Source organism: Xyrauchen texanus, chromosome 2 (genome assembly GCF_025860055.1).
Source record: "Xyrauchen texanus isolate HMW12.3.18 chromosome 2, RBS_HiC_50CHRs, whole genome shotgun sequence".
Taxonomy (NCBI): domain Eukaryota; kingdom Metazoa; phylum Chordata; class Actinopteri; order Cypriniformes; family Catostomidae; genus Xyrauchen; species Xyrauchen texanus.
The window spans coordinates 52,891,182-53,021,609 of NC_068277.1; the positions used below are offsets into that span (position 1 = coordinate 52,891,182).

At 39.3% G+C, this 130,428-nt stretch overlaps 1 protein-coding gene across 1 annotated transcript; it reads right to left on the bottom strand.

Moving 5' to 3' along the window:
• Positions 1 to 7,382: 7,382 nt before the first annotated feature.
• On the bottom strand, positions 7,383 to 96,989 carry LOC127653321 (NACHT and WD repeat domain-containing protein 2). Its single transcript, XM_052139975.1, has 8 exons — positions 96,839 to 96,989; positions 75,908 to 75,996; positions 52,522 to 52,638; positions 29,192 to 29,399; positions 25,979 to 25,998; positions 25,682 to 25,802; positions 21,694 to 22,283; positions 7,383 to 14,319 (listed from the first exon to the last, which is right to left on the bottom strand). The coding sequence occupies exons 1-8, from the start codon at positions 96,987 to 96,989 to the stop codon at positions 10,414 to 10,416; spliced, it is 5,202 nt and encodes a 1,733-aa protein (XP_051995935.1). The 3' UTR covers positions 7,383 to 10,413.
• Positions 96,990 to 130,428: the final 33,439 nt, after the last annotated feature.

The following is a 130,428-nucleotide window of genomic DNA, read 5'->3' on the forward strand; positions in this document are numbered from 1 at the left end:
ACCTTGATGTTGTTCCAAATCCTCATGACTCTCTATCTTCTTGCAAACACAAAGGGGAATGTTAGCCTCAGTTGCCATTGTCTTTCATTGCAACTTTTTGTTTCATACAATATCAATCAGTGGTGACTAGTGTGACATTCTGCCCAAAGTATACTTCAGTTTTGATGCAAACGTTTAGAGTCTGTGTGCAGTCGAGCGCTTAGCATGTCAAAGTATACAGGCAGTTGGAGCATGTGCACTACAACTGCTAATGGACTAGATACGGGACTATTTCTTTTCAGGAGTTTGGACACCTAAATATGTTTTTTTATATTTCTTCAGACTCGAGTTATAAATACAAATGCAGGCATCTCCTGACTTCCACACACGTGGGCTCTTGTTGTGAACATCCACTGTTGTTGTTTCTACCTTCGTCTCCTGTTGTTTAGCGGTGATTAAATCATCTTCTTGTGCTTCGTCATGCAAAAGCTTAACTGTGAGCGTTGCCACCTTGTGGAGCCACAAATTTGTGCAAAAAATTCCAGGCGCATGAGTATACTGCACATTCATAGTATCCGTAGTTAGAAAAATCGTTCCGTGTGTGTTCAGTAATCGAGCACTCTGCTGATGGCGAAATTTTCATTGCATCCTGTACACAGATGCCTAGTGTTCACGTATACTTTGGGCTTAACACCCCCTTTTGTATTCCACAGAAGAAAGCATGTCATGTGATTGGAAAAACAAAAGGGTTAGTGAATGAAGACAGAATAAATATTTGGGGTGAACTAACACTTTTAAGGAGCTATTTCTGCCCATTCTGACCCTTTAAAGGTTGATTCTGTGATATTTGATTTGAAAAGCTAATAGTTTAGATGTCAGCACAAGTACATTTTTAGGTTATTTGACAACGTTTACAGTGTGGAGTGCACACTGATGAGTCAAAACATTATAACCATTCACATGGAAGCAGATAATGTTGATCATCTCCTAACAAGACCACATGTAATGGTCTGGGAGCTTAGATGGTAAGCGAACAAATAGTCCTCGTAGTCAACGTGTTGAATGCAAGAGAAATGAGCAGGTGTAAAGACCTGAGCGACTTTGACAAGGGCTAAATTTTATGACCAGATGTCTGGGTCAGAGCATCTCTGAAACGGCAATGCTTGTGGGGAGCTCCCGGTCAGTAGTGTTGAGTAGCTACCGACAGTGGTCTGAGGATGGACAAACCACAAACCGGTGACAGGGTGGTAAGTGCCCAAATCTCATCAATGTGCGAGGGCAACGAAGACTATTCCGTCTGGTCTAACCGACAGAAGGTCTACTGTGGCACAAGTCCCAGAAAATGTTAATGATGGTTATTGGAGAAAAGTGTCACAACACACAGTGCATCGTACCCTGCTGCGTATGGGGCTGCGTAGCCTCAGAGTGCCCATGATGACCCCTGTCCACTGGTGAAAGCGCCTAGAATGGGCACACAAGCATCGGAACTGGACCTTGGAGCAGTGGAAGATGGTCGCCTGGTCCAATTAGTCCTGTTTTCTTTTAGATCATGTGTACGGCTGTGTACATACGCAGTGTTTACCAGGGGAAGTGATGGCACCAGGATGCACTGTGGGAAGACGACAAGAGGGTGGAGGGAGTGAGATGCTATTGGCAATGTTCTGCTGGAAATCCCTGGGTTCTGGCAATTCATGTGGATGTCAGTTTGACACGTGTTACCTACCAAAACATTGTTGCAGACCAGGTACACCCCTTCATGGCAATGGTATTCCCTGCTGGTAGTGGCCTCTTTCAGCAGAATAATGTGCCCTGCCACACTACACACATTGTTCAGGAATGGTTTGAGGAACATGATGAAGAGTTCAAGGTTTTGCCCTGGCCTCCAAATTCCCCAGATCTCAATCCGATTGAGTTGGACCAACAAGATCGATCCACGGCAGCTCCACCTTGCAACTTACATGACTTGAAGGACCTGCTGCTAATGTCTTGGTGCCAGATATGACATGACACCCTCAGGGATCTTGTAGAGTCCATGCCTTGGCAGGTCGGCACTGTTTGGGCGGCACGCGGAGGACCATCAGCACATTAGGCATTAGTGGTCAAATTGTTTTGGCTCATCGGTGTATGTTTGAAGTGTTAGAGAGAGGTGTGTGATAACAAAGAGGTAAGCAATCATTAAAATGACAGTTCTGTCCTTTAAATACCAGCTAAAGGGACAGTAGATTACTTATGTGCAATTACAAATGCAAGCTTTCGTGTATATACTGTAATAGACCACCAGAAGTTAATTTCTCAGCATGTTTATCAAGTCAAAACAATAATGCTATTCAGGCTAACACAAAGGCAATCACAGCTGCATATTAGATACCCTTTGAACCAAATATACTTCATCTGAATGATGCTGGGTGAACTTTGTCTCTGATGAGCTTTGAATTAAAATAACTTCTGGAGACAACATGATAGTGCTTGGTGTACGCAGTAAGTAAACGCTCCACTCCTTTTGCAAGCTCAGTGTTCAAATAATTAAAACACTCAAAGTTATTGATTGAAAAAGTATGTAAACATCTAAGATAGTGACCTCTTGAATTGGAATCAAGCTATAGAGGCTATTTTTTTAATTTTGTATTTTACAAATAGCTGTATCATGAGGTAACCAGAAGAAAATCACTGAACAATTCTGTGCACGTGAAATATTGCTAAACACGTTAAGAGTGCCAAGTTAGAATCATGTCCTGACCTCAATTATTGTTGAGGTCAGATGTTATCTGAATCAGACTGCTGAATCGTAAAAATATTCATTAAATGAAACAAAAGTGTGCAGAATAATGGGTCAAAATTTATAATTTATGGTTGGGCCCCCTCTCTCAACCTTTTTGACTCCAAGGCCCCCTGTTGTCCAAGACAAGACATGGCTAAATAATTGAGTGATTCCAGGAGTTTTAAGAACTGTGTTCTTTAATAAACAGTTCATTCTTTTAATAAACAGTTGTAGGCAGTTGTTGAATTTAAATAAGAAATATTTTAGTATGTCTTGATTTTTTTTTTTTTTTGCTTAGACTTATTATAGCAAGCAAGGACAATTTAATAACTGGCCCCCCATGCCCAATGAATAAAAATAATAATAATAATCTAAACTTTTTACTTAATCCAATTGGAATACAATTCTTTGACTTTGTTCACATATGCTTTCTGATAAAACAAAGAAAATGTTTGACCATTTTCTTTACATTTTCTTGGTTTTAATTCACTTTGTTATACCTGTTGTGTTCCCAGAAAAAAACACACTAACGCACACACACACACACACACACACACACACACACACACACACACACACACAACACAACACACATGTTGGTCTACCTATCATTATGAGGACTTTCCATAGTCATAATGATTTTAATACTGTACAAACTATAGATTCTATCCCCTAAACCTAACACAACCCCTAAACCTAACCCTCACAGAAAACTTACATTTCCAATAAAACATAATTTCATGTTTTTTAAGCTATTTAAATTATGGGGACACTAGAAATGTCCTCATAAACCACATTTATAGCATAATACTCTTGTAATTACCAGTTTGTAACCTAAAAATGTTCCTAGTAAACCAAATAAACATGCCCACACACACATACACATACGTGATTTGAATTATGAGGACACTACTAATGTCCTCATAAACCACATTTATAGTATAATACCCTTGTAATTACCAGTTTGTAACCTAATGAAATTGCCTCGTAAATCACCCAAACCTGCACCTCCCAACACGCACGCACGCACGCACGCACGCACACACACACACACACACAAACACACACTTGCTGTGTTTCCATGTTTTATGGGGACATTCCATAGACATAATGGTTTTTATACTGCACAAACTATATATTCTATCCCCTAACCCTATCCCTAAACTTAACCCTCACAGAAAACTTTCTGCATTTTTACATTTTATAAAAACATAATTTTGTATGATTTATAAGCTGTTTCCCTCATGGGGTCTGACAAAATGTCCCCACAAGGTCAAAAATGTAGGGTTTTACTATCCTTACAAAGTGATAAATACACGCACACACACACACACACACACACACACACACACACACACACACGTGTGCTCCCTTTTGTGCATCGTCTTTCCATGTGTACACTCTTTGAGGAATATTTCTATCAGGAAGACTCGCAGACTTGTTTGAAATTGACGATGACATTTATTTGATGAATATAAAACAGAAGTGTAATGTCTCTCTTTGGCATAGGCCCCATTCCAAAGTTGTAGTACTCTGAGCCATCATATCCTACCGGATATAGGAGGCAGGGGTGAGGAGCCTACCCCCGTGCAGGATGGTACTCAACAGGTGGTGGTGGGGTGGTGGAGGTTGCCACGTTAGCACACTGAAACAGCAATGTGATAGATTGTGAGCAGACTTATAAAGCGATAACTTACATGTGATTGGCAGGGAATTACCCAGCTAATGGTGCGATGATGTACAGCTGCTAGTATTCCCGCTAGAACTATGATGCTCTTACATTTCAAGATCTACTTATCATATTACGTTGTGTTTGGGGTTACGTTATGTCATTGTCTTTGTTATATGTGTGTTCCAGGAAGTAATAAAGAAAAATGTGATATAGACACTCCTGTTTATTATAGTTATGTGTGTCAGTGGGAATTTCATACACTAAAACTCACTGAGTTTGGCCTCTGAGTGAAACTAATTTGCTCATTGCATTTTACTTATAAAAACAATTCCAACATTATATAACACATGGCTGTATTTTTTATTTTGGAATATAATTATTGAGATAACAAAATAGCAAATTATGAGTACAAAACATTTGTAATTTGTCAGCAATTTAAAAGGCATTATTTAAGAATTGGCAGGATGAGCTATATGCATTGTAAAGTCCAGATTCTAAGATGTAAAACCACACCTTTTTGTTTAGAGTGCCCCCCACTAGCCTGTATAATCTCAGTTCAATTAATCCCTAAAATATGTCCAAAAAAGAAGTACAAACCTTGTCATAATTACTAAATAAAGAAGTTGAAAACTATGTCTAATTCAATATCTTGAGATTTATTAACAATCCGTGAACACTAAACTTGTTAGCACAAATTAGATTCATAGATTATAACTTATTTACATGTAAAGCCATCTGGAGCAAACCCCCCTCCTTAGAATATTTCTGAGGCCCCCTAATCGGCCCTGGCCCCATGGTTGAGAACCACTGGTATACCGAATACCATAGAGACCCTTATTGGACCACCTCATCACAGGGCCTCAGACAATGATCCTAATTGGAAGTAAAAACAAGATACCACTAATTACTAAGGGTTCAGAATTCTTAATTTAATTTAAATACTCACAAAACCACTGGAATATATTGCACGAGCCATTAATAAAGAATCCCTGATACTTTACCTCTAAAGGATTCACAATTTTTTTTGACAACTGTATTCTTATATCTTTTGGCTACAGTTAGCCAGTTTTACTTCCTCAGTTTAATCCAACAGTTTTGCATCCTAACTTCCTGAAGCTGTTGCTGTGAAAATTATGCAGGCTAACAAAGCTGTGTATGCCAGATATGATCAAAGCAGTTTGTTTACTCTGGAAGATTGGAAAGAAAGCTCCTCTGCCACCTGAACACGGATGCAAATGTCTCCCAGTTAAGTGCTAACAATCGTTATGTTATGTACTAACGCAGCATTACAAATGATGGAAACGATGATACAAATGATGGAGGTGATATTATTCTTCCACCCCTATCTGTTAATGAACATGGATTTCAGGATGATGGCCAAATATCACACATAGAAGCATTTTAGTTATTTTGTTTTTAGAGTCTATATCCATCGATGGAAGAATCTGAGCATACTAACCTGAAAAGCTAGCCTATTAGCGCCTTCACAGCTATATAGTTGGACATGTTTTGAGAACTGTAGATAATTATGTTTATTTTAAAGCCTAGACTAGTCAGAACCTGAAGAGTTTATTGTACCGAGATTATGTACTTACTGCGGTTACAGGGGAGGTCCAGACAGCAGGATGCTCGTGCATTACAGGACTCAGGCGATAAGACTGTCATGCTGCTGTTTTTCGGATAAAATAAAAAAATTGAAGAAGCAGCATCTGGAGCGCTGTGCTTTGCGAGTGGTTTCTGAACATAACATTGCTGTTTTAGATAAAACTCGAGTTTCACTTGATTATTGGGATAACCATTAACTGCACACATTGTCCGGGGAATTTTAAAGACATCTCAGAACATTTAAGAAGAATCTAACCGCATGAAAAGCAAGCAAGCAATGACTGGCTACACACAAAACGCCAACCAATCGCACTTCCACTAGCCAACCGGAAATCCGCACACCTAGCAAAATACAGTAGACTTGCTGAGAATATCGTGGATACTCGTACCTCAACCTCAGTAGCAGCAAATTTGAAGCTTGTGAGAATTTTACAAAACAACATGTAGTTACACAATAAATAAATTGTATTCTATGTATTTTAATGTTTGTACATAGTAGTTAAAGACACCTCATATAAAGTGGTACCAGTGCTTTTTATTAACAATTTATTTAACAGTAAGATTAAATGGGTGGATCATAAAATGTTCCTGATTATTTTTTTGGAAAGTGATGACTTAATTGCTTGTACTAGGAAAGTGCTCATACCAGGAAATGAAAGAAGAAATAAACAGAATGATGATCAGAGTAAACATGGTATATGTAGTTGTGCAAATATTGACTATTTGATGATGATAATAGTTCAGTTACATCTCAGAGACTTCCTAGGGAAAGATGACTAAGAGTGACTAAGCTGTGATGACTTTATGGAAAAAAGGGAATGCATTTTTTCCCCTAATGCATAATGCTGATATGCCAGTCCCTCAGTCACCACAACAGGGGGCTGATGCCACTGAGGGTTCTACAGTTTCCATAGAGACTACACACAACCAATCCTGCCCTGAGCTTCTGTTTGTTTACTGTGGTGTATGTGTGTTGGTGCTGGCACTGCTGCACACTTGTGTGAGAGAATCCAGGTGTGTGCAAGTAGGAATTGTCATATTGATATCATACAGCAACTGCACACTTGTCTGCACATCGCACAGGGGAGCAACCTATTATACATTTAACAAAGCATTGCTCATATCAGTATCAGTATTTTCTGGATTACAAAAGGCATAATTATGGGATAAAATATTTGGAGCACTTTAATATGTCTTTCAAAATGAAGATAATATACCCATAAGAAAGTTGTTTAGGAGGCAAATTTAAGAGGCAGAAAGAAAACCATTTTATTAGATTAAAATGTTCCATACAAACAATGCATACACACTGTCAAATATCTTTCAGACACATTTTCTGTTTTTTATTTTATTTATTATTTTCTCAGAATACTTAACTTTGTAACAAAATGTAAGTACAACATTTATGAAAATATATCAATCTCTAAACAGGGATTTAAATCTTGACAATACAAATAATACAATAAAGACATTCAATACCAGTTTGTGAACTATGTTTTTCAAACATGTATGTTTTTAAAAGTCATTCAAGTTACATAACATATAATACTGTTCAGTTGCTCTCATATCGACACATTCAAATATACTCTACTGGCATTCCAATATAATAGAGATGGACTTCCTCAATATCTTAGCAAAGATAATGAATTTACTTTTTCATAGTTATGCTAGAAAAACACAATAAAGCCAGAAAATTCCAGAAAAAGTAACAAGGAACACCATGTAACGTTCTAAAAATAAAACAGGGATAAAACAAACCTAACAAGCAAAATAAATAAATAAATAAAACTTTGGCAAATATATGAAATCTATGGGTTTAAAACACTTTGGGGAGAAGAATATCACCCCTAAATACTGCTACAGGTTGTAAATGGGCCTTTGTTTCAGTATTTCCAGAGGTAAACATACAATTTGATGGAATAGCCCTTTAGTTATGGAGAAAATAGTCTGAATGGGGCATGCCTGATCATTTTGTTGAAACTACTTTCTTTTGCAATATGCCAAAAAATACCCATAACTGAAGGCAAAATTCGTTTAGTTAACATTTGTGACACACCTATTCAAAGTCAACCTTGGTGAACAACTCATTTAAAATAAAGTGCAACCACCCAACACTACCTTGACAACCATTTTTGAGCATATACTGTATAAGCCATTCATAAATCAACCTTGTTTATGATAACAAATAGTCTATTCATAAATATATCTAAGTCATCTATAACATGACAATACAAAGTATAATATTTTTCTAGCACACATTCAGTCTTTACCTCACAAAGAACATGATCTAACAATTTCAAATACATGTTTGTATAAGATAAGATGACTCAACTTTTTAAGGCGTAGATACTCCAGGCGAGATGCTACACGTAAATCGTCAGTAGTGGTTTAGACCTCGAATCTTTCCTCAACATTTGTTGCTTGGTACATCTGTACCATCATTATTTTGATACAATAAATTACACGTTCTTTAAAGTAATGAATACATAGTCTTAATCTCTTGGATTTAGTGGAGTCAGAAGATGACATTCTCAGTATCTTTCTTTCACTCAGGTAATAAAATATCAGTTTCATTTAACGACTTACAGCTATGGCCAAATATACTGTATTATATAGTACTGTACTGTGCAAAAGTCTAAGGCACATTCGATGTTTCTCAAAAACATTTGTTTTAGGATTATTATTATACATCATCTGCTTTAATGTGTCAATAGGAAATATCAATTTTAGATTTCTGAACGTTCCTTTTGCAAATAGAATAGAAGTAGAACACGGAGTCCTGCAACAGATGGTATGACCCAAATAGAGCATGGATCTCAACATCATTGTGTCAGTTTGGGATTAAGTGAAGAGACTGAAGCAATTGCGACTGCCTAAATACATAGAACTGTGGCAAGTTCTCCAAGATGCTTGGAACAACCTATATGCAAACAACCTTTAAAAATGTCATGGAAGTGTACCTAGGAAAACTGGTGCTGTTTTAAATGCATAGCGTCATCACACCAAATATTGATTTTGTTTTTTTTTTGTTTACTGCACTTTGTATGAAGTTAATTGCTGAATAAAGATGATTCATTGTGTAATTTTAGATAACATCTTCACTATACACCATTTTTCCTAAAACTTTTGCACAGTACTGTATTTGTGTAAATTATATAAATGATTAATCAGAGAGTTAGAGTGACAATAATTAGTGGCATTAGATATGAGGATGGATTTAAAACTGGCTCTCATATGTTTGGCATTTAGAGCAAATGTCACAGATAGAATTTACTGAAAAGCTATTTATGACTCCAGACTACACTCTGCATACCCGAATATACATATATATATATATATATGTATATAAAAACACTTTTCAATAATCCTCTTTCTGATGTAATTGTGAACAATTATTTCCAAATAAACCAAATTATTCATTGTATGCTGATCATGTTTATCATAATGATGAATATTTGTATCAAGGTATTTTTGTTTAGAAATTCCCTGCAAATTTGTCTTCATTAGTTTCTGTAAGAAAGGAAATGTTAAAATCCAGGCACTCACTTTGATTGCATTTAGCACAACATAACATTTTAAGTAGTTGCACAAACTGCAGCAGCCAAAGTACATATGTACACATATGTACATAGGTTTTCTTTTAAGTACACTACCAGAGGACATTAAGAAATAGACACAAATGGGCATTTAGAAACAGAAGATATGGCAGCAACTCTTATATGGCTACAAATATATTACATGTCTCTATGCTTCTGTATAAAGTGACATTATGGCTTGATTTGACAAAAACACACAGAAATTCTTAACTTTATGGCCACATTGGCATACATACACATATTAAGGAAGAACATATTGTAAAGCCCACTGGATTGGCTTTTGAAATGAATGACATTTATATTTGAATGAATTTGTTCCTTGAAACAATACTGAATTCAGCTTACACATTTAATTGGACAGTTTACCCATAAATTAATTTTCTCACCTTTCACTAACCCACATGTGAGTACTTTATTCCTTGGAAAACAAAAGGAGATGTTAGGCAGAATTTTAGTCTCAGTCACCATTCACTTTCATTGTATAGAGGAAAGATTAAGGTTAATATTGACTAAGACTAAAGTCCTTCCAAATATCTCCTTTTGTGTTCCATGTAAGAAAGTCATACAGTTTGTTTGTTTAATTTTTTTAGAGAACTATCCCTTTAAAAGTAAGTTGATGTTGGGGATAAGAGAAAACAATGTGATTGCAGCTTAAGTGCAACTTAAGAGCAGTTAGCCTTTTGCTGTGTGTTACCTAGAGGACTGATCTGTGCAGTTGAATCAAAGTTCCTGTAAACAATAATCACTTCTAGCAAAACCTTACCTTGATCCGCCATGCCCTTAATGTCCAAAAGAGAGCACTGTTATTGCAGCAATTCAGTTTTCTTTGTGGGCGTCATGGTTTCTGGCTCTCCACTGTCAGACACATTAATTGGACTGTCCCGAGAGAAGACCTCGGTGGATTCTCTCCACACACAGTCAGCAATGGTCTTGAAGGCATTGGTGCTACACTTGGGTCGTACTTTCTGTGAGGCATTGTTAACGATTTGGCGGCTGTTTGAGGTGGCAATCTTGATTTTAAGAGCTGCATCTACACGGTCTACTACTGTGTATGTACCAATGCTGCCATCCTCAAAACCCACAATGATGTTAAGTGCTCGCTGTGATAGGCACAAATAAGTTGGTGTTTTGTAGAGGGAACAGGTGCCAATGCTTTTACCATCTGCCAATCTCATGACAATCAGACTTGAAACAACACCTGCATCATCATCCTCATCACAATTTTGGAAACATATGTAGACTAAGTAGCGTCCGTCCCGTGAGAGCTTTTGACGCCATATGATGCCAGCAGCATGGACCAGTCGCAGTTTACCACTGTGGAGGTCTAGGACATTGATGTTCTCGTCACCCTTTGACACAATCCCCAATTTCCCATTTGGTGATATTTGGAAATCCTCCAGGTTCTTCAAAAAGTTGCTGGGTAGCTGCACTCGCCTACACACAGACTCATCAGCGACACTCCAGATGAAAACTGTCTCTGTGGAGGTGATAAAGACCACATAATCTGGACTGTCAGGGATTAACTTGAAGTTAACAATTGTGATCCCATCATCACAGATGAACTTTTTAGATACGCTGCCCGACCACAAGCTAACGGCCAACAACTTGTTCTTGTTGGTGCCAACAAGGAATGTGTTTGCTGTGGTAATGAGAGCATGTTGGAGAGTTACCAGAATGTTACACACCTTGTGACCCGTCGCAAGCCTCCAAACGCGAGAGGCATTCTGTTCGCAGAGGGACACTACAAACTGGTCATTGTGCGTAATGAGAAGCTGTGAAATCCTTTGGCCATTGATACGTAATGTATTCTCACCAGTGGTTGTGTGCCATATGTACTGACTGTTTTTATCATCAGATGTCACCATGAGGTCACCCGATGTTGTCAGAACCCAGTTTTCCACGAGCCCTTCATGCTTGAAGACCATCTCAATGAAACCTGTGCTGTAGTTCCACTTGTGGATGACCTCTGATCCATCCATTGTGTACACAAAGTCCTCCCTGCCTGAGAGCTGCAGGCTTTGGATTGGTTTCCCTGTTTTATCTATGTTTGACATGGCAGTTATGATGTCAATGTCCCACACAGAAAGCACACCACTGCTGGCCACTGACAGAAGCAAGTTATGGTGCGTTGATTTGATCAGCTTCACAATGGCTCCAGATATCTCTATCAAGCTGGCCATGCACTGTCCACTGTCTCTTCTCCACACAAATATAGAGGAAGTGTTCTCCATTGAGGCTATGATACTTTGGCTATTCTTTGAGAGAACGGCTGCCACAAACTTCTCACTACGCTTGGCCTTGAACTTCTCTGCCATCTTCCAAATCTTGGTGTCCAGCACCTCAATGCTACTCGCTTTGCAAATGAGGATGGATCGCTGATCCTCAGAGAGTTCTATGCTCACCACCTCACTCTCATCTCCTCTGCAGTCGTAATCCTCCATTAGCTTCGGGTTTGTGATGTCTTTGGTGTTCCACACAGAGAGACTGCCTTCATTGTCAATCATAACCATTTGATGGATTGTGTCTAGAATCAGAATGGATTTAACAAAGCCACCAGAGAATTCCGAAGTCATTGTGGAAAGCTTGTCCCCACTACCAAGATGGAAAATGGTGGTAGTGTTAAGATATTGTCCACAGAAAGCATACATTCCGTCTGGGGAGCACTGAACACAGGTTACCTCATACCAGCAATGGAACTGATACAACGGCCAGCCGTAAAGTAAATCGATCACATTGATGTCTTTGCTTGCCTCCAGCCAGGCCAAGGCATGATGACTGGACAAGGTGAATCCATTGATAAATGCAACTCCACCAGTGATACCACAGTGCTTGGATCCTTTCACGTCCACCTCGGACAACAAGCAGGACTTGTGATTATCATAAATGAGCAGTGTATTTTTTGTAGTGGCCACTACTAGATACTTCTCATCTGTGGTTAGGCGGATACCAAGAACAACTGACCTCGCTGTGTCTATTTGCCTGAGCAGCTGTCTACTCTCAACATCCCATGTGCTGACAGAACCATCTTCAAGCGCAACAATAACTATATTTGGTGCTAAGGTAGGTAGAATCTCCACTATCTGCATGTAGCTCGAACTTAGTGGTAATCTTTCAGGACTGTATGTGACATCCATGGAAGAGTGCAGTGGCACGATGGAGCAGTATTTTGGACCATCCTTGTCACACTCAAGAAGAAGGTGTCTGAGCTTGGGAAGTGATGTGACGACAGGAAGGAGTCTTTGTTGTAGCTCAGCAGAGAGTGACGCAGGGTTCTTGGTCACTTTGAGCTTTATACTACGAAGTGTAGTTGCAAGAAACTTCAGCTCCTTTTCTTGTGTGCAACCGTAAGCTAGGTCAATGTCCATCAAGGCCTTGTCAAACTGTCCTATCTTTATCATTGTGTAGAGCCAACTGAAGTTCATGATGACACCATACATGAGATCATCTGTGCGGCCACTCCTTGTCAAGTGGTATGTTAGCTCTGTCATTTTTCTGTGGTTGACAAAAAAGATGTCTGGTTCCAGCAAGTTACACTGGAACACCCAGGGTTGTTCAGGTGTCTGCCTGTCATATGAGTGCTTGTCAGCAGAAGCTTTGTCATGGCCATGAAGGCTCTGCTGTTGGTGAGGGTTTTGATGTTGGGTGATATTCAGTGAGGCAAAGTGATTATTGTCGCAGTGGAATATCTTCTTTCTACCACTTGCCCACGCCCCAAGGAAGTACTCGGCCAAAAGGCTATGCATTTGATGTACATCTTCTTCATTACTGAGGTACAGCTTTTGCGCTATGAGATGCAGATGGCGATTCGCCCAGACCATTAGTGTGACATTACGGACTTGACGCTCCACAAGGTAACCTTCAAGCTCCTCCTTTAGTCGGGCTATGAAATCGTAAGAAATACGCAGAGGATTTTTAAGATTAGAGCTCACCATGATGTCCCCAAGGACACTGTTGTCCAAAGACAAGATGTCTTCTAGCTCCAACTCTGTCAGCCCTGCCCGTGCCATAGTGATGTAGCCCAGTGCCCGAAAGACAAAGCGTGAACCAAGCTTTTTCTCGATGGAGTAGAAAAGATGCTCAATGCTTTCGTGCACTGTAGAACACAATGATTTGTCATCCACGTCCTTGTGTGATCGCCAGTGAACTACCTCTCGGTAGATGAGGTTGATAAACATAGGCAGTGTACACTTTGCCATTGCCTCATTCACATATATCTGTTGACCAGAGGTCACTTTCCTTTTGACACTCAGTAGCTGCTGTTTAAGCGTCTGACTGCAAGCTTTGCGATCTCTTTGCATTAGTTCAACATAACTGTCTTCGTCATGTATCAGGCAGCGTAGTTTCTGCAGTATCCCATGCTTGTTGGGTAGGGTGGACACTACAATGCGGACTGTACGTGGCAGGTGGACAGGCAGCCACCACAGCTTTCTAGCCTCATCACCATCAGACAACTGCTCCAAGGCATCCAGAATGATGACAAGAGGTCGGTGGAATGATGACTCCCCTAGTAAATTAACCAGCAGTTCCCTCATCTCCTGAATCTTGTTTGGCAAGAAATGGATCAGGCACCGGTAGTTGATGGCGATTTGTTCACAGATGCTCTGTAGCAGGGTGCGGAGGTCAGTGGAAAAGTCAGTGGAGCCAATGAATCTGACAATGACCACTGGGTCTGTTTCTGGTCCCATTTCTTTCTGGAGCCACGAATAGGCCTAAACAAAAGAAAATTAAAAAAAAGAAACAGCAGTTCATAAATACAGCAAGCACATACATAAACATACATGTATATACTGTATATACAGTATAGTATATACAGTAACACTTTACAATAAGTTTGTATTCCTTAACATTAGTTAACTACATTAGTTAACATGAACTAACTATGAACAATACTTTTACAGCACTTGCTAATCTTATTATCTTCTTAATCTAGTTAATTTCAATATATTTCTAAAAGAAAAGTTGGATGTTGTTGACATCAGTTAATGCATTATCATATTTATCATAACTACCATAAACTAACAATTATAATGTAATAAATTAACATTAACCAAAGTTAATAAATGCTGTAAAAATACATAAATAAAGTTCATTGTTTGTTAATTATACTTATTACATTTACTAATGTTTATTAATAAAACCACATTGTAAAGTGTTACCGTACTTTTTATAGTATTTTTTTAGCATGTTAATTCATATGTAGAACATTTATTGAATATGCAGACAGATTCAAGATTTAAGTAGCTTTTAGACATGATATGAAATACATGCAACTATACATCATTATCTGTGCTTAACAGAACCTTGCCTCCTGTTACTATAAAAACACACTTGGGTGAAAATCCAAGAACTGCTGTGACCTACAGCAATGAGATTATAAGCGTGACACTAGCAGAAACACTCGAGTGACTATAGTCCATCCATTATTTAATAGATCTACTGTACACTAACCTTGACGGCATGAGGAAGACAAACCAAAACTAAATTACAGAGTATAAATAATCAATAATCAAATAATAAAATGTACTCAACAGCAATAAAGCCAACGCTGGATTTTCTAAATCAGTTTCAATCTTTCCATCCCTCTTAGCACATTCAATTTCATATGAATATGGTTCATGGGTGCCTCCAGCAGAGATTCAAGGAAACATTAAATATTATTTCTCTCTGTCTGGGGAGACTGGCTATTAATGATAAAATGCTTTGCCAAAGCCACCATTTCTCAGTGGACTGCTTGCATGGATGTTTGTATGTGTCTGTCTTTGTGCATTTCTGTGATTGGCCAAGGAGTATGTGTGTGTGCATGTCTACATGTCCAGATTGCTACTATGTGTGTTTGATGTACACTTGAATGCATCACTGTGCTCATACTTGCTGCATAATTCTCTGTATGGTTCAAACCCACCTACACTAACATTGTAAATGTGAGATGATAGGAGTAAAGTATGGGAATGATATAGATACATTCTGAACTTGATTATCAAATAGTTACCATAAAATGTGTGGCTGCATGCATTGCATGTATAGAGAAATTGAATACCATATAGATAAATATTTGAAAGCTTTTGTAGTATGGATGTTAGATTGAAGGACAGTGAGAAAGAGAGATTACAAGAACAAGGACGAGGGAGTTAGACAAGGTCCCCGGGCTCATCATCTGTGAACTAACATTAGTGGTTAAGGCCTGTGACAGGTTGCCATGGGTGACACGAAATGTCAACACTACTCTTCCTGCTTTGTTCCTCACCCACAAACTTATCAACACCATCGATTCCAACCATCAACACATGACACACAAAGCACTATCTCCACATAAGCCATAATATTGGCTGAAGCTGACGGATGAGAAAACTGCATATATTTTGCAATGAACTTTGAACTTAGTAAATAATATCTGCAATCCTTTTCTAATTTGCAATTGCGATGCAATCAGAATTTTGACTATTTGGCATGTGCTCGCAGATACAGTGGGGTTCAAAAGTCATGCTGTGAAACCTGACCTCTGGCTTTACAATATAAATTATGTACATAATCCAATATAATTTAGCGGTTTGAGCAAAAACAAGCACACATACGTTTTTTGCCCTCTTCCCAGGGTTTCACATCGCATGTAAACTTTACTATTTGTCAAGAACCCCGCTCCTCTGCTTCTCCCCGCATCGTCTAGCACACACACGCACACTCCCTCACTCCGCCCCCTCGAGCTTTTCACGCTCTTTTTGCTCGCTCGAGCCCTCACGCCCACTTTGCTCCTTCTCGCTCACATGCTCGTAGGGCAATCTCCCTTCCTCGAAGTTTCTCACGCTTCCAATCCTCCTGCACATTAGTTTCACCTGCACTCGTCTCAATCACCCCTTTATTCGTTACACCTGCACCGCTCGTTAGTTCCCCTATTTATATCACAGCACATTCGTTTCACACCGGTTGGTTATTGTATTTAGATTCCCGTGTCTTTGCCCCCTGCTAGTCTCGTGATTCGTTGCCCCCTGTGATTCGTTACCCCTTAGCTTGCCAGCTCTCTTGTTCCCCTAGCTCCCCTGTTTAGTCCTTCCCGCTACTCACTTTGATTCCCCGGCTTTTGACCCTACGCTTCCCTCGACGACGATTCTCCCTCTGGATTTGCCCTTTGTACTTTTGCCTGCTTTGCTTTTATTTAATAAAGCAGTTTTTTCCCGACATTGTGACTGTCTCAACTTGTGTTTGCTACAAAATAACCAACCTCACCGTTGACAGTCACAATGCCCCGCGCTAAGGATTCGCGCAGCTCACTAGAGCGGAGAAGCACGTCACATTCGGCGCGAGGAGCTACAGTGTGGAGAGATGACCACGCGCTCACGGCCCAGGGGCAGCAGGTATGCACTATTTCTGATTTGTTTCACCCTATTTCACCTGTGTCTGCCCCTGAGCCCGTTTATGCCTCCAGTGCATTTCTGAGTGCCGTGCACTCTCCACCCCCGGAGAGGTTTTATGGCTCTTCGGACGCTGACCAAGGGTTTTTTATGTGAGGCAGCAGTTGTGTAACTCATAACCCCGCCCTCGACATTATGGAGCCAGCGGCCCGACTCGTGGGGTTGCGTCAGGGGGTCAACCCTTGGAGGTTTATGTTGTGGATTTTTGTGCCCTGGCCAACCAGGTGAATTTTAATGAGGTGGCTCTGAAAACCGTTTTTCAACATGGACTGAATGAGCCAGCCTCATCTTTCATGCCTGGTGGTCGCTGCTCCCTTAACCTGGCTCAGTTTATTGACCTCGCCCTACTGTACGCTGGTTCCTCGTTTACTGTAGGGGAGGCAGACACTGAACCAGCGTTCCCTACCACGGCCCCCGTCTTGAAGCCTACCACGGCCCCCGTCTTGAAGCCTACCACGGCCCCCGTCTTGAAGCCAGACACGGCCCCCGTCTTGAAGCCAGACACGGCCCCAGTCCCGAGGCCTGTCACGGCCCCAGCCTTGAAGCCTGGCACGGCCAGCGAGTCAACGCCCATGCCTGCCACGGCCAATGAGCCAGCGCCCACGGCCCATGAGCCAGCGCCCATGCCCGCCACGGCCCACGAGCCAGCGCCCATGCCCGCCACGGCCAACGAGCCAGCCAGCCAGCCAGCGCCCATGCTCGCGCCACGACGCCAGCGAGCCAGCGCCCATGCTCGCCACGGCCAACGAGCCAGCGCCATGCCGCCATGCCAGCCAGCCCATGTCGCCACCGTCAGCGAGCCAGCGCCTGTAGCTTCGACCGCCCCAGAGCCAGCGCCTGTAGCCTCGACCGTCCCCATGGCCACGTCCCCTGTTGGCCGAAGACGTAAGAGAAGGAAGAGGGCCCCTTCTCCCCAGTCTCGTCTTGTGCTCAAGACCGCAGAGGTTCCCTCAGTGTCTTCCGCAGCTCTACCGACCTCTGCTCCGCCCCCAGAGTCTTCTACGGCTCTGCCGGGTTCTGCTCCGCCCCCAGAGTCTTCCACGGCTCTGCCGGGTTCTGCTTCGCCCCCAGAGTCTTCCACGGCTCTGCCGGGTTCTGCTCCGCCCCCAGAGTCTTCCACGGCTCTGCCAGCCTCTGCTCGCCCCTCAGAGCCCTCGCGGCCTCCGCCTCTCCAGTCTCCCAAGGCTCCTCCTCCCAAGCCTCCCAGGGCTCCTCTCAAGCCTCCCAGGGCTCTTCCTCTCGAGCCTCCCACAGCGCCGCCTCTCAGGGCTTCTCCCCTCGAGTCTTTCATGGCTCCACCCCTCAAGCCTCCCAGGGCTTCTCCTCACGAGTCTTTCATGGCTCCACCCCTCAAGCCTCTCACGGCTTCGCCTCACGAGTCTTTCATGGCTCCACCCCTCAAGCCTCTCACGGCTTTGCCTCTCGAGTCTCTCAGGGCTCCTCCACCTCCTTCCAAGCCTCTCAGGGCTTCTCCTCTAGAGTCTTACATGGCTCCATCCCTCAAGCCTCTCACGGCTTCGCCTCTCGAGTCTTTCAGGGCTCCTCCTCCCCTCGAGCCTCTCAGGGCTCCACCCCTCGTGTCTTTCATGGCTCCACCCCTCAAGCCTCTCACGGCTTCGCCTCTCGAGTCTCTCAGGGCTCCTCCCCCTCTCAAGCCTCCTAGAGCTTCTCCTCACGAGTCTTTCATGGCTCCACCCCTCAAGCCTCTCACGGCTTCGCCTCTCGAGTCTCTCAGGGCTCCTCCCCCTCTCAAGCCTCTCAGGGCTTCCCCTCTCGAGCCTCTCAGGGCTCCTCCTCCCCTCGAGCCTCTCAGGGCTCCTCCTCCCCTCGAGCCTCTCAGGGCTCCGTCCCTCGAGTCTTTCATGGCTCCACCCCTCAAGCCTCTCACGGCTTCGCCTCTCGAGTCTCTCAGGGCTCCTCCCCCTCTCAAGCCTCTCAGGGCTTCCCCTCTCGAGTCTCTCAGGGCTTCTCCTCTCGAGTCTTTCAGGGCTCCACCCCCTTCCAAGCCTCTCAGGGCTTCGTCTCTCGAGTCTTTCATGGCTCCCCCTCTCGAGCCTCTCGAGCCTTCCAGGGCCTCACCTCTAGAGCCTCTCGAGTCTTCCACGACCTTTTTCCCCGAGCCTCTCACGGCTCTACTCCCAGAGACTCCTGAGCTTCCTACGGCTCCGCCTCCTGAGCCTCCTACGGCTCCGCCTCCCGAGCCTCCTACGGCTCCCCCTCCAGAGCCTCCCAGGGCTCCACCTCCCGAGCCTCTCACGGCTCTGCTCCCAAAGACTCCAGAGCTTTCTACGGCTCCGCCTCTCGGGCCTCCTATGGCTCCCCCTCCAGAGCCTCCCACGGCTCCACCTCCCGAGCCTCTCACGGTTCTGCTCCCAAAGACTCCAGAGCTTTCTACGGCTCCGCCTCTCGGGCCTCCTACGGCTCCCCCTCCAGAACCTCCCACGGCTCCACCTCCCGAGCCTCTCACGGCTCTGATCCCAAAGACTCCAGCGCTTTCTAGAGCTCCGCCCCTCGAGCCTGCTACGGCTCTACCCCCCGAGACTACAGAGCCTGCCAGGTCGTCGCCTGGGGACCTCCCACGGCGCCACCGTCATCGGCTCCACCTCCTGAGCCTTCCAGGCCTTCGCCCCTAAAGCCTCCTTCGGCTCCACCTCTGGAGCCTTCCAGGCCTCCGCCTCTAGAGCCTCCTGCGTCACCACCTCCCTCTGCCCTGTCTCTTGGGCTCCCCATGGCACTGCCTCCTCAGCCTCTCAGTACCCCGCCTGCCTAGTCTCTCACGGCTCCGTCTTCCAAGGCTCCGTCTCCCAAGTCCTCCACGGCTCCGCATTTCACGGCTCTTCCCTGGCCCCCTGACTCTGTCCGGTGGCCCCCTGACACTCTCCCTGTCCTGTGGCCTCTTCCCTGGCCTCCTGACCCTGTTCCTGTCCGGTGGTCACCTTCCAGACCCCCGGACCCAGTTCCTGTCCTATGGCTGCCCCCTAGATCTCCCGACCACCCGCCTGTCCACTATGTTCCCCCTGACCTTACCTTGAACTGCCCATGGACTGTCTCACTTCCCTTTGTCTGTCCCCCGATCATCCTGCACCGCCTCCCGCGGCCGTCAGGAGCTGCCCTATTCAGAGGGGGGAGTACTGTCACGAACCCCGCTCGTCTGCTTCTCCCCGCATCGTCTAGCACACACACGCACACTCCCTTACTCCGCCCCCTCGAGCTTTTCACGCTCTTTTTGCTTGCTCGAGCCCTCACGCCCACTTTGCGCCTTCTCGCTCACATGCTCATAGGCAATCTCCCTTCCTCGAGTTTCTCACGCGCTTCCAATCATCCTGCACATTAGTTTCACCTGCACTCGTCTCAATCACCCCTTTATTCGTTACACCTGCACCGCTCGTTAGTTCCCCTATTTATATCACAGCACATTCGTTTCACACCGGTTGGTTGGTTATTGTATTTAGATTCCCGTGTCTTTGCCCCCCGCTAGTCTCGTCTAGTTTTGACCCCCCTGTGATTCGTTACCCCTTAGCTTGCCAGCTCTCTTGTTCCCCTAGCTCCCCTGTTTAGTCCTTCCCGCTACTCACTTTGATTCCCCGGCTTTTGACCCTGCGCTTCCCTCGACGACGATTCTCCCTCTGGATTTGCCCTTTGTACTTTTGCCTGCTTTGCTTTTATTTAATCAAGCAGTTTTTTCCCGACATTGTGACTGTCTCAACTTGTGTTCGCTACACTATTCTTATCCAATGCGCGCAAGTGTTGTGCTCATACCTGTTTTCATTTCTACTTCAAAAGTAGACAGCAGGTTAGTATGCTCACACTTGCTTTCTCTCTCTCTCTCTTTCTTCTCTCTCATGTAATGTTACATTGTCCGTTTTTTGTATAAGCCGGTTTTTGATAGTAATGTGCATCTTGCTGCGCTTGTAATCATGCTCAGTGTCAGCTGGGAGATGGTGACTATTAATTGCAACTTACTGCGGCTGTTTCTGCCTCGCAAATCTACTGATTTGCATGGTGATGTCAGCTTAAGTAAAACAACATGTTTGATGTACTGTAGCACAGGGCTATAACACCATTGTTTGGCAAATTCGACAAGCTGTAACACATCAATCTACTTGCTGTTTGCCATCGCCGCCTCTCCGGGGAGGAGACTGTTTCACAGCTTTAAATGTTGCATTGCTTCGTTTTAATCACACTACCAGTTATCTATTTATTTATGTACCCTACGATGCATATGATATCGAATCGAGAGCGTTGTATCATACGTTACAATAAAATACTATTTTTTTCACCCCTAATTTCTGTTTATTTCCAGGATAAAAATTACATTTTGAATTCCACATTTTTAATGTGGACTCCCTAATATATGTTGAACCACATAGGAATGCACAAATATATATTTTTGTGGTGGACATATTCATGTAACAGTAGTCCAAAATAGATTAATGTTACTATGACTCTTATTGCATGACATCAGATATTACGTCCGAGGAAGCAAAAAGAGCTTTAGGCAACAAACAGGCATCCCACATTATTTTAATATGTGCCGACATCCAGATGGCCTTAAACAGGTTAGTATGCTCACACTTGCTTTCTCTCTCTCTCTCTCTCTCTTTCTCTCTCTCTCTCTCTCACACACACACACACACACACATGCACGCATGCATGCATACTGTACATGCTTTTCACCTGTTTTGCAACCTCAGCAAGTAACAAGGTCTTTCCAGTGCAGGGTCCTCCGTAAACCACCAGCGGAGTTATCCGTCCACCTTTATTGGGGTACAGGTATTCCTGGATGATGTCCAAGGCTTCACTCTTATACACATAAAAAGATGAAAAGGTCTTGCACAGCGACAGATGCTGTACAATCTCGTCGTAAAGAGTATCTGTCTCTGTGTCAAAGTTTTGTTGGACAGTAGCCTGAATGATATCCACCATGTCTTCATAAAACTGTTTACACAGGCCCTCGACGTAGTGGCTCTCGACTTCTTGTGAGTAGCCAAATTTCATGTCACAGTGAGTGACTGATGAGTAGACTCGAAGATTGGATGCTGCCACTATCATTGGAATGAACTCATCTCGAACCTTTAGTAGACGTTCGTAGGCTTCCTGGTTTCTCATGACGCGGTCAGCGCTCACCACGATGTCCATGTAACGTGCCATTTCGGGGAGCTTAGCAAAGCGGTCAAAGTTGGAGATCTTCCGTATGTAACATACACATTTCTTCAGAAAGGCTGGGGTTTGCTTGCCCAATGCAAAATCCAGTTCATCCTCTAATGCTGAAAGACAAGAGAAAAGATATATAGCATAATAATCTTTCACTTTTGAGTGACTGTATGTTTCTTTTCATTCATGGTTTTTTGTCTCTGACACTATTTAAAACTAAAACACTTCAGTGACACTTTTGGAAAACGTTCTTAAATTGATGTCATGAGGTGAATGCTTCCTACGCTTTTGGCAGTCTTTAGCAAATGATTAGATCCATCTCTCTGAGCCACTTTAAAGAGGAAAAAAGTGATATGATCTCTTAATCCAGCATTGCCTGGTGTTATCGAAGGCAGCGCTCCAGTGACAGCCTGCCAACCTCGTCAGCTTAGTATCGCATACTTGCAGCTTGCTTTGTAAATGAGAGGAGAGGGGGATTCAAAGAGGGTAAATGACAGCAAAAGCTCACCCAGGAAGCAGTCTCTCAATTACATCTCATTTGTACTTTCATGGTATTAGTATTCAAAATGGAAATCACATTAGAAAATGTATAATAACCTACTATTACAAATTAACAATCAAACACCAGTTATGGAATTGTGATTACATTAATGCCTTTCTTGTAACATAGAAGTAATGGATCAGTGGGATAAATTGTCAGTTTACATAAACAGTCAAGCAGCAGGCTTGAATCATATTGCAGTGCTTGAAGGGCAGGATTGTATTGATATTCCTAAAAAAAATCAATAACAATATAAGGGGTTTGTCTAAACCTCTAACCCCTAATATTAAACTTCAGCAACAAATTCAGCTGAATTTAACATATAGGCTCCATTCAAACTTTTAGTATTTCAGCTTTAAGGGGCAGTCACACTACACTTCGCACTCCATGCAATCCCATTTGAACGCATCTGAATGCGGGATACCATAAACTCGATATATGTTAAGAAATGCTGCATTTCGATGAAAGGTCAAGTTTGATGAACTCGGATCAGGAAAAACTTGTGAATAGAAGGTCAACACGTCACAGTTTGACCTCTTGATTCTATAAAAAGAATACATACACTCAAAAGTTTTGAAACACTTGTCTGAAATGTTGCTCATGATCTTATAAATCTTTTGATCTGAAGGCGTATGCTTAAATGTTTGTTAGTTTAGTAGACAAAAATATAATTGTGCCAACATATTCATTTATTTCATTATAAAACAAAAATTTTGAAGAAAAGAGGTTTTGAAATTGATTGACTTTTTTGGTTTTGGTAAACTTTATATGTTTTAAGAAAATTAAAATTAACCCTTTAAGCCCTGAAGGTGTTTTTAAAGATTTCCTGTTTTAATGGCATGCCCAAAATTAAAGGCTTGTAACTCTACAAAAGAAAACAAAGAGGGTCAATAGTTTGGTATCATTTTAAAGAAAACTTCAAGTCTTCAAAACTTAAAAAATAAATAAATTATGAAATAGATTATGATAAATGATGGGACTCTCAGCCTAAGAAACTATCAGAGAAAATCTTGAGCCAAAAATGAACTTTTTTTCCTATCTTTCTGATTTGACATTATATATTTCAGGGTGTAAGTAAGGTAGCTCCGAAAAGCTTTTGTTTTGTTCACAATCATGTCGACTGTAACTGAGTAAATGTTTGTGTTGATAAGACAAAGTAATCAAAAGTTATAGCATTACAAAAATAATTTATCCTAGTATCCAAAAACATCTCCAAGTGTCCAAAAGCCTCTCCAAACAACTAAAACATAATAATTGAACATAAAAACTAATTACACATGCGAATACAACAGTGACTAAAGGTATGCTCTCTCTCCAGCGCATGCAGGCAGGAGTAAAGAGATCTCATTCAGTTCCATTCTGTGTCATTTGAGCCATCATTGTGTCGGTGTCATGTACTTGGTGCCATCTCCTGGTGGCCATATGTAATTAGAGTGAATGATCCTCTCTGCCCATATTTGGATGACTTCCACTTCTGGTTGCAGCGATCTGAATCCTAATAAGATTGGTTTAATATTCTATGATGTGGGAAAACGTACTACATAATTTCTGATGAAGTCATCAGCTCCAGGAAAGCTAATGTGTTTTCAACCAGATAGCATAATATGTGCTGTGTTCACATTTAGATTTTGATTATCCAATGATCTTTGCATCCCATTACGTTGTGTGTAGGCTTGTTTTAACATTGTAAGAGATTACTTGCATTTATTTTCTGAAGACAGTTATGTGATACCTGTTTCCCATTATACTAAACAATACTTTAAAATAAAGACCCACAAGATGCCACATATCTCAGATATCAGAGAGGGTAATGGACCAGATCAGGGATAGACTTGACTAATGCTCTGAAGTGAGAGAGAGGAGTACATTTTTAATGAAAGGAGCCAAGTTTGAGAGCAGATTTTTCACTTGGGGGAATGTAGGTGTTTCTGATGTACTGCATGTCAACATTAAGACATAACTGTATTGTATCAGTGATATATTGAATTACAAATCCATGCTTTTAGGATGACATAAAAGAGCAAGTGGAAAATCTATTTTTTCTCCAGCCCCGACCCACAGTCTCTAATGTGGGGTATGGTGATGAGACTTAACTGGATCACTGAATATTGGATTAACCTGGATGAATTAAGTTAGCCTGATTAGATCTCATATTATGCTGGCTAATGCAGGCATATTTTAATTTAGTCACAATGATTTTCAAGAGCGGGATAAAAATAACATTTACATTCATTATAAGCCTTGAATATGAGCTCTCTTTGAAACCACAAAGCTATAAACGACAGCTCTGTTACATGATTTGGCTTTTTCATGCATGTAATTCTACTAACAAACAACCTATTATGACCTAAATGTTAAGCGTCAAGTGCCAATGAAATGTTTTAAAGAAAAATGGGCCTTAAATTACCCTCATATCATCAGAATCTGGGTTTAAATGTCCTATAAACATGGACATTTTGTTCATGCACATTTTGTTAAAATGTGCCGATACAATATATAACTTATGATAAATATCCAACTTACAAACTGTTCCTTTAACTATACGGTAAAAGGAACAGTTCCCCCCAAAATACAAATTCTGTCATAATTTACTCACCCTCATATTGTTCCAAATGCATATAATATGACTTCCTTTCTTCTGTGGAACATAAAAGGAGATGTTAGGCAGATTGTTAGCCTCAGACACTATTCACTTTCATTGTATGGAAAACAGATGCAATGAAAGTGTAACTGAGGCTAACATTCTGCCTAACACCTCAGTAAGCTGTACAGGTTTGGAATGGCATGAGGGTGAGTGAATGATGATATAATATTAATTTTTGGGTGAACTATCCCTTTGGAGAATTTGCTATGTACTACAAAATGCAGTGCATCCCTAACTCACTCATACATATAAACCTACAATATATAAGAAACAGTGGACATTTATGGCGTGAGGTGAAACATAACTTTACTGTAACTGGAGTTTACCAGAGCAGAGAAATTTCTTGTCTTGACCGCTCTTCATGGTTCCCTTCTCCAGCAGCTGTAAAACAGAGGTTCGGAAGATTCTCTTGATTTCCTCTGAGACTGCCCTCCATGCCTTGTCATTCTTTGACTTTGCTACGCTGCTTGACTCCATCTGTGGGGTAAAAGCACATATGGAGTCATCCAATTATTCAAGGTTCCATTGTTTGAATGTTGCCCATTTAAAACAAATAAAAAAACTCCTGTACTGTCCTACTTACATAAATTAACACTTCTCTCATTCCACAAGAAAGCAGCAACAAATGCATTAGTACTCTTTTCTTCAAAGCACTTTGTAGTTTAATTGCAGTTTTAATCTAGCTCTCACAGTAACTGCATTGAGGCTTTGACTCAGCACTTGACTTTTGTCCAGTAATTGTCACAAAACATCTGACCAAAATATATTGTATGTTTACAACTTTTATAATAGTTTTTTTCTGCAGTGTGATTCTGGAAATTAGTTTATTATTATTATTATTATTATTATTATTATTATTATTATTATTATTATTATTTTATTTTGATATACAAAAACAGTAGATGATACTCACAAAAAGCCATTTCTAGATGTTGAAATATTTGTAATATTTAAAAATTTAGATATTTCAGCATTTTATTCACACATATCCTTGACTTTTTAAGATTTTATTAATTTTTTTACTATGTTCCAGGCATGGAAATACATTTTTTTTCCATGTTTTCCCAGACTGTGGAAACCCTGTGTTTAAAGGTTGAATTCAGGTAAATGGAGCATAATCACAAACCATTACAGATAGGAATGCAAAGAGGCAGCCTCGAAAGACAAGCGGCAAATTCCAGCCTCAGATCTTCAAAAGATCTGAAATAATCAACTGCTCTTTAACATACCACTTTGGAGATAAAATTGGACCACATTTTTGTTTACCCTGTAGCAACAGAAGCCAATGGAAAACATACCACTTTGGAGATAAAATTGGATGTCAAATAACTATACAGAGGGTTCCCACCTTTTGACATCAAATGCAATGTCAAAAGTGGGAACCCGCTGTATTGTAAGGTGAATTAAGTTCAACAGAAACACATTTGTCAAAAGTGGCCCAATAAACCTCAATTCTCCCTACAATACAAATTGCACAGTAGACTCTCTGGACAGGTATTCTATTGTTAAAGCATACAACAGACTGTGTTCCTGTAATAATATTTTAGGAAGAGTCTGTCATGAACCCAGTAACCTAACAGAGAGACAGAGGACAGGGACATATAGAAATAAAGAGAAAGAGAGATAGAGAGAGAGAGAGTGAGTGGATCAGTGGGTATTTTTGCTGAGTGCAGGTAGAAACTCAGTCCCTGCTGCTTTTCTCATTTTAGTCCAACAGATACCCTCAGCTTCGCAGACGCTGCCTCAATTTGCAGCCACTCTGCATTAAAACCTGATTTACACACACACTCCCATGATCTGTGTGTGTGTGTGTACGAATGATAGAAAGTGAAATAGAATGTGTGTATTTGTGTGTGAGAAAGAGTTCTTGTAAGGTTTAATGAAAGACAAACTGAATTTATGAAGCTTATAAACTCTACAGCCTGTAAACAATGTTCTCTCTTGGATCTGGCATTTTCAGAGCGCTCCATATAAAACCGCAACAGCAACGGTCAGCCGGTGACATTTACAGGTCGTTCCTCTGTGTCCTGGACAGGTCAGTTTGTTGGTAGCTAAATCTATTCATGGATTTAGCAGCTACCGCCTCTTTTGTCACAAAAAGTCCAAAAGAGCTGACTCAGAAAAGGCTACCTTAGCATAATGTTTATGTCTACATATAAACTTTTGATTGCTTTGGTTTCTGTTTCTGTTGCTCAATTGGTAGATCATAGCACTGCCAACACTAAAAAAAAAACAAAAAACAAAATGGATTTTTGCTGCTAGTTCAATTTACTTAATTAAACTTGAACTAAAGCAACACAATTCTAGAGCATTTTGTCACAACTTCATTTCATTGTGTTCTTTACATTTAAATTAGTTAAATGGAAGTTTACTTAATCCATTTGAGTCGGGACTACATTAATTCTTTTTATGATATTTATGTTCACTGTAAACCCAAATGTTGTCATTACTGGAAAAATCAAGTTGTCTCAATAAAAATTACTTGAAATGTCACGTTTTGGGCTAATAACTCAAATATATATTCTCATTGAAATTATTTATCTTAAAAAATAAAAGATTAAAGATTTTGAGTGTTAATAACTCAAACGATTGTGTACAAAATTGAGGCTATGGGGAATACCCATAATCCCTTGCACTTTAATTATTTAATTATGTTTCCTTTGTCAAACTGTTGGAGGCATTTAAATAGTAGTTATTAAGACTTCATAGAGGTTTTAGCTCTATTGTAATATTATTTGTTTTATTTGTTGCAAATAGTTGTTTTGTGTGATGTCACCATTTGAGTGATCTGTGTCCCCATTGGTCAGTGGTCCCTGTTAACTCTATATCAGTTCTCCCAGTGCCTGTGCAACTGAAGTACAGGCATATATGCATTTCTGTGTAGAATTAAGTGTATTTTATAATTCACCTTGAATTAGTAATAATGTTCCTTATTTGAGCTGTGTTACTGTATGATCTTCATTTTAGTCAATACAGTTCAAATTAAGTTTCTCAAGTATAAATAACAATAATTAAATAGCAAATCTGATTTTAGTCTACTTGCATCTAGTTACCTTAACTTAAATATTTAGGTTCATTCTGTATTAACACCAAGTTAAGTGAACTTAATTACACAAGATTTGGAGACTCCATTACTCAACTGAATTGAGGGAATGAGTTTACTCTATCAGTTGAGTGGGCAGAGCAGGTTACATTTCCCAGCATGCTTTGCATGGGACTCGATAGGGAGAGTATGGATGAATTCTTATATTTTTCTGCCATAGACAAATATAGGGGAATATAAAGAGGGATACTTGTTAGTGTTTAATGGTTTGTTATGATGAGATTAAGACAAGTTTCTTTTATGTTGGGGTTTTTGGGGTTACCATTAAAGAAAAGGTGTTTTTGTGTACGTTTCAGAGGTTCGTAACAGCTCGCCAGGGCGAACAAAACACCTTGCTGCCATTGGTCGATTTCGGTGTAACCTGGAGCTCCACCTACTTTGAGGCCAAAAGCTAATTCCCATTCAGTTAGTTAAAAACTGTCAAGACACTGAAGTGCATTTGGCTTAACATATCCTTTTGTGGTACACATAAGAAAGAAAATCAAATGGGTTTGGAACAACATAAGGGTGAGTAAATGTCCTTTTTGCTTGTAGAGTTAAACTATCCCTTAGTTTAATGCATAATGCATATTATTTAGTTTTATCCACGCACAATTCACCTACAAATTTTATCCCTTGATCTCATTAATAATCAGAAGAGTTCTACAGCCCTGTAAATGTTAGCCCTGCGAATGCATCATTAACAATTAATCAAATATGCACTCTCTCTTTTCTTCATCTATTCTTGCTGTACTTACTGAGTTCTGGTAGTTCTTTAGCATCTCAGCTTTGGGTTTTAGGTAGTAGGCAGGAGGGACCGAGTTCTCATCCCGGCAATACCACTCCTCCAGGATCCGTGTGTCTAGTCCCGCCTCCACCGCCGCATCCAAGATCATCTCAAACTCAGCTGACTCCACTTCCCCAGGGACGCGGATACTGCCATACTTTTCTCCGATGAGCCCCTGGTAAAAAGAGAAAGACGTCAAGAAAGTGTGTAAATGTAGGGAACGTTCCATAGGCAGTTTGTTTCTATATAGGTAACTGGCATACAAGGACAGCTCTTATTTACCTGAATGGGAAAAAAACAAAAAATCTCTCAAACTGTATGTCAAGATTACATTTCTATGATATATTACAAATCAGAAATACAATCGGATAACAGTGGTATCTTACTGTAAATTTTGCTTCTTTAGCTCAAATCACACACAACAGTACTTTTCAGGCTGGTCTAGTGAATGCATATGCACATTGTAAACAAACTCATTTGAAAAGTTGATTGGCTCTTTTAACAAAGGTTAAAAGATGACAAGTGGTCTGTCTCAGGCAAAACTGAAGTAGCAGGGAAAAGAGAGAGAGAACAAACAGAGAAAGAAAAAAGAGAAATTACATACAAATTCCAGTCTCATCTCTCAACACTACTTGCGCTAATTAACAGGGCTGTTCAATGAAAAGACAGGGCTAAACAACAAAGTAGCTCATTTTAACCCTGAAACAACAGAAGCAAAAAGAAAACCATTTTCACATGGCTTTGAGCATAGCACATAATGAACCTACAAACATAAAAGCTGATAGCTTTGGCAGCATTCTGCTGCAAACCTTTCTTTATTCAGCAAGCTATTTAGCTACCCCTGTGTGATTGTTGTCCATGCCGCTGAGATTAGCAAGCCAATTCGATACGTTTGCCAGTGCCATTGTGTCCGCAAGCCCATAACTGCCTGCGGCGGAGTGTTCAAATTGTGCTGGATAAGCCTATAGCCTAATGATCTGGCCCTTCCTCAAAAGCATATGCGTAATTGAACTGCTGGAGATGAGAGAGGGTTTGTGGGCTATCACAGACTCTGATTAATGAGGAGTAACCGAAACCTAGAGTGATGTTCTTCATTTTTGGTCATATTTGATCTCAAATTAGAGATTTTCTACAGTAAAATGTGACAATGATGATGCAAGATGATTTATATGACAGCTAATTCAGTTTATGTCTTTAATGGCTCCTGGAGTGAACTTTCAGTGGTTTCAAATGCCCGACCTTTACATCACTGGGCATCTTACACTTTTTAGTCTATCAGTCTCTATGTCTTTTACTTCCCCAGTCATTTTAGCTCTTAAGTTCTCTCCTTTCAGTCCCTCATTCTTTCCAACTCCCTACACATATAAATATACATAGCTCTTGTTAGCTTTATCGCCCTGTCTTTAGAGTGAAGTATTATGGCTTTGGAACTCTGGCATCAAGATTAAGAAAGATTAAAGTTTTTAGGGGAATGAAGAGGATTTCTATCTTTTACCCACTCAATAGTCTATGAAAGCTACAGTATGCATGTTCCGCACTTAAATAAATGATCTTCTGCATCTGTGGTTGTCCAATGTTGACATTCGTGAATGGCTGGAATACATGTAGCCAATGGGAAATTGTCTCTATCAGTGCGCGTCTTCACAGGACATCAAATCAAGAAGTTACTTCAGGTAAGTTAAACTCTGATTAACATAGAAAAGATACCCTTTTCCAAAATTTCGGCAGAAAATTGAAACAGAAATCGTTACTTTAACAGATTTGATAACAGAAATTTGAACATAGATAAAGCTGAATGTATGTACGTGAAATGATCCAGGCTTAATCTGATTTAATGTAAATGCTGCCTGATAATGATGTCTAGCTGGAAAACAGCTCGTATTGAGTAAAAACCCTATCATAACCACACACACATGCATGCAACAGATCCACAAATGCACACGGGAATCCAGAAATGTATGCAGCAGATCCACACATCCACACAACAATCCACAACATTCTTTTTTTTGGTTCCAAACATACTGTAATTCATGAATGTTTTTCATTGACCTTTCATTGTGCCCATCTTGACACTCAAGAAATCATATAATTTGAGATATGAAAAGTAAATAAGTGTAATGTTGTAATAGATTAGAGGTATTTGAATAGACTCTGGTCATCTTTAAATGCCCTATGACTCCCCTCCCCAACTAGGTTTCCCTCAGTGAATCTTCTCAGTGAAATGAATAGGGAATTTGATGACTGAAAAGTCACTTTTTAAAAATAAATAAATAAAGTTAACATTAACCAACAATTCCAGTGGCTTAAATGAGCTTTAATGGGCTCTTTAATGGGCTTTCAACCAGATAAAGTGCAGTCACAAGATTGTGCAGCATTAAACCTTCAGGCAATGTACACCAATTTTCTGAAATGTCTCTTGTGTAAGCCAGATTCATCATGTAGGAAGGCTGTTGATGCATCTACACCACAAAATACCTGAACCTATAGCTCCATAGGTTTGTCTAGACAGAGCAAACAATTCCTACAAATGGTTGATTCCAGCAAGAGTTCTATTTAATTTGTTAGAGAAATGTTAATAGATAATGATCATGATACAGCAAATATCGCCATCAGGATGTTAGGGTTAGGTTAGGGTTAAGTTAGCTATGTGTAATATAAGTTAATATAGTAGATAACGTGATGTAACATTTTGGTCAACAATGTTTACAACTAAAAGGTATTGATTGAACTGAGAGATTAATGATTAACTGTCTTTGATGTTCATCCCAAATTTACTGCAGGTAGATGCAGTGTCCTTCACTCTTTGGTTGGTAATGGCTTTAGTTGGCAGTAATTTATTGTCTATGTATTCAATTTTATGAGAATGAAGAGATGCAAGCAGTGGCCAGTGAAGTGTTACAAAGAAGCTGGCAAAGACTGCCTTTGGTAGCAGTTTATTCTGTGGAGTCCATCCTAAGGCTGAGATGATGCAGGCAGAGGTCAGTGAGGTATGCCTTGCAGTCTGGCTGGTTCATTGTCAGTCAAGTCCATAATGAGACCGAGGGTGTTAACAGGGTGCTGATATTTGGTTGCTAAGGTGTTCTAGTTGGATGCTAGAGCATTGCTAGGAGGTTGCTAACTGGCTAATGTATTAACATACATAATACATTAATACATAACATTGCAATTAACACAGGAATTTGCAGTAATAATGAAGTAATTAGGTATGTATTAATGCATATTTGTGCACCCGTATGGGGTGGAAGTTCAAATACATGGCTTCAGCTCATTGTGGTAATTAACACATTAATTAACACTATTAGTTCATACAATAAGTTGTAAGGGAATTAATACACGATAACACATTTAATTAATAGCAATTCATATATGACAATATATTAATCAGACAGACTTTTTATTAGTTGCTGATGTGGCAATCATTAATGAATGGCTTAGTTAATCATGAGTCATACATTAACTCAATATTATCTGTGCATTAGTTAAGCATGAATTAATGCATATTAATGCACCCATATTGTAAAGTGTTACCAAACATCCTTACAGCCGCACAGTCTTAGATGTATTGCAAATAAAATAGGTTATTGGTAAACAATCTCTTAATATGTTGTGTGAGGATGCTTTTTTATATGTGTATGAAAGTTATTTATTGAAAATTAATAGAGGTTTGGCTTCACTTAGTGTTGCTGGTGTCATTTAATTGTACTTAATTGTGTCATTTGCAGTCACCATTATGGTGATTAGTGTTATCTTTGGTTAGGCACTTGAAAATGTTTCCAAACATTGCACTATTGTTCGTGAGAACAATTAAGATTTATTGTGATGAAAGAATACTTCTGGATGAGATTAAGTGTTCCTCAATACTTATTTACCAAAGTGTATGGGCTTACAGATTGACATTTTGAAATCCATGTTTTAGTTGGAACTATAATTTTATAATACTGACCAAATGTGATAATAAAGATGGAGCAATTAATTTTTGTTGTGACACGGAGAACAGCTACCGCCTATAAAAAGTATCGTTTTTGAGTTGCCAATTAGACACACATACATCAAGATTCAGCATTCAAAACTCATCAATGGTGACAATCAACAAACACATTTTCAGATTCATGCTGCAATGCATTGTGTCCGCATTGTACAGAACTCAACATTGGCACCCAGCATGCATTGAGGCATGCATCTTAAAATAAGTTTGTTGATTGTCACTATTGGTGAGTTTTGTATGCTGAATGCTGATGTCTTTGCATTCAATTGACAACCCTGACAAATACAATCTCATAAAGGCAGTATCTGTTCACCTTCTCACAAAAGTTTTGCATTTAACCATTTTTATTACCATTTGGTCTGTATTGTAAAAAAATTTGATTTTATACAATTATTTGTCATTCAGTTAATACATGTAATACATGTACTCTGAATCACAGTGTATCACAGTTGTTCTCACGAACAATACTGCACTGGTTGGAATAAATGTATATATTGTACATATTTTCCAATTTTCAAGTGCCTAACCAAAGATAATACTAATGCAAATGAAACAATTAAATGACACCAGCAACACAAAATAAAGCCAAACTCATTTTCAATAAATAACTTTCATACATGAAAATAAATAAATACCCCAAATTTATTAAGCACCCTCACACAACATATTAAGAGATTGTTGTACAATAGCATATTTTATTTGCAGTTGATGTACATCTAAGGTTGTAAGACAGATTCAATTGTTGTGGTGTCTGCTGTTTGGTTCTCTTGTTTTCCTGTTCTTGATGTTCCTCACTCTGCTTGTTAACAGCAATTGTTATCACTAATGATCAATCATCACTTGGAGAGTGTAGCTAGGTAATTTAATTGACTGTTTGGCCAATTCAACCTTAAAGACTACATAGAGTAGATTTAACACTGCTTCAGTGTTAGTTTTACACTCCTGTAGATTGGGACAATATGTACTCTGAGGAGTGTTAATTTAATACTGGGGATTATGCAGTGTAGCACAGAAACATTATTCATTATGCACAACTAATGTCCCAGGAAAACTTTAATAACACATTAGCGAATTTACATAACGAAGTCTGGAGACTACACCCGCAAGCGGTGAGCTAGGTGTGGGAGAGATACCAGCAAGCTGCCGTTTCTCTTTTAATTGCCAGAAAAAGCTCACTCACTGTCATCTGAACCAGTGTCAAAAACGACACCATGCGAGAGAGACTCAGCATGTGCACGATAGAGATTGAGCGGCAGCCAGGGAAATGAATAGTTTGGAGATTTTAAACTTTCTTAAATTAAACTTCAGCAATCAGGTTTTATATCTGTATGTATAGTGTCTAATAATGCATTGAGATAAACTTAATTTTATCTTTCCAGTAAAGCCTGATTTAAATTAAAACTGCCCATTTGATTTTTTTAAAAAGTCCACTGAAAAACAGCAGAATATTATGACTTTTAGAGCATGCCAAGGATTTTATGGCATGTAAACCTATATTGTATTAAAGATTTATACCTGTTAAAATGTGTCTAATTAACTATCTGCACAAATGTTTTTTATTACATAATTAAAATAAATTATGACTAATGTGGTGAACAATCCAGTTTATAGCAGAGCCCCTCCATTCTGATTGGATCGTGGCAGGACCAACTCAAACAAATGTCAAGCACAGCCATCAGATCAGCTGCTCGGACAACTGCAAGACACCCATCACAAGAAAGTAAAACCTACACATGGAAAGAGACTTCTCTTTGGTTGATGACTGATTTTCCAGCACCAAAATCTGAAACCCCCATCCTAGCTAAAATGGTCATAAAATTTCCAGAGGCAGCGTTTACGTCCCATGTGGTAGAAAAGGCTGAAACAAAGAAGCCACAAAGACAAACTTTTACACACAAACTTTACTCCTAAAATGGATTTCAACTGCAAAACATCTACTCAATGTTTGTTCACTGAACTGTTTATGTAAATTGCAGTTGTTCAATTAACACAATAGTTCACACAATCTGAACTATGGTGGCATAAATGAATGCATGCGTAATATATCATCTTTCAATATCACGTTTGGTCTCTATATCTTCAGAAAAATGCCAAGAGTATTTTGTGAAGAGGTTTGGAAAAGGAACAATGCATAGATAAAAACTTTAAAGACATTGTTCTAACTATTCAAAACCACGTTGACTCCTCAGCCTGAGTTTGGCAATGGGGGTATGTGGCAAGCAGGACGCGGCTGAGCAGAGCGAGGTCAGAGGGATAAGTGCTAAACGAGTTCCACCTGTGTGCCACACTAGTCTCGCGTTCCAGGGAGGAGCGGCAGGAGCATTTATGGAGAGAAGACAGCAGCAGATGGGGAGACAGAGAGATGCATGGAGCTCTGTGTGTCTGTCACAGTAACTGCTGAAAAGCAAGGCTGTTGAGTGTTGTTGAATGTGTTTGTTTATTGTGATGATTATGTTTTGATATACACTGAAAAGTGTGGCATTAAAGGCTTGTTCACCCAGCTCCTGCTTCCTCAATTTTATTGCTAACTAATAATTTTTTTAAAAATATAATTTAATATAAGTATTTATTGAAAAAATATGTAGATCTGAAGATTATATTGTAATTAAGTAATTTACAATTTTTATTGATCCTTTAAATGGCTTCAAATTAAATTAACAAATGTAATTCAAGGAATTTTTGTGTTAAGATAGTCTAAGTAGATTTTATTATTAGCACAGAAGTCATTTAGGCTTTAAATTCTGTTGCAATTCGGTGGAAATATATTTCAATTTGTTTTATTGTTGCATTTTTTTCTCTGTTAACTGTCAAAATAAATGAAGTACATTAACTTTGGGTCTGCAATTATTATTCATACGCACAACTGTTTAAATAGCCTCTAAATTAATGTTGGGCAAATGAGGACATAAATTAGGTTGGAATACTGCATGTCTGCCTATGGAATAATTATTAAAAGCAAAACCAACTGCTTACCAACAAACAAATATTTGTCACAGTTCCGGAATTTGTGCCAGCTCACACACTTGTTTGTTTTTCTCTCTCCCTCATGTCTCACAGGTGGAGCCGGCACGCGTGATCAGCGTTTCCATGAGAGCGCTGATCGATCTCGTGGAGATGCTGATCACGGCAATTATTTACTCACGTATTTCCATCTGTTTCACTTTGATTGCACTCCCTACTTATTCCTTGTGTTTCCCCTCTTTCTTTGCCAGTTTATTGTTCACTGTCATGTTAACTGTGCTCTCTTGTGTAGTTGGAGCATGCTCGTGTATCTGTTGGTTAACTGTCTGTAGAGGTGCGGTTACCTTCCTGTTTGCCATTGTCCTCGCTAGGTCTGTGCCCAGTTCATGTGGAGGAGTATATAATCTGGGCTTTGCTTCACACCTCACCAGCTTCAACGGACTCTCTTCGGATTGCTACTGACTTCCACAACGCACACACTTATTATATGAAATAACTACACTATAACTTCACTAGCCCATTGTGGCTCACTGTATTTCAATTTTCTGCATCTGGCGCCAGGTTTGCCTTATCTTGACATCGAGAACGCTGTTAATAAAACCATTAAACTGTCAGCTCTGCTTTTGGGTCCTTTTTCTTCTAATCGTTGACATTTTCAGATTCGTTGCCTACTGTATTAATAGCTGTGGCAAGGAGGAGGGCGGGGCCGGGCCGTGATGACACATGCCTGGCCCCTAATCAGGATAATCAAGGCGACGAGAGGGATAAAGGCAGCCGGAGGTGGCAGTTCGAGAGAGAGAGAACTACAGGCAGCTGCCCTGTATGCGTTTATGTTATATGTCTTTTGTTTAAGTTAATCATTAAATTATTATTTATGTTGTTAAGCCGGTTCTCTCCTCTTCCTTCCCTTTTATCCCCTTACAATAGCACTTCAAATTCTAATCACATTTTATTACACACTTAATGGGGATTTTAAATGAATGTTACTCAAGATCGGTCTTGGTCTCAAGACCGGTTCCAACCGCACTTTTACTCTGTCTTGTCTTGGTCTCGACGAGGACTAGGGATTTTGTTTCAAGACTGGTAAAGACCACAACTGCAAGGATATCAATAAATTGTCTGTGTATTTTTTTATTTATTTGTTAACAACATTACTGTGATTGGATGTAAATCTTCCTGCTTCAAATGCATTCATTCTAATACATCCTACAACTACATTCTAATTTGAAATTTTTTGTTACTGTTAAAGGCTGTCACCCCTCCCTGCCCCCCTTCACACGCACTCCAAGAAACTGAATGTGGGAGACAGGACAAGAAACTGTGGCTGTCTGAGAGATGACATCCAAATCTTCTGTAATATAATTTGCTTACCTAAACCACTGTGTCCACAAGTGTGCCATGAAAAATGATCAAATTCCTCAAAATAAATAAATACCAAGATTTTTCCAGTATTTTAGTGAAGGCATAGAGACGGTAGAAGAGTTTTAAAGTTGCATATTCAGTATATTTTCCAATACATAGTATTTTATGCAACCAGTATAAATTATTTTTAAATAATTAAATATTTAGATTACTAAAAGCAAATTCTTCTGTTTTAAAGAAGTCCAAAAATACTGCGATTCGATGTGAACATTTTGCTGCTGGATTCTACCTCTGTTGATGCGACTTATGTGTTTTTTATTTCCTCTATATCAACAATGTGATTTTGACCCTGTGCGACTTATAGAGAGGTGCAACTTTATTTCCGGAAAATACAGTAAATAAAAAAAAAATATATATATATATATATATATATATATATATATATATATATATATGCTATATATAATTTATTTGCTAGTACCAAAAGACACAAATTTGTTGGTTTTCCATTAACCAATTAGCGTTGTTGGCATCTGTGACCTCATTATACAGTGTACCTATGTTACTTGTGTTTTTTGCAAAGCTTAATTTCAAACATTACGAGTTCACGCTACTAAGACAGATGGAAAATAGCTGTGTTCTTACAAGTTCTTGAAAAGGAAAACTATCGACAATAGTTATGTGTGATAGTTGTGTGCCTTGGGATTTTTTTTAATCGTAAAAAAACACTGACCTGAAATGAAATGCAATGCTTACCAGCACCTAGAAAGGAAGAATAAAGAAAGGTGAGCCAAGCGTAAGTGATGCTAGCAAAGTTAGTTAGCTAAAATTAGCAATCTGCCTATTGCTGCATTCCATTCAACCTGGTAAGCTGGATTTTCCAACTTCATACTGGAAAAAGTGCAATGGAACGATTTTGCCGAGATGCAGGTGATGTCACACAATCTTGTCGGCACCCAGGAAAATTTACAAAATAAGTTATAAACGTAAAATTGTATTAAATATTATCAATAAATTAGTAAAAGTTCCTACATTACATGATATTAAAGCTTGTTTATCAAACCTTAGCAGAGTAGCAGGTGTTCAAAACATGATAAATTATACACTTTTGATAATCGTACACCTGTAGCACAAATGCTAGCTTTGTTTATGAATTGGGTTGTTAAGAGACATCTCTGGTGACAGTCAAATAACTGCAAAACTAACGGGAGTGTTGCAGATGTTTCCTTAAACATCATCTTTCGAGCATCTGGCATTGGAATGCCTTTAATCGAGTGGAATATCCCACATCCGAGTTGAATGGAAGGCAGAATCTGTACTTAAACTCATCTTCGCCCCTCACCCAAAGAGATTTAGTGAGTATTAGCTATACATATTTACTACCTATGTATTTACTGTTTTTTAAGGTGCTTTTTTAGGTAGCTTGCCAGCAATTTGCCACCTAGCTAGGTGCTCAAGCTACCTAATTTAGTTAACATATAATGAGGGATGTAGCTTATGCAGTGTTATGCAGTTTGTGGGAGATTGAGGGGACAGGGCATGTAGTGACAAATTGTTGTTCCCTAGTTACGTTTTTGCTTGTGATAAACAATGACAAGACAGGCCACATAAAGCTATGTAGCTAATGTATACAATGTTACGTTACATCAACATTAGCTAATGTCAGCTCTGACATAAACACTACACACCGCGGTAACACTCTTTCACTTGGGTGAGAGAGCTAGAGATGTGACGGCAGAGAGTGGAGACTGAGAAATGTGCCTCCACTTATATGAAAAATGTACATTTTAAATAGGCTGCTTTGCTTATGTTTGGCATTCTTTGTTCTATTTTCTAGATTTAGCATTGTGGTTAGCAAATTGCACACATTTATACAAGGCTTGTTGTTGGTTGAAAAATAAAAAAATAAATTGTAGGGCTGAAACGATAAGTCGACATTATCGACAACGTCGACAATAAAAAATTGTCTACAACAATTTTCGTTGTCGAATATTCGTTTGATCTCATTTAACGTAACATGAGATCACATTAAACTGTAATGATGATGCACGAGAGCAGCATGAATTACACATATCACAGTTAAGATGCACTCTAAACTTTCCAAACAGCTTCAACTTATGTAGATCCCAAAGTATGAGGGAATTATACAAAAAACAAATAAGTAAATTCAGAAGCACTCTCATTGTGGAATAAGCGGAGCCGAAGCTCTTTAAAGGAAACACCCAGGCGTTACATCTTAAATGCAATATTTATCTTTATTGTTATTAAGCATGTTTAGTACAACATTTTAAGTCGGGCCACAAGCTGAATATTTGGTTAAGAGGTAATGATTCATCTTTGCAATAATCGTCGAATAGTCAAATAACCGTTATAATAATCATTAGATTAATCGATTATCAAAATAATCGTTAGTTGCAGCCCTATTAGAAAAGTCTGTATTGAATAATTGTTTGATATATTCTGTACTTAATGATGATTTCTAGGGGAAGAGTCTTCAGAAAACCTGATGCAATGTTTGCATAAAAAGTTACTGTATTAATTAGGTGGATGGTAAAACTTGGAAAAGGAGAGTTGAATAAAGATGGTTAAGTTGATTTCAGCTCTTTGGTGTTTGTTTGTATTTGTTTACTCATAGAAAACAAAGGAAAATTCACACACATAAAATTCACCTCAGCAATGCCTTGATTATTATATCAAGACATTTCTCATGGTACACTGACACACACACACACACACACACACACACACACACACACACACACACACACACACACACACACACTCACACACTCACACACTCACTCACACACACGGCAATAAAAGTAGTAATCAATTTGAGGAGTGCCTATGGTTTGCATGTTCCAAAATTTTATCTTAAGTGTTGTTCTGTTCTTGGACTTGACTTGGTCTTGGTCTTAACTTGGTCTCAACCCCTCAAAGTCTTGGTCTTGACTCAGTCTTGATACACTCACTCTCAGTGCTTGGGCGCTAATAATCTTTGAAGAACAATAGGGCCTAATTAAAAAATCTAAATAAATCTGTCATGGTTTTCTTGATTTAGGTTAATTTGCAGTATGCTGTGTGTGCAATTTTCATGTAACCTCACTCATAAAGAGTATCACTAATAAAACAAACAAACAAAAAAGCTTGGCATCAATCCATCTCAGAACACTACTGCACTCAGCCTACAGCAATTCTACACATGTCAGAAAATCATTTGGTTCCAATTTCAGGCATCTGAATTTCAGAAAATCTCATCTGATAAGACCCGGAAGATGAGCTAGGCTTTCTGACCTGATATAACCATTAAACCCCATGATAATGAGTATATAATGCCTTATTTGCTGGACTTGAGGACTCTTCTCCATAAGTCTATCTGGGTTTAACCAGTCTCACATAGTATTTTGCAATTGGGATGTTTTCTATGACACACTGAAACTCATCTCATTACTACACAATACAAAAAACTGAAGGACATTATCTCAGCAAATACTTTTGTAAAAAAGTGTATAGAGAGATTGTGAGAACTAAAGGTTATTGTTTAAACTAAGAGATTTAATGATAAATGGTCTTGATGTTCATCCCAAATTGACTGCAAGGTAGATGCAGTGTCCTTCACTGTTTGGCTGTTAAAAGCTTAAGTCGGCAGTTATTTATTGTCTATCTATTCCATTTTACGAGTATACAGAGCTGGTTTGAAAATAGCACCACACTCGCAACTTGGTTTGGCTGGTTATTATAGCCCCATTAGCCCCTGCTGGTAGATGACGTAATTACACCATCTGGTCCCAAAAACCACCTTTTTCCATTTATGGTCATTCAAAATTACCTGTGTATTTTGACAAAATAAAGTTTTTTGCATTTCATAATTTTTTATAGTAAGTATACAAGTAGAGTAGAATTTATGGGATTGGCTCAAAAACTTATGTGGTTCATATGAACAAAGATGGAAGATTTCTTTAAATACATACTGCCACTGAGATGAACGTAAACGCTAATGGATTTTCTCCATGTATTATGGGTATAACAGGTATCCTTGAAGTGTTTTTCAGAAGCTTAGTCAAAACAAGAAGACATTATATGCTTTATGTGTAGCCTCTCTATATTCCGTGCCAGTTGGAGTGAGTACTTTTGCTGGACAGTGTGTTTTAGAGCCACACTTTGATGACACATAAACAGGTACTAGAATAAACAGACACTTTGAAGTTGTATAAGGAGTGTGTGTCATAGTGCTCTCGTTTTTCATACACTCCCTCTGTTGTTCTGCTTCTCTCTTATTGTCCTTCATCTCTCTATATGCTTGTTTCTCCCCTTCTGGCTCTCTCTGCCCAACCCCATCTCTCTCTCTCTCTCTCTCTCTCTCTCTCTCTCTCTCTCTCTCTCACTATTTCTAGCTCTCTTGCACTCTCTCTCTGCCCCAGGCTGTGTGACAGTGAGTTTCAGCTGTGTTTTTCTACTGTCTCCGCTTGCAAGAGCTTTGATGTCTTTTCTGTGTCTACTGTCACTGTGCTGGGAAACCAAAAGTGTAGTGTGGCATTGTAGGAAGTGTTCAGGGTTCACTCATCTTCAAAGAATGTAAGGTCAATTTAAGGCATTTTGAATAGCCTCAAAACATAGAAAATAAAAATATAAATTTGATGTGGCTACCATATGCCTCTAAAACAGCACCAGTTCATCTAAGTAAAATTTGTCAAGGTTGCTGGTATATAGGTTGTTCCAAGTATCTTGGAAAACTTGCCACAGTTCTATGTATTTAGGTATTTAGTCACAATTGCTTCTGTCTCTTCATGTAATCCCAGACTGAATGATGTTGAGATCCAGGCTCTGGGGGGGTCATACCATCTGTTGCAGGACTGCTAGTTCTACTTCTCTTCTATTTGCAAAAGGAATGTTCAGAAATCTAAAACTGATCTATCCTATTGACACACTCAAGCAGAAGATATCAAAATAACCATCCTAAGTGCAAGACTTTTGCAGGTACTGTGAATTCAGTGTTGGATGGGTGTAATGTGGTACAAAACCATGTGTAATCAGATTACTTTTACTGTAATTAAGTATTATAAGGGATGACTTTTCATTAGAGCTGTCAGAATTAACACGTTACACATGCGATTTAATTAAAGTTTAACGCTTAAAATGTAACGTGATAGATGCTATTTACACTGAGTGCAAATAGCAAAAAAAGCATCTTCTTTGCACTAAGAGCAAATAGCGTTAGATGCTAGGTGCAAATATTGGCAGATACACTTACACCCAAATTTAAATACTAACATACAGTATAGTGGCATCACTGCAGCATTTGTATTGTTTATTTGAAGTCCCACAGACTACCCCCGACAGCAACCCTACATTAAAAAAATTAACCATGGTTTTACTACAGTATACATAGTATCACCATGGTATTTTTCTAGTAAAATCATAGTAACCACAAAATTAAACATGGTTACTATTAGTAGTAGTAACACCATGGTTAGGACATCAGAACTATATAGTTTCCAACAAAACACATGGTTACTACAATATTACTACAGTAAAACCAATTTTATCCGAATAAAATCCTTCTCTCATTCACTGTGACCAAATCACCCCGAGGAATCTCTTTTATTTATTACTATAAGTAGTGTAGGAAATATTAAGGTTAGAGACATGAGAAAAATTATATCAAGTGGTGAGATTCAAACCCAGATCTCCAGCGTGATAACACATGCACATACCATCGTTACACCAGAGCTACTACAGCTGCACATGGGGGTGCAGTTTGTCATAAAATCCTGTGTTTCCACCAGACTACTGGAGAGCAAATAGTCACTAAGTTATCCAATCTATTAATACACTAAATGTCTAGCCCGTTAAATAGTTTAATTTCTCTATCCCATCACGAAAAATTAAAATATGTCTGCCTTCATTTGATCAGCAGTTGACCCCAAATAAATCTGTCATGGCTGTCTTGAGTTGGGTCTGAGCAGTGGTGGACAGAGTTAGTGTAAATAGCCTCTGCCAACAAGATGAGCTATTTGCACTTAGTGTAAATAGACACTCTGTTTTCTTAATCATGTTTAACACATTTACCATTAATTCAGCATAAACACTGTGTAAGGGCGGAACCCTTGGAAAAGTGTCTACCCGGAGTCATTACACTTATGCACACGCCACAGACAGACACAAAACACTGCCAGAGCCCTTCTACTAAGAGTAGCCCACAAGCTTAGCAAAAAAACAGCATAATGCGGCTGTCCCATAGATATTCTATGTGTAGTACTGTCGTAACAAGCTAGTTGACTGTTACACTCTCTCCTATAATCGAGCCGTGGAGATTGTTATCTTAATAAATAAAATAATCTTTGACAGTTCCCTGTCAGTGATAAAAAGATGTAGAATTGATGTACAAAACAAGCCCAAATGGCACTTGTGATAGAAATGAAGTAACCTTCAGCCTATGTAAGGCAAGTTGATTACCACAGAAGCACACCAAATATTAACTATCACCAAAGCACAGAATAAGATGTTTGTTTGCAAGTGCTTTTCATGGTGAGTTCAAAGCGGTGCTCGATGCTGGCATTGACGCTCTGACACAAATCATGGATGAAGCTTCATGATTGCTGTACAAAGCAGATAGCCAAAATCTACCAGCCGATTAATATTGTGTAAGATGACAGATTAAGGGATTTACTGCCCTATGCAATGGATATGCAACCTATGTGGGGACTAGTGCTTTCAATTAGTCAAACTCCCACTTAGTCTTTGGGAAACGCTTAATGCTACTTGAATTGGTGCTATTTTAGTGCATTTCTATCTTTATATTATGAAAGGCTTTGATTGCATTATATTGCTACATATGGTTTTGTTTTCTTTCCTAAGATGGAGAGAAATACATTTTGACAAGTAAAGAAGTATACTGTATATAGTGTCAAATTTCAGTACTTTTAAAATGTGCAATTAATTGTGATTAACTACAAAGAAAAATATGCGATTAATCACGATTACAAATTTTAATCGATTTACAGCACTACTTTTTATTTAAAAACAAACATGTATCAGTTAATGTTCCTCTGTTATTTGCATTACATAACAAATTTTTATTAAATTAATATTCCATGTTTAATACAATTAACACAGAAAATATTTTCATCCCTATGTTGTAAATATCAGAATCGTTTACAGTTCACTTACAATAACCACGTTTACATGCACTTAAGGAAATGGTTTATTCCAGGGCCTGGGTAGCTCAGCAAGTACTGATGCTGACTACCACCCCTGTAGTCACGAGTTTGAATCCAGAGTGTGCTGATTGACTCCAGCCAGGTCTCCTAAGCAACCAAATTTGCCTGGATGCTAGGGAGGGTAGAGTCACATGGGGTAATCTCCTTGTGGTTGTGACTAGTTGTTCTCTCTCTCAGTGGTGCACATGGAAATTTGTGTGTAGATTGCGGAGAGTAGCATGAGCCTCCACATGTGGAGTCTCTGCATTGTCATGCACAATGAGCCACATGATAAGATGCACGGATAAGATTGACTGTCTCAGAAGCGGAGGCATCTGAGACTTGTCCTCTGCCACCCGGATTGAGGTGAGTAACCGCGCCACCAAGAGGACCTACTAAGTAATGGGAATTGGACATTTGAAAATGTAGAGCTCGGGTCGAGTCTCCATTATGGACAGTGAATATCGGGAATTATTTTCTGTTGTAACTGATAGCATGCTACAGATGCTGTTAAGAGCTTATCTTGTATTGACCCAGAAGCATTGAACAACACAAGCACTCTTTTGAGGCGCTGACATAATACAACAAACAAATACCTAGAGATACATTTACAATGCCACAGGTTGGCTTATGTTCTTATGTTATGGACTGTTTTACAATGTATTTGATCTAAATTAAAATGAAGAACTGAATATACTTTTTGGTGTCTGTCCATTTTCTTTTTTTCCCATCTGGTAAAGGCTGATTTGAGATTTAGGAATTAATCCATAAGTGAAGTAATAAGTAATTTCCGAACACTGTACATGTTATATTTGTTGTAAGTAACAATATAGGTGACACACTAGGTACACCACCACTGGAGTAGTGGTGGTGGTGTAGTGGGCTAAAGCACATAACTGTTAATCAGAAGGTCAGTGGTTTGATCCCCATGGCCACCACCATTGTGTCCTTGAGCAAGGCATTTAACACCAGGTTGCTCTGGGGGGATTGTCCCTGTAATAAGTGCACTGTAAGTTGCTTTGGTTAAAAGCGTCTGCCAAATGCATAAATGTAAATGTACACTCAGATGTTATGTGTGTAAATCATAAAGCCTGTGCTTTAAATTAAAATTTCCTTTTAAATCCCATCAATTTTAGCCGTCCTGCAGTGTGTTTCTCTCAATCTCTTGCTCTCTTTTGCTGCTCTCCTCATCTCTGCCTGTCACACTTCGATTTAACAATTCCAATCTGCCTAGAGAGCTTCCCTGGAGACCCACCAACACACGCAACCCAGAACTGTCAGCCACAAAATCTCTTGCACTCTTTCTCTCACTTGTATTGATCAAAGCCTATTTTTTTACTCTAAAATAGACCCAAATACATGAATCTACCACCACCATGCAATGACACAACACAACTGAACTTAATAGAGGAAATTCTATATTTAGATCAAACACTTAAAGATTCAAGTGTGTCAGTTTTCTTATACCCTTCCAAACCATAAAGTCCAAAGGGAACGGTCTTTGAACTCAAGTCTGCTTCAGGCCAGATGATCTGTTCTTTGAGGGAGATGTATTTCTTCTCTAAAAACTGACCTCTTTACTTACTCTTATGAGATAATATGAGCTCTTTGGGAAAAGCCAGCACCCTTGTTAACCACTGTTCACTGGGGAGAAATGCTTACCCATATGCTGCTTTGGCAAAAGGGACCAGTTTAGCTCATTTAAACTAGCCCACTGAGGAACATGACATGGTTCTTTGGTTTTCAAATCAGGGTTTGGGAAACCTGTTTAAAAAAGCATTGATTATTTTAACATTTTCATTTGGTAACGCCAGTGGCACAGTCAGTTTCTTCACACGGCTCTTTGCCATGTAATGAAAGTGAACAGTGAATCCGGGCTGTCCCCCCAAATAAACAAAGCATGATAAAACCACAAAAAAGTGGTGATTCAATGCGTGTACTTAATTCTGAGTCTCAAATCAAATAATTTATGAGCTTTGAAGATGGGATGAATTATTTGGCTGTGAGCAGTGCCCTGACACGAGGAACCAATCATGTTGCAGCGAGGTTTGAGGGGATGGTTCCAGTCCAGCCCCATGCTCATAGCGGCACCGGCAAGCAGGTCGGCCATCTGCGTGTCGGCCTCAAACTGGGCGGACCGACCCGAAGGTGGCAGCCTAGTTGAGTCCTCTGCATCTGATGCAGCGTTGACATCATCATCCAGCCTGGGGGTCCGAAGGAAAAATCAGACTTGCCGTGGGGCAAGCTGGTCTCACCTGGATCCGAACGGAAGCAAACGAGCGTGCTGAGGGGCGGGTGGTTCATGTGGCTTTTACCCGGCAAAGCCGTGCACTCTGAACTCCCAAAATCGCCTCCATCGCCAGCCGGGTCGACCTCCATCCCTTGGGCCTTTTCTCAAAGCTCAGAGGCAACTGACCCCCAGTGTCACTTCACCAACACAACGTCGAGTTGTCGAGCTGTAACAGAAGGGAAATCTGGAATAGCGAGTTTTAAATTTCAGTTCATCACACAAGTTAATATGGGATTAAAGCAATATTAGGTTGAGTAGTGACAGAATTATAATTTTTGGGTGAACTATCCCTTTGGCAAGTAGCCTGACCAAGAATTCACATGAACATAATTTAAAAAAATGCATATTCTTCCCATCTGATGTAACACAAATGAAGTCTCAGGGCACCTACTCATAGCGACAGCTCAGGAGGAGTGTTTTGATAGTTATAAATGCACAATCAATTTTGAGGGTGTGGAAAGATTTGTGTCCATTTTAAATGAAGCAAGAATAGAGAAAATGACATTTACACAACTGGACCTACCTATAAATTTCACACTGGTCAGAGAATGCCTTTGTCCTAATGTTCTCAGCTTTTGGTCACAGTGATTGAGCGACACTTTTAGCAAACCCTTGCATTTAAAAACAATGGATATGCAGCATTTTCTAATGTAGCGTAGTGCTTTACTTACCTTTTATTACCTAACCTAGCAGCAAATGCTAATGCAGGAATGAGAAAAGCTAACATGCTGAAGCAGACGCAGCCCTACATGGAAGAAGGTCATACACTTCATATCATTAACTGAGTGGGAAAGAGAGAGAGAGGGGAAAACAGAGGTGAGGTTGGGAGGAAGAGGACAGAGGGGAGGATTAAGTGAAAGGGCAGACACACAAATCAGAGTGAAAGGAGAGGTGAGATGGATGAAAAAACTACATCACTGAATATAGAGATAAAGGTAAGAGACAGGTGGAGGTGTGAAGTGGAAGATAATCAGAGATAAAAACCTCTCAAAGGATGAGAGGGAATGAGAAGATATGCTTGAAAAGACAATTAAAGAATGGTTCAAAGGCAAAACAAATTGAGAGTCATGGAATAAATGTCAGAAATGACAATACACAAATAAAAATAATTCAAAATGTATATCTTTCACTGAAAATGTGAGTGCCGTTTAGAATACATATTAATATGAGGAAGCTCAATAAAACCTTAACTAATGTGACATTAAAATGTGTTATCAATGACTTTATGCCTCATTCTATGAGTTGAATTCAAACTAGATCAGTAAAAGATGCTTTTGTAACAACTCGCTTGTTAAAATTTTTATATACTCTCACTGAGCACTTTATAAGGTTCAACGTGTTGTGCATTCTGAGATGCTGTTCTGCTCACTACAATTTTACAGAGTGTTTATTTGAGTAACTGTCGCCTTTGTCAGCTTGAACCATTCTGGCCATTCTCTGATGACCTCTCTCATCAACAAGGCATTTCTGTCTGCAGAACTGCTGATCACTGGTTGTTTTTGGCACCATTCTCTAGAGACTGCTGAGCGTGAAAATCCCAGCAGATCAGCAGCTACAGAAATAGTCAAACCAGCCCGTCTGGAATCAACAATCATGCCACGATTGAAATTACTGAGATCACATTTTTGAAGCTCCTGATTAGTAACTGCATGGGTTTATGCATTGCACTGCTGCCACATGACTGGCTAATTATATAATCGTATGAATAAGGTATACAGATGTTCCTAATAATGTTCTCAGGAAGTGTATATGCAGTAGAAAATGGGCAATTTTCCTTGTTTCCATTCTCAATTAATGACACTAATTCACTAATAGACTATATGCGGCCACAATATGCAGCGATTACACTCTGTTATTGTAGTTTATGATGACACTGATACAACTGCAAAGATTGGTATATAAAAGAGTGTTAATGGGAAGAACACAGACAAAATAATTATGATAGGCATACCTTACTATGGGCAGATGTGTGAATGGCTTTCACTGCAGAAGGCACATGAGTGAAGCAATATAGAAAACAAAAGAGTAAATGGGCATTATTTGAGTAAATTTGACTAATTAAACAAAAAATGCATGACAGATGTAGGTAAATTTACACCAGCTCGCTAAAAACTGCACACTGGTGTTTTCATGTTGACTGTTCTTAACTGACTGAACGCCGTGAACCGGAATTAGCTGCCAGCTTTAAGGTAGGTGGAGCTCCATGTCACACCTACAGATGATGTGGACCAACTCTGCCCTTAGTTTTGGATTTTACTTCCCCTTTGTGGCAGAGAGCTGACATGAACGTGTCTGTCTTGTCTTAAGTGATACCCTGCCCTCTCATCTGGCATGTTACCTGTTTGATAATTAGTGTATTGTCCCCACCTGTGTCCCCTGGTATTCCTCCTGATTTCTCTCTCTATCATCCCTATGTGCTCAATCTTGTGCCAGTTCGTTGTCTCAACTCTGCCAAGTCGATCTAGTCATGTATTACTCCAGTCTTTCCAGTTGATTTAGTTTTTTGTCTGTTAATTTTGTATTTGCCTTTGTTTCTCCATTGTGAGAGTTTTTGTTTATGTTTTCATGTTTTGTTATTATATTGGTTTTTGGCTTTCTCTCAATCGTGAGTGTTTTGTGTTCTGTTTTGTGGTATTTTCAATAAAATCCCATTTTTGTTCTTGTGTTTGAGTCCTCTCCTCTTCACGCTTGGTAGTGTTTGTGACACCAATGGCAGCAAGAAGATGTTTAGCAGCCAGTAAGAAGTTTTCCTAGAAGCTCGTAGGCTAGCTTTTACAAACAGTAGTGTAGTCTAGGGCATCTACCCACCTATCTTTCTGTAGAATTTTGCGTATGCCCACCTAAAATGAGCTGCAGCAGGCCAGAGTGCAATTGATAGCACTAGCAAGACAGACAATCAGAAGCTTAATTTCAGACACAACAGGATATTTGTAAACGACAAACACACCTGTTCGTTATTCGATTTCCTATGAAGTATATTGGGGCCTTTAGTCTCTAAACTAGTCTAGTCTTACACTTGGTCACTTCATGCATTTTTACTGATCGGATATCCAATCATGAAAAGACCAAGTGTAAATGCAAGACGGAATCGAGATGGATAAAATCCGATGGCGGTGGTGGTGTTTTGAGATGCATTCCAGATGAAACTCATTCAAGTGTAAATTCATCTGGCTGTTCAAGCTACACATGTAAAATTGACTCCGCCAAACAGTGCTTCGTCAGCACGGGGAAAAGGCAAAACATAATAACTGCAACCGAGTAATTGTATGGGGCTTGCGTCATGCAATAATCAATAACAAATCAAGAAACGGATGCATGTTGTAGGAGAGATAAAAAAAAAATCTTAATTTATTTTATGAAGATCCCGGACAAAACTAAAACTAAACACAGACCATAAGCGCAGTTGTCCCACATGATACGTCTTAAGTATGACAAGCCCCGAAGGAAAAAATACACAGCGCACACACGCAAACTGAGCAAAGTAACTTGGAATCAAATAATAAATCACATCTTTTAAATTCACTGCCCAGCATTAGCATAAAAGCGGATATGAGCTCTGTTATTTTAGCTTATAGTGCAGGAATTGAAGATCGGATTTATATACATTTGGCAGAGACACATTTATGTGGACAAGTGTAAATGGAATGTGCTTATTCAGTCCGATGGCAATCCAATCAGAAAAAACGCATGAAGTGACCAAGTGTAAATACCCCCCATGACATTCTAGTATTTACTGTAGATATGGCTCTAGTCCATCCATCTGTGTAAGTCTATGTCATGTTTTCGTCTGTTTTATCATCCACCAGGCTCTCACTTACAGTAGCAAAGTAATAGCACACTTTCACTCAACAAGCTGCGCAATTTAAGGTATCATTAATGTCTGTAGCACAAACAGTGCTCATGAAGTGCATTGCCTTAGCAAACACCACTAATGATAAGTGTAAGACAGTGTGTGTGTGTGTGTGTGTCTGAGAGAAAGCAAGAGACAGAAAGGAAGGACAAGAGAAGAAATGCGAAGAGCAGAATTCCCTGTTCATCGGCTCTCACACATTCCACTTCACCTCGCACTTCACGTTCAGAACACACACACACACACACACACACACACACACACACACACACACACATTGCCTCACCTCCCACGCTGCTCTCTGACTCCAATTAGATCCCAATCCTCTTGCCCAGATTGCTCATTTACATTTTAATAATTTTAAATCAATCTCCCTCCACACCTGAGAACTGATTCCTAACCCTCTAGCAAGCACACACCCTCCTCTCTCTCTCATTCTCTCTCTCTTTCTCTCTCTCTCGAGGGAGTGTGTGGTCATGTGTGAATGTACATTCCTTATAAATCCACTGATCTGTTAGTAACCCACCTGGTGCCACTTTGTGCGTGTGTGTGTGTGTGTGTGTGCGTGTGTGTTCAATTCTGCATGGCCTCTCATTTCTTGCAACAACATCAGCCATCAAACCGGACCCTTCCTCTCAACATACTGAGACTTCTGTGTGTGTCAGCAAGCCTCAGAGGTAGAATGAGCAGCTTTCTGAGAGTGAAACCAAGTGTTTCACTCCCATATGGATGTTACATCAGGTCTCTCCATCAGCTCCTCAGAATATCACTGACTAGAGAGACATCACACACCACTGAAGCCAGAAACAAGTGTATAACACCATCCCGACTCTGCTGTACTAGCCCGCTAATATTTCAACACACACACACACACACTGTTCTCTAGTACACCGTATGTCATATTTTGTGCTGTAATTATATACTTCAGAGTTGTAAAATGTTAATGGTTATGAAGTATATGCATAATCTATAGTAACTATTCAGTAAATGGTTCAGCATCAGAGATGGGAAGATTGCTTTATAAATGTATAAATTACTAATAACTTACTTAAAATATATATTTCAGTACCATAATCCAAATATCACAAATAATGGAATCTGACTACTTTTAGATACTTCCGAATTACCTCAAGACCACATATGAAAATAAAGACAAGGGAAAAAAAGTTGGTTATTTTAACTTGAATGTCTTCTGTATGCAAACTAAACAAGGCTAAAAGCTTAATGACTCTGTTTTATCGTGGAAAAGAAAAGAAAAGAAAAGTCACATTTCCATGCAATTAAATAATTGTTTTGCAGTATTGGCCATTGCAATGAGTTGGGTTGACAACTATGTCAATGGTTTGACCACGTTTGACATGGTACCTAAATGCTGTATTGAGAGAGGTGTCATTTGCAATTCTGAAAGTCAGTGGTGGTCCTGTGGTGAGATCAGACATGAGGTGCTCAGAAGCCTTGGAAAATGTAACCCAATATGTCACAAGCCCGTCCAGTATCCAATGTTACATACACGTTTTAAAGTCATTACATTTGAATGCCAAATCTTAGAATTTATGAGCCATGTACTGTAATAATCTGAGCATGTTCCGACATAGAATGATTACATGTTAGTGCTGGTTAAGGGTTTGATAAAATTTCATATATACCCACAACAAAGCATGGACCGGCTGAAGTCTTCAGACATTCTTCCAGAAGTTTCATCCGTAGTCTCTGGAGCTCTGGACTGTCCCACTCCTCTGGATCAATCCCCCAGTACAGGTCCACCACCTGGAAAACAAATGTAACAAAAATAAAACCTCTTAAACATTCACACATAGTCTAATATAACACCAAATTATCTTTACAAAATTATCTTTAGAATGAAAATTTTGACAGAATTTACTAATCCTCATATTGTTCAAAACCTGTATGACCCTCTTTCTTCTGTGGGACACAAAATGAGATGTTTTGTAGAATGTCCTGGAAGCTCTTTTCCATAAAATAAAGAATTTAGTGACCAGTGTCAAGCTACTTAAAGGAAATAAAAATGTGTGCACTATATTGTGTATTTTCTGAAATAAGGCACGTTGTAGTAACTCATAATGTAATAACAAAGCATTATGTAATAACTGTACATAATGTAATTAAATTAATACATTATTGATGTAATAAAATGTTCATAATTTAATAATTTTCTCAAAACATAAAATATTGAGCTCATAATGTAATACTGTTTTTCGCATAATGTAATAGGTTATAGCATGAGAAATGAACACTGCAGCAACTTATAATGTAATCACAGTTAATAATGTATTAGCAGCATTTATTGTATAAGTGGAACAATATAATACATTTCTCTCAACATAATAAAGCTATGAGCACATACGTAATAATAGTAGTTGTTTTTTTTTAAATAGGTTATTACATTAAATGAAATGTTGGCTTATTTGGCTACATTATAAACTCAAACATTTTCATAAAAATGTTACTTATTTTGTGATTATGACCTGCTCCATCATTTTGAGTCGCTTTGACCCAGAAACACGTTGTACTTTTTATGCGTTAAATTAAAAAGTTTCCACTTTCTAATTATGTAGTTATTACGTTTTTAATCATTGTTGAGATATAATCATTTAAATGGTTGTCATTAAAACTTTTTTATATTCTGGAAAAATGTATAATGCATATATCATTTTAGCACTATGCTTCTCTATAGAGAAGCCTTTCATTTTTCTCCCTAACTAACGAGCTAAGGACACTGTCATGCATCAGTATGTATACCTTTTCATTGTCAAATTGAAAAGCATTTAATATCCTCTTTTATCTGAACACTACAAGTGTCTTTGTATTATGTATATACATATTTTTGAAGTAATGTACAAAAATAATATTTTTAATAATAATATTACAAATAATAATCATTATCATTATAATAATAACACCAACAACATCAATGATGACAATATTATTATTATTTATTATTATTATTATTATTTATAAATGCATGAACATTTAAATGTGGTGCATTTTGTGGTTAGATTAAGACAAGATTTACATTTAAAAGATGTATTGTAAAGGAATATCATAATATATGTTTTGATGTCTTAAAAAGGATACTATTGTTTTGTTTTTGAAATGACTACAATATGAAAAAATTCATACATTTTAATTAAGATAGTTTTGGTGTGTTTATGATGTAATACATTTATCATAATGTAAATACCGGTATTACATGATGAGCTCAAGATTTTATTACGTTTAGAGGCAATTATTACATTCTGAACATTTTAGTACATTAATAATGTAATACTTATTACAGTATGTACAATTATTACATTATGAGTTGCTACATGCGTCAAGACATATCAGACCAAGCTTGATGCCAATTCAATCAAACACCATTGGTTCTCATAACCGTTTAGATGTAACAATTTGAATATGCAACAGCACAAATGAAAATTAAAGGCTATGGAGAACAAGAATGTCAGTGAATACCATCTAAAATTTTGGTCTGTTCCTCTCACAAAGCTAATGGATGGCTTCAGAAAACTTACAAATACTGTATAACATACAAGTCATATGGACCACATTTATGGGGCTCTTTTGGAGCTTAACAGTCCCTAGTTACTATACACTTTCAAAATATCTCCTTTTGTGTCATACAGGTTTGGTACAACAAGAGGTTAGTAAATGATCACAGAATTTTCATTTTTTGGTGAACTATCCCATTAACTTATGGAAGCATAATAAAAGCCTTTTTACAAGACAGAGGTTCCAATGCACATTAAACTACTTCAGGCAATAAGATGCAAACAGTTATCTTTAAAAACTTTTAATGACAGGTTTTAGATGCTCAGGCTTCAATGAGGAACTAAAAGAATATCATTTTAGAAGAGGTATATATCAAAACCCTTAACTAAAGCCACATTTTTTTTATTACTGCATGAAGTAAATCTAGAGAGGAATGAATGCCTGGGAAAGTATGAATTTCCTCACTCTTTCAGCACACATTAGCACTTTCAAAGGAACCACAGGGAGAGGAATGAGGGAAGAGATAGAGAGACAGAGAGAATGAGCACGGGAGAGAACGAGAGCGAGGAAGAGAAGAATGAAACAATAAAAAGGGCAAAAATGAAAACGTCTGTTCCAGCAGTCAGCTAAACAGTGCATTCATGCTGAGCACAGATTTCTCGGCTTACTTTCAGAATAAATAACCTCAACAAGTGTGTGTGTGTGTGTGTGTGTGTGTGTGTGTGTGTGTGAGTGCGTTTTCAGCTACAGTACAATACATCCAAGTCTGAGAAAACATTAACAAGTAACAGAATTACAACTTTACAAAGATTCTTTCAAACTCTCTGTGGTTCTCTCTCTGGTATACTGCACACACACACACACACACCAGCAAGAACACATATAAAGACATTTAAAAATACAGTACACACAGATCCTGAAGCTTATAGACTTATAATTAAATTAATTTAAATTAATATTAAATAAAACATTTATTTTTCATTATCCAAATAATAACATAAAATGCTAATAAATTAGCTGAGGAAGGCCCCCAAATAAAGATAATTCAGTATCAATAATACTAAATTATTCAAATGACTATATATATATATATATATATATATATATATATATATATATATATATATATACACACAGAGTATACATGTGCATACATATTAGAGCTGACAAAATGAACGTGTAAACTTGTGCAAATTATTTGAAATGTGTTCATTTTTCTTTAACAAGATTAATGCATTTAACAATTTGAAATTTGATTATGACAATTTATTCAGCACTGAACAGTGGTTGGAATAGGGCAGAACCTTTGCGATGTGTCTGGGGTCATTACAGTGATGTACACACTACAAACAAACACATAGCGATGGGGAAAAGTCCTCTTATCGATATTTGTTGAACAAATCAAACCCAAATAAGAAATCAAGTACTTTTCGAGTTCTGTAGGGTGCAATTTAATTACCACAGAAGCACATCAAGTCTTAACTATCACCAAAATGCCAAAACACATGATACATGGCCCTGATGAGGGCTGGCTGAGGCTGGCTAACTCCTGTGGAGGGTCTGTCGACACTCCCTTCAAAATTGTAATAATTCCAACTTTGAACCTGATGCCTCTGATCTTTGAAAGTGCCAGATCATGATTACACAACAAGTTGGATGAAGTATCATTTAGTGGGCAGTGCCAGCGCTAAAAGTAGAACTCTGCAGCACTTTTCATGTGGAGTTTAAAGTGACGCCCTGATGCAAATCATGTGAATACCTTATCCAAAATGGAGAGTCACTGCCTGCTAGCCAATTACTATTGTAGAAAATGAGGGTTTGAAAGATTTAATGCACCTTACAATGAATACACAACATATGGGGACTAGTAATTTCAGTTAGTCAAACTCCCACTTAGACTTTGGGAAGCGTTTAATGTTGCATGAATTGGTGCTACTTTAGAGAATTTCAATCTATCTTTCTTTTTCTTTTTAGATTTTCATAAAAATATGATTTAGTGTGTTTCCTTGAGGGGACCAGTCAAAGATCTGTGGCTGATTTTATTTGGTCCCCACAATGGAGACAAAACCTGACATACACACCAAGAAGGTGTGTCTGCACTGGCAAGAAAATGACGAGTGAGGGGAAAGAGAAAGATATGGGTTGTGTCTATGCATGTGTATGGTAACAGCCCTAATGAAGAGAGACAGAACATTTCCTCAGCACTAGTATGGCAGGACACAGGGATATCCCTGGACACATTTGTTAGAATCAGTGTCGCTGGTGCAGATAATTCAAACAGCAAATTCGCTGCAGGGGGAATCTCTCTCACTGCACGCATGCGAGTGGAATGACTAGGGCACCATAAACAAGTACGTGTTTCTGTGTTCTGTTTGTGTGTGAGTGCTTCTTTTTATGCTGATTATATGTGTGTATGCACATCACATTATTTGTTTTAATTTAATGTTAATTAAAGCATCTACACTAGTCACATCTGTCAGTATGTGATTGCATGTTCACATGCATGTTTATGCATTCTCAAGCAAATCCAATACATTGTACTGTCATTCATGTAGTGGAGTCTCTTTAGGACCCTGAACAAATTTATTTGGCTCAGCTGGCAAAAACCAAGCCACAGTGAGCCCCCTTCTTAGCATTACTTAGCATGACTTTATTTAACAAATACAATCATGGCTTGCATCCAAGAGCATTTAAGGCTCAAGAGACTTCAAAAATTATGTGAGCGCTATACTCAAGATCTCTATGCTAATCAAACTTCTAAGAAGAGAGAAATACTTCATATGTGAAATGTCTTGCTTAGACAATAGATTACATAGTTATGCTGAGAGTGATCCACCTTAATTATTATTATTCATACTTTGATAAACAGCTTAAACTAGGGGATTCTCCAATCGAACGTAAACAGAATATTAAATACGTTTATGTAATTTCGATAAAGGCATTTACCTACAAAGTAAAATCAGGGTCACGGCATTTATCTTGCTGCTTAAATTAGGTTTCACTTTAAGATTAAAATAATTATATCTGCCACATTTGCATCACACAAGCAGAATGGCAAAATTATCAGTTTTCAAAAGATTCCACTCCCCCCAACCTTCCATTGGATGTACAGACAGATAGATAGTCTCGCTCAAAACTCACACCATTGGTCGAGCCAATGTTGCTGAATCGGTCTGGACAGGTTGCAAACAGAGGAATGTTTGATAGCCCCACAGAAACACTGGATTACATTTTTACTAAAGGTGAAATCAACCTACAAGTGGCTTACTTTTAGTTGACTCTGAATATTAAAGTGTGAATCAAGAAATTATTTTATCATAAATACATTACATACATCATTTTTGTAACCTTTTATGACCTTTCATGGTGCAGGATATTAGACGCAGAAGAATTGCAGCAATATGACTTGGATCTAGGAAAACCCAACCTTTTAGTCCTGGAATTCCTCAATGTCTTAAATTAAAAGATTCTGCTTGAATAAAGCACCAAGAAATCTAGTGAAGCTCACATCTGGACAATAAAACTAACAAAAGAGAACTGTCCAGATAGCATGTGACTTCAGAACTTCATGCTCACTTCATGAGGAAATACCCCCACATTTAATGGTTCTGGCCTGACACTGATATTGAGGCCATCTTTGCAAAGAGGCCCCTGGGTGCAGAGGTCACAAGCAATAAAGGACAGAGTGAACCAGCTTCCCAAGAGAGATCCTCCAGAATTACAATGAACAAAACAATGCCAATTCTATGACTCTTTATTCTGGATGATAATTAGTCTTGAGATCCTCATGAGATCCTCATTATTCTGCAAACAGCAGCTAAAAAGGAATCCATGAACGTTGTACTTCGCTGAGTTAACAATCTAAAATGTACAGAATACATTTAAACCCACGAAAATGACTCTATGACCTGTGATCACTGTTATAACGGACAAATTAATGATTAGAGCATGATGCACCTTTTAAAATATCATATATAACTGACCAATCGATGATTATAATCTTTAATCTTGTCTGATTCATCTCATTCTTCAAAGAATAGTAAATATTCAACTTTATATTATACCCCAACAATCAGGTTTCTCGTAACATGTAATGTATTATCCATGTTGTAAAACCAGTGAATTAACGAGTATGATTTGTAATATTGGATTTTAATTTTTTGTTACTTACACGTGTAATATTCATGAAAGCATGTCACATTTAGTATGTAAATGCTTGCTTGTTTGTTTACGTAGAGAATGTTGATGACAACAAATGTCATGTCTCTTGTACTGTTTTCAAGATATAAATGTTCATGATTAAACATTCACTATTTTATGTAAGGATACTCCACACAAAGGATTGTAAATTAACTTTGAAAGTGACAGACAGTTGACCATGTGACTCTGGAAAGCCACTTCTGATTGGCTCAGGACACCTTTGGGGTGTGGCCAATTTCAGTTCAAATGTTTCCAAAGCAGATCTCTGCTCTTCTCTCATCTTCTGAATCTTCTACTCTTGGAACGCTCTCTTGGAACCATCGCTTGGTCTCCTCTCTTCGGCTCTCTCGCTTCTTCCAGATCCTCTGTGCCATGTAGAATCCAAGGAAAACTTGGGACATAAAGTCCCGAGGAAGCCTCTCACTCTCTGCTCTGCGGTTCAGACACCCAACGGGAGTCGCAAGTCCTTCTTTTTGAAGGCCTCGCTTCATCCAGACATTAACTATCCACGATCATAACAGAGTCCAAAACATTGACGGAACGAACTTTCTTTAAATGCCAAAGAACTAAGCAACACAAGGAAACGCAACGTACATGCAAGTACATCTCCAGACTTTGGCTCAAAGTGCTGGTGTATTAGTTGAATACTTCGGGTAATCCGATTGCAAATCGTTTTAGACTCAAAGAAGGATAAATGGTTCTTAAGGCATTGCCAACAGACTCTGTAAAGTTCATTTTAACTGTATTGATAATTTATTTCACATTCTGTCACTTTACTCACCAACCTGTTTCATGTTTTATGTGTTAGATTAGATTTATGTTTAGAATAGCAATAAAGTTTGTCTGTATTCAAAGATAATTTGATTGTGGTATATTTTGATAAATAATCTCATCCCTGTTTTTAAATGATTTCGCTTCAAAGCTGTACCTAAATATGTCTGATATTTTCGATAAGCTATGAGAATAATATTACTCTAATAAGTTAATTAATCATAATTCCCTTATTAAAGCTAATTCCTTACAATAGAAATTGTGAACACACTTTCATTTCCAAAAATGTTGCCACAGTAAGGATATTTTCATGAAATTTCAGGCTGGGGGAAAACTCACCTTTTAAGTCATTTTTATTGGAAATTCTGTTTGAAGCAATCTTACAGCATGGCTATCATGATTTTCTCCCTTCCAAGAGCCCTTCAGAGGCTGATTTATCCCATTTGGACCACAGAGAGTGAGAACTAGGTGTAGCCCTGAGAAACTGATAGACTTGTTTACAACCAATAGGCTGCATTTTACATTGTGATTGGCAGACTGTCGTTGATCGAACAAGAGGGAAACAGACAATATTTTTGGATTGTGTTTTTGGCTGGAATAAGTGTTGAGAGAGCTGTTTTCACTCAAACAGAGTGAGTGCAATAAGTCATGATTTCACACGCACACACACACACGCACGCACACACACAGTCATGCATAAACACACTTACACACGAACTACACATTCGGGTTGATGGATCTGAACTATTAACTAACCAAGCATTTAGGGTGACATCATAGCCCCTGGGAAGGACTGAAAGCAAGGTAGCCTATATAGACATGAGAAGACATCTGGAAATGACAACTAGGAGAGGGACACAATGAGATAATAAGCATACATCTGATGCTATTTATGAAAATAAAATAAAAAACCGTGAGAAAATGAATAAAAAAGATGACAGAGAGTATAAAAAGCTGTGTGATTCAGATAAACAAAGATATTTTGAGGAACCAAAGCCACAAAGCCGTCTGATTTGTAGTGAGTGGATGAGTTGGCACAGTCCATCATATGAGGGAAATTAACGGCTTTGTGTATTCCCTGAACGCTAACGCTAATGCAAGACAGATTTTATGAATGCAGCTTCTGCCACTGATTCCTTAAATTATGACAGCTGTCATCTGCTTTTATTATGCCCATATCTGTAAATGACAAGCTAATAACATTGTTAAAAACTATGAAAACAGAGCAAATTGGTATTCTGGGCATAAAAACTATTACAAATATTGACTTCAGTATCTTCTTTTCCCTTTATATCTCACCATTATAGCCCACATTTAAACCATGTGGGACTATACAATCATGTTTTTCACAGAAAATATACACACATACCCAGCGAGTATCACTCAGTGCAGTTTATTACACCCAAACGTGCACTAAAAGAGACTGAAACGCTGTAATTTTCCACCAATAGTGGTTTTTGATGAGGTTTACACAGCGACTGAGAGCTTTGGCCATAAAATTTCATTTCATCACACAAAGCAAATATGACTGTATTTACATAATTACACAGCTCTCACTGAGGCTTCGTTTTGAGGATTTGCAAACTTAATTCTTTATAAATCCCGAACGGCTGGCTATAAAGGGTGAAATTGTGTCAAACTGGTCAAATGGAAATGCTGAAAAAGTTCTATATTTAAATTCTAAACCTGACCTGAAAAGACACTCAAAGTGGGATCAAATTTAGCTAACCATTTATAGATTGGTCTCTCAAATGTAACTTTAAAATAAACAACAAATAAAGCATAGACAAAACAGCTCAAGCACTGTTGTTGACAGGTTCTAATACTTTCAGCTTGAGTGAATCTATAATATGTCTTCAAAAGGACCATGTCTCTCTCTCCTTCTCTTTTCTCATTAGTTTTCATGACTACTCCAAGAACTTTCAGATGATGTCTTGGAGATGGAACGAAAGGGAATGAAATTGCAGAAAATACTATCAGAGAAACAACCAACAGAGCAGCCTTGAATTAAAAAAAATAGACGCATGTTTGCATGTGAATGACAAAAAGAAATCTGTGTTTGAAGGAATACTCTGGTGGTGATGAAAATTATGCTTTTGTAACTGGAATCTCTAGGCATCTTGATGACATGCTGTTAGTTAATCTCTACACTCGATCCAACAGCCGTGTTTGTACTGTTACAAACATGCTTTTATCAATGTTGGGTAAATTAATCAAAATAAATAATCCACTCCAAATGACTAATTACTTCTCTAAAATGTAATCAGATTACTTGACAGATTGCTTAATCTAAACAGAAATCAAATTACTAATTATTTTAATTTTAAATTACTTTATCAATCACTTTTCCTAGAAACGTTTTTGGTTTTCAAATTCAAAATGTCTATATTTCCTTGTCATTCATTGTCGCACACCATTTAGCTGTCACAGAAATGCTAACAGACGTACATTAGAATACATATTTTAAATGTAGTATTCATATTACATGTATTTAAAAGTAATTATTGAAAGTAACACATTTTTTAGTAGTTAAGTAGTTATTTAAAAGTAATTACATTACAGAAACTATATACTTTTTAATTGGATACACCCAACACTGGCTGTTATGTCTCAAGTATGGCAAACTAGTTTCCCAAATTTCCAATTGCAAAACAACATCGATTGGTTATTATTGCATTATGATGCATCATGTAAGAGTACAGAATGAAACACATTCCATCCATTATTTACAGATTTGAATTATACTGGTTTCATCCTTTTGGTTTCACTTAGCACCTGGGATATGACATATTTGAAAAATAAATAAATGCTATTTATTCTGAAATAGAATATAAATGGGATGTTGATGCATAACATGGTTTTTAAATGGCTTTTTCCCCCTACGGTTTAGGTTTCAGTGAATTTAAATGAAAGTATAAGGGACAATGCATATTTTTGGTACTGTTTCTGTTCAGTTTTTACTTTTTGCATTTACTTTCATTTTAACCCCTAAATGCATGGGTGTTTTGCCAAACATTATTACATACCTCAGATCTTAAGCGACCTGGCACATATATCTACCACAAAATTAATAGAGAGAAAAACATAATAGAATAGGTGATATTCAGTTATATTTTTATTTTTTACATATCAAAGAGATGATAATATAATAAATGATAGAACGGGATTCATTACTTCCACACTGAAATTTTAAGGAAACTTAAAATAGATATGTGATAATAAACTTACTATTCAAAAATATAATTTTGTTCTTATTTTTCTTTTTTACATTTTATATATCTGGGTGTGAATAAGATGGCTCAGAAAACCTGCTTTTGTTTTTGTTCCCAATAATGTCAACTGTATCTGAGTAAAATGTTGTGTTGATATGACAAAGCAATCATAAGTTATAGCATTACAATTCTAATTTATCATAGTGTCAAAAACGTCTCCATGTATCCAAAACCATCTCCAAACAAATAAAACATAATTATTGTACATTAAAAATAATTACATATGCAAACACAATAATGGCAAAAGGTACGCATAGCATGGACACATGGTTTTATACGATTTTACAGAATGAATACTCGGCATACAAGCAACACCAATATAATTGTCAAAGACATATAGTCAAGTCAAGTCAAGTCAAGTGGTTTTTATTGTCGTTTCAACCATATACAGTTAGTACAGTACACAGCAAAACGAGACAACGTTCCTCCAGGACCATGGTGCTACATAAAAACAACAAAGGACCAACATAGGACCACATGAGACTACACAACGAAATAAAATACCTATATAAACTACCTATATATACCTATATAAAGTGCACGTGCAAACATGTGCAAAAAGTACAGGACAGTACAACAAATTACTGACACTGAACAGGACAATAGACAGTGCAGCGCCGACCAGTACTCAGTAGTGCAAAAAGATGACAGTTTCTAAAAATGTAAACATAACATACTATGAGATAATGTTCTATGCACATAGCAGTTATTGAGGTAGCAGACAGTTATAAAGTGACAGTTTATTAAAGTGCAACTCAGGACACGTGTGTGTCAAACCAGTCTCTGAGTATTGAGAAGTCTGATGGCTTGGGGGAAGAAGCTGTTACACAGTCTGGCCGTGAGGGCCCGAATGCTTCGGTACCTCTTGCCAGACGGGAGGAGGGTAAAGAGTTTGTGTGAGGGGTGTGTGGTGTCGTCCACAATGCTGGTTGCTTTGCGGATACAGAGTTTTTTGTAAATGTCTTTGATGGAGGGAAGAGAGACCCCAATAATCTTCTCAGCTGTCCTCACTATCCTCTGAGGGCTTTGTGGTCCAAACGGTGCAAGTCCCAAACCAGGCAGTGATGCAGCTGCTCAGGATGCTCTCAATAGTCCCTCTATAGAATGTAGTGAGGATGGGGGTTGGGAGATGTGCTTTCCTCAGCCTTCGAAGAAAGTAGAGACGCTGCTGGGCTTTCTTGGTGATAGAGCTGGTGTTGAGGGACCAGGTGAGGTTCTCCGCCAGGTGAACACCAAGGAATTTGGTGCTCTTGACGATCTCCACAGAGGAGCCGTCAATGTTCAGCGGAGTGTGTTCACCTTGTGCTCTCCTAAAGTCAACAACCATCTCTTTTGTTTTGTCGACATTCAGGGACAGGTTGTTGGCTCTACACCAGTCCGTCAGCAGCTGCACCTCCTCTCTGTATGCTGACTCGTTGTTCTTGCTGATGAGACCCACCACGGTCGTGTCATCGGTGAACTTGATGATGTGATTCGAGCTGTGCATTGCTGCACAGTCGTGAGTCAGCAGAGTGAACAGCAGTGGACTGAGCACACAGCCCTGGGGGCCCCAGTGCTCAGTGTGGTGGTGGTGGAGATGCTGTTCCCGATCCGGACTGACTGAGGTCTCCCAGTCAGGAAGTCCAGGATCCAGTTGCAGAGGGAGGTGTCCAGGCCCAGCAGGTTCAGCTTTCCAATCAGGTGCTGGGGAATGATTGTGTTGAATGCTGAGCTGAAATCTATGAACAGCATTCGAACGTATGAGTCCTTATTGTCTAGGTGGGTGAGGGCCAGATGGAGGGTTGTGGTGATGGCATCGATCCGTTGAGCGGTTTGAACGATCACGCAAACTGCAGTGGGTCTAGTGAGGGGGCAGCTGGGTCTTAATCTGCCTCATGACGAGCCTCTCGAAGCACTTCATGATGATGGGTGTAAGTCGCGACGGGACGGTAGTCGTTGAGGCAGGACACTGAAGACTTCTTTGGCATGGGGATGATGGTGGTGGCCTTGAAGCACGTTGGAACAACGGCGCTGCTCAGAGAGATGTTGAAGATGTCGGTAAGAACATCTGCTAGCTGGTCTGCACATCCTCTGAGCACTCTGCCAGGAATGTTGTCTGGTCCAGCAGCCTTCCGTGGGTTGACTCTACGTAGAGTTTTCCTCACATCTGCCGTGGTAAGACAGAGCACCTGGTCGTTGGGAGGAGGGTGGACTTCCTCGCCATCACGTCGTTCTGCACTTCAAACCGGCGTAGAAGTCGTTCAGCGCATCTGGAAGGGAGGCATCTTTGTCACAGGCAACTGATGTTGTCCTGTAGTTGGTGATGGCCTGGATGCCCTGCCACATGCGCCGCGTGTCACCGCTGTCCTGGAAGTGACTGTGGATTCTCTGGGCGTGTCGCGCTTTGCCTCTCTGATTGCCCGTGACAGTTTGGCCCTAGCTGTTCTTAGGGCTGCCTTATCGCCTGCTCTGAAGGCGAGTCTCGAGACCTCAGCAGCGTCGCACCTCCGCAGTCATCCACGGCTTCTGGTTGGGCGTGTGGTGATGGTCTTGGAGAAAGTGACATCATCAATGCACTTGCTGATGTAGCTGGTCACTGATGCTGTGTATTCCTCCAAGTTGGTAGAATCAGCCATATGTTGCAGCCTCCCTGAACATGTGCCAGTCAGTACACTCAAAACAGTCCTGAAGAGCAGAGATGGCTCCTGCTGGCCAGGTTTTCACCTGCTTCTGAAGTGGTTTTGTGCGTCTGACGAGCGGTCTGTATGCTGGAATTAACATAACAGAGATGTGGTCTGAGTAGCGAGGTGGGGGCGGGGCTCCGCCCGATGCAGCGCCTGGGATGTTTGTGTAAACAAGATCAAGCGCGTTAAGCCCCTCTCGTTGCAAAGTCCACATACTGATGGAATTTAGGGAGCACTGTCTTGAGATTTGCATGATTGAAATCTCCGGCGACAATAAACAGTCCGTCGGGGTGAGCGTTCTGCAGTTCAGCTCATAGCCCCATACAGTTCACAGAGCGCTTCCTTAGCGTTAGCGCTGGGGAATGTAAACTCGGTTATGCAAACTGTGGTGAATTCCGTGGTAGATAAAAAGGTCTGCATCTAACAGTCACAAGCTCCAACAGCGATGAACAGTAACTAGAGACTAGCATAGAGTTCTTGCACCATTCCTTGTTGATGTAAACACACAAGCCACCACCGCGAGTCTTACCGCGAGAGAGCTGTATTTCTGTCGGCACGAAACGAGGCGAGCCCGTCTAGCTGAATAGCGGCATCCGGAACTCTGTCGCTGAGCCACGTCTCCGTGAAAACAAAGACGCAGCAGTCTCTAAACTCACGCTGCGTAGCCTGCTGGAGTCGGATATAGTCCAGTTTATTGTCCAGGGAGCAAACATTTGAGAGCAGGATAGACGGGAGAGCCGGCCGGCTAGGGTTTGTTTTAGCCTAGCATGGACCCCGCCCTCTTTCACGCTTCCGCTTTCTGCGCACACGCTTACGACGTCCTCTCCCCGGCCACCGGCATCAGGCGACGCCGAGGGCTGGAGGCCTGGTCTCCGCAGCAAGCCGAGTACGCGTAGCGCCTCCTGCAGGTCATCATGCAGCTTGGTTTTTGCATGAGTCTTATATTTGAGTAGTGTCTGGCGATGGTAGACACGAACACTGGTTGCTCCGATGTCCATGTGTTGCAAAAGTCGGGCTTTTTTAACAAAAATAGCACCATTGTGGATCCGGAGTGGCCGCTGCGTGCTACCGCGCCGCCATCTTGGATTCCTGTATTCCCAACATATGAAACATATAGTAAAGGCCATTACTCTCTATATTTTTGTCTGTAAAACAAATAGGCTGGTTGTATTCTACTCTATGAGAGCTTTCCAACAACATATGAAACATGGCTATTAAATTAGTTAGTGATGTTTTAATTTCGCAATATCGCAATAAAATTCGCAATAATTTGTACAGTGCAATTTCTTCTTAAATAAATTGTCAAAACAGAACACTTCAGATTTGTCTGCAAATTTGAAAATACTTGTTCAGTTTTGGTCATAATGCCTGCATGCATTGGAAAGTAGAGCTTCTAAGCTTTCAAACGAAACCAATTTGAGATGGTCAAGACTGCACAGCAGTTGTTAATATTTTGATGATTATTTTTTCTCACACGCCCACGTGAGTTTAAGTGTTAACCAATTATTTAATGAGAGAAATAATTATAAAGAATACTAAAGAGGTCAGGGCGTAACTCCAAAAAAGTGGATGAGGTTAATAAGGTGGAATGGGGTCCTGGGTCACTAAAGACCTGAGGAATGCATTTAAGGGTTAAATTGTCCTGTGGTGTGACATATTAATTATTAAATGCATATGTCGCTCATTTAATATGGTCATAAATTAGCAATGATGTTTTAGCATGTCATTCTAAAGTACATGCAAAAGTATTTCATGGGATCTACCCAATTACAAAGCCTGCAAACAGCAATACAGTATAAGTGTACAGTTGTTAACCTAAAATAGAGCCTAAAATCTAAGATTCAGTATGGCTTGACTGCCTGTGGCAATCACAACATAGAAAAAACATAATCTAATTGCTAAACAGCACAAGAGTCAAGTGGTTTAATACTGTTTAATGGTTTTAAGGGCAGATTTCAAGATGAGATCAGAATGATGTGGCAGAGAACACAAACATCATCTACAATGTGTTTGCCAATATCAGCCCAATGAAAATGCCTAAAGATTCTCCTGAGATGATGAGTTATGATTAATCGTTCTTCTGGCTGATGCCTCTACGTAAATGTATCACTTTAAGAGAAGACTAATGAGTCAACCGATGTTCCCCATTAAGGGCCAATTAGGAAAGAAATATGATACCCCAACATGTATGATTGTCTATCACTATATGTTACAATTAAAATGCTCAATTATAGAACACATGAGGAGCAGACAAGGGAAAATGCAATAGAATGTGTATTAGGGAAAAGTAGGAGGGAAAGGGAGTTAAAAGGAAAGAATACAGAAAGACAGATACAAGGGCATACATAGAGATTAAAAGTGATAGATATAGAAGGAAAGAGGAGGTAAAAACAGAAAGGGAGAAATAAAAAGGTCTGTCAGAAGTCCCCTGATTTAAGAGGCTGTTAGCTCACCCACCCTGCAGAGACTAGCATGTTCCTCAACCCCTTGGAGCAGTCACCAATCTCCATGCCTTCATCTCATCTCACATACTACCCACAATGCACTGCCCTTGAGTGCCTCTGCAATTAGACTTCTGCTATGGCAACCAGCTGCCTAGACTGCTTGCCTTTTCAATTTAGATGAGAGAGAGAGAGAGAGAGAGAGAGGGGAGAGAGAGAGAGAGAGAGAGAGAGAGAGAGAGAGAGAGAGAGAGAGAGAGAGAGAGAGAAGGACACAAATCGATGGCAGGCAAATGGTAAAACTATAAAACTAGAACTTCCTTTTGAGTTTTGAGACATAAATCATTTCTATGCCTGGAATTAAAATGTCATTTTTTTCTGCAAAATGCTAATCGATATGTATCAAGTCAAAATATAGAAGCCACCTTAATTCCATACAAGCCTTTGGATCAATGGGCCATGCATCAACAGCAGCCCGTAACCTCCAAACCCCAAGAGGGGTGAACGTTGGCACCTCAATTTGTGCCATTCAATCTTTTCATCCCTCTCTGTCTCTTTGTACCCTTCAAGTGTTTTCTGTTCCCTTTCTTCACCTTCTCAACTGATGAAGCCCCAATGAGTGCTGACAGGCCCACTGTGCTATCGTCAGTGTGGAGCACTTACATAACTCGCTATGAATTCACAGGGGTTCATGTCTGCTGAGGAGGGCAAAAGAGACACCAACTGAAAGGTTACAAAGGTCACAATTCCACTTAACCACCTTCATAACCATAAACAAGTAAATTAACCCTAAGTTACTGGCATGTCCTGTCTGCGCATCTGCTTTTTTTCCCAATCTATGTTCCTGGGTCAATCCACAATTTCTAGATGTCTAAAAACCCATTAAACTGAGCTCCAAAGGAAAAATAATTTGATCCTAATCACAAAACAAATATACATAACAAATGATTGTTCACCCAAGAATGAAATTCAAGGAAGACTTTCTTTCTGATGCATAACAAAACAGTCGGTCCGGTCTGAATGATTGAATGATTGTCAATGAAAAATTACTTTCATTTTCAGTTGTTTCTCAAAAAACCTATTGTGCACCTTCAGATTCTTTACGTTATCCATCCTTATGTCATTACGTCATGTCCGTAAACACGGTAAAGAAGAACTGGCCGTCACGTGTTTTGCACGTGACGGCCTTTAACTACACTGCAGTTAAGTCAGTCATACTCCCATGGTTCACAGCATCGCTGCAGTCTGCATGGACCTGCTATAATCCTTGGATATGTTGTCTGGTAGGGCTGTTGAAGCTTATATTGGTTGTCATGCACGTATGAATCGAGCATTACTTGTGTGTTAACAGATTGCAATGTATCTATGTTGTGGGGGGAAGTTATTGTGACATGTTTACTGGTATTTATGACTTCTGAAATGTACTTCTGGTAATTTTTATATATTTAGTATATTTTATCCCCATCAAGATTGAATCCTTGTTTAATATTTTTACTGTTATTGTGTGCATTGCATAGGCATACTATTGTAGTATTACGGTCCACTTGCATTATCAACTGAGGCTGTAAAATAACATACATTATAGATAGATAAGGTAGATAAAACATTTGAATAATCCTATTAAAATATACAGGTAACTGGTGATTGAGGAGAGTCCCCTGTTCTCTATGTAAAAGTGCTTTGAGTAGTGTCAGAAAAGCGTAATAAGTGTCAAAATATGGTCACACAGGTGATGTCCAGGTAAGCTCAAATCATGAGATTCATCAGTCAGAAGAGCAGTGCCAAAAAACAACTGATGTAAAGTGTTCTTCTGCAAATTGCTTGCAATTTTAACATTCAACCACAGATGTCACTAGAGAGAACAAAGTCACGTAGTGCAGTTCTAAGTTACGATGGCTTTGGGAAATGGGCTGCAAAACTAAGATGAATCATATGATGGATTCTACGATGTACTTAGGCTTACGATGCTTTTGGGAAACAAGGCCATTTAAATGTGAACTCAAGAAATATGGTGTAAAACAAAGAATACTATAAATAATTCAGCCGTTGAGAAATCATGAGGCATAACATTAGACTGCGACCTTGACACCTGGGATAAGAAATATACAGTATTTATTAACAGTTTAACATCGAGTGGTGGTGTAGGGGGCTAAAGCACATAACTGTTAAGCAGAAGGTTGTAGGTTCGATCCCCACAGCCACCACCATTGTGTCCTTGAGCAAGGCACTTAACTCCAGGTTGCTCTGGGGGATTGTCCCTGTAATAAGTGCACTGTAAGTCGCTTTGGATAAAAGCGTCTGCCAAATGCATAAATGTTAATGTAAATAGATTAGAAAAATGCAAGGTTTTTCTCACTTCCTGAAACTGAATAAACTGGCACATATACATTTCCATCAGGCACATGCTTGACTCGACTGTACATGCAAGCACAAAAAAATGACACGGGAGCTGAATAACTGGAGAATGGAGATTTTACCGACAGTGGTTAGCCAGGTGTGAAAGAGGCAAGCTGCCATATCTCTTTGCATCACCCGAAAGACAAGTATCAAAAGTGAAACCTCACGAGAAAGACCCAGCGTGTGCGCAATAGAGATTGAACGACAGCCAAAGACAATTATAGTTTTCAGATTTTAAACTTTAGCAAATTAAACTTCAGCATTCAATTTGTGTTATATGTACACTACCGGTCAAAAGTTTTGAAAAACTTACTCATTCTATATTTTATATATATATATATATATATATATAATTTTCCCATTTTAGAAAAATAGTAAAGTCATCAAAACTATGGAATAACATAAATGGAACTATGGGAATTATGTTGTGACTACACAAAATCCAAAAAAATCTAATCTGTGTTATATTTTAGCATCTTCAAAGTAGTCACCCTTTGCCTAGAATTTACAGACATGTACTATTGCCATTTTCTCAGCCAACTTCTTGAGGTTTCACCCTGGGATGCTTTTTAAACCGTACTGAAGGAGTTCCCATCTATGTTGGGCACTTATTGGCTGCTTTTCTTTATTATTTGGTCCAAGTCATCAATTTCAAAAACTTGACATTTCAGTTTTATAATGAAATAAATTAATATGTTGGCACAATTATATTTTGGTCTACAAAACTAATTTCAAACATTTAAGCATACACCTTCAGATCAAAAGATTTTTAAGATCTTGAGAAACATTTCAGTCGTGTTTTTTTCACCGGTAGTGTATGTACAGTATATATCTGTATGTACAGTGTTTTAATGCATTTTAAATGTACACATACATTTATCTAGCCAATAAAGCTTGATAAGAATTGAATCTGCCCATTTGATCCATTACTAAAGTTCAACTTTTAATTACAGCATGTCCACTGATTTTATGGCATGTTTACATATACTTGTATACATTTTTATACCTGTAAAAATGAACATTTTATCATATATTATATTATAATGTCTGCTTTAATGCAAAATGATTAATCACTATTAATCACAGAAAACCGTGCAATTATTTATTAATTAATGCTTTTTAATTGATTCACAGCTCTTACACATTCTACATATTATGCAGCTTTAAGGGTAGTAAATAAACCTTTAATTTGACCACGCAAACTATAATTTCCACCAAAATAGCACAGTTATGGTTTACTACACTAAAGAGTGTTAACTTGGTATTAGCCACTCCAAAAAAGTGTTTTCCCAATTGCTTCCTACACAATTTGAGGAAGATCCCATATGAATCTATTATGAATTAACAGTAGTAATAATAAATGCTAAAACAATGGTCCTGTGGTAACCATGGCTATTTTCCAAGTCTAAATTTGAAAAAGCACATGGGAATATTTTTTTATTTTTTTTATATATATGATATTTTATCATTTTTTTCACCATTCAACTCATTTAATAATTTCCTGCTAATCAAACATAGTCTTACTTGCTAAATATTTATATTTACATATGTGTATGCAAATCAGTAGGTTCAGTAATGCAAATGTGTCAGGCAGCTCAATTGCCCCTCCTACAGCCTCGTCTCCGGCCCTATAATCAAACCTTGCCTCTGCTGCCGTCGTCATGGCAGCCAAACAGTATTATCAGTGATTTGCAAGTTCCTTCCGTTTCTCTCTTCTTCCCTCATTGGATTATTAAGCCCATCATTATGAAGTATTGTTTGTGTGAAAACAGGACTTTGAGTTAGTGAGTCTGTGTTATGTGTGGAGACTGGGCTCGCATTGATGTGATTAAGTTGACTGGAAGCTAATTGGGGGTTAGTCAACAGATTATACAGTTGTTTAAATGGTCAGTTGAGGTTTGAGTAAAGACAGTGTGAACCTTTGATGTCTGTGTCAACAACGAGACAGTGATGTGGGGAGGAGAAAGCTTGGTTGTGTTTGTAGAGACATTAAAGACTCAAAAGAGAGGATTTAAAATGGATTACCTTTAGGGCTGTCATGAATAATTAACCAATATAAATCAATATAAATATGGCGTGCAGTTATTTTACACTGAGTCAGGTTTTCAAATATCATGGCACCAAAGAGATTAAGGTCAAATTCACACTTTTTATGATTTCGTTCAATCAAGTAGTTCACCCAAAAATGAAAATTCTCTCATCACCCTCACCTGCCATTGCAGTCTCTAGGCATGTTCATGATTTCAAGCTCGATTACACTTCGTGGTGCTTGACACATGTGCAGAGCTCTATATAGCACTAGGAAGTGTAATCAAGCTTGAAATCATGATCACCAAGGAGACTGCTGATGCCAAGATTTATAGCAAAAATGTGTTACATTTCGGTCTGTTCTTCCCCCAAATTTATTGGATTTCTTCAGAAGACATGGATTAAACCACTGCTGTCTTACGGATCACTTTTATGCTGCATTTATGTGTGTTTGGGAGCTTCAAAGGTTTGGTCACCATTCATTTGCATTGTATGGATCAACGGAGCAGAGATATTCTAAAAATGTTGTTTGTGTTCAGCAGAAGAAAGAAAGTCATACACATCTGGGATGGCATGCAAGTGAGTAAATGATGAGATCATTTCAAAAATTTTCTTAAACTATCCCTTTAAGCTTTTTAAATTTTTATCACATAACATTTTTTTAGCTGGAAATCCTGGGAAAATGCAACAAAAATGTCTGCTAAATGAGTAGATGTAAATGTGAACAGACACTGCCTCTCATCTAATCTAATAGAATACATAAATTGCCTGTCTACAAATTTTGTAAAAAGGTGTATCCACGAAGACTTATTACAACTTGTCCATAAAAGCTCATCATACAGTAGCCCCACACTGTCATGTTACAGCGCTTTCAGGTTTAATCTCCACATAGCTTAAGGGATTGAACATGTGTATATTCGTGTGTGTGATTGGACTGAACAGGAATACAGCCACAGGCACTCAAATGCTGCCTCTCTCTCTCTCTCTCTCTCTCTCTCTCTCTCTCTCTCTCTCTCTCTCTATCTACCCCCTTCCTCTCCCCCCCTCCCTCCCTCTGTCTGTCTAAATAAAACACACACTTGTACACAGACACACTCAATCCAGCATCCATCCCTCTCAGGAATGCCACAGGAAATAGAATCAAATAAGGATGACCAGAGAGAATTGTGATTCGCCACAGCATATCTGCCAGTTGAGAGAACGCCCTTCTTTCTCCTTCCCTCTCTCTCTCTCTCTCTCTCTCTCTCTCTCTCTCTCTCTCTCTCTCTCTCTCTCTCTCTCTCTCTCTCTCTCTCTCACACACACACACACACACACACTTCCTCTTCTTCTGACACCAACTTTCCTTTTCTTTCCGTTTATTAAAATACAACATGATAGGCTGGAAAACAGACGCTAATTTCTCATATCAATAATTATAAATAATTGACAATTAATAATTATTATATATATGCGTTGATAATTAATTATAAATAAAGGTCTTCTCATGTTCTCTCTTCATGCATAGCCACTTTTTCACCATCAGGCTGAACTGTTGTCATTGTGAAACCATGGTGCTGCAAAATCAGGATTACAATGTACGTAACAAATACATCAGTTGACTGTGGCTTGAGAGTTAAATATTGGAGCAAGTGCACTATGGAGGATAGTCACATATTCCAGCTTTTAGGACTTATTTGTCCCCTAATTTTTACTCCACTAAAGCACAGGTATGACATCACAAAAGGAAAGAAAATAAAAAAAGGTGAGAGGTCTACCATTATATGCTGATGAGTTCTGCATGCCACCAGATATAAATATACAGTACCCAGACTAGCTAAAAGTAATATTTATTGACAAAATATTATATAAGTAATATAGTGATATATTACATAGGTTCTAGTGAGTTAGCTAGTGTAATCTACCTCCCTGACAAAAAAGAGTGTAGAAAAATTATTTACTGCACTAGTTAATACAAGTTAACTAGTTAGAAAATGCTGAATTGTCCAAACTGTTTTCACCAGAAAAGCCAGATCTAAACAGCTTTCTGTAACTCAAGTAAAATGACCATTTGAGTGACTGCACTATAATATGTAATCTCTGTTCTTCAATGATTCTGGGTAATAACTGAGCAGTTTTGTGATTCAAAAGATCTCCTTCTCCTAAAGGAATGAATCATTCCATGTATGTGCTGTAATCCAACCTCTTGAAACAATTGTATTATTGAAGCCATTTACTTTGAGATCTGAGTCTCAGTAATAGCACACAACTAGTTATCAAGAAATGCACATTTGACCAGTTATCTTTCTTAGTACTGGATGCCACAAGTTGCCTGATTCATCAAATCCCAAATAGGTAGTAGACCATGGATTAATGACTAGTCTGACTGACCTTCATTTCTCATTAATCTCAGATAAGCTACATACATGAAATGGTAAGCAGAGATAGAACGGCTCATATATGATGAAGGATGATGATATAATTATACAAAAACTCAAGGGGAGGTGAAGTGTGTCATTTCTGTGCACTAGTGAAGGGTCTGTCTGAATCCAGCAAGACTGATACAAGGCACGTCCACAACAAGTTACAACCCCTTCACATAACTGAAATGCTGAAATCATGGACAGGTGGATGTTACATTCATACACAGTGTTTATTTGGAGTCCTGCAGCAACCCCACAACTTTACACCCATCCTTACCTCTATACCTAACCCTAACCACAAAGATTAAAACTTTTTGTAAAATGATTTAAATATACAGCAACTTAAATGTTCAATAGAAATAATATCATACCACTGTAACACTAGGTGGCGACAGTGATAAGAAATGTTATTAAAATGAAGAGGAGAAGAAATGATGCTAAGCTAATAGGCTATCCGGTTATTCCTTGGACGAAGGGATTGTTTTAAAACAGGTTTCCTAAACACTCCCCCTGTCTTCCATTGGCTAAAAAAACAGGTAGTCCCGTCTGAAACGTACGCCATGGTAGAATCAAAGGTGCTGTGTCGGACAAACTGCCAACGAGTTTAAAACTTTTCCCACATTAAGCCGGGAAAGAAGAAAGCATTTTAACATCCAAAACATTGCACACTAAAAAAGAATAAAAGAAAGAAACAAACTAAAAACCTCAAAAGTGCCTTTATTATAATACTTATGAGAACTGAATAAGGCTTGTACAATTCAGAGATTTTCACTGTTATCAAAGTCACTTTTATGATTTCGGCAGCACCAAAAACAGGCTAAATATCACTGACTAGGTCCCTGTTTAATGAGCCGTAGTGTCTTACATACAGATCTGTTTCTTAAGGGGAGACTCGAAATCAGGTCAAGCCCCACACCCATATTGCCTCAGTCCTATCTCAGCATGCTGTCTGAAGCTCTGCATGGTACCTCTTCCAGACCCTAAATTTGTTTATCAAATTGCCTGATAAAAATCTCCCCACTGCTCCATTCTCTCAGACAACAAACCATTTGCATTGTAAATACCACTCCAGAGGAGAGGAGGGGAAGAGAGCAGAGAATTTTGGGCAATGTCCCTTAGGGGGAATAAAAGAGGGACATGTTTTCGCATGGGCATATCACTGATGAGATCCCACAACAGTCCTAAAGCAACTTCATCTTTCCAACCCACAGAGCAAGAAATTGAAATACAGAAGAAAAAAAGAGAGAGAGAAAGATAAATAAATCTGCGTGGTTTGGCTGTTTTAGTGTAAAATGTAGACTTAAATCAATGTAAATAGACATAGACTTAAAACTTAGAGTAAAGTCTGTTACCTGGAACTCAATGCCATAGTTCTCCCTGCAGAAGTCTCGTAGTTTGGGATAGACATGTTCTTTTAGAGCATTTCTCTCCGCTTCTGTGTCTGTGACAGAAAACACAAACAAACATGAATATTCAAAGAGGGTTATCAGAGGATAGAAAAATAAATTAAAATGTACCTATAAATGTATATTTAGATGCTATGACTGTTCACCATTACTCTTAAAGTGATAGTTCACCCAAAAACGTTTACATGACCTATATGACCCTCTCTCTTCCACAGAACGCAAAAGGAGATATTAGGCAGAAACTTGGGGACTATTGAATGGAAAACAAAATCCTTCAAAATTCTCCTCTTTTGTTCCATGGAGGAAAGTCACAGAAGTTTTGAAGGACAAAGTAAGTAAATGATGACAGATTTGTAATTATTTTTATGAAATTAGGGTTAAAACACTGTTTTAAATTACCTTTGTGCCTTCATTAGTTTACTTTAAATGTGCTGCTGTGTGAAAAAGAAATTTTTAAATGTACAAATATTCCATGTAGAGCCCTCCTTTAAGAGCGCTAGCCAGGGCCTCGTTTCCCAATAACAATTGATCTTAGTCTCAATTTTATGAATGATCAGAACGATCTTTTCTTTTAAACAATCTGCTTCCATAATCAGACTTGCATGTGCAATATTTCATTTTCACACATTTCTCTCCATATTTCTCTGTTTTTATTTATTGCTAAGGTACTTTTAGGTAAATTAACCTCTTATGTTAACTTATGTAACCTCTTAGGTCCCAAGGGTACATTCTGAATTTGGTAAAACTGCTTTTTCTTTTTATGCTCCTTGGGCATGGAATGAATTGCAAAATGCAATAAATTTTGATTTACTTCCCTCTTTGAGCACTTTTAAAGGTCTTTTGTTTTTATTTATCTGATTGTATATATCGTTTTGTTTTATGTGTATTTGTAGTATTTGTTATCTATTTAATTTTATTTAGAAATGTATATGTGCTGCATAAAGTGTAGCTACAGGTATTTAAATTGTATTAGGTATAATTTCACGATTGTCCTGCAGGTGTTTGGATAAGTCTGTGCTCTTAGCGCTGTATGATTACTCTAGAGCAATCGTAAATCTACAAGCATTTTCAAGTACTACTTAAGTTACGATGCTTTTGAGAAATGGGCCGCTAAACTAAGATTCATTGTAAAATGGATGCTGCAATCTACTTTAGTTTACGATGCTTTTGGGAAATGAGGCCCAGGTCCGGTTTGGCCATCGGGAATGGTGGGGGAAGTTCTGGTGGCCTGAGGACTGATTTGGCTGCTTGTTTTGCTTTATTAATTTACTTATTCATTATTATTTTATATAATTGCCACACAAATCGATAAAAAATCACGAATCCGCTAGTCTTGTCTAATCTGGGCCACCCTTATAATGAGTCATACCATTGACATTGCATGAGCGGTTCAAGTAAATGTGTGGAAATCACTGCTCATTTAAGGATGTGCATTCATTCAGTACATGGACAGAACACAGCTAACATAAGTGTCTAAATGGTTGCTCGCAGTTCAGTTGAACTGATAAAGTTTACTCTCTTTAACTAATTTAATGTTGATCTGAATGTATGAAGCATGCTGTCTGCTGAAATAACAAAACATAACCACAAAATGTACTTAACTGAGTGCGTTTTAACTGTCAATCAGATGTATGTGGATGTTGCTTTCATTACTATAGCAACAATCATCATTGCAGGTTGAAAGAAAAAGAAAAAAACAAAACTGTATGGTTTTATTTAAAATGTAATTCAGATGAATGCTCTGATGTCATACAGAATAAGATTAAGAATAATTAATCAATAAAATCAACTCATGTTTTTTTTTTTTTTTTAAATGTTCCAATGGTAGTGTTGCACAAAAAATACTAAGTTTGATCCATGTAAAAGTTAAATTAAGCCCTATAATGATAGCAAATTATCTCAACATGATGTGATATTTACAACAAATAAATCCTTCCTTATGTACTGAGATTTCAATCACCTATGAAGCAAGATGAATCAGAGAAAGAGATCAAAGAAGACTTTATTATTCAGTGAAAATTAGTAGAAAAGTTAGTTTAGGAGTCATTGAAAAAGTGCATAATAATATTGACATCTTGGGTAATCTATCCATGGATGCATTGTTTGATTGCTTTTCATTAAATGTATTAGTAACACATTGAAATAAGATGGTGTATCTATTAACATTACACAATTAATTAACATGAAAAATTAACTATACTTTTACAGCATCTTGGTTTTACACATACTACTACAGTTAAATATTAAAAATGGGTAATATAACATCAATAAGAAGGTCTAACATGAATTAACACTGAACAATATGTATAAATTAACATTAACTAAGATGAACAATGGCATTAATAAATATTAATTGTTATGTCTTTAAACCTAATTTGGAATGTTACATGTTCCTGCATTAACCTTAGTGTAAAGTGTATTGTTAAATCATTATCCCCAACATAATCTGTGGTTTTAAAATTTGTTGTGGGTTTATTGGATGGCCTGGATGAGTGCTGACGCAAAGAGATTGGTCATGAACTTTATTACCACCTACTGGTGGAATCTCCAAACTTCTAATGCAGGAACTTAATTTGGACTTGCTCTGAAAACAGACTTATTGAAACGTCTTTCACGAATTCGTTAACAAAAAATACACCCACAGTTTGCGCGCATACACCCACAGTAAGCACAAATACCAATGTCCACTTGCGCTTTGCTGGGGCATGAAAATAGCTCTTAGAATTAGCGCTCTCGTGAAATATGGACAATGTGGCCACAAAACTGCAAGCAGAAGAATTGTAAATCTACACCCTTAAGAACTAGCAATATTTAAGTTTTTAAAATAGTTTTAGCATTTCACAAAATCCCAAAAGTATTTCATGTCAACTACCCAAATGTTTTTATGTTTTCAAATGTCTGTAAATCTATTCAAACTGACTAGTTTTACAAAGAAAATACCATGATACAGGAATGGTATTAGATGGTAATGTCATGGTACTTTGATATATGCCATGGTATTGAATGATTACCATATTCATTTACCATGGTATTTATATTGTATACCAAATAATATCATGGTATTACCAAGGTACATAGAAAAAAAGACACATATTAATGCCATGGTACATAAAAAAAAAAAAAAAGACTACATTCAAAATCCACATGGTACATTTCTGACTGTGTGGTATTACAGTTTCTCCCTCTCTATGATTCCTCATCATACACTTGAACACTTAAGAGCAAATCACAATTCAAATCACATCACAAATATTTCTCTTTTGAGCTCTCTTCAAAACTAGTTCTTCACTACATTGCGCATCTCCCTGGGGATAGAGAGCAGCATGGCGAAGCAGACCTTGTGTGTGCGAGTGCGCATGTATGTGTTTTGAACACAACAGCAGTGCATGTCATTGAATATTACATGATTCCCTTTGTCACAGACAGTCAGAGCGATATGAGACATGAAAGTTGGCACATTGAGGATACCCAAGCTTGTCTGTTCACAGTTATTACTGCCAGGTTACTACAGTAGTAGGGCAAAAACAATACATGTGATGTTGATTTCACCCATGCTTTCAGACACCAAACTATGATTTAAGCCCCTGAACAATTAAAGCAGTGATAACAAACCTTGAGTAGTCTCTAAAGAACATTACAACATTAGCTTTTGAGAATACGTGATGTGAGTCTGATGTTTCAAGGTCACACATTGGGTGAGGCTTAGTCAAACATCTCCCTTTGCATCGTTGTATTCCCTTTCAACTACCTCTGGCGCTCCCTCTTTGCTTTTCTTGGCTTGTCCTGCTTTGATTTACCTCAATCTGACAGCAAAAGGTAACAGAACTTGTTTGCTGCTTTATACGCACATTTCAACCCCATTGAAACATATTTTCCTCTTCTGCTTGTCCGTATCAGTTTGCTATTGTGCAGGCTCTCAGCTGATATTGTAAAAGAGAAGAGAGAGCTCTCTGTGGAAGATGAGGCCAATCATGTGCTCAGAAGCCTCAAGATACAGGCAGCCAACACAGCATGTGTCAGTTCTCACTACAGCATCTCTATCTGCGTCAAACTTTTCGAGATTTTTGGCACAGAGCTTGAGTGCCTTCTTCTTTTAAATCTTTAATACCTGTTCATTCTGTTCCTTTTTTAGGTGCTTTATTGAGCTGCCCCACAAGCATCTAATCTCAGCCTTTTTCGTCTCTCGCACACATCTCCCTCTGCCCCTATTTTTGTTCTTTTCCTGTCTTTCCCTGTTCAATAAATGCTGTGGTGAAACTACCTCGAGTTTTCCTCCCACCCATTTGGCTTGCTGCAACGATCCATTCTCTTTTTATATCTTGCTCTACTCCTCCCTTTCATCTTTCTTTTCACCAACAGAAAAACTTGACTATCCAGACAAGAAAAGCACTTAAAAATGTCTCACACCTTAATTATGACTTTCTCATTATAATATAGACACTAGGGATGTGCAGGAATAATCGAGTAATCATTCTGCACCAGCTAGCTGACTAATAAAAACACTTTTTGAATTTCATAAATTGATTTTCCTTTGTGCATTTGCTCGGCAATGCTGAACTATCCTGTACTTTCCCTCTGGATCTCTCATCAAATCGTGCAGTTTTGAGTCCACTGGGGGTGCTGTGGATGTGTGAAAATACTGCACTTGTAATATTTTGATTCTACATTTTTGGTATTCTGTTCTTGTTGGAGACCAACAGACAAGGATCTGTTTTTATGGTGGAAAGGAAATGCGAACTTGTATGAGAAACTCAGAAGCTTTTCAGACCGGTGTGTCCATTAAATATCTGAACACGGGCAGAGCACATTTAATAAAAAAGACAACTGAGGCTTGATTAGCCTGATTAGGGACCGGGTGTGCAGCATCACGACCTGGCCCCGCCCTCCGCCCTGCATGTCAGACATTTTAATTTATGAGTACTCGATTATTATTTTTTTGTGTGTAAGAGTACTCGACTACAAACTTACTTGAGAATGACCATCCCTAATAGACAAACTTATAGAACAGTTCCAGAATAAACTGGTTACAAAGTGATACGGAACTGTAAAGATGTCATCAGACCTGGAACTAGTTCATAACTGTGCAGTTATTGAAAATGAATCAACACCTTTGAATCCTTTTCAACCAATTGGAATCAAGCATTCAACAGTGCCCGCCCACTTTTTTAGTATTTTTTAACTATTAATATTTTCCATACTGATTTAATAAAATCCTTCATAAAATAGTTATGAACTAAACCAACTAACTATGAGGTGACTCACAATGTTACAAACTATGATTTGAAGCAAATAAATAAAAAAATTAAATATTTGAAAACTGTCTTTAATAAGGGAATGAACTACAATCCCACAAAGCATTGCAAATGATGTAATAACATTTTAAACAATGGAAAAACTATTGATTTAAAGCTGTTGATTAGAAAGAACTACAGAAACAATACTTTTTAAATTTTGTAGTAAAACATTCAGATATGCAAATAAATAAGCAGTTTGAGAGTTTAGGAAGACCGACTCGATTGTGTCATTCACAGTGCGTCATTGGTGGATAGTTTCTCTTCAAGATCATGGGTGGTGTAGCTCTTAGCAAGACATCCGGCTATTAAACACAATAAAAAATGAAGATTAAATAACATGGACTGATGACTCCCACAGAAGCATAAAACACTGATTAACAACCTCACATGGTACAGTATGTCTGTTTCAAAGGTTCATAAGATCCATCCATCCATCCATCGTCAACCGCTTATCCTGTGTACAGGGTCGCGGGGGGCTGGAGCCTATCCCAGCTAACATTGGGCGAAAGGCGGGGGACACCCTGGACAGGTCGCCAGTCCATCGCAGGGTTCATAAGATATCATTAAAAATCTGTTCACTTGTGGAGAAAAACATTTTTCTACAACAGTTGAATCTATTACACAAATCTGATTTTGACAATGAGGGCTGAACTTTAGTATAACAGCACTTGGATGCTTCACTGTATGCAGTACTCAGCATGTCTGTTTTTGCAGCTTTCAGGCTCATTGACACACAACTTTTTGTCCCACTTTAGCTTTATTTGGAACTATTTTCATAAGCGGAACAAAAATAGACAAAATAATTGCCCATATTGTGTCTAAAATGTTTATAGAACTGTTCATCAATCACAATAATGCCATTGTACTAAATATCAACATGACTTCCTGACTATCTGCGGCCAGATTACAGCTGTGCTAATAATCAGAACAAAAGCAACTCTTGCATGTGTGATAGTATTGTTTAAATAAAACACAACTCAGTCTGATAGTGAAACTTCAAATAATCTTTCTACATGCAACAAACCATCCTTAAAGAAAAAACAAAAAACAAACAAACAAACAAACAAACAAACAAACAAACACGTTAGACTAGGGATGTTGTGATACCATATTTTGAGAACAAGTATGAGTATCGATACTTCCTTTTCTGAATTGGCCGAAATGTTTTTATTTTTTTAAATTCCATATAAACAGTTTATTTCAATTTTATCATCAAAATGTCTAAATAACTGAATTCATTAAAACTTTAATCAAATGAAAACAGAACTTTAAATTTTCGACATAACATTGTATTATTTTTATCAAATTAAGTAATGCATAACAGGGCATCATTATTGATTTCTTCTTCTTCTTTCTTCTTCTTCTTCTTCTTCTTCTTCTTCTTCTTCTTCTTATTATTATTATTAGTAGTAGTAGTAGTAGTAGTGGTAGTATTACAGTGAATATTACTATACATTAGTGATATAAATTAGCTTTTCTTTGTATTTTTTAAGGTAGCTTTTATTTTGAAGTAAAGCTCACAGTTCCACCGGAAAAGCAGGTCACTACGCGACATACCCTGATTTCCAATTAGGATACATCAGCCTTGAAGGGTACGTCCAAGGGAGAACAATCATGAGAGCCATGCTGTTACACTGCTTCAAACAGAATTTGCAAAAAATATTACTTTAAAGGAGAGTTTCAAATGAACTTTACCTTTAAACTCCACACCTTTCAGCCGTACCAAACTCTCACAGTGGATGGTAAAGACTTAGAAGGGAATAGGGCATAGGGTGGACCACTTCTGAATGGAACGCACCCCTAATGTTATTACAAAACTGCACAAGACTGCTATTTCATTAAATAAATATGTAGTCTGTATGTGCCTTGCGCTACAAAGGGGATTAGCACTCTGCTCGCTTTCATCTGCTACAAACAGAGTGTGAAATGGTCATGATGGTCTTTTCCGTGTATGAGTCAGGGAACTCCAAAATGTATGAGCAGCAGTGCAATCTATATATTTATCTAATAAAATTGCAGCACTTGTAGTTTAATAATTACACTAGGACATAACATGATTTTAATTAGTAAAAACTGTTACGTCAGATGGTATCGGTTTTTGGTATTGGAGCATTTTTAAGAGTACGAGTACAAGAACATGAGTGAGGTATTGGACCCGATTCTGATACCAGTAGACCATATTAGTGTCACGTCAGTAGACAAGACACATTTAGACTTGCAGAACACCAGGGAAAAGCACCTCGTAAGTAAATACCTTTATAACAGCCATAAATGAATAAATGTACAAACACTGGGGAGTGATTTAGACAGCACATTTACATAACATATTTTTGTGTCAAAGAAATAAGGTCTGAAATATCTAGAGAGATAGGATAAAAAAGAAAGAAAAATTATAGAACTACAAGAGCTGCTGTACAGTCTGGCCTCCACATTTACAAATGGCATGTTTGACATGATTGACAGTGATAAGGAAACAGGGAGAAAAATGCAGTGAAAACTAGTGAGCTCATTCCTGAAGGGGGGAGGGGAGTGAGTGCCAATAAAGCATTATTGAACAAGATTGGATTGAATGTAGGGAGGGAGGGGAGCGGGGAAAGAAGAATAAGGGAGTCAGGCAATGGTGCGAGAAAATTAAAGACTTAAAAGAGACTTTGAATTTCTATAATAAAGCCTTGTAACCTCACTGAAAGGATAAAACATATGGAACAGAAAGGGAATAAAATTGTCCTCTATTTTCCTCATTATGTATCATTTGTAAGTCGCTTAGGATAAAAGTGTCTGCTGAATGAATAAATGTAAATATATGAGGTTTTCCAGCCTCCATGCATTCGAAGTCAACATGAAATCAAAATTGACCAAAATAATTTACTTATTTGATGCACATACCTGGCATTATTGTGCAGGATTAATAAGTGCATGCTAGTTCAAATAAAATAAAAAAGTAGGCATTCATAATCTCTAATTCATAAGAATAACCTAACCTGCTTTGCCTCTGAAATGAATTTCCCTTTGGCTGACATCACAAATCCCTTCCCCAACCCAATGGATAACATTAAAGCTATAGTTCACCCAAAAATGAAAATTCTCTCATTATTCACTCACCTTCCTGCCATCCCAGATGTGTATGACTTTCTTACTTTGGATGATCACAAAAGAAGATTTTTTTGTAATATCTCAGCTCTGTAGGTCCATACAATGCAAGTGAATGGTGGCCAGAAATTTGAGGGACCAAAAAGCATATAAAGGCAGCATAATCAATAGGATTTCAGTTGTTAAATCTTTATCTTCAGATATCTGACATTCATTGATCGACTAGTGTCACATGGATTACTTTTATGCAGCCTAAATGGGACTTGTGGACCATCAAAGTGCTGGCACCCATGTACTTTCATTATAAGGACCTGACAGAGCTCTATCTTCTAAATATATTAATTTGTGTTCTGCTAAAGAAAGACAGTCATACTCATCTGGGATGGCATCAGTGTAAATGAATAGTGAGAGAATTTTCATTTTTGGACGAACTATTCCATTAAGATAAAAGCTTTTCAGTCACATATCATATTTTAAACATACTTTTTTACACATACTTAATTGCTTATAAAGATCTGCGTAACTCTAATCCCAAACTGAGGCATCTTACTCCCAATCCTCTGTCAATGTCAACAGTATGTCTACAATTTTAAGGCTTTGTGCAGTCATACCCATGTGGCTGTTACATGTTTTAGCAGCAAAAAATGCTCTGAACTGATGATGGTCGCATAGAGATGAGCTGAGTATTGATACAGCTGTCTGATGGCGAAGCATAAGACTCTGAGGGATTAGGTGAGGTCTCCTCTTCTGCCAATATGGAGGACTATGAAAGTGCCTCCCACCAAAGGCGTCTGATCGTGTGCTTAAGGTATAAGTGAAATTTCAACTGTGATGGCAATCCATTAGCTACATAACATTAGTAAACTAATTACGAAATGCTCAAAGGCATAAATATTGTGCGAAAATCCAAAGCATATAATTATCCATCATTATTGTAAACCATTTGTGTGTTTTTCAAAGTTCATGCATTAAGGATAATTAATGGACCTGAAATTTAACTGGCTACCATACAATCAAAGAAACAAAACATATTGTATTAAATAATACTATGTAACCATAACAAAATGATAATTGTTCTCTTAGGCTGTTTTTACACTTGGATCAATTGCTTAACCTGAACCAAAGTCTGATTCTACTAGTCTCTTTAACATTTTATTTCTTAGGGTGAACGGCAGTATGATCAGCACAAGAACCACCGTGAGTACTAGCACCAAATGTTTACCGCTGTAGCTATGTAATGTCTCGAGAAGACAACATGCATGTGTCACTGTTTTATGTTGTTTGGATTTGCCACCAAAACTTTACATGTACAGAATGACAAGGCGATTGTCTGTGCAGATGCAGTTTAAGAGATGCAAAGAATATGAGCTGATCTACAAAGGCAATTGATTTGGAGACAAGCAGGTATGAGAATAGAGCGTCACACAAAAAAGGGTGGGGGCAATCAAACCCAATGGGGGACAGCAGTCAGATACTGACAAGAGGGCGCCAAAGTTAATATTCCAAAAACACCAGTAAATGCATAGCTGCACCCATGGTCATCATTAGAAATTCACTTCCATGCTTATTGCTTTCATACCAACTACCTGAGCATGGTAAACCACTTTCACCCCAATGAAACAAAGTGAACTCTGACATCAAAGTATAAAAGCACCCTTTTATTGAAAGATTTGTCTCGTGGCTTGATTTAAAGGAATAGTTCCCCCAAAAAGGAAAATTCTCTCATCATTTACTCACCTCACGGTTTACATGCTGAGTTAAAGAGATAGTACTCCAATTGAAAATTCTCTCATCTTTACTCTTCACTCACCTTCATGCCATCCCAGATGTGTATGACTTTCTTTCTTCTGCATAACACAAATTAAGATTTTTAGAAGAATATCTCTGCTATGTTGGGCCTTTCAGTGCTAGTGAATGGTGGTCAGAAACCTGAAGATCCAAAAAGCAGATAAAAGTAGCATAAAAGCCATAAGACTTCAGTGGTTAAATCTATATCAGCAGTGATATGATAAGTGTGGGTGAGAAACAGATCAATATTGAATAATTTTTTTACTATAAATCTCCATTTTCACTTACAATTTCACATCTGAAAAAAGGACTTAATAATTGATCTGTTTCTCATCTACAGCACACCTATCACAGAATCTTATGGATTACTTTTAATGCAGCTTTTATATGCTTTTTGGACCTTCAGACTTATGGCCACCATTCACTTGCATCGAAAGGACTAACAGAGCAGAGATAGTCTTCCAAAAATCTTAATTTGTGTTATGCAGAATAAAGAAAGTCATACACATCTGGGATGGCATGAAGGTGAGTAAATGATGAGAGAATTTTCAATTGGAGTACTATCTCTTTAACTCAGCATGTAAACCTTCAAAACACAGGGAATGCACCATAATAAATAAAGTTGGCTAACACCTCACACTGTGTTAGAATGTAGTGTCATTAAATTCAAGGACCTTAAAGCAGTATTAAACTCTTGCACATAAAACTGTAGTCATCCTTGCTTGCCCTACAGAGAGAGAAAGGAACCAAACAAGCATATAAATGTTATAACACACTTTTCCTCAAAACCTCAATTTAAACCTCAGGAAGAGTCCTGCAGCTGTGGTCCTTACTGCCCCTCGTAGACGCCCTAAAATTACAGAGCTGAGTTCTTATATAGCTCTAACATGAATTGATATCATTCCTCTCAATCAAGGAATGTATAAAAGTGAGACTAGTGAGACTATTGTGTAAGAAGAGCAGGTCTCCTAAGCTATAATTTGAGAAAACGTTCATTAGAATTATTCATAATTCATAATGCTTCTTTTAATTCTAAAAATTATTATTCAATTTTAGGTTTTGGGTTTGGCATAATATAAAAACAATAGAAGTCTATGTTATGCCTTCAGATATACAGACAGACAGACAGACATAGAGAGACAGAGAGAGAGAGAGAGAGATAAGATAAGATAGATAGATAGATAGATAGATAGATAGATAGATAGATAGATAGATAGATAGATAGATAGATAGATAGATAGATAGATAGATAGATAGATAGATAGATAGATAGATAGATAGATAGATAGATAGATAGATAGATAGGTAGATTATGTGGGGTCAGGTTTTAATATCCTACCATCATTTACCATATTCAACCATTAGAAATGGTTTAGGATTAAGGGATATAAAATATCACTACCTCAGTATAAAAACAATACAAGTCAATGAAAGTCCTGTGTTTGTACAGTATGTGTGTGCATCTTTGAAAGGGCTAGAAAGGCCACCTCCATTTATTTAATTTGGTGGTGCATAAATTGCACCCTCTAGTGCTTAAGGGGGCAGGGCATTGCACCACAGTCCAGAAGGCTATTTCAGCCACAGAAAGACAAAAATACAGTTCAATGTCATTAATTCTCTACCTTGACATGAAAAGCATGGGAGCAGGCTTTTCATGTTAGACAACGGAAGTCTGTGTAGGGCCAGGTTCAGAACTTGCAGGTACAAGATTGGCTGCAACCCACCACATTTCTTGGGTATGATGAAGTAAGGGCCGTAGAAACCCTTCTTCATCTTGGCTGGAGGGACAGGCTCTATCGCGTCCTTGTGTAAAAGGTTTGCGATTACCACTCCCAGGGTGTTGCCGTTCTCGCCATGCACCAAAGTGAAGCGGATGCCGCTGAAACGGGGCGGGTGCCTGGCGAACTGAATCGCATAGCCAAGTCGGATGGTCCTGGCCAGCCAGCGTGATGGTTGGAAAGCGTAAGCGATGTGTCCAAGCGGGGGGGCGATCATGTTTGACGTACCTGGTGGGGCTTCATAGCGGGGGGAGCAAGTAATATTATGTCAGGGAGCAAAGTTGCATCCTGAAACAGTTGTGTTGAGGGAAAAACTCAAAGCACTTTCCTTGCTCCGTATACCCAGCTGGGGGCTGGAAAATGACTGAGGAGGAGGTCCTATGGAGGCACCCTCTAGATTCGTCAGAACTGGCCCTAGTCGAGTCTACAGTCGAAGGCATGGAGGCGAAGGACTGCATCCATGGGGCCGTGACTGTAGGTGTTTGGCACCACACCGGCGTGAGAACGGTGTGTGTGGACACCAGTTAGGTGAATCAAGGTGTGAGGAAGCTGCTCTTTTGGGTACCACAGCCCGGTTGGGGTGTGGCAAAAGGTTTCCCTGCCGGTAGAGTGGTTTAGAGGTTAGCTCCGTAGAGGCCATCTCGCTCCCTGAGTCGATAGTCTCATGGATGCTTGTGAGGCTTTCGGATCCACGAAGGGGTTCATGAGACGGGGGGCATCAACTTTCTGCCGGGAGCTCTACGCTGGGCCAATTGTCTAGCCCCAACATGAATGGGGCCTGTCTACACTACCTGTCTATTAGACTTTCCTTTCCATTTTCAGACAGTGATGATTCCAGTAAACCTTTCTTACCTTTCTTCTGAGAATGATATTGAATTTTAACAAATCTCAGTATGTCCTGATTGCGTATCTGCTTGAGAAAGGGTGCCAAATTAAGTTGCTCTTGGTCTTGGACGTTATACTGACATGTCAACCTGTCCACCATCAGGCTAAAGTGCTTTATATTATATTATATTGCCCATTTTTCTATTTTCATGGGGGCTGACATAAGATCGTCAACCCCATGTCCAGGGCTGTCTGTAGAACAGCAGATTAAACTTTTAAATAATCGATCTTCCTAAGAAAATTTGACAAACTGGCCAACAGCAAGTATGTCTGTAAACAGTAAGTAAATACTTCTGTAACACACACAGAACAGAGAACGAGTTATGTACATGAGCAAATTAATGCACTAATTAAGTTACGTGAGGCGCTAAAATAACACGCGTTAACTTAACGCGTGACGGAGTACTGTGTTTATGTAACGCCTAACGCCGTTTACTTAGCGCTTTATGGCGTTTAGAATACGGCGTTTCAAAGCTCAATACCGTGATACAAAACACGGGAATTCTGAACCTCTTGGCTTTCCATGCATGCAGATGGTGAGTATGTAATGACAAAATGTTAATATTTGTGGTAAACAGTTCTTTTAACATGGCCTGTATGTAAGCTATGGCAAATAACATATGTACACACCTTAATGTGCATCAGGGGCTTGTTTGCACGTTACAATCAAAGGTGACATTTCATGTAGAAAAGAGGCTGTTGATTCAGCTGCTGTTTATAGAGCCATCTTTATCTTGAATCCTTCAGACTAAAGGTGATAATTTTATTCACAGTGTAAAAGTCCTTGCAGCGATCTCATTTAATTACTGGTATCTTCCCTACTTTCACTTCACCCTCACTTCTCCACACACATTTCTCTCTTTGTCTCTCTCCCTCCTAGCCCATTGCTTCTTTTCCTTGGCTTGTTTACTCCTAGATTAGAAGTGGTGGTCGACAAATATGGGTTTTTTATTCGTCGATGATGATTACCAGAGAGTAGGGTGGCCGATGACACAGTGCCGATATCTCACACAATTTAATATAGTAAATAACATAAACATAAAATTGGTAAAGATTAAATTAATACACATTTATTAAGCACAATATTTACTCAGTCACACAAAACTTATAATAAAATAAAATAATCTAAAAAAAATTATAGTCATCACATTTTAGAAATGTATTTGCACATGAAGAAATTGTTAATGTAATAGTAACAAGGAAATAACAGTACACACTATAGTCCAGCATCCATGAATGGCATATGCACATTAATAATCGCATTTTCACAAAAAATTCAAAATCAAACCAATTGCACACACAGTGCATAGTGAATATAACATTTCTTTGTAGCACACATGATGCACTTTTAATTTGAAGTTGCACTCACATGCTCAGTTTAAATGGCCCAGATTGGCTGCTTGGACTGTCACGGAGTGACATGTTTTGTGAATCAGAGGAACGTTTGATCCTGATCCTGAAGTTTTGATTCTGGCTGGTAGAATATGTGCTTCAGAGGAAGATATTACATGGGACGTGAAGAAAACGCTGGATTTTCGTGAGGTTCGTAAATTACATCTGTTTAAATTAGATATCTGCATATTTGCAAATGGTATATAATAGAAGTTATATTGATATTTTCCCATTATCATTAGAAAAGAAAGTTAAAGGTGACAGGGAACTGTTGACAAGAGACTGTTAGAATAATATAATTAGCATTAGAGGTTTGTTTATTACTGTACATACAAGTACATGAGCGAGTAGGGTGCCACTAGGACGACCTGCTTCTCGTCCTCCCTGGCCTTGCACAAGGTCTTTGCAAGCAGGCTCACTGGGGGATACGCATACTTTCGCAGCCCCCAGGGCCAGCTGTATGCCAGTGCGTCTGATGCACTGTTGAGGTCGCTTGGGATGTGAGTGGCTCGCAAAGACTTGAGTCTGTGCTGACTCCAGAGGAGATGGTGGGTGAGTTGTGACATTCGAGACGGAAGTAAGCCGCCTTGGAGGCTTTTATACGCTACCATCACCTTGTTGTCCATCCGGACCAACATGTGCTTGCCCTGGATCAACGGCCGAAGCCTAAACAGAGCAAGCAATACCGCCAGCAACTCGAGGCAGTTGATATGCCAACGCAGTCACGGCCCAGTCTAGGAGACGGTGGGTGTGTTCCCGTTGCATACTACTCGCTTAGAAGTGTCTGTCATAACAACGATGCACCTGGTTACTTGCACTAAGGGGACCCCTGCCCACAGAAATTCAAGGTCCATCCAAGGGCTGAACAAGTGGAGGCAGATGGCCACGCGATATGTGACGCGGCACCATGCCCATCTCGGGACTCCAGTCTGAAACAAGTTCTATAGCAGTGTCATATGCATTAACCCGAGAAGCGTGACCACCACCGAGGACGCCATATGCCAAAGGAGCCTCAGAAATTGTTTCAGTGGGACCGCCGTTCTCTGCCTGAATGACTTCAGGCAGTTCACCACTGACTGCGCATGCTCGTTCATGAGGTGTGCTATCATTGAGACTGAGTCTAACTCCATCCCAAGAAAATATATATTTTCCATGTTGGCCCGAAGCCCCAACCGGCTGAGGTGTCCGAGCAGCAGGTCCCTGTGCACACACAACAAGTCTCAAAAGTGAGCTAGAATCAGCAAGTCGTCAAGTTAATTCAGGATGCGAATGCCCACTTACCTTAATGGGGCAAGGGCTGTCTCTGTGACTTTCATGGAAATGCGATGCGACAGGGAAAGACGGGGGGGGAGGACCTTGTATTAGTATGCCCGGCCCTCGAAGGCTAACCACAGAAAGGGCCTGTGCCGCGGTAAGACCGCGATGTGGAAGTACGCGTCTTTCAGGTCTACCACCGCAAACCAAACTTGATGCCGGACGGATGCCAAAATGCGTCTCTGCATCAGCATCTTGAATGGGAGTCTGTGCAAGGCTTGGTTAAGTACTCGCAGGTACAATATTAGCCACAACCCACTGCCTTTCTTAGGCACGATGAAATAGGGTCTTTGGAAACCTTTCTTCATCTTGGCTGGAGGGACAGGCTTTATTGCATCATTCTACATAGCTGAATCGCATAGCCGAGTCGGATGATCCTGGCCAGCCATCGTGACAGATTGGAGAGCCCTCACCACGCCTCCAAGCACAGGGCAAGGGGCAACAAGGGGACAATAGCATCTGACGTACCTGCGGGTGGGGCCTCACAGTGAGGTGGAGCAGGAGACACCAGGTTGAGGAGCCTCACATCACGAGCTCGTGGCTGTGCTGAGGGGAACATCAAAGCACTAACCACCCTCTGCATACCCACCATAGGACCGGTCAGCGATGGGAGAGGAAGTTGGGCCGAGCAAATGCCTCGATGGTATCGCCAAATAGGCAATCCTGGGAGATGGATGCATCAAGGAAACACACTTTGTCGGTCTCCCTCACCAGTGGACAAGGGGCGTTCTCTGCACTCAATTCGTGCACGAGGGGGAGAAACCACTGTAATGCGCCATAAATCCAACAGCATGCAGAGGTAAATGTACCGGCAGCGGAATTAAGCTCTCTGCGAATCAAACGCTCAGCTCCAAAGAAAAAATCTGAATGAGTGGTTGCGAGCCAGCTCCTTTTATACCCATATGTTGGGAGGAGTAGCATGCAAATTCCACTCACCAATTCCCATTGGCCTTTTCTCAATGATCAGAGGTGTTTGGGGTTCCCAAGAGTGACCTCTAGTGTCACTACATCGACACAACATCGAGTGAGTGACAGATAGAGAATGTGCGAGCACTTTAACATTATGAGCTTAAATAAGTCTGTTGTGGCTCTGATATGCAAACCATTTAAATGACACTGTGTTGCACTGTCTATAATTGTAGTAACATGATGGAACGTAACAACAAAAGAACCATGACTGGTTGTTTACATGTCTCAGTCACTTCACATGCAAGAAGGCGATTTCCGGCACCCTCAAGAAACAAATCAGCCAAACGGGAAAACGTATCGACCTCTGCGATATACTGGTCGACCAATAATTAGAAGTGCTATTTTAATGTCTCCCAGCAGCCTATATATAAATCTGACTGCATACACAATGTGCTGCCTAGTTCCCATGGCACTAATTAATTCTGAGGTCAGTTCTAAGTAACATTGGGTTTAAGCCTTTAAATGTAAAAAAGAGCAATTGATGGAGGCAGTTAAGACCTATCAACGATTTCACAAAATACAAGCAAGAAATTCCCACTCCCTTACCCAGTATCCAACACTCATAAGAGAATATACTATTGAAAGCATCAGTAACAACTTTACTTTAAAACTAGACATGCAAAGTTTGTCAAGACAAACTTTGTCAAACCAGCATTAAAGCCTGGTGTAAAAGTTAAAAAAATCTTGAGGTTATAAGGTTTAACAGACCATACAGTAAGACAAATTGCCAGCTAGTTAAACAGCTATGACAGACAGACAGACAGACAGACAGACAGACAGACAGACAGATAAACAGATAGATAAATAGATTACTTCAAGACATATGACAGCCAACAACTGCACATGTGAAGCCTGAACTAATTTTTAATCCAACTAACACCTAAAATGTTTGTTGTTCCGGATAATTTGTTTCAATAGTTTTTACATACAATGGTTATTTACGAGAGAGACAACCACATTCTACACTCACTGAGCACTTTATTGGGAACACTATGTATTCTTCTGCTGTTGTAGCCCATCAGCCTCAAGGTTTGACATGTTGTGCATTCTGAGATGTTATTCTGCACACCATAATTGTACAGAGTGGAATTCTGAGTTACTGTAGACTTTCTGTCAGCTCGAACCAGTATGGGCCTCGTTTCCCAAAAGCATTGTAAGCCTAAGTAGATCGTAGAATCCAACTTAACGATTCATCTTAGTTTTGCAGCCCGTTTCCCAAAAACATTGTAACTTAACTAGTACTTGAAAATACTCGTAGATTAACAAGTGCTCTGGAATAATACTTCGCCAAGAGCATCGTAAGGTCACACAGACTTGTGCAGACACCTGCAGGACAATCGCACAATTACACTTTATACAATTTAAATACCAATAGCTACATTTTATGATAAGACTTTAATAACAAGATACATGTGTTTATAAATGTTTCTTTTAACAGACAATTCTACAAAAAAAATATATTATCATTATTATAATAATAATTATAATAATAATTAAATACATGGATGAATAGATTAATTAGTAAGCAAATAAAGTTATTTGTGTGGACTAGTTGGACAAGTTGGTAACAAGAAAGTTGTGGCATGATTGATGCAGACAACTGTATAAATTTATATTAGAAAGAGAAGAAAAAAGTCATTAACTTGCTGCTGTGCATGAAAATTGTGTGTATATATTTACTCATCAGCCTACATTTACTTTTATTGTTTTGGCAGACACTTTTATCCTCATCTCCTCTTCTTCTCTGTCACCCAAAGTCTCTCTCACCAGCACTACAAGTTGTGTAGCACCTCACCTGCAGCATTACTGTCACCATAATCACTTTTGGGAGTAAAGAGCTGACCTCTGCTTTATTGGTGAATGTCCCTAAAGCGCATCTTTCAAACGTCTCCTTATTTTGCGCTCCTCTATAAGACTGAATAATATTCAATGAATGCTTGTAATTAGCAGGATCATACACATGGCCTCCACAGTCTTCTCTAATCCTTGAAGACTTCAAATCGATGTAAAAATGAAATATTACAAGTGCACACCTGATTATTGAAGCATATTAAGTAAAAGAAAAAAAATCATTCTGCACAAAATAATTTTATTATATGTAATATGTTTACAATATGTAAATATGCAGTTAATTAGGTTGAATATATAAGAATTGTTTTAAACAAATTTTAGCAAGGAAAATGACAAACTGTAAAGTTATGCACAACAATAATGAAGTTACAATGATGAGCAGAACTATACGGTCACATTTCAGCACTGTCACATGGACAGCGACTTGCTTAAGTAGCACTTAAAGCGCATCCTTGCAAGTTAATTTTAAGCGCATATTTGGGAAACACACGTAAAAAATAACAAACATGCTTAAATTGCTCGTAGAAAAAGCTCTTAACCGCTAAGATGAATCCTTATTGGGAAACACATCTCTAGACATTTTCTTTTGACCTCTCTCATTGACAAAGCGTGTCTGTCCACAGAACTAATGCTCACTGGATATTTTTATGTTTTTGTCCCCATTCTGAGTAAACTCAAAAGAAAATCCCAGGAGATCAGCAGTTTACAGAAATACTCAAACCAGCCCATCTGGCACCAACAACAATTCCACGGTTGAAATCACTGAGATCAAATTTTTTCCCCCATTCTGATGGTTGATGTGAACATTAACTGAAGCTCCTGACCTGTATCTGAATGATTTTATGCACTGTCACACGATTGGCTGATTAGATAATCGCATGAATAAGTAGGTGTACAGGTGTTCCTAACAAAGTGCTCATTGAGTGCATAATGGAACCGACACTTATACATTTATAATCATACTTATACAACCGCATTTTCGGCAAACCCACACTGTGTGAACTCAACTGTACTGAACAACAAGTTGTCTGTCATGTCATATAATATGAGAGCCATGCTGCACTGTACAGGTGCATGTCTCATGTTAATCATGAGAGGTTTAATTTAACTTACGAAGACAAAGATTTGAGCAGCGTGTTATCCAAAAAACCTGCGGCTGTTCTCACAGATGCGAGCTGCGCCACACAAAAGCTGAACTCTGTCCTCGGTTAAAAACATTCAAAGCAGCTGATGGTTAATTATGATCTGATGGATAGTTACAGGTGTTAGAAGATGGGCTTGACTTCGGTCGTTCATTCATACAGACAGCATTATGCTGCTACTGTAAGCCTTGTATGAACAGCACTTTTCAAACTCACCTGTAATTAAATGCGGTTGTCAATCCCAATCATTGACTGTTTAAACGTGGCCAGTGTAAGTCCACATCCACATTAATCTGTTTAAAAGTTTGAAAACCTCTGTTTTCAATTCCCAAAAGTCATCGCTTTATAAAACTGAATGTTCTGAAAATGCTCTCCATTACCGCATACTTTAAAATATACGGTGACGCTAGGAAATTGAAAATGGAATGGATGTGGCCTGTGTGTAGGGGATTTTTGATTGCACGCTACACCGCAAGACCGACATAGCAATAGCCTGAATGTCTGTACCAAGTATGGCGGTTGTGGCTTGACAGCCGTAGGAGGAGTTACATTTAATAACGTTGGTATTTGTTTAGGAATTTTGTAAAAACCCTGATAAGACCAAAGTTTATAACATTATGTTGCTCTATCAAGCCAACAAAATAAGAGATTGTATAACTGTAGTGCAGGACACAATTTTGTGTCATGCTTGTACCCTGATAGCACAGCTACATCTCCCAGACCTCTATTTGATGTGTGTTTTTACATCTGGAAGACAGTTGTTTGGTCATCTGCAATATGTCTAAAAGATGTTTCCTCTCAGATGTCAATAAGACATTCAACAGATGTCTTTGAGACGTTAATGATTTAGAATGTTTGTAAATCTGATCTTTTTAAAATGTCTAGCAGACTTTAATTAGATTATGATGCTTTCCAGATGAAAAGATCCAAAAAAGACATCTCAAAGACCTACATGTGCTGTCTGGGTAGCCTCTGCTTATGCAGAACGAGACAGACGGCTTTACTAACATCTGTCACGGCTGCTTTTGTCAAAACACACGGAACAGCGGTCTTGCAAACATTAGCGACGGCCTCAACTCTGAGGATGGAAGCGTGTTATGAAATGATGTGGAACTTTCATCGCCGAATTCATTACTGTAAAATCTGGTTCATTAACACATAAGATGATGAAGCACGTCTTTGCACATTGTTCGGGCTATAACAGGTGTCATTCTGAATGACAGAAAAGATTGTTGGAGCCCTGCGATTAATATGGTACTTTGGTCCAGGTTATTCTCCAGTTTACACACACAACAACACACAAGTACACACGCGCGCACCCTTCGTTGGTCATCTGGGAAAGCTAAGCTGATAAGAGCTACCGCGCGCTCTTACCGTCGGGGTTTGAGCAGATGAAGACCCGGACGCTCCTGCCCGTGGGGACGTGGAACGGTGGGAGCGCAAGGACGTTGCCACTGATGGCTGCTCTGCGCAGAGCAGATTCACGGGGACAGGGCTGCCTGCTGCCCACTCCAGACGGCCACATGGATGGCGACTTCCAGCGCGGCTGCAAGCAGAGAAAACAATTAAGTGTTTAGGAACATAAGACTTTCATAGCAGGTTTTTAGATACTCGAGTAAGAAAACCAATGGATGCTCGCAGATATTACGCTTGCACGCCAACTCTGCATCCAGAGATGCTGGAATTAACATATTACCATGTCTGGGCAATTACCATAACGTATTTTATCCGCGCGCAATAGGGAATTATTTGAGAAGAAATTACTCTATTTTATCTCTTTACACAAATCTCCAATATCAATGATGCAACCATAGAAAAACACAAAAATTAAACCGGTCACGAACTGCAGTCCTTTACTATAATCCCCGCACAAAGGGAACGGACAATCGATCATTTTCTATCTCTCGCCAAACAACGAATCTTAACCATTGTTTTTAAGTGTTTAAGATTGCGTTGTTGCGTTGCCACGCGGACCGAAATGCTCAGAACATCTAAAGAAGATAAAGTTGCGCGTCGATAATACAGCAAACCAAATTCCGCCGAAACGCGCCAAATGCGGGCAGCATGCTTGGACACTAACGCATAAAGTGCTTACGTTCATCCTCTTCATCCTGGCGCCTTACACAATATACAAGCAGGTATCCACGGAAATCACCGGAGACGGCGTTACAAACGCCCATTAAATGTCTTTGACCGAAAATCAGCCCCGAGGGAGCGAGAGAGTGGCGGTCGTTTCCCGAGCCTCGGCAGTCAGCATCCTCCTTGTGCCGTGTCTCATAAAGCTCCGCGCACAGCGTTTTCTGTCCGCAGTGCTTGAGGAAAACACAAGTGAGGTGACAGATATAAGAGTGGAGGAATAGTCCTCTCATCGCCAGCAGTCTCTTAATGCGCAGCGGCAAACAGGAGTACGAGAGGAGGAGGAGGGCTCTGAATTCATTATCAATAAATGGTCCTCTTTCGCAGCGCGCTGGAAGTTTAAGTGAATTGAATTAAACATAATTGATTGGACTGCATTGCTCAGCGCGCTTCAGGAAACGCTGGAACCTCGCCTATTTTCTTCGCAAAATTTAACGGAAAAGAACGCCACTCTTACGATTATTGCCCAAATACAAAGTGCAGAGAAATACCAAATAGGCCTACATAACATTTACTGTTAGGCAAATATAGTAATTCCCGTAAATTCAATTTGCCTTATGCACTAAGATTCCTCCTTATATCACGCAGAGCGCGAAGACTTATCAGTAGGTTAACTTGAAGTCTGTGATGCTGCCTGGCAACCTCAATGTATAGGCTAATCTTTGAGGGGGGAAAACCCTTAAGATTGTCCAAAAGCATTAATTGTGACATTCTAATTAAAGGCTTTTTAAATAAATCAGCAGACTGGATGAAAAGTTGTAAAACATTAAAAGCATGTTACATAGGTGCAACATTTAGGAATAAGTCAGCATGATTAACCAAACGTATGATTATATAATCAAACATAACAAACATAAGACAGTTAATAGAACATTAATAACTTACTGTTCCCAAGGATTGCTTTGCCGTTACCCTATTGGGTCCTGTTGGCACGGAGCTCTAATATAAAGGGCCAGACACTCTGCATGTGGCACACAAACACTGCAAGAGGAGAGGTGCTGAAACTGGCTACCAACAGTGGCTTAACCTTTCTTTCCTCCCCTCTTCCGGTAAAGCTGTAATCCATCCAAGACAGAAGGAACTGCCCTCTTTTGATTTCAGATCAGTGTTGCATTCCTTCTCTTAGTGGTGTAGGCCAGATATTGGGTGGTTTGGGCTGATCATAGAACAGTGTGAATGATCATAATCTCTCATGCAAATGAGTCTTACACCAAGCGGCATGAAGCTAATGTAGTGGGGTTTTGTTTAAACAGCCCCAGCATGCCATGGGCAATTAGGGAAAGTAACAAGTTGATACACACATACACACATGCACAATTTTCTGTATGGATCTCACTTGAATGATTGAAAAAATTCTGAAAACTGTGCTTTGAGGTTTTGTAATAGAAGCACATGTGCACAGTGTATAAGCGCAAGTGTTCAGGCCACACATAAACAAATAGGCCTACACACAAACAGTCATCATTATGGCTGTATAATCTGTGTCTGCAATAATGCGGATGTATCATTATGCATCATTACAAAAGCAGCCATGCAAAGAGAATAGCTCTATAGGGACAATACCAAGTCCTTATGGCTTATGATCATCTAACCAGGCTCATTACTTTTTTGAGAATACCGTGCCAATGCACTACCAAGAGTGTGTGACAGCATCCTCAAAATATGTACTACTGGGAAGTATTTGACATGTTTGTTTGTTTGTAGAAAAATGCATGCCATGCAAATAGAGATATCATTTTGATATACATATGTGTGTATAATGAGTACTAGAGACAGAAAGTAAGCAAGACATATAGAATGAGTAGGCTTATGTCTGTATACGTACGTGTGTGCGTGCTGATGTGCAGGTTTGTGCATTCATCCTCCTATACAGGCACTGACACCAGAGACACCTACCAGCCAACGAGACCCATAAATCAAAGCCTGACTTCCTTTCTTTTCTCCATTCCCGTCTTTTGTCTGTTCAAAGCAGCCCCTATACAACTACTACACCACCGGCATATCCTTGCCTCAAGATAATCCCTCCACAGATCGATACCCTCAATCCAAATGCATGCATAGCTTCCATAGTTGGCAAGACAGGGGCTTTGCCTCCCTCTCTGAATGCAAAGAGTGTGAGAACATTTTACTTCTGCCTCAGAGTGTGAGAGTGTCAAGGTGAACATATATGATCAAAGGGAATGTGTTAAAGGCTTTGTGCAGAAGAGACTTTCATTGATGGATGACCCACAGACACTTAGCAATATGAGGGAGAGTTTAAAAGAATGGAACAGATTTTGGCATGACATACCTTTGCAAGCTGGGTTGAGAAAGCAGATTTATGCATACAATAGTATTTAGAATGCTGGTCAAATTGTAAAGTAATGGGGGCTGAGACTCCTACACACAACTCTATGTCACCCATGAGGAAACATAACATCTGTCTACTGTACTGCATAATGTTTATACTATACTAGTTATAAGCCTATACAGTACAATCCATTCACCACATCACTCAGTACTATAACAAGTCTTATCCATTATATATCCACTGTTGTGTATCTGTCTTACCGAGTCCTATTTATTGTTTTTAATTTACAGTTGTAGCTGGGTCATTTAGTGCGCTTACATGCACATTGTTCTAACAATTATGCGTATTAAGTTGACAATGTGTGTGATCATGTAAATGCATTAAACGGCTTTCCTTTATCAGTGTACATGTCAGCAGTCCTACTCGACCTGCCCAGAGTAGGATTCGAACTAGTGATCCCTGGCATGGGAGTCGGACACACTAGAAATGATGCTCTAAAAGCCATGGCCTCTAGCCTCGCTCGCTAATGCATCTCTAAAGCCCAGTAGAGTGAGGTTTCCAAACTGCACAACTATCATGTACCAGCAGGCTACCATCACACTCACCCCCATCCTGGTCACGGGACCACTTGACACGATTTTTAACTAGATTTTTAAACACTATGTGTCATATATTTGCTTGGATGTATGTTAAATGTTGCACTGTATTTTCTTGAAGAAACCTTATTGCGTTTGTGTCCATAGCTCTGCCAAAAACCAGACTTTGACATTGTTTTTCTTGACATGTTAGCATTGAGTCACTTTGTCTCCCATAAAAAGGATTTTTGCTGCTTGTTCAATTTACTTAATTAAAATGAACTAAAGCAACACAATTCTAAACATTTTAGTTACAACTTGATTTCATTGTGTTCCATCCATTATAATTGATAAAATGGAAGTTTACTTAATCCATTTGAGTTGGGACAACATGAATACTTTTTGTGATGCAGCATTGATGATATTGGGCAGGGGTTTTCCATTATGGTGAAGAGTGTAGCTTGAGCTCCTGACAGGCTGATGTCTTATATGAAATTAATTGCTCATTTTGTTGAGCAACTGCTGTGCTAAGCATAGCACAGTTACTAAACTACACTCTGCAGTGCTTCAAACCAGCATGTATTTAGCATGCTAACATTTACTTTTACAAGTTAGTACATAAAGAAATAAATGAGATTTATCTGAGTAACATTGAAATGTCAAATTGTGTTTTTTTTTAGTTATTTTACACAAAATGTTAGAGTTGATATTGCATAGTAATGTTAAATTACAACTAATTAAAACAACTAATTTCAAGCACATGGAACATGACATTTTTTTGGATGAAGACATCGATGGAAAATGCGAAAACAGATATATCTTTTCGTCTACATTTTTAGTTTGGTCTATGAGGGAAAAAAAACATGGTGGAAGGAATTATTTTATCATAATGTTGGGGAGAATTAATAGTTTTGTATGCAATTTAGAAAGGAAAGCCTTTAGAAAATTCAGAACCATGGATCATTAGTCCGTCCATACAATGAAGGCATTTTGCATGCCACAATTTCCCAGCACTCCTGCTAAGCATGTCTGCTAATCCTTACAATGACTCTGCAACCACAAATGTTTTTGTTACGCAATACATTACATGTGCTTTACATACCAATAAAAGCCTGGATGATGAATGAGATCACTTTTACATGGCAGGGGAAAGTGCCGACATAATCTTACTATTAGTACTGAAGGGACAAAGAGTAAGTAAGAATCATCTGCTGAAAACAGTGGGCTTTAGATACATCAATCAAGGTAGTAGCATCCGTTTCAGCGCAATCACGGTTGATGAAGTTTTAGTTAAGTAATTTTTATCTGTATAGTGCTTTTCACAACACACATATTTCAAAGCAGCTTTACATGAAATCATTACAGATATTGTCTTAGAGTGATCATTGTGTAGTTTGATTACATATGATTGTAAATTGAGTATAAAAGTTAATAATTAAATAAATAAATAATAATTGTATTTAGAAACCCTGTGAGCAAGCTGAAGGTGACTGTGGCAAGGAACACAAAACTCCATAAAATGTTGGCTAATGGAGAAAAATAACCTTGGGAAAATCCAGGCTCACTGTGGTGGCCAGTTCCCCTCTGGCTGAACAACATGAATATAATGACAATATGAGTTATTTGTGTGCAGTGCAAGTCAGGATTTAAAATGTGTAAATTAGTGTTAATGTCCAGTGTTTAAAAAAAAAAGCAGCTTGATAACTGCCATTTGAAAGTTTCTTGGGACATGTCCAAAGGATAGTGAGGTGTTAATAATATTAAGAAGAGGTTCTGATATTACAGGGAATCCCTCTTTTAAGAGCTTAGTTGGTATAGGATATAACTAACATGTTACATGTGATATTGAATTTTTTGGTAAGTTTTGTTAGCTCTGCATGAATTGAATTTGCTCGTGAGGAAAATTATGAGACACTGTTTTCACATATGTACTGTGACAGTTGATTGCATAGTTACAATTTTATTTCTGATTATTGCAATTGTATCTGTAAAGAAATGCATGAAGTCATTACTATTGTGCTGCAATGGAATATCTGGTTCAGTCAATGCGTTATTACTAACCAATTTAGCCACAGTACTGAAGAAATACCTGGGACTGCTATGGTTATTTTCTTTGAGTTTGCCAAAATATGCTGACCTGGCAGCTTTTAGTGCTTTTCTGTAATGTTCTGAGGTGTCATCACTATGTGGTAGATTTTCTTTAGTATCAACATCAACTCCATATGACAGAATTAAATCTAGTATATTATGGCTTTGAGTTGGTCCTGTCACATTTTTTCTGACTCCAAGAGAGTTGAGGATATTGATAATTTCTTATCCCAATGTGCCATTTTCATTATCATTGTTAATGTTGAAGTCACCAACAATTAAAGCTCGATCTACATTAACTAATATATCTGATAGACTTTGAGCAAATTCACTAAGGAAACCAGAGTATGGCCCGGGTGATCTATATACTGTAGCAAGGGCAAAAGATGACAGAGATTTCTTAATTTTTTTTTTATATCTGATTACATTAAGCCATATTAGTTCAAAATAAAATGTATAACCTGTCCTCTGAGTAACACTAAAAACTTCACTGTAAATTGTAGCAACACTTCCTCCTCGACCCTTCAGATGAGTCTCATGTTTATAACAATAAACTGGGGGAGTAGATTCATTTAAAATAATATATTCATCTGGTTTAAGCCAGGTTTCAGTCAAACAGAGCACATCCAAACTATGATCTGTAATAATTTCATTTACAATTAGTGCTTTGGTAGAAAGAAATCTAATGTTTAGTAGCCCTACCTTTATATGATTGTAATTGTTTTTTTTTTTTTCATGTTTGACCTTAATAATTTTTTTTCCAAAATGATTTAGAGAGAGTTTTGTGTTTGGTAGTTAGGGGAATTGACACCTATATGATATCCAGGTGATACAGTCTCTTTGTGTTGTAGTTTATGTGACCTGTGTGACATCTCAAGGCAGTTAGCAGACTTTCAGATTAGCAAGTTTGTCTACTTCCTAACCTGGGCCTCAGTTAGTCAAATACTATCACTATTAATATTATTAGCCAAATTACTAGAGAGGAGAGCAGCACCTTCCCTGGACGGATGGAGTCTGTCTCTCTTTAACAGGATGGTGTACCCCAAAAACACTTCCAATTGTCTATAAATCCTATGCTATTCTCCAGACACCACTCAGACATCCAGCCATTCAGTGAAACTAATCTTCTATAAAACACATCACAACGATGAGCAGTGACGGGCCAAAGCATATTACAGTGTCTGACATTTTTTTTGCAAGTTCACACACCTCTTTAACATTATCTTTATTGATCTCTAACTGGTGAAGTCAGTGCCGACATGAATAACAATTTTAGAAAATCTACTTTTAGCGTTAGCCAGCACTTGTAAGTTTAGTCTGATGTCAGACGCTCGAGTCCCTGAAATGCATTTAACAATGGTGGCTTGAGTCTTTATTTCCACGTTCCTTACAATATATTCACCAATTATTAAGGCTCTTTCAACATGATTCTCATGCCTGAGTGGGGAGAATCGATTGGAAACTCTAACAGGAACAGGAGAGTGGTGTCGCCTTGCTGAGCAAGTATGCCGCCAAGACATCACCCAAGCACCCTGCTACGGGGGCTCAAGAGACATAATGAAAGTGTGTGTGTTGCCCGCTGTACTGCCCGCATCCGAAACAGTATCTGCCGGCTTCCATTTCTCACTAACCTCCACTAGCATTCAGATGTGTGTTCTTATCTCATTAAACTTCTCCATCAGCCTGACTAATTCCTTAAATTTATCACATGTAAATCCCTCACTGCTGAAGGAAGAAGCTATAGTAAGCATATGGCATACAATGCAGGAAGAAATAAAATGATCGGATGCCATGACTTTCTGCAATTTTTTGTGGTTGTTCTTGAGTGGTGAGGGTTTAATCAATGTGGTTCGAAGTGGTTTCTAATCAGCAGATGTTTGAGATTGATGCAATAATCTGTATAAAACACAGTGGAGAAAACGAATGCATGCTGTCGAGAAGCGGAAAAAAGAAAACAAAAAAGAGAGCAACTGGTGTGCACTATAAAATACATGTAGTTGAAACAGTAGAAAAACCTGAAGCACATGGTAAAATGGCAAATGATACAATGATGAATGTGAACAAGCAATATTGAGCAGGCTAGTAAGCTACAAACACAGACTAGTGCAGCGTGGTGGCAGCAACTGGAACAGGAAGTCCTTTCCTGTGGTAACTAGTGATAAAATTGAGGTGTTCCAACAGGTTTTCTGGACAGATGTTGTTAACATGGTTTACCCTTATTTTATCTCCCAAGAAAAGCTGCCTGATTAGTAAATAGACACTGATGGCAGAGAAGACTCACCCTGATGTGTTGTCATAACAGTAATTCTGGTGGCTAGGTGTATATAGCTGCATATCAGGGAATATTTCAGCACCAGACAATTAAGTAGAGGGAGAAAGAGTGTGTGCAGTCAATGACCTTGAGATTGTAACAGGTTTGGAATATAGACTCTGGATGGTGAAGCTCTTGTACTCAAAACACACAACCAATTTGACCTTTGAGGTTTCAGTTGTGAACAAATGACAGCCCAAATAAACAAGCAAACAAACGTTACAATTTTCTCTGAATTTAATGCAACAGGCAAAACCTTCTATGATGGCTGCATACATATCATTAAAATAAATCAACGTAATGGTCAAAGTCTGCTACAGGAACAATAAGGAAAATACAAAAAAAGAACCTGTTCCATTAAAGAAAGGAAAATAGTAAAAAAAAAAAAAACATTTGCAATTACACATTTGCATGGGACCAATACTAGTGCACTGTAGAAAACACTGTAGCCTTATTAATTTTTTTTTAAGCATTTGAGGCCAGTGAGATGCGTTTGTAATTTCTAACTAATTGAAGACAGTGTTTTTTAAGTCATTAAAATATATCACTAGAGTTGTGCATGTTAAAAAATGCAATAAATACATATTTAGTCAAGCAAATTGAATTATTCCATGACAGTGCTATCCAGTAAGCAGTATGCAAATGTAAAACAGAAGATTCTTCTCATTTGTATGATCTGTTTTGCTAAACATACATCAGGTAAGACCTTGATTGCAATCCCATTCTGTAAACAAGATTTGTATGATCTTTCAAGAACTTTTGAAACCTCACAAAATGTACTTCACTCATAAAATACTCATTGTGAGAACTCTCGCCTCATTATCTGTTTGCATAATAAGAGAAAAGAAAATCTCTTGCCATATTCAAATGTCATTTTACATGAGTGGTTAAAGTATTTATATACAAATAGGGTGGCCAGACATCCAGTTTTTCCTGGGACAGCCCCGTATTTAAGCACTTTTTCTAGGGTCCTCACTTATTCTGAAAAGTTCTTGCTTTGTTACATATTTCCCCTCTCCTAAAATTAGCTTTCTCAGTCACATGAGTATTCTATTCAAAAGTAGCCAAGGATTAGGCTTTTAAAACCAATAAAATCACACTGTGTTATTTGAAGCACATGAATGGATTAAACTATCCAATCACACTCCCCTATCAATAGATGTCCAGTTAGTGAACTAATTGAAGAGTCAGTTTGAAAGAGCACACAGATGAAATTGCGGCTGGAATAATGTCAAGGAAGCATGCATGTACATTTAATGAGGATCTTCTAAAAGAGTTACAATTTCTAAAAGAAGTCACAGACAGAGCCTAGTAAAGTGAGGTGTGAGATTTGTGGAGCTCGCTTTTCCATTGCCCATGGAGGCCACACCGACATCGCACAGCGTGTTCATACAAAAAAAGTATGTGGTTGCTGCTAAAAGTAAGTGTGCCACACCAAGTGTCACTTTGTGAAGCAAAGTTCAGATTCTGACAAGATGCATGCAAGTGAAGGACTTTTAGTTTATCAATCTGTTGTGCGTGGCCATAGTTTTTGGTCGGCTGACTGCACTACGAAATTGATCAAGAAATTGTATGACCCGAAATTTTCTTCTGCCCGCACCAAATCTGAAGCTGTCATATGCAACATACTGGCTTTTGTGCAGCTGGACTATCAAAAATTACTGCAGTATGGCAACACACGTTTCATCTCTCTTGGTCCAGCACTTGAAAGCATACTACATATTCTCAATGTTCTGCATGCATAATTTCTTTCTCAAGAAAAATGCCCAAAGTTTCTAAGAGACATTTTCAGCAAAGAGCAAAACACAGCGGCGTTGAACGTCCTTTTCAGGACGCGTCTTTATAAAGATGCCTTTCCGCCCCTGTGTTGTTCCTGGATGCGGTAGAGTGTTTTCCACTTCAGACAGCCAAAGGCGTTGTCTCGTGTGTCTGTGCAGCGATCACACCGAGGCTGCGTTTGTGGATGGTTCATGCTCTCACTGTGAGAGCATGACCATGACAACGTTGCGGTCGCGGCTTGCTTTCAACAGAAAGCATGCTCTCCATGATGACGGAGAGCATGCTTTCAACAGAAAGCAAGCCACTCCAGCCGCCCCCCGCATTGTTCCTTATGGGCGTCGGACTGGGGGGGTAAAGGGTACCGAGTATCCAGGGCCCGAGGCAGGGGGGGCCCCTTAGAAGTCAGTTTCTATACATACATATTTGGTACGGGGGCCCAGCAAGATGGTTTGTACCCAGGGCCCAAAATTTGGTGCTACGCCCCTGCTTATTCCCACGAGATTGAGGACGATGCGGCTGGCGCTGGAAGCGATCCGGGGAGTGCAGCTCCGCCGGGTACGCCCCCTCGGGAAACAGCGGCTCGCCTCACAGCCAGTCTGCCTATCCTCTCGAGCTCGAAGCAGATGAGCTCACCGCTGCATTGGAGAGCGTGACATCTGACGCTGAGGACTCCCCTGGGCTGCCGCTTTCAGGCCAGCACGCCCAGGCTGAGGCCGACGTGCAGATGACCGCCATGCTTTCCCGGGTCCTGGGGCTGGATTGGAACCCTCCATTCTCCCAACAGCCATCACGGCTGGATGACTGGTTCTTGGGGTTCGGGCACCGCTCACAGCCTCGCCCCCCCCAGTCCCGTTTTTCCCGGAAGTGCATGATGAGCTGACGTCATCATGGAGAGCACCCCTCTCCACTCGTCACAGCGCCACTCGCTCATCCGCTCTCGCTACCCTCGACGGCGGAGCGAGCCACAGATACACGGCGATTCCCCAGGTGGATAGGGCAGTTGCGCTCCACCTATGCCCCGGAAACCCTACCACCTGGCGGGGCCACCCTGAACTCCCCTCCAGGCCCTGTATAACTCCCTTTCAAAATGCTCACGCAAAAACATATTCTGACTTGCGTCCGGCATCTAGATTGGTTCGCAGCAGTAGACATGAAGGAAGCGTACTTTCACGTCTCGATTCTGCCGCGACATCCACCCTTCCTACGGTTCGCGTTCGCCGGCCAGGCGTATCAGTACAAAGTCCTCCCCTTCGGCCCGTCTCTGTCCCCTCGCATCTTCACGAAAGTCGCAGAGGCAGCCCTTGCCCCGCTCCGAGAAGCCAGCATCTGCATACTCAACTACCTCGACGACTGGCTCATCCTGGCCCCCTCGCAAGAGTTACTATGTGCGCACAGAGACCAGGTGCTCTGGCACCTCAGCTGTTTGGGACTTCAGGTCAACTGGGAAAAGAAAACGCTCGCCCCGGTTCAGAGCATCTCTTTTCTCTAAATGGAGTTAGACTCAGTCTCAATGACAGAACGCCTCACCAACGAGCGTGCGAGTCGGTGCTGAAATGCCTCGCTTCCATCAAGCCAGGCGCAATGGTCCCTTTAAAAAAATTTCAAAGGCTTCTGGGGTATATGGCATCCTCCGCGGTGGTCGCGCCGCTGTGGTTGATGCATATGAGACCACTTCAGCACTGGCTTCAGACTGGAGTCCCGAGATGAGCATGGCACCGGTGCACGCACCGTGTGATGATCAACACCGCCTGCCGCCAGACATTCAAACCCTGGACAGACCTCTGCTTTTTACTGGCAGGAGTACCCTTGCAGCATGTGTCCCGATGCGTCCTGGTCACGACCGACACCTCCAGTTCGGGTTGGGGTGCCGTGTGCAACGGGCATGCAGCTGCGGGCCGTTGGAAAGGGGCCCCGCTGCGCTGGCACATCAACTGCCTAGAGTTGCTGACTGTTTTCTTTGCCCTGAGGAAGTTTCTCCCCTTAGTTCGGGACAAACATATCCTAGTCAGGTCAGACAGCACCGCTGTGGTAGCATACATAAATCGCCAAGGCAGAGTACGCTCCCACCACATGTCACGACTCACCCGTCGTCTCCTCCTTTGGAGCCAGCAGTGACTCAAGTCACTGCGTGCCACTCACATCCCCGGCAACCTCAATGTGATAGCGGACGCACTGTCACGACAACGCTTGCCCAGTGGAGAGTGGAGGCTTCACCCCCAGTCGGTCCAGATGATTTGGGAATGGTTCATCAAGGCCCAGGTAGACCTGTTTGCCTCCCGAGAAACCTCCCACTGCCCACTCTGGTACGCCCGAACAGAGGCTCCCCTTGGGGCAGATGCACTGGCACACAGCTGGCCCACAGGGCTGCACAAGTAGGCATTCCCCCAGTGAGCCTTCTTGCACAGGTGCTTCTTGAACAGGCCAAGCCTGTTCCCCTCCTGGGATCTCTCAGTGGTCCTCACGGGCCTCCAGAGACCCCCCTTCGAGCCGCTAGACTCAGCTGGACTCAGGGCCCTCTCTCTCAAAACGGCCCTGCTGATTGCACTCGCCTCCATCAAGAGGGTCAGGGACCTGCAAGCGTTCTCTGTCAGCGACACTTGCCTGGAGTTTGGTCCAGAAGACACATATGTGATCCTAAGACCTTGACCGGGCTACGTGCCCAAGGTTCCTACCATGCCCTTCAGAGATCAGGTAGTGAGCCTTCAAGTGCTGCCCCGGGAGGAGGCAGACCCAGCCCTTTTGTTGCTGTGTCCGGTATGTGCTTTGCGTACCTATTTGGACTGCACGCAGAGCTCTAGATGTTCTGAGCAGCTCTTTGTCTGCTTCGGGGGACAGAAGAAAGGGAATGCTGTCTCCAAACAGAGGCTCGCCCACTGGGTTGTCGATGCCATTTCATTGGCGTATCACACCCAGGCCGTGCCCCCCCCCCCCGCGGGTTCGAGCGCACTCAACCAGAAGTTTTGCGTCCTCGTGGGCACTGGCCAGGGAACTCGCCGATCCAATCCACTACGGGTACTTAATCTACCCTGTACTGGAATAGGTGCTCCACAGGTCAAGGCCTCCTACACGGACTCCCCCTGTGTGTAATTTTTGTATAATTAATTGTGCATTGTTAACGCGTTAACTCGACAGCCCTAATAATTATATATTGATATAAATATGTATAATCTTTATATATTGAATTATTGTATATGAGGTGCTTTCTCAGCAAATATTTGTACATGCGATTTATCTCAATTAATTAATCGGGACACCATGTAATTAATTTGATTACAAATTTGTATCAATTGACAGCCCTAATAACTACTCTACCTTGCACATATATTACCACTTACACATGTATATGCCATTCTATTATATCTCCTATTATTTGTACAGTGTCTCACTGTAATGTTCTCTGTGTTCTGACATCTTTGTTTGTTTTCAGCAGATAAATAATGTCATACACATCTGGAATGGCATGAGGGCGAGTAAATGATGAGAGAATTTTAAATTTTAGTATACATTTAAATAATCACTACCATGAAATGCCTATGAATTTAAAGCTTTTCACTATTTATCACTTTTAACAGATGTTTGTGCATATGACAAGAAGAAGAGGGACCTAGATTTTAGTTCTTATACAAAATGTATTTTGGGAATGAGTCAAATGTAATATTTATTTCATAGAGTTTACACCTGTAGTTTCTCTACTTTTAGTTTTTCTCTTCTTCTCCCTTATTCCTCTGTTTCTCTCTCTACACACACACACACACACACACACACACACACACACACACACACACACACACACACACACACACACACACACACACACACACACACACACACACACATTATATTCAATTGGCAAGTGAGTAAAATGTGACTATGGGGCAGAATAAGTGGCCTGTTTTGGCTTACTATTGTGACATTTAAATTGGATGCCCTCAGCTCAGTCTATGGAAGTCATTACTGACTCACTTTAACAGAGACTGAAAACAGAGATATAGAGACAAAAGTGAGTTCTGACAGCTCAGACAAAGTTTAGGCTAGGGTTTAAGGCAGAGAACCTATAGACTATGAGTTGTTTCCTGGTGCTATTCTCTACATCTGATTTTGATGTATTTAGGGGTTTCAGCTTGAGGTTGAATCGAAACCTAAGGTTTATCTTAAGCTCAAGTTTAAATATTAATGAAGTTAGAACTTAACTCCTGGCATGAAAAAGAATCACAAACAGAAGCAAATGGCATGAATGATTGAGCAGAGAAGCAGGACTGAGCCGTGTGCTATTTCTGACATTCTTTTCTAGAGTAGGTTAAATCTACATGGACATCTAATGAACACTAACTCATGGGAGAATCTCACTATCTCAGAATCTTATTCTCGCTGCTTCTCTCTTTCCTCACATTATACTGTTGCTTAAGATTTTGCGACTGGACTCAAATTTGCTGTAAATTCCACAAAACAGTGTAAAAACAACATTTGCATTTAAATTACATAAATAAAATAATAGATTTATATAAACACATACAGTATAGCATAAATATATTTAAACATGATACATATCATTACATAAAAAACACATTTTTACCAAAGCAACAAATCCATATATTCTAGGCTATATTTGTCACCATTTTTACTCCTGTGAATAATTCCCAGGATAATATTATTGCCCAGGAAGAGATTTTTGTGACCACATACCATAGTAAACACAAAACTTTTCATGAAAATGCCACTGTTTTGTCCAACAAATATTGTAAGCAATACATTGCGTACATTTATAATACTTAAAACAAATGTGACAACTTGCCCTGTCCTAACTTTTTGAAAAATACCCTTGCACTGAGAAGACGTTTTAATCTTTCTGTAAAAAATACTGTAATTATATAGTTGACCAATGCCTGAATGTATGCTACGCTTGTTTACCCAACAGCAATAGCAAAAAAAAAAAAAAAACATTTTGATAATGACATTTTATGCCAGTGGTTTTTGACTGATTTTGCTTCAGGACCCAGATTTGGCTTAATAGCTACCCCAAATTGTAAATTTCAATTTATTTATATTTAGCATCTTGCTGTCCGCAACCCTACACTGTAAAAAAAAAAAAAAAAAAATCCTGTTAAATTTACGGTTAAAAACTGGCTGCTGTTTTGCCAGAAATTCACCACTAGCAGCTGTGGATGCCAGAATTCACCGTAAAAAATCAGTAACCACGTTTCTGAATTTACGGGATGTAAATTTGATGCCTGTATATTTTAGAGTGCATTACCATCGTCTATATTATTCAATAATAAACTTGATATATTAACCTTCTAAAACTGTAAAAATCAACTTATTACTTTATATGGTATTGTTTATCACCGCAAAAGTTACAGAAGGGCACATGATGACATGAAGTTCATCAATAGAGTCCCTTCCATGAGCAATGTCCAATAAACATGTAGAGACAGTGCTCAGTGTCACTCACACAAACACTAAACATCATCAGGGTAACACATGTGAAATTAAAATAATGTAATAAACATTAACTAAACTACATCAAATATAACACTGAACACCCCAGTGTATGTAACTGATATTAAAAATAAGAAGAAACATAATTATTCTCATAAAATAGAATGAAATGAGCTGAGTCACGGAGGGAATTCTGGGAACACCCGGTTATTGTTTTTTACTGTAATTTTAACAATAATTTACCATTAAAGTACATATTAGTATATGTACTCTCTTGTTAAACATAATATACATTTTTACTGTTAATTATACAGAAAATAATATTTTAACATAAAAAAAATTATGTATATAATTTATATAAACGTATATAAATTATACTTTAAAATATTTTACTTTAAAATATAAAAATAACATTTTAACTTAAAACTACATGTATTGTCTTTTTAAATATATATATAAAAAATTAACACATATTTAAGGTAACTACCTGAAGGAAATGAAGAAGAGTTGTTCCTAACATCATCATTTTCCAAAAGTATGCAGTAAAGGAGAGCATTTTCTAAAGGCTTGTAGAGGAAAGACCATTCCAGTGTGGATGAGAGGTGTAAAAGGCCACAAAAAAATCAATGCGATTTCAAATGACAATGTATTAGTGTGGATGTGGTTTTGAACTAGGTGTTTGAAACAACATACTAAACTACTGCTAGAAAACACACACAAAACACACTTGTGTCATTGGACTTTTGACTGTTACTGTTGTAAAATAGTTTGTGACTGACAACAGGTTTTTTAAAATGTAGTCTAAAAATAGATCAGTTGAGATGTTCTTGGCAACATTTTTTTTTTTTTTGTCCTTTCCTGTCACAGATCACACAGTACAACCACATGAAGGCAAGCAGGCTGATGATATCATTCTCCTTTCTGCATCCCTCTTGATCTGATGACAATCACAGTGATTGGAGCTGAAACGCCTTGTGAATCAGTGCATCGAACTACTTCAATTACTCATGTCCAACACAATGTCTTTTGATGTTCCTAAATGCCCACTGACACATGCATGAATGTGGATGAAGAAATTCTACACATCTTTCAAAACATTGTTCCATCTGTGAGACCTTCACTTTTAATCAGGTTCTGTTTGAAACACTGTTGGCCAATTTAAGGAGGTGACCCAGTTGTGGGTAACTTCCTCTTGATTGCATAAGATGTTCCCATGGCAAAGGGGTTCCTGTGTATTGTAGGCTAATCTGTGTAGAGTAGCGTGGGCATTCACTTGCCTTGTGTTCCGTCGGTGACACCTGTAACTGACAGGTGAAAAGACTCAGCAGATGACCCGCATGTTAGTTTTTGACCTCACTAATTTTTGTGGGAATTGCATATATACAATTCACTGCTACACCATGACAAAAACAGAATAAAGGTTATGCACAGACATAAATAAAACCTCCATAACATTCATAAATAATACATTCTTCACCAATGTATTATTTAGTTATAACTATGATTCCTCTGAACTTCTTTCACAGAACTACCAGACATAGGCTGTGGAATGTGTTTAGCTCCTCAATGTTTTATCCTCATTTGAAATGTTTACATTTTTAGCCTGAACGAACGCCAGAGACAGAAGTGTCTCACTCAGCACCTGGTGAAACTGAATCAGAAGTTTCAGCTCTCTATCAAATAATCTCATGTGTGATAGCACAAGAAACTGAGATGAGAGAAGAACTTGGGAAGTCACAAAGGGGAGAGAAGAAAAAGGTAGTTCTTCATCCGCAGCTGACATTAGAGTGAAAAATGCGGAATACTGCTTCTCATCAACTCTATGATTGGGTACCACCTTTGCATTCTCATTTCCCTTTCCAATTTCCTATCATTTTATTCTTGCAGAGACTTTGATCACTCTTTTATGTGCAAAGCATTCCAACTAACAAAAGAAAGAAAATACTTTATCATAATTGACCCATCTTTAATTTACTGATATAACATGGATCTCTTTGATTCCTACAGTACATCTTCTCATTGTCATGATTGCATTAATGCTCCCCAACAGATGATTTGGAGATTTGATATGTGCTATTAGCCTATGTTTGTCTTGAGTGGGGTGTATATATGAGAAAGGCAAGCTCAAAGGTCAATGGAAAAAATAGAGACAGAGTAGAGAAAAAGACGACATAGACAAAAGGAATACGAAGGCTGACAAATGGGAAGAAGATGAACGCAAAGAAGAATAGGAAGAAATTATGAAAAATAAGATGAAGACAGCAAAGAAGATAAAGTAGTGAAGTTGACAAAGGTGAAGACGATAAACAAGAAAATGAAGAAAAAGGCAAAGAAGACAAAGAGGACAATGAACAGGAAGAAGACTAATAAGAAGAATTTCACAAACATGACAAAAAAGAAGACAAAGAAAATGGAAGAGAACGTGAAGATTAAGGAGGAGAAGAAGAAGATGGAAAAAGATGAAGATGATGAAAAAGACAAGAAAGACTAAGAAGATGAATACCAAGCAGAAGGTGAAAAAGACAAAAACAAATACAAAGACGATGAACAATGCAAGAAGGATAAGATGAAGAATTTGACGAAAAAGAAGATGGAAGAATAAAGATGGATGGAAATGGGGAAGAAGATGCAGAAGACAAAAAAGATGAAGAAGACAAAGAACAATAAGAAGACGATGATGAAAAAGATGACATACAAAAAAGAATACGAAGACGAAATAGTTGAAGAAGAGGAAGACAAAGAAGAATAGGAAGAAATTATGAACAATAAGATGAAGACAAAGAAGAGAAAGATGAAGACCATGAACAAGATGATGAAGGAAAAGGCTAAGATGACAAAAAGGACAATGAACTGGAAGAAGACAAAAACAAGGCAACAAAGAGGACAAAAAAAATGTTAAAGGAGATGATGATTACAGAGGGGAAGAAAATTGAGAAGATTAATAAATGAAACAGATAAAGACGATAGAGAAGGCAATAAAGAATAAAATGAAGACAAAGTAAAAGGCGAAAATGACAAATATAAAGACGATGAACAAGGCAAGAAGGATAAGATGAAGAATTACACGAAAAAGAAGATGGAAGAAAAAAGATGAAAGGAGATGGGGAAGAAGATAGAGAAGTAGAAGAAGACCAAAAAGTTGATGTTGGAGAAGAAGATTCAAAAGATGAAAAAGATGAAGATGACAGCGAACAATAAGAAGATCAAGTAAGAGAGGAAATAACGACATATACAAAAAAGAATACAAAGATGAAAAAGTTGAAGAAAAAGACAAAGAATTATAGGAAGAATAATGAACAATAAGATGAAGAGAGTGAAGAAGAGAAAGATGAAGACGGTGAACAAGATGATGATGGAAAAGGCAAAGGTGAAAAAGAGGACAATGAACAAGAAGACAAGAATAATAATGAGAAAAATTAGACAAACAAGTAAAAAAACGAATGCAATGGAAATGTAAAGGAGATGATGATTAAGGAGGAGAAGAAGATAGAGAAGATGAAGATGAAAAAGATGAAGACGATGAGGTAGGGCAAGAAAGAATAAGAAGATGAAGACCAAGTAGTAGGCAAATCAGATGAAGACAAATACAAAGACAATGAACAAGACAAAATGGATATGATGAAGAATTAGATGAAAAGGAATGTGGAAGAAAAAAAGATGGAAGGAGAAGGAAAAGATAGAGCGGTAGAAAAAGACAAAAAAGACAGATGATAGAGAAGATGCAGAAGACAAAAAAGATGGAGACAAACCACTATAAGACGAAGTAGATGAAAAAGATGACAAAAAATAAGAAGACAAAAAAAAAAAAATAAGATTAAGACAAAGAGGAATATGAAGATAAAGATAAACAATAAGATTATAATTATGGAGGAGACGAAGATAGAAAAGAAGAAGATGATGAAACAGATAAAGACGATGGAGAAGGCAAGAAAAAATAAGAAGATGAAGACAAAGTAGAAGGTGAACAAGATGAAGACAAATACAAAAACAATGAACAAGACAAGAAGGATAAGATGAAAAATGTAAAAAGAAGATGGAGAAAAAAGATGGAAGGAGATGGAGAATAAGAAGAAAAAGACAGATGATGAGAAGAAGATGCAGAAGACGAAAAAGACGAAGACAACAAAGAACAATAAGAAGACAAGGTGGAAGATGAAAACGAGGACAAAGATTAAGACAAACAAGAAGACAATAAAGATGAGATGAAGAATTAAAAAAAGATGAAAAAGAAGAAGAAGATTTAGAAGACAAAAAGATGAAGATGACAAAGAACAATAAGATGAATCACAGAATGTAAACATAGACAAAATCTAAGATGAAAACTAAGAAGACAAAGACAAAGAAGAATAAGACGATAATGATGGAAAATAAGATGAAGACAGTGAAGAAGACATAAGAAAGATGACAAAGACAAAGATTATGAACAAGATGATGAAGAAAAAGGTGAAGCCAAAGACAAAGCGGACGATGAACAAGAAGAAGACAAGAAGAATAAGAGGAAGAATTAGACAAAAGTAGACAAAAAATGGAAGAGAAGAAGATGATTAGAGATGAGAAGATGGAGAAGATGAAAAAGACAGATGATAGAGAAGATGCAGAAAAAGAAAGAGATGATGACAACGTAGAACAATAAGGTGAAGTAGAAAATGAAAAAGACTACAAAGACGAAGACAAACAAGAAGACAAGAAGAATAAGATGAAGAATTAGACAAAGAAGAAGAAGAGGAAGAATGAACTAGGAAATTAGATGACAAGAGAATAATAACTAGAGGAAACAAGGGATTCAGGCATTAGTTGTGAGATGTTGTGAAGAAGAAACTGGCCAAAATAAGGGCCAGTCATGTCATTATGGGGAAGTCTTGATGTGTATTTTTTTGCTGGAGGTCAGAGGACCCCCTTCCAAAGCAGAGCCAGAGTGTAAGACAGAAGTGCCATTCAGGCTCTTTGATTGCAGATCAGTTCCAGCTGATGTGAGAGGAGAAGTGAAGCACCTGGCACTGGCCCATTAGGTGTCAGAGTGCTTGATTAGATTAGGTGGATAAGTTCACTACACTAAAACTGCTGTTTGTCTCTTTGCTGATAGCTGCCACAGTTGCCAATGGGAAAAGCTTTAACCATATGCATCATAACCATACACAATATGACAATATCAATGCCTCACAACAATACGACTTATTTGACTCTCTGAAGATTAATCGTATGCAGCATATGCTTTTATGAATGACTGACACAGTAATGAAGACATCCAAGCTTACACTGGTGTGTGTGTGTGTGTGTGTGAGCGTGTATTTATCACTTTGTGGGGACCCGAAATCTTTGACCTTGTTGGGACATTTTGTCGGTCCCCAGGAGGAAAACAGCTTATAAATCATACTAAATTATGTTTTTTGAAAATTTAAAAATGCAGAAAGTTTTCTGTGAGGGTTAGGTTTAGGGGATAGAATATAAAGTTTGTACAGTATAAAAACCATTATGTCTATGGAAAGTCCCCATAAAACATGGAAACACAACAAGTGTGTGTGTGTGTGTGTGTGTGTGTGTGTGTGTGCGTGTGTGTGTGTGTGTGTGTGTGTGTGTGTGTGTGTGTGAGAGAGAGAGAGAGAGTATGAGTGTGTGTGTGTGTGGGCTGGTTTGGGTGGTTTACAGGGAATTAATTTTACAAACTGGTCATTACAAGGGTATTATGTTATAAATGTGGTTTATGATGCCATTTCTAATGTCCCCATGATTCAAATTGCTTAAAAACATACCAAACTATGTTTTTTTGAAAATGTAAAAATGCAGAACGTTTTTCGAGAGGGTAAGGTTAAGGGTTAGGGAATAGAATATATAGCTCATACAGTATAAAAATAATTACGTTTATGGAGATTCCTCATAAGGTTAGCTGCACCAACATGTGTGTGTCTATCTCTATCTCTCGCTTTCTCTTTCTTATTTGTTCCTCAAACTTATTTCTTTAGCTGTGTAAGAGAGAAATATTTTGTAATATTGATTTCAGTGGTTTTGCATGGGTTCCTTGTTGTGCATTTTTCTGTAATCTTTTAATATTTTTATCTCATTCTAGCTACATGAATGTAGTGCAATGAAAATGTAGCTGTCAGGCTTTTTCTCCATTAAGGACACTTCTTGGATTCTCTGTCAGACAGCAGATGTATCTTTCTGGTCATCACTTTCTTACACACACACACACACACACACACACACACACACACACACACACACACACACACACACACACACACACACACACACACACACTTGAATAGTCTGCCATTGGCAAGACATTGAACCCCAAGATGTTCCCAAAGGACACTTCCCAACCCTGTGATTAGCGGCCAACCCGCTCTACCACCTGAGCAACAGCCACCCCAAAACACCAGCACTTTTCACAAGTTTCCTTTTAAAGTTTGTTTAGTCTTCAGTTTTTGAGTCAACACTCCTTGGTGGAGACGCACCTCTATTAAACACAATGGCCTTGCAGTCTTTCAGGTTGATGCTGGCCCAAAATCCTGTGTAAATATCTGCTACAAGCAAAAACCTTCCCCACCAACCTTTCTATCAGCTTTTGATGCACATCTCCTAGTGAAGGCAAAACCATGTTTAAAAATTGTAAAAACTTGATGTTGATGGAAATATGTCCTTGGACATGTTCTGCGTCATCTAGCCATGCTGAGCTCGAAGTTACTTTTTAACAAGAGAATCTATTATGTCAGTAGCCATTTGCGCTGAACTGAATTTTCAATTGATATTCCCAACTCTCCAACAGAGACAGTGTTAGTTATTTCCACCCTGTGAGAAGCCAGGCTATTTTTGGGAAAATAGATTGTATTTCATTTACAGGATTCTCTGTTGACTATTATATGTTTCAGTATGCATGAACAACAACAATGGTAAATGTGTGCTGATTATGGTTGAGAAATCCTTGCAAAGTAAAGTGAATGTAATGTTTGATATAATTTGAGTAATGATAAAGTTGACATTGATGTGAACTGATGTAGCAGCAAAAAAATAAAAATAAAAAGGTTTTGTGTATTCCTTAATTCTCCATACCCTTTCTGTCACTCACTCGACGTTGTGTCGATGAGTTGACACTAGGGGTCGCTCCTGCGGAGCCCAGACATCTCTGATTTTGAGAAAAGGCCAGTGGAAGTTGGCGTGTAGAATTTGCATGCCACCCCCCCGGACATACGGGTATAAAAGGAGTGACACTGCAAACACACATCAGATATGTTCTTTGGAGCCGAGTGAGCAAGTCACAGAGCTGAATTCCTCTGCCGCCTCCATTCATCTCTCCACGCTGTTGGATCTACGGCACTTTCCAGCGGTCCTCCCACTCGCACACTACGGTTGTGCTGAGCAAACCCCCCTGGGCGCTTCAGCAGCAGAAAAGCAAGAAGTTCACAGAGTGAATTATATATATATTTATATATACCTGTCTATATATACATATATAAAACACACAAAAGATTTGTATTTTCTCTAAAAGAGTGGCGCAAACGGAAAGCGTCTTTTTCAAGATGCCTTTTCATTTGTGTTTATTTCCTGGTTGCAGTCGATGTCTCTCCCTGTCTGATGGCCACGATCGGTGCCTTTCGTGTCTGGGTGCCACCCACACGGAGTCAGCGTTCGTGGATGGTTCATGTCCTCACTGCGAGGACATGACCATGGCTACATTGCGGTCGCGGCTCGCCCTCGTAAGAGCGCAAAACACCCCAGCGGCTCCCTGACTCGGTCCTTCAACCTACGGGTATGAGGCGGGGTCGGTTATCACTGGGGGCGAAATGGGGACCTCAGTGGGAGCCTCTCCACTGGGTATTCCCCCATGGACCTCCCACTCTCCATCATGCTTGTATGCTCCAACCAAGCACTGGGGCGAATCTATGCAATTCAGTTCGCCAGGCGCCCACCCAGGTTCAACGGCGTCCGCTCCACCGCAGTGAGAGGCGAGAACGCCGCTGCCTTGATTGCGGAGATCGTCTCCCTTCTACGGAAGGAGCCTGTCCCTCCAGCCAAGGTGAAGAAGGGGTTTTACAGCCCCTGCTTCATCGTACCCAAAAAAGGGTTGCGGCCAATCCTCGACCTGCGAGTTCTGAACCGGGCTCTGCACAGACTCCCGTTCAAGATGCTCGCGCAGAAACGCATTCAAGTGAGCGTCCGGCATCAGGATTGGTTCACGGCTGTAGACCTGAAGGACGCGTACTTCCATGTCTCGATTATTCCTCGACACAGACCCTTTCTATGGTTTGCCTTCGAGGCACATCAGTACAAAGTCCTCTCCTTCGGCCTGTCCTTGTCCCCTCATGCCTTCACAAAAGTCATAGAGGCAGCCCTTACCCCACTAAGGGAAGTGGGCGTCCGCATCCTCAACTATCTCGACGACTGGCTAATCCTAGCTCACTCGCAGGACATGTTGTGTGCTCACAGGGACCTGGTGCTCAGGGCTTCGGGTCAATTGGGAAAAGAGCAAGCTCATCCCGGTTCAGAGCATCTCTTTTCTCGGTATGGAGTTGGACTCAGTCTCAATGACAGCGCCTCACCAACGAGCGCGCACAGTCAGTGCTGAACTGTCTGCATGTGTTCAGACAGAACATGTTGGTCCCACTGAAATCCTTTCAGAGGATCCTGGGGCATATGGCATCCTCAGCGACGGTCACGCCACTTGGGTTGATGCATATGAGACCACTTCAGCACTGGCTACAGACCCGAGTCGAGAGACGAGCATGGCGCCATGGCTTGTCAAGCAGGCTTGCTGCCGTTTTCTCAGCCCCTGGCAGACCTAGCCTTCCTACGGGCAGGAGTTACCCTAGGCCAGGTCCCCAGGCATGTCGTGGTTACGACAGATGCCTCCCAACGGGGCTGGGGCGTCGTATGCAACGGGCACTCAGTCGCCGCCCTTGGACCAGCCCGTGACTGCGTTGGCACATCAACTGCCTCGAGTTGCTGGCAGTACTCTCGCCGTTTGTCGCAACTCGCCTGCCGTCTTCCCCTTTGGAGTCAGCACCGGCTCAAGTCACTGTGAACCACTCATATCCCGGGTACCCACTATGGTACTCTCTGACTGAGGCTCCTCTCAGCACAGATGCCTTGGCACACAGCTGGCACCTGTGGCTGCGCAAGTATGCATTTCCCCCAGTGAGCGTACTTGCACAGACATTGTGCAAAGTCAGGGAGGACGGGGAGCAGATCCTCCTAGTGGCCCATTATTGGCACTCCTGGATTTGGTTCTCGGACATCATGCTCCTCGCGACCCCCCCCCCCCCGGTGAATTCGCCTGATGAAGGACCTTCTTTCTCAGGGACGGGGCAGTGACACAACCAGTGACACAAGTCGGCAGCACAACTTGTGAGCAAAATGAGAAACAAGTGTTTTTTTCCAAAATTGGTGATTTCCGCTTTTTTGCAGAATCTGTTAGTTGAGATCATGAAGAAGCCTCTCCATGTTTGAGATAACAGTATTGGTATATTTAAAAGCGTACATTTTGAGGTTGAAATCGGCTTGTTTTTCGGAGATTCTAGCATGCAGTAGGGGCGTGTCATTGTCTGTGTGTATTTCCGTACTGAATAGCCGCCGGCGCTTTTGCCCCCGCCCCTAACAGCGTGGCTACTTATTATGCAGCGCTCTAGCCGGCTCTATCTGATATCAAAATTCAATGAAGATGGACGCCGCAAAGAATGTCGCAGACGAGCTGAACCGTGGCGTTACAACGAAAATGTTTTGAAGTACTTCTTCGACAAGCCGGATGCTTATGAACAAGCGTTCACTGATTCTGAAGACGATCTGAGCGACGGATGAAAGTGGCATGATAAGACTGAATAATATCCCTAATCTACAACTGAGCGAAGATGAAGACGAGGAAGAATGTATCGGACTGGCGTCATGCGAATTATTGGACATTTAGAGGCAAACAGATGCACAGTGCAAACTTCGGAGATGGTTACATCCACAAAGAAGACCCCGACAAAGAGAAAGTGTGCCCGAATGACTTATTTCATTGGAGGCAACGAGATCTGCAAGAATACTTTTCTGTTTCTTATGGGGTGAGTTTCCATAAACATCAAAGTTTGTCGTTTTTTGTTCATTCTAAGAACACGTACACGTTATCTCATGTTTAGTCCATGTTTACAGGGGAGAGCTTTACAGGGGGTATGGCTTATCTAAATGAGATGTAAATGAGCCCTATTGTCACTGCCAGCAGCAGAGAGAGGTGAGAACTGCACAATCTTTTGAGGCCGTTTTCTCCCCTTTTAGCTTTTTTGAGTGCCTACCTTCAAATGGCCACAACTTCTCCAAATATTGTCAGATTTCCATGTGTTACAAATCGTTGGAAAGCTTGGAGACTACACTTTCAGAATCTGTGAATAACTCAAAATGCCCCAAAACCGACTTGTGTCCCTACTTTCCATGATCGGTCACATATGTCACCCGTGACCGGACCTCTGGAATCTCCATGTCTGGCCCTTGGACGGGACGCGGAAGACCTAAGTGACCTACCACCCACTGTGGTAGACACAATCACTCAGGCGAGGGCCCCCTCAATGAGGCGCCTTTATGGCCTGAAGTGGCGTCTGTTTGCTCAGTGGTGCACTTCCCGAGGTGAAGAACCCCAGAGAGGCGCAGTTGGATCAGTGCTTTCCTTTCTGCAGGAAAAGTTGGAGGGACGACTGTCACCCTCCACCTTGAAAGTGTATGTAGCCACCATATGGGCACAGTCAGCAGAGCCAAAGGTGCTCTCTCTGAAGACCGCCCTCCTGATGGCACTCACCTCCATCAAGGGTAGAGGACCTGCAGGTGTTCTCTGTCAGCGAACTGTGCCTAGAGTTTGGTCCGGAATACTCTCACATCATCCTGAGACCCTGACCGGGCTACGTGCCCAAGGTTCCCACTACCCCTTTTAGGGATCAGGTGGTGAACCTGCAAGCGCTGCCCCAGGAGGAGGCAGACCCAGCCTTGGTGTTGCTGTGTCCGGTGTGTGCTCTTCGCATCTACTTGGATCGCACACAGAGCTTTAGAAGCTCTGAGCAGCTCTTTGTCTGCTTTGGTGGACAGCGGAAGGGAAGCGCTGTCTCCAAACAGAGGAAACACTGGGTCATCGATGCCATCACTATGGCATACAATTCCCAGCACATGCCGCCCCCTGCTGGCCTACGAGCCCATTCTACCAGGGGTGTTGCGGCTTCTTTGGCATTGTCGCATGGCGCCTCTCTAGCAGACATATGTAGAGCAGTGGGCTGGGCAACAACTAACACCTTTGCAAGGTTCTGTAACCTCAGGGTTGAGCCAGTGTCGTCCTGTGTGTTATCAGGTGACACAAACAGGTAAGTTCGGGTTAGTTGGCCAGGTGTATCGCTTGTGCATAGCGCATTTCTCCTCCCTTGAGGCAAAGTTGTGAAATCTTTCCCCATTTGCCCATCCATCAGGGAACGGAGGTTACGTCAGTAACTGAGACATTTTGCATTCTATTTCCAATCTGTATTTCTTGTACAATTTTCTGGCTTATAAAGGCATTTTGAATTCAACTTTTACCTTGATTTTGTTGCCATAACAATCGGTTTCTGTAAGATAGCAGTTAGACCTCTACAGTAGCATGCAAATGAAGATAAATTGTCTATAAGACAACACACATACACACACTGCTCAGCTATTCGTTTACATCTAACTGTTCATTCACAGTTTGTGAATGATATTTTGAAAGCTAATCATTTATGTGATGTTTTATTTCAGGAAATTATTTCTAATAAGTAATTTATAAAGGTAAAAAAAAATAAATAAAAATTTTTTTGCACTCAAAGTAGTACAAAATACCACATACATTTATTTATAGAGAGCCCCCAACGTAGCAAAATTTAGCAAAATGTGCCAAGTGAAAAACGTTTTCGGGAATACCCCTTCATCAGTGTTAGATGAAAAAGTAATTTCTGAAATAATTGCTAATGATTAGTCTTCTGTTATCACTACACTCCAGGTGTCCCTCTAAATATAATGAAGTGCTTCATATGGTTGCCATGAGAGCAACGTCAAATGATGTCCAGCTCAGAGGGTTCTCCTGCCTCATCAGTCTACGTCAAAGACCATACAACCACACACATAATGAAGACACACAAACATTTTATTGTTGAAAATGATGGTTATTTTATGATCTCACTCCCTCTGTGTCTCTCTATCTTAATATATTCTTAATTTCTGTCAGCTCTTCCGCTAGTCTACTGCATGCTCAAAAAGCTTTGTCTGCTTATATAAAATTAATCAAAACTTTTAATAAAAAACTACTGGAGCATTTAACTTTGATAACGGTTTGTTTTGCATTTGCTGAGCTCTTGGGTCTCCGACTATCAGCAATTTAAGCCCTTGTTTCCATCACAAATCCCAATATCATACTGAATGACACGAGACTTGCCTCTTTGTGTGCCCCAGCACTGCTGTGTTCATTTTCCATTTCCCTTTTTGATTTGTAACTAGTAGCACCTTATAAACTTTAAAAAATAGTTTTCCTTAAAATGTATGGCAACACATGAGGACAGTGGGACTAAGTTGTGAGATTTTAAATAATACCAAGCTATAGAAACTCAGATTTAAAAATAAATGAATCGAATTGTATAAGATGTTTCCAGGAGTGTTGGTTATTAATTTTATTGAGAGACGTTACAGACATTAGATCAGAAATTAGCACAATTCATTCTGATTCAAAGGTATGGCCAGAATCATCCAATCAATACCAACCATGTTAAAATAAAATTATATATTATAAATTATGAATCTATGTACTGATTACCATTATCCCATGTCAGCCAAACATGTTCAGTGATCCAAACATCATCTGAAGCCTGAAACTGAACTTTTGGTCCAAATTTTAGGATCGAATGCTCTTTGCTGCATAGGAAAGCTATAGGATGCTCCCTTGCTCTCTATGTAGTAAATTGTTGAACTTCCTGTCACAGTTTGTCTCCACAGTGTACAAGGACTCTTATTTTGAAGCTTTCTCCTGCACTACATTTCCCAGTATCCACTGCCCTAATATCACTTCTTGTTATCCCCACCTATATGCCATTCCCTCATTAAGTTGTCAGTCCTTGAATTGTTATGTTTGAAGTCTGATGTTTGTACTGTTACAATTGTATTGTTGAGCCTTTAGTCTGTTCCACTCCAGCGTATGTTTAACTCCTGTTTATGTGATTTAATGTTCCTACTCCTGCGTCTCCTCTTGACTCCTTGGGCACCAAGCGTTACACCTCTAGTGTGCTGCCTGTCTACACTGGTCTCAGAACCATTCAAAATGAACCTTATTTTTATCCTAACACCATATAAAGCCTCTGAAACCAAACTTTTTCAGCTTTTGGATTAACCCATTGATGAAACCATTGATTTTCAATGTGAAAATGCACAGTAAATATAGTATTTCTTAGCAAACGTTTGCTAAAGTACACATTTGTGTTTCGTGATAAATTGCTCAAATTTGAAAATAAGCATATCGGATGAAAGTAGAGACTCTAATCTTTTGTCACAAACCGGTTTCATTGAAAAACGGAATTAGGTTTCTTACCAGATGTAGTTTTGTTGTCATTTCGCCTAAAGACAAACTCTGCTGTAATCAGTGCCATGTTGTTGTGTGACATAACTCTGTATGTTGAAATGTAACACTTTACTGTCAGAGACTTCTGAACTGGCATATAAGGCAACAAATGGTACAGAATAACCAAATATTTGAATATGCATTGCTAATGGTGAAACCTTATCTGTTATCAATTCCATTAATCTCAATGGCATTTTCTCAGCTAGAGCAGTCAATCCCCAAATTACTCGACCTGCAGTCAGCCATCTTTGATCATGTGCACCCAGTTCCAGAGAAAAATTTTTGGAGCCATATTTATTTTAATTATTTAAAATGTTTAGAGTACATGGCTACTTATGAATGACATCAATAGCAAAACAGACGTTTTGCCTGCAGAATGATATAGCTTTTTGACTGGTATCTACCAGCAGAAGCTAATTGCAATGCTAACCAGTCAAATCTTAACCCCCTGATACAACCAAACAGCAAGTCTAACAGTGAGAATGACTTGGGTGGGATTTATCTGGATTAAAGACAAGGCATCTTGATTGATGTCAAATTTTTGTCAGTCACCGATTAATCTTGATGAAAAACAGCAGATGTCAAAGAAGACTAGAACATCTGACATTACAGATCAAATAGCCTCTAGTTTTTAACATGTTGAAGCCACTAACAGTACACTATATAGCAGGATTTGATTTAAATTCATTGTGTGAGTGGGCAGGTTTGGGTGGTTTACGAGGAAATGTTTTATGTTACATTAGGATATTATGGGTATTATGCTATAAATGTGGTTTATGAGGACATTTCTAGTGTCCTCATAATTCAAATCACTTAAAAAAACATACTAAACGCTATTGTTTTTGAAAATGTAACTTTTTTTGTGATGGTTAGGTTTAGGGGTAGGGTTAGGTTATATAATCTATAGTATGTACAGTAAAAAATCGTTATGTCTATGGAGAGTTTTCATAAGGATAGCTGCACCAACATAGCTGTGTTGAGTGTTTGTGTGTGGGGAGCTGGTTTGTGGCATAGGCTGGTTTGTACCTATAATTCAGTGTTGCTGTCAGAAAAATGTCATGTCTTTTAGCACACACATCAATCATGATTAACTGGCTGACAGCCTGGATTTTAACACCAAAACACAGGATAGATGTGTGTATATTGTGTGAGTGTGATGATTGTGATAATTGGTTCACTTGGTAACAGTATCTGTAAGGACCATTAGCCTAATCTCAGCACTACAGAGAACCCAAAGCTTTATGACAGAGAGCAAAGACATTGATGGAGGGCGAGAAAGACAGATATATGTGGAGATGCATAGAGAAAGAGGCAATGTTAGGAATAACATATTAGCATAATACTATTCCTGCAATATACAGTATATTATGTATACTGTGGAATTGTTCTGTATGGACGGAATACTCAAATGACCTAAACCTACCAAAATATGCAGCATACAACAAAGCACACTGTGTGTATATCCCACAATGCCATTTGCATGACATTACCTCCATTTTCCAGTGTGACGAATGAACAGGACATGATATCAACCAAAATCTTTACTCATTATTTAATTAGACTCCAAGAGTTACACATTTTAACAAAAAATTGCAAAATAAGTATTTTTTTATTTTTATTTCCAAGATGATAACTGGATCTCATTTGCTTAAGAAACATGCCATAGAGTGAGGTCAAAAATGAAAATCAAGTAGGCGTTTAGCATTGTATGTTGTAGGTGAGATCCATTCAGAAGTGTTCTTCCCTATGCCCTATTCCCTTCAAATAATTTACCATCCACTGTGTGAGATTTAAAGGGCTCACATTAATCACATTGTGTAAAGAGCTGAAAAATGCTGAACTTATTCGGAACTCACTTTTTAAATAAATTGTATTGGTAATTTTAATTGAAAACTTATTTGAAACTTATTTCACAATTTTAAGTGTTTTATATTGGAAATTCTGTTGTTTACATATACAGGCCTAAACAGAGAATTATTAGACTTCTGTTTTATCATTAACAACAATTATGTAACATGATCAATTTTTTAACAACTTTTTCACTCAAACCCATTATAATAAATGCCACATTTAGATTTGTCATTCTTCAGTGTGAATTCCAGATGCTGTTTCTCTGATTTTCTGTCATTAGTCAAGCACTGCTCCCTATCTGAACGTGCTTTCGTCTTTCTGAGCATGAAGCTGAGCAAAAGGAGAAATATTTCCTATGCTACACAACTATTTGCTAATATAATTCCTTTTTTACATCTGAAGCTTATTATTCTTGATACAGCGTCAGTATCAGAAGAATCAATATGTTAGGATTGGTCTGCCCATCCCTAAATAATATGCTGTTCCATTCCAAACAAAAGCAGGCTTTTGTGGATTCTTTGATTCCGTGAGAGGTTTGAAAGTCTACAAAAAATCAAAGCCTCCACTTCACATTCAGACAAACACACTTTGCCTCTCATTTTGCTCATGTAGTGTAAGTGAGTATATTGTGTTATGGTGTACGTTTATGCTCAAAATTAAAATGAGATGATCGCATGACAAAAAAGGCAACACAATGACGCCTTCACGTGTTAGGTTTGCAGTCTCTCTCTCTGTGTGTGTGTGTGTGTGTGTGTGTGTGTGTGTGTGTGTGCATGACCTTGTTTACAGTGTATTCTCTCTAACTCTCTCATTAATAATATGTCACTTCTCATAATGTCTCAGAGGGTTTTCTGCTCAATTGTTTTCTTGAAGGTTGATGGGCATCAGAACTCCCCACAAGGCAAAGTGTGCTGGTGTGAGTGTGGAGGCAACTGCTGGTTCAGAATATGTGTGCATAAAAAGCTCATTATTATGTTATGAATTTGGAATATGATTAAAGAAATAGTTCATCCAAAAATGAACATTCTGTGATCACACCCTCAAACCTGTATAACTTTCTTTCTTAAGTGGAACAAAAAGAAAATGTCAGACAGAATGTTAGCCATAAAACTGGATTACACTACACAACTTTAAAATCACACCCAGGTTTCTCCCTGGAACATGGTTTATGTGGCCATGTAAATGCATTAGCAGCATTCTTACAGGTTTTTAAAAAGTGTTTACACACCCTAAAGCTGTACAGAGCTGAATAACTTCCTATTACTGTCCCTCAGGCTCGCCCGGGGACAGGTTGCCCCCATCCATTGCCCCAACGGCACACTTGATGGCTTGGTGATTGCCAAATGCTGTGAAATCTTGTCCTTGTTTTTTTTTTGGGTAAGTGAACAAAGTGGAAGGAGGTGTCAGATTGGTTTGGCAATCATGGTTCATGGTAAAAGGTGCAATCATTAATGATACGCTGGACTTATGCTGACATCTAGCAAATAACGGAGAAGGGAGAAGCAAGTGATAAAAGGAGCAGCATCTTGCCATAATAGTTTTACCATTTTCAGCCCAACTGTAAATCATGGCTAAAATAGGTGTTCAATTCCTCTAAAGAATTGTAATACAGCATTTAGTCACCATTAACTTTCACTGGAGAAAATGCATTGCCTGTCGAACAATTACTTTTGTGTTCCACTTGAAAAAGGTCAAACGGATTTGGAAGAACATCAAGATGCGTTCATGTTTGTGTGAACTATCCCTTTAATACTGTGTAATCTACATCTTTTACGCAATTTTACCAGCTATTTTATTTTTGTATTTATTTTTGCTCCACCATGAAAATAGTTCTATGAAACACCTCAGTGCTGTCATGCGAAATATCATCATTCTTGGAATGTCACTTGTTGAATCAGATTTGACAACCGGAACTAACCGCATTTAAAGACCAGGGATGTAAAGTAACAAATTACAAATACTCACGTTCCTGCAATTAACTACTTTTTCCCAATAACTGTACTTTTTAGTCGTTTAAAATTTTAATTTTAACTGAGTACATTTTAAGTGCTGTAACTTTACTTTTACTACTTTTACTATTTTCCCACGTCTGTGTTCGCTACTTTCCTGTCCTGAATTGTTTTTTATCTATCAACATGATTGGCTATGAGAGTCTCGTGACTCCCGTCAAATCAAATCACATGTAACAAATTTGAACTAGTGGTGGGAAGTTCGGATCATTTTACTGACTCGGATCTTTGAGTCTCGTTCAGCAAAATGAACAAATCTTTTTTCGAGTCATTTCGTTCATTTCGTTCATTTCAGCAGAATATAATTAAATGTCATGTTAAATAGCCCAAAACATCAAGTAGTCTACTTACGAAAATGTTGATTCAATTTGAAATAAATAAATAAAAATAAACTATAGGGTAATGCAGCCAAAGCCAATTTATAAGAAACCGAAATGTTAATTTATTAATTGGGTCTTAAGTTTAAGCTATTGCAGTTAGTTCACCTCACCTCCTTTTTCTCCGCCTCTTGTGTCATCGGGTTCGAACTTCAAAGCGTTAAAAATACTTAGTTGTCGATGTCGACTCGTCAGTGTCTGTGTGTGGGCCGTGTGGTGTGACACAGCAGCCAATGCACTCACTGACTGCACGCACATGCAGCATACCGGTCCGGATCCGGAAAGATAAATGATTAGTTCAAGTCTCGACTCTCGAGTCTTCGGGTTTGGGTTCGGCCGGGTCCGAGTCTTTCGTTCTTCCTGTCAGTCCCATAGAGACTATGCTGTCAGTACCGGAAAGAGAAATGATTAGTTCGTCTCTTCGGTTCGAGTCGTTCGTTCTTCAAGTCAGACTCACAAACCCATAGCACTATGCAGAGACAGAAATGATTAGTTCATCTTTCGAGTCTGAGTCCTTCGTTCTTTTGTCACGTGACAGCCCTATT

Coding starts and splice junctions, on each gene's coding strand:
- LOC127653321 (XM_052139975.1), bottom strand. CDS start 96,989: ATGTGGCCGTCTGGAGTGGGCAGCAGGCAGCCCTGTCCCCGTGAATCT. Junction 75,997..96,838: donor CATCTGCTCAAACCCCGACG/GTAAGAGCGCGC, acceptor TTTCTGTCACAG/ACACAGAAGCGGAGAGAAAT. Junction 25,999..29,191: donor GAACTACCAGAACTCAGTAA/GTACAGCAAGAA, acceptor AGTGCTTTGAAG/AAAAGAGTACTAATGCATTT.